Raw genomic sequence first — 107435 nt, 5'->3', positions numbered from 1 at the left:
GTGTCATATGACTACATCACTTAGTGACAGCAATCCCAACACTCCCCTTTTCCATCATTAAATGGGTTCCAGGTGAGTTGCAAGCAGGCCGGCCGGCTGGTAAGTGGCTGTTGCCTGGTAAGTGAGAATGCAAGTGACTTAACAGGAGTGACTTGCAAAACAAGGTTGCAAATGGTGATAACAATAGTCATAGCACTTAGACATATATACTGCTTCACAATGCTTTACAGCACTCTCTAAGCAGTTTAGAGTCAGCATATTGCCCCCAACAGTGACTGTGGGATGCTGTAAGTGCAAGCCCATTGCCAAGCACCCAGATCAATGATGGTGAACCTTTTAGACACCGAGTGCCCAAACTGCGTGTGTGTGTATGCCCAAACTAAAAAGTTTGGTCCAACTGAGTTGGATTGATTTATAAATCTTACAACTGAATATGTAAGTGCATTTTAAATGTCTTTTTTTAAAAAATCTGCTTTACTCCAGTAAACTTTTTGTTCTTTCAACAGTATGTTTTATTTTTTTATTGTATGTATTTTAAGTTGTTTTTATTACTATTAAAACAGCTGAGCTGGGCTATTTCAGATTCTTCCGTGTAACACACCTAAAATGCATGGACTGATGATAAGATTGCTCTTTATTTTTGTTCGTGGTGCTTTATTAGAAATATCCTTAGCATATCCTTATTTCTGTATTTGCATGTATATTTATGTCGCAGGTTTGGTTTCCCTGTTTGAAATCTAGAGCATGATAATATTTGCATGCCTTGCAGAATTGTTGTAAGAGTTAAAAGCAATTGAGGATAATATGCTCCATGGTCTTGAAAGCACTGTACCGTTCTTACATGCTGTTACTGCCAGCAGTATTCTGTGCTGTTAACTATGAGGAAAGAGGTTGTGGGATATGGCATGCAAAGACACAGGTTTATGTTTTAATCCAGGACTGTGCAGGTCACCATAAAGAACAAACTGTCTGCTCCACTTGGAATGCAGAAGTGTGATTACCAGCAATTCAGAAGTTGCTCAGCAATGGGAAAACTAGCTGAAGGAACACATTGGCGCATGATGCACCCTGCAGGACAAGAACCGGTTCCATCACCCCAGCAATAGTGCAGTGTAGCAAGGACATCTGCAGGCTTTGATATTTAGTGTTGCGCTCTTAGATAAGCAGAAAGTTGTGAGAAGGAAGTGACAAGAAACAGTTTTCGTGGTCAGATAGAGAGCGTTGCAGGTGTATGAGACAAACAAAACTGAGAAAATATTATTTTAGCTTAAGGAAGTATGGGGGTTATTACTATGTGTAAAAAGCAGTTTGGAAAAAAAAAATACTGTCCACCTTTTTGTCTCCCCAGAGGACCTCAGATGCAAAAAGCAGAGAAGAAAAAAAAATTAAGAAGACCAAAAACACACTCGCGCACAACCCCATAACATATAATAGTACTAGGCTGTACATGCCAGAGGAGAAAGAATCTAAGCCACAAAGGACTCAGCCAAAATGCTTGCTTTGGTTCTTACAAAAGCAAAGGGATTTTATTAGGTTGAACAGTACAATCTTATGCTCAGCTTACCAATAAATTGTGCCTCCCCCCCATGTGCTCATTGGGGCTTGCTTCTAAGTAACAGTGAAAAAGCCGTAGCTTTTGGCTGCAAACAATATTCTTATCTTTTGTAAAGAAGAGAATAATATTTTGCTTCTTTCCAGCATTGCATCACCAAGGCAGTTGGTTTAAGTAGCATTGAAACTCTTTGTTTGATGAAATCGTGGCCCAGGTTCAGATTTTGGCATGTCTTTTATAGGAAATTGGCAACTAGAGAACTAGTTTTGGCTGGTGGTTAAGGCATCAGGATAGAAACTGAGTGATTGTGAGTTCTAGTCCAGAAAGACAGCTAAGTGACCTTGGTCCAGTCACTTTCTCTCAGCCCTAGGAAAGAGGTAATGGCAAACCACTTCTGAAAAATCTTGCCAGGAAAACTGCAGAGATTTTATTATCTGTTTGTCTGTCTCTTTTTCTGTATATCTATATGTCTGTCTGACTCACTCTCTGTCTCTCTATCTATCTAAAAACTTTATGTAGTCGCCAGTGGTGGGTTTCAATTTTTTTTACTACTGTTTCTGTGGGTGTGGCTTGGTGGGCGTGGCATGGCTTGGTCGGCGTGGCAGGGGAAGGATACTATAACATCTCCATTCCCATCGCACTCCAGGTAAAGGATACTGCAAAATCCCTATTCCCTCCCCACTCCTGGGGGAAGGATATTGCAAAATCTCCATTCCCACCCCAATCCAGGGGAAGGTTACTGCAAAATCCCCATTTCCTCCCAATCAACTGGGACTTGGGAGGCAGAGAATAGATGGGGGCGGGGCCAGTCAGAGGTGGTATTTACCGGTTCTCCGAACTACTCAAAATTTCTGCTACCAGTTCTCCAGAACTGGTCAGAACCTGCTGAAACCCACCTCTGGTAGTCGCCCAATTTCCAACCAGACTGGGAGGCTGTCAGTCACAAGTTAAAATAATATATAAAATCATGTTAAAACTGTAAAACTAAACAAATTAAAACATTAAAGACAACAAAGATCTGGTATCAAGTCAAACTTCTAATGTTTGAGGGAAAAGCCAGGTCTTCAAAGCCTTAAGGATGGCTAAAAGGATGAAGGCCTGCTGGACATCAGGGGCAGAGTGTTTCATAGAGCAGGGGCTGCCACAGAAAAAGCACATGTTTCGTGGCTCTTCCCATTAGATGACAATATTTAGGGGAAGGGATTAGGAGCATAGTCACTCTGTTTGACCTGTGGGATGGGTAAATACTGTATCCTTAGGGAAAGGTGGTTGTGCAGAGAGCCTGGCCCTGTGCCATGTGGTCACACTTAACCACAAGGATTGTTTTAAACAACCTCAACCAGAATTACTGTCATAAATTGGGTGTGGTTATATGACATTTCACTTTACAATTGCATCATTTAGTCATGGAGTTGCCAGTCCTAATTGTGGTCAGTAAGTGAGGATGACCTGTATTGTGTAATAACTTACAGCATTGGTCCTGAAATCCTCTTTGTGCAGCTCTTGGTTCCATTTTGATCAATAATCCAGTTAGTGATCAAACTGGTGGTGCAGTTTTTGAAGTGGGAACTATCTAAATCTACTGTGGCGTAAACCAGCAATTTAAGTTGGAATGGCGGTTTTTGAATAAACAGAAATACAAACAAAGATCAGAAATGATTTCTTCCATTGCAAAATGATGCTGTAAAGACTTCTGTGTGTTGACAGATTGATAAGAACAATTGCTGCACACCAAATAAATGTTGATGTTGCAATAATCCAAAAAAATGAATTATATCATTCTTGCCTTTCCCTCATCTTAACCTTCAGTGGATTCATTTGTGGTTTGAAGCTGATCTAATTGAGGAATCTATCCTCTTTATTAAGGTTAAAGGCTGGAGTTAGCTAAGGGTGTGTTGTGATTGCAGATCTAGGCAGGCCTTGCTGAAAGTGGCTCAGACTTGCGATATTGTTGAAGTCACATTTGCTAGTTTTGGAAAGATAATCCCCGTTCTCTTCCCTTGAGGCCTCTGTCCTCTACTTCACTTTCTTTGGTTTTCCAAAATACACAAGGAAGAAAAAGGTTAGTCACATAAAGCAAAAGAAGATATTTATCTAAATTATGCAGCTTGGTAAAATCAATGTGCATTATGGAGCATAAGCAAAACATTAGATTTTTGTATTCAGACAACAGTGGATGGGTGTGTGTCCCCGTGGGTCTATGTCTCTCTGTATGTGGCTGTATTATGTATCCGAGACGAATGACATTTTGATCCTGAAAAAAAATCAAGGTGAAAAGTGAATGCCTGTGGCAATGTGGGAAACCCACATTGTAACCAAACATGGAAAGTATTGGATCTCACATTCCCAGCAGGGTCTGTGACCATGTGAACATCATTATTCTCACACAAACACTTAGGAACCCTTGGCTGTCCTTAGACCAGATGAGCAAACACTTTTCAAATGTTAAGAAAATGTATACGTAATCGTAACGTCCCACCCTGTCTATGACTTGTGAAATGAACAGCCCTTTGTCTGGCCCCGTTCTTGGGAATGGCTCATGTTCTTTTCTCCATCTCAGCAAGTTTCTCGAGATCCATAGCTTCCTTTTTTGTATTTTAGCTAAGCCAGAGATGCATAATTCAAGGGGATCACCTGCTGCCAGAAGCATTGGATTTAAACCAGGGATGTCAAACTCAAGGCCTATGGGCCTTGATGCGGCCCGCAGGGTGTTTAAATCTGGCCCACTGTTGTGGCCCATCAGTGGCCTATGCAGTTAGTAGCTGATTCCAACAGCGAGGAGGCTAGTGTGGTACTGTGCCAGCAGCCTGTGCAGTTGGCACTCGAGTCAGACAATGAGGAGGCTGGAGAAGATGTGGTGCCAGAGGCGGGGATTCAGCCAGGGCCTTCAGAACCTCCAGAAGCTCCCGTAAGTGAAGAGGAAGAAGAGGAGGAGCCTCTTCTCGATGCACGAGCATGCAGAGCTGCGAAAAGGCAGGAGTGGCTCTTCAGGAGGAGATCTCCTCGAAAGTAAGGCTTGAGGCTAATTGGCCATTCCCCTAGCCTATTTAAGGAAGGATGACGACTGATGCAATTTGCAGGAAACAACAGTTTCTCTCTAATCAGTTTTCCTGCAAATTGCTTCTGGGCATTCTGCCAACCCCTGTAAGATTACAGTTATCTGAAATATTGTGCCTCAGAATTGATTTATTATTCTTTGGAGTCTTGTTGGCTGTTAATGAAGTTAAATTAACAGCCTATGTTCAGAAAAGACTGATTTAAATTAGTAAACTAAGGTTTGTACGGAGTTGTGTGTGCTGTGTTCTTTAGGGTCCATAGCTGGGGCAGAACACCCGCGAGGCCGGCCTGGAAATAGGAAAGGACTGGCCTGCAGTGCCTCTTGCAGCCAAAACAGGGTGCATGCGCCCACGGGCCCCATTTTGGCTGGCAAAATGCTGCAGGAGGCCATCCAGGCTGAAAATAGGCCACAGGGGTGGCCATGTGCACCCCTGTGCCCTATTTTGGCCGGCAAAGTGCTGCAGGAGGCTGTCCTGGTTTAAACTGATACGGAATTGATTTCCTGTACTTTATTCTTGCTTGCTTTTAAACAACATCCATATCAAAGTTTTGAAGAGCACCGTCTTTTTGAAAACATCGCATATGCTCTATGAAGAAACAGTTCATGGACACACCCTGAAAACAAGTTTTATTTATTCTATTTCAAACCTCTTTTTTCTCAGCCGGTACCAACCGCAGGTTTATTGTTTCGAGGGTACCGCTCAAAACTTCAGACTGAAGAATTTCTACTGAAGAGTTGAGAAACCATAACAAGGTTCAATGGGCTTTGCGAAGGTAGCCCCACTGGATTCCTTATCCGACATTGATGTGCCGACTTTTACAATGTGATTGAGCTACACCAAAGCTGGAGCGTTGTTCTGCCCTGTGCTACTCCTCTTTTGCAGCCAAATTCAACAGGAACGTTCAGGTTTCAACGCTATAGTTAAACAACAATTTGGTGCTTGGCTGCTATGAATCACAATCAAGGTTCCAGGAGAAACAGGAGACATGCAGCTGGACATAAATCACCATTTTTCTTAACATAGCGAGAGAGGTGTTATTCTATCTACGAGAATGAATTTAATTCCTTTAAAGCAGTGCGGCTTGGGGAATTCTGGGAATTGAAGACCACACATCTTAAAGTTGCCAGATTAACGAAACACTGTTTTAAAGCATGTCTCGGCAAATAGCCTTCACCTCTTCTTGGTATAGCAAACGTAGGTACTACGACAGTTCGATTATGGAGAGTATGCAGAAGCACTTCCTTGGTCAGTTGTAAATTTTTCCATCATTCAGCTGATTCCTTGGAAGAGTCTTGCTTCTAATACAAGTAATCCTTGACTTACAACAGTTCATTTAGTGATCATTCAAAGTTACGACAACACTGAAAAAAGTGACTTACGATTGTTTTTCATACTTATGACCGTTGCAGCATCTCCCTGGTCATTCAGATGCTTGGGAACTGACTCACATTTATGACTGGTGTCCCAGGGTCATGTGACCTTTCGCGACCTTTTGACAAGCAAAGTCAATGGGAAAACTAGATTCACTTAACAACCGTGTTACTCATTTAACGACTACAGTGATTAACAACTGTGGCGAGAAAGGTCGTAAAATGGAGCAAAAATCATTGAACAAATGTCTTACACTTAGCGACAAAAATTTTGGGCTCAATTGTGGTCATAAGTCGAGGACTACCTGTATTATCAAAAAGACCAATGCACATTTTCCACACCATCTGTAATTTGACAAACATCTACCATGTCTGCCTCTTTTTAAAGAAACTTTTTTAAAAACTTTTTTCTAAAGCTAAGATGTTCCAAGTTTTTCTTGCAGGGCAGTTGTTTCAGCTCTTCCATCATTTTCTTTGCTCTTTTCTAGTTTATAAAGATGCAAAAATTGAAATGGTACCGAGTGTTTCTAGAGAGCCTGCTGGGGATATCTGCAGTTTGTAGGGCCAGTTTGGTATAGTGGTTAAGTCATCAGGCTAGAAACCAGGAGAGTTTTTAGGCATGAGAGTGACTTTGGGCCAATCACTCTCAGCCAACCCACCTCACAGGATTGTTGTTGATGTGGGGAAAATAGGAGAAGGATAGAGTATGTTTGCTCCCTTATTTATAAAAATAAAGGCAGGTTACACATAAAAAATAAAATCGTATCAATTTTTTAAATGGAACTCACCTTTTCACTGTTGCCAGTCTAAGTTGCTTGTTTCAACTGGTACCGCATGGATTTGTGGAGACAGATCCAGGGAAAGACCAAAATTCAGATAGACTCAACATTTGCAATCCAGAAGAATCAAACTTCCCACAATTATCTATGCATCTTTTCTAATCCTCATATACGTTCAGGCTTGTTTTATAGTCAGGGTAGTGCTTCTGTTGTAAAAGGTTAGAAAATACAACCTGAGGGGATTGGAAATGAATGATGCTATGGTTGCTTTCTTAGGCCTTCGTTTAAAGGGCGCCAACTGGGGATACAGCTATTAATTGCTGGATGCAAGGATTGGAGGACACCTCCCAATTCTGTACAGGCAGACAAGTTTCCACCTGAATTGGACGGCAAGTAAAAGGCTGGGAATTCTGATTTGGAGGACAGCTGCTCGGAAAAAGCTAGGCCGCTCCTTTGATACATTGCTTTTCTGCTTGTCGTTCTGCCAAAATACAAAGAAAGGAGGAGGAGGAGGAGGAGGTAAGAAAGGAGGAGTGAAATTATGGCTTCTGGTGGAGATCTTCAGTTGTCCCTTTCCTACAGCTGGTTGAAACAGAGGCTATTCTGTGAAGAATCCCATGGTGAAACTGGTTGACCTGTAGAAACCAATTATGTTGTAAAGCCCGACGATTGGGGTGGATGGAAACTGAGACGACCGGAGGCTAAGGAGGCTCTGCTCCAACCAATAGAATTGTTTTGAACAAAATAACTAACCATTCCACTATCTGACTGAATACAGGTAGTCCTCGACTTATGACCACAATTGGGCCCAAAATTTCTGTTGCTCAGTGAGACATTTGTTAAGTGAGTTTCGTCCCATTTTATGACCTTTCTTGCCCCAGTTGTTAAGTGAATCACTGCCGTTGTTTAGTTCAGTCAAGTGAATCTAGCTTCCCCATTGACTTTGCTTGTCAGTAGGTCGCAAAACGGAATCACATGACTCCAGAACACTGCAACCGTTATAAATATGAGTCACTGGCTGAATTTGGATCGTGTGACCAAAGGGGGATGCTGCAACAGTCATAAGTGTGAAAAACTTAAGTCTTTTAAGTTTTTAAGTGTGAAAAACTTAAATATTTCATCATTTTTTCCAGTGCCGTTGTAACTTTGAACTGTCACTAAATGAACCGTTGTAAATCGAGGACTACCTGTACTGCATTCCTTCATACTTCTTTTTTTTTTTGATCCAGGCCAAAACCATTTCTTTTCTTATCTAGTTGGAAATTCTGGGAAGTGCAATTCCCAGGTTAGGAAAGACTGGCGTAGAGAAACCTAGTAAGTATCTCAATCCCCAATTTTGTACAAGAAAAGCTTGGGGTAAAATTATAACAGGCTCCCTACTTTCCAAGGGCAGCCTCTGGATTCTGCAAGGCTGGTGAACAGAATGCGTTAGTGTCTGAGCGCTACCTTTCCGCAGCTGATGGTAATTGTACCCCACAGAACAGCTTAGCAATTAGTTGCCCTTTTCGAATTAAGTCGTGCTAAAACTTCCAATTAGGCAGATTATCCAAAGAGAAACAAACTGCTGCAGCAGACCTTGGATTTTTTGTCACTCAAATTAAGCATGCTGCAAGATAATTTTTTTTATATATATAAATATATAAATAAATATTGGTTCCTGGCAGGATCTTCCAGAACCACTTAAACTGATTTCATCCCATTTTCATATTAAAATATGATTCTCCAATTGTGTATCTAAGACCTTTTCCTCCTACACTCATTAAAGATTAACAATTTGATCACAGTTCTGAGAAGTCTCTAGAGGACTGCAACTGGCTTTGAGGCCTCAACGCAGATTTTATTCCATAGTTAGGAAAACATCCTTTGGTGAAATGGGCAGAATATAAGACAGTAGATAGATAGGTAGATACGATAGGTAGGTAGGTAGGTAGGTAGGTAGGTAGGTAGGTAGGTAATAAACCCTCTCAGGTGATCCCCATTTGTAAGCTCATTAAACATTAGAATGGAAAAAACAAGGATATCAGCCTGGCAACCAAATGTAAGATTAGTCTGCTCTATCATATTCCCTATAGCTACCTATGGTTGTGAAAGTTGGACCTTAAAAAAACGAGACAGGGTGAAAATCGACTTGTCTGAACTGTGGTGCTGGAAAAGGCTCCTGCATATTCCTTGGACAGCACAAGTGGCCAACTAGCAAATACTAAATCTCCTAAAGCGAGGCTGAAAGCAAATCACAAAACTATGTCTCACTTATTTTGGCCATGTTATGCAGGGGAATTCATTGGAGAAAGCAATTATGTTTGGGTGAGTTAACAGTAAAAGGAAACTAGGCCACCAAAGAATCGGTGGCTGGACGGATCTAGGACAATTCATTTCGCCACGGCCATCTCGCCACAGCCAACTCATCATAGCAGTCTCCCCATGGCCACCTCACCACGGGACAACTCGCTGTAGCCAACTTGCTGTGGGACAACTCGCCACACAAAATTCCACGTGGGATAACTCAATGTAATAAATGTTATCCTCCACCATTTCTTTGACATCATTTCCATTCATAAAAACAGTGACTTGTTCTGTGGCATGTTGGCCACGGCAAGCTGTCCTGTGGTGAGTTGGCTGCATCAAAATGGCCACATTGACTTGACCATGGCGAGATGGCATGGTGAAATGGCCAGGGCAAATTGTCCCATTCTGTGGCTGGACACCATCAAAGCTAACACCAGCCAGAGCATGGAAAAACTCAAAGAAGTAGTGCAAGATCAGAAGATACCTGGCCCATAGAATCACCAAGAGTCAAACACAACTGAGTGCTTCAACAACTCTGTAAAAGGATGCAAATTACAAGCTGTCTGCAAGGAGTATAAACCCTTCCATTCCCCACTATCCTATCAGAGCTGAAGAAGCTTCTTGGATGAGAAGCGAAATGTCTTCAAAGGAAAAAACAGGAAAGTCCAGTTGCCTCCTGAAAAAACACCTTTGGGACAACCATGAGCTTGATGACTGAGAATCTCTACAGACTTTTAGCTATACAATTTGGGATGAACACCCTTTGAATGGTGTGGGAATAGGAATGGATTTCCAGAAGAAAAAATTGCAGACTACAGGAACGAGGAGCACTACTCAGGTGACCCTGAGGACACAGATAAACCTCCAAGTGCTTCAAGGACCCTCTAAAAGGATGCAAATGATCAGCTGTCTGCAAGGAATATAAATCCTGCCATTTCCCCCTATCCTGTCAGAGCTGAAGAAGCTTCTTGGATGAGAAGTGAAACGTCTTCAGAAGAAAAAAAAAAACAAGGAAGTCCAGTTGCCTCTTGAAAAAGCACCTTTGGGAAACAACTGAATGAATAATACCATCATCAACATTATAACAGGGCTAGGTGCTAGCTTTTTCTGTCGATATCCTCTGGAATAATCTGCTTGGCCTGGGCAAGGCCGGGCATCTAAGTGGGATGGGCCTCTTCCTCCTCCCTTTGACTGACCTGCTTTCTCTCCCTCCTCAGCCAGCTGCTAGCTAAGGAGTAAATTGCTTATGATTTTACAAACGGTTTTTGAAATTCAATCCAGGGGCTGCTTGTCACACCTAAGTTTCTAACTCTACATTAGAAGCAGGAAAAATAATATTAATTCTTTCCTATTTGGGAGGGGGAAAAAACATTAGGGCTGGTGGACTATGCATTTAATAATTGGGTTGATTAAATGATAGCTGGATTAGAGCCAGATAATAGCCACGGAAAGGCTTAAGAGGATGGGCTGTAGTTCAGTGTTGGGAGCATATGGTCGGCAAAATGGAAATGCATCCTAGCGCAATCCTTGGCATCAATTCAATTTAAAGGATTAGGTTGCAAGTGATTGCAAACCCTTTCTTTGTCTGAAGCTCTAGAGAATTGCAAGCTTGTCAGAGAAGACAGCGCCGTAATATATGGAGAAATAGTGTGACTCAGCCTGTGTTTAGTTATGCGGCAAAACATTTTGAATCAAACTATATTAAATTCATACCTCTACCCACAACAATAGTGCAGCAGTTCCCCTGCCACAAACTCGTTTATTTATTAAACAGGAGGCAGAACCAGCCAAAGAGAAGGCCTATTAGGCTATTTTATTTCGACATTAAGCCAGCAGAGTTGTGAAGGTTAAAATTCCAGCCTTAAACTTGCTGCAACAAACCCAAAGCTAATTAGATGACTTCAGAAAAAATGAGGCAGAGAAAGCTCTGAGCTCCTTGACAAAAAGTAGGATTCAAATGTGAATCGTGTAACTGTCTCTCATATTACACCAATTAACAGTGGCAAAGTTAGATCAAGTTAGACATGGGTTCATGTCCCACCATAGCCATGAAAGACAAGTGGGTAACTTTGGGCCAGTCATTCTCTCTCAGACCAAAACAGTTCACAAGGTGGTTGTTGTGAGGAAAATAGGAAGAAGGTGTTGGATATTTTCAACATCTTGAGTTATTTGTCAAAATAATAAAGAAGGGATAAATAAAATAAAATGAAATAAATGAAATACAAGCACTGACCTCAAGCATCAGAAGTAGAACATGTGTGATCCTCCATATCCTACTAAACTACCAACATCCCAGCTTTAACTAGCTAGGACTAATGAAAATTTGAAACGAGGGTATTTCATACAGAAGAAGAAAACTAGCTGTAACAATAGCCACACTGCAAAGTATTCTAGCAGCAGCCAGTGCAGGGTTGATAGAAGATTGAATTCAAGTATCCACTGATTGATTTTGGAACGAAGGCTCTCTTCTTTAGCTTATATCACAGGTGGTTCGGTTTGGTTTGGTGCCTTTAAATCAGTATTGATGCCTAGCAAATATGGAGCAGTTCATATGTTTTCTTGACAACATCTTTGGAACGGCTTGCCACTGCATCCTTCCTAAGGCTGAGAGAAAGCAACTGGTTCAAAGTCAGCCATCTGACTTAGTGTCTAAAGCAGGACTAAAATTTACAGTCTCCCAGTTTCTTGCCTTAACCACACCACCAAATTGGCTCTGTATGCCACAATGGCTTGTGTATATCAAATCGAATGGTGGGGAAATTGTAGACAGTCCCTCTTGTTCTTTGGAGGAATAGATACATTAACTAATCATAAAGAGGTTGAGAATGGGAACTCTGTTTTAATTGCCACAGGTATGAGAAATGTTAAGGATTCTTTTTACTACATGTAGGTTTCCTTCTGTTGCCATGTACATTGTTTTGCCTGCTGTAAAGACAGCAGATGTAGAATTTCATATAACGATTTCAAATAATAATTTGGTTAGTTTGCAGCGAGAGTTGTGGGTTTTTTTCCTCTGGAACAAGCAGCAATAAGACAAAGCTCAGGCAAGGAAGCAAACTTAAAAGAGTGAGTGTTCATTGTAAACCTTCTCCTCAAAAATAGGTCATCGTGCAGATATTGGATTTGAAAAAAAAAAAACCTCTCCTTTAGTCTGTAGTCTATTTTTTTTCAGGGAAGCATTTTGAGACCTCAGAATGGGCCAATCAATGTTTAACTGGCAGGTACAGCAAATTGGTGAAGGATTATTGGAGGTCTAAACAGGGGCCTGCTTCTAGATTAGGCTCTGCTCAAATGACATGTATAATTACAGTAAACAGTTTTTAAGCGTTCTGTGGACTTCCAGCTTCATTTCTCTTAAAGGAATGCTGTTCAGTTTTACAGATATTTCTTTAGAAATCCTTTCAAGTAACTGCATACTCTGAGATCATGGAAAAATACTCATGAGGTGCTGGCCATTGTGTGCAAGTCATAGCTGATTGCGCAAAAGACTTTTCACATGTCTTCCAGCACTAACGTCACTTCTTTGTGGATTTTCAATGAGTGCAGTATGAGACCAGAATAACACAGAAAGAGACTCAGAAGCAGCCCTGCCCTAACTTGCTACCCTGCTACACTTTTACAGCTGCTCTCTATTTTCTGGAAGTAAATTTTTATCCAGGGTGTGAATCTGGGATCGATTTATGCAAAATCTGCAGCGTTTTGTGGAAAAGAATGCTTTGGTCATGGCTCCAGCATTTTCATCTGTGAAATGGGGGACTGGATTTTAATTCTATACTGTACATTTTTTCCTCTGGTCCTCTTACTGAAATGTCTCCCACCCCCACCCCCACCCTTCACCGGGAATGACTTTTAGCAAATGGCATGATATTGCCTCTTGCTAGGTCCTTGATTTTAAATAGCAACAGAGCAGCGCAAAGCAAAAGAAACTGGCAGCTGCAAATAATAATTAAAGGGCCACATAAGACTTTTATTTATTTATTTATTTATGGTAACTGACCAGCTTACATAAGATAACAACTAAAGTAGTAAACAACCCAAGCACGGAAGGACCAGTTTGAGCTCTAATGCTGCATTTGGCTGCTGCTGATCAGAGAGCTGCTCTTTAACTGATGTGGCTTCCCCCCTTTTGTGATGGTGGCTGTGGTCCAGATGTGCAAAGGTGTTTCTGAAGGCCACTGAAAATTCAGTGCCCGCGTCCACAACTCTATGCATTGAAATGCAAGCTCATGATCATCAGGCATCCCTTACTTTTATAGCAGGTCTTTTCCCAGATAATTCCTTCTATTCTGATAAAGGGATTTGCTTCCTCAGCTAGACTTGAATTCTCACTTCAGGAAAGTCGGTGTCTTTTGATTCGCTTTCTCCCAAGCATCCTCTCTTCTGGGGATCCAGCTGTCCTTGTTGCCATATTCTAAATGGACAAATCAGCAGTATTTGTACTGCATGTACATTTGTTTTACGGCAGGGGTGTTCAACCTTGGCAACTTTAAGACGGTTGAATTCAACTCCCAAAATTCCCCAGCCAGCCCATGACTTGTTGAACTCTACCGGTCTTAAAGTTGCCAAGTTTGGACACCCCTATTTTAGGGAGTATAATGGAAGATGGACTCATTTAACCAGGAACATCTGTGGTTTCTTTGCCTTTGGTACCTGTGCCAAAGTGGCTTTTATATCTAAAGTACTATGGCAACTGTATTCTGCTGGCTGAAAATGCTTTCTCCATGTGGTTGGGCAGAATGTTGAGTTCATTCATACTGACTTCTACCTGATGTGTTAAAGAGGGAGAAGCTCTTTAGCTACTAATGCACAACTACCTGCTTTGAAGAAATTCCTCGTTGTTTTGCAAAGATACTCGAAGCATGCTTCTTGATGATGTACATTCTGTGTCATCTGGTAAAGCAAAAATTCTTCCACAAGCTGCTAGCACTGCAAAGCATAAATATTATGTGTCACTGGCCTAGTCAGGCCTTACTAGTCTACCTTAACCATTATGCAAATTGCTTCACTGCTTTTTAAAGATTTTCTAGATTTTAAATGTTTTTACAGGTCATTTCTGTTTTCTGATTTAGAACAAAAGCTAAGTGGCAGTTTTAAAAAACTTTTCATGTGTAATGTTATCCATAAAACAAGAAACATCTATTTTAAATAGTCTTAAGAAGCATTTAGCATAGAAAGATTAAGACATTTTAGTATTTTTTCAAAGTGAAGGATGGTATAATAAAAACAATTCTTGAATAAACCTTAAATTTCAAACACAACTAGCAAAGAACACAACTAGAACTTTTGCCCCAAAACCAGCTAAAATTTGTAGTCGAATGCTGTGTGTTTCTATTCAGAAGCCTGCCTGAATTGTATGGGTATTACCCAAGAAAAAAATTTCTTTTATACCTAGACAGGAAAAACCAAAGTACAGATTAGGCAAAACCCAGCCCCAAAAGAGTAACTGTGAAAGGGACCTAGGAGTCCTAGTGGACAATGGCTCAAACATGAGCCAGCAGTGTGCAGCAATAGCCAAAAAAAGCTAATACAATCCTTGGTTGTATAAGCAGAAACACAGAATCAAAATCACATGAAGTATTAATACCATTTATAAATGCTTCGGAAGACTTGGAACATGGAATACCGCATCCAGTTTTGGTCACCACATTACAAAAAGATGTTGAGATTTTGGGAAAAGTGCAAAGAAGAGCAACTAAGATGATTAAAGGCTGGAGACAAAAACATATGAAGAACGGTTGAAGGAATTGGGTATGGCCCGTCTAGAGAAAAGAAGGACTAGGAGTGACATGATAGCAGTATTCCATATTTGAGGGACTGACACAAAAAAGAGGTCAACTTATTTTCCAAAGCACCAGAAGGCAAGACAAGAAACAATGGATGGAAACTAATCAAGGAAAGAAGCAACCTGGAATTAAGGAGAAATTTTCCTAACAGTGAAAACCAGTGGAACTTCTTGCCTTCAGAAGTTGTAGGTGCTTCATCACTGGAGGTTTTTAAGAAAAGACTGGACAACCACCTATCTGAAATAGTATAGGGTCTCCTGCTTGAGTAGGGGGTTGGACTAGAACATTTCCAAAGTCCCTTCCAGATCTATTCTGATTGAAAATGTAAAGAATTTCAACATCTGAATAGCAGCTGATGTTGAGTTTCTCAGCTATACTGCAATTAGGTTTATATGAAAACACATTTCTATTTACATATTGTGGGGCAGATGAAAACTATATTGAATTACCATATTTTTCGGAGTATAAGACGCACCTTTTTACCCCCAAAAAGGGGCTGAAAATTTAGGTGCGTCTTATACACCGAATGTAGCCCTGCCCACCCACTGGCCCCCACCCTTTGGCCTGTGCCTCGCAGCAGTTACCTCCTTGCAAGCAAACAGCAAGAAAAAACAGCTCCTTTCAGCTTCAGCATAGACTAATTAGCACAAGTTGATTAGATCGGCCTCCCGACTCTCAGCTGATTTGCTCTCAGCTGTTTTGCTGTTCTGCTGCTTGCTGCAAAGAGCTAAATTGCTGGAGCAGATTTTTTTTCCTTGTGCTAATCAAGCTACGCTGAAAACGAAACTGAAAATAAAGCAGGCTGTTTGCTGCAGCAAGGCAAAATTAGGCAGAAGCAGAGGGAGATTTCTTTTTCTTCTTTTTCCTCACCAAAAAAGGTAGGTACAAACAATGGGAAATTTAGGGCAAAAGAGGAGAGTTCAAGATTTTAAACACATAAGAAAAAAAGGAGAAAGAAAAAGGCAAAAATAAAAATGGGAAGGGAGAAAAAGAAAAAGAAATGAAAGAGAAAAATGTTATACATATTTAGAATTGAAATATAAATAGTAGTAAGAAATAAATGGGAAATCATGATTGTAAAAATGAAATGAATAATAATTGGAATATTTGTCTTTGTATTTTTGAAATTTAGACAACGATAAGTTTTTCTTTTTTTCTTTTTTTTAGAAATATGAATAAGTATAAACTGTAACAATTGAAATACCTTTAATGGTATATGGTGGTGAAAGTAAAAAAAGATTATATTGTAGCTTGGATAACAGCTAGAACATTTTTAAATTTAATTAGGGAAATTGTAATGATTGAAATATTTTTAATTATATATTGTGATGAAAGTAGAAATGATTAAGTTGTGATTTGAAGGATTATATGGGCAAAACTATGTGGGTTATTGGGAGAGTTTAAGATGTGAAAATGAGTAACATAAGAGGGGAAATTATTTGGTTTATTATTATTGGTAAATATAATTAATTGATTTGTAAGAAATTGGATTGCATGGAAATAATTGAAATATTCATGTTCATATTGATTAATATACAAAAAAGATAGTATATAACTAATTGATTTATATTAATTATATTTATTTATAAATTAAATTATATTTATTTATATAATTATATTATATTATATTTATGTTGAATTTGTATTAAACAACTGTAATATTACATAATTAACCAATGTGAGGATGGATTTAAAAATAGATGACAATGGGAAGGGGTATAATATAGAATAGAAGGGAAAAATTGAATTTGATTAAGATTAGAGATGAGGATGAAGGGTAATATTGGTTTTTTGAAAAAATAGATGAGGAATAAATATGGCAAAAAGGAAATATAGAAATTGTAAATTTAATTGAAATTACTAAACATTGTTTAAATTTGTGAACCAGCCAAATACTCTGTTCAAAGAAAATACATTGTATGTTTGTATGTGTGTTTGTCTAAAAAATAAAAAAAAACTTTAAAAAAAAACCAAAAAAGGTAGGTGCGTCTTATACTCCGGTGCATCTTATACTCCGAAAAATACGGTACTTACTATTGAATTATCTATAGATTTTTCTTGTTGATCAATAACAATAATACTTACTTGAATTATCATTCCAATTTTATAAAGTAAAGAAAACTATGGCCTTTAACACAGCGCTAAATGAACAGAGCCATTTAAAATTATTTATAGTAAGAAAAGGTCACCAATTTAATCATGTACGTTAAGCAGGCAAGCAATTTGTAAACATTCAAAAGCGGCAGCATCCATGTTACAAACATAAGGGAAACAAAAATCAAGATTGTTTTAACGATTCCCCCACCCTTTCTTCTTTGCCCTCCCAAAATTTTGGAACTGATGTTTAAAAATACTACGAACACCAAAGGAGATTCTACCGGGCTTAACAGTCCTTTCTTACAAAAAGAAAAAGTTCCAAATTCTCAACACAACATTTTATTAGTGTGCTCTTTAATATGATCTATATTGATCGCCAAGTTCGAATTCTGTTTAAATCCCATTAGCAAAGGGAATGCTTGTATCTTGATTCAATGCTTCTTTAACTTCTGAGGGCAATGTATCAAAAAGATGATCTTCTACAATTAGTCCACTTTTCCTGAGAAGCCGACACTGACCCAAAGTGGCTGGTAGACGGTCTAAACAGTTCCCCTTCAGCTCTAGGTTAGTTAATTGCAACAGCTGGCCAATTTTTTCTGGAATTGAGGTGATGCAATTTTGTCCCAAACTCAAAGTTCTTAACTTGGAGCACTTAAACAGCTGTTTTGGCAAAACTTCCACTTTATTTCCTGTGATATGTAAGTGCTGGAGATTTTGAAGCAACCCTATTTCCACAGGAATCACCGCAATGGAGTTGTAGCTTACATCCAAGCATCTGAGTTTTTGTAAACTGAATACTGCAACAGGTAAGGATTCGAGTTTATTATTGGAGAGGTAAAGCGACTCCAAGTTTTTAACGTGGGTAATGGAAGAAGGAATGTTAACTATTTTATTGTGCCACAATTTCAGACAAGTTAGTCTTTTTAAATGTTGGAAGCTGATGACTTCTTCAATTGTGCGTATGCTGTTCGACTTTAGGTCTAGTTCCTGCAAGTTAGTGAGACTAAAAATGGCGTGGGGAATACGTTCCAGTTCACAGTTCTGCAGCTCTAATTCTGCTACATTCATCATTTTCTTAAGGCTATTCAGTACAAAAAGCTTGGTACCATCATTGTGAATGACCAGCTTGGTTAGATGTGGTGCTACATCTGTGATGTTAGATGGAATTTTGGTCAAATTGCTTTTCACATAGAGAATCTTAAGGTGCCTTAATTCTCTAAGCGATTCAAGTCCTATCATTTTATTGTTTTCAGAATTCAAGTTGCCTACCAAATACAACTCTCGGAGATTTTTAAGTAAGTACACCCAAGCTGGTATCTCTGCAACATCAGTAAATTTCACATGCAGGCATCTCAGGTGGTCACGAAGAAAACTGAAGGCTGTCTGCTCCACCTTTGCAGGGCAATGATAGAGATGTAACTCTTGAAGGTTAGTCATCTGGGATATTTTAGCAGGGATTTTCGCTTCAGGAATCAGCTCAAGTTTTAACACATCTAAATCTGTCAGGTCAAAAACCGCATCCGGGACTCCCGATAGCATGAAAAGATGTAATTCTTGCTTATCCTGAGCATTGCGAGAAACGTGTTGCCTCAATTTTTCAAAAGTCCATTCGTGGTTCAAACTTATTTCCCTCAGTTTATTTTCACTGACCTCTGACAGAAATACACCAAACCTCTTGGAGTAAAGCTGATCGTACTGGTCAACCATGTGCAAGAGAAAAGCAAAATCATTTTTAACATCTGGAATATCGCTGAAACTGCTCTCCTCTCTAACTTTTTCAAAAGAGTACTCCTTCAGGGGTAACCGAAACAACCAGAAGAGAGTGTACAGACAGACAAAACCATAGACACAGATGAGAGAAATATAACTAATAAGCAACTTTTTTAACATGTAAGCCATATTGTGTGTGCATTCAAATTCTTGGTAGCCAGTTAGATGTTCCACTTTGGGCATGCAAATGTGCTCAAAGCTGATTTCATTGACAAAATTTGCTGTGTAGCAGAGAATAAATATGAATTTTACAGTTTTGATGACAGTCTGAACAACATAGAGCTTATAAATCAAATCACTGTCCTCCACGTGGGCCCGGAATTTCCGTACTTTTTCAAAGAGTGCTTTGGCTTGCTCTCCATCTTTTTTGTCCAAAATGGTCATACCCGGGACTTCAATAACTGGCTTTTCTGCTGAAAACTTGAAACCAGTCTTGTTTATCATGGGAGTACTGGCATTTGGACTTCCTTCATCACTACTAGTTGATACATGCTTTGGCAGGGACTGGGCCCCAGTTAGTCTCTGTTTATTCTCCTCAGAATCTTCACACGCTGTTTCAGACAATGCTTTTGTAGTCCAAGGGGATTCAAAGCATTTTCCTAAAATAGAGACAAAATGCTCAATTTTTGAGCAGGTTTTTGGGTATTTAAACCAAAAATTGCTACTGACCATTAAAATAATTGTGTGTATAAGAGCTAGGTAGGGAAAGTACTTCGAATACCAAGGAAGAGCCACATGATAACACATCTGGTTAATGAAAACATATTGCTGATAATCCAAGTTAGTCTTACGGCCCAGAAAATCTTTCTGCTCCTTCTTTGCTTCCTGATTTGCAGCAGGTGAGTGTAATGGGGGATAGGCAGTTCTACGTACATCAGGCGTAGTGACAGGTGTCGTGTCAAGAGATACAGTCATGGCTGCCTGTTTGTCTTTGTCCTGAATAGCTGGCGTTTCGGATTCTGGCATATTTGTAGCTTTGGCACTTCCCAAGGGGCTGGGTTGCATTTTCGCACTTACAGCAGACTGTAACACAGGCAAACAAACCACCTGATCTTTGGTCAACTGCATGGTTCCAGCAAAAATGGCAACCATTAGCATTACAACTGCCAGATAATCCATAAATACATCCCACCATGGTTTCAGAATTCGGTAAGTTGGCTGTATGTCATTCAGAGATGCAACTTCTGCAAGGGTAAACATTCCTGTAACAAAACAGAAGTTTCTGTTATTCACTGCTGAGAAGCACAACAATAATTTATGCATTTCTTTATTTTTAATTTCTATTTTTTACTACTTGTATTAATTTCAATTTTATCTCTTATAAATGGTGGACAGCAGCCACTTTTAAAATATAAACGGTGGACAATAGCTACTATTAAATATAAAATAAATATATTTTAAGGTCTCTCCAGCTGTATTGACAAAAAATTAAGACTGTGGCACTAAACATGTTCCTTAAATGTATTTTAACATTTTAGTAGATGTTTTAGGGTTACCATCTTGATTTAACATTTTAGGACAGAAATGAAAGAAAATAATACAGAGCAAATGACCATCAATGAGAATCAATCTAATAGTAACAGGTAATAGTAATAATAGTTATATAGTAATAGTCTATCTTGTAAATTATAGCCATTAATAGTATTATTATATCAGAGCAGTAGTCCATATAAAAGCAGTACATATGTGATTTTATTTTTCCAACTTCATATACACTTATCCATTCCAATATGGATATATTGCTATATTCCAGTTTCAGTATGCCAGTAGATACTTTCAAGACTGCAAATGTGGAAAATAGGATTAAAAATGCTTACTAATTTATTCTCAGGAGGTATGTGAAGAATGTTTCAATTTAAAGAGAACAGTAGCCTAGAAGCTACATTTTGATAAACTACATCAGTTCTGAATGGCTCTTTCCTTCACAAGCTTTCCTATACTCAGTGAACTTATTTACCATTGCAAATCATGGTGTAGACATATTAGATGTTCATTTAAAAGAGTTATGGTTATTCCTCAGTTAACAACAAGGTAACTGGGGCCAGAATTTCCATTGCTAAGTGATGTAGTTATAAAGCACAACGTCGCCAGAATGCACTGCTTAACGATGACAATCCTGCATTCCCCATTGCTGTTGTTAAGCGAGGATCCTGGGTTGTTAAGCAACTCCCAGGTGGTTGAAAGCAGGCCTGCAGGCAGGTAAGGCATAGTGGTGCCAGGAGTGGCTGCTGTTGGGTAGGGATAGGTATGTGAGTGGCCTGAGAGGCTTAGCAAGATTATAGACAGGGGTGCCCGGTACAAAGTAGGGGAGGATCCAAGTGCCTTAATAGAAGTATCTTCAACTTTTCCTGCTGGTTTCCCCGTTGGTTTTGCTTGCAGAAAGCCAGCAGGGAACATTACAAATAGCAATACCATTTAGACTTATATAACACTTTACAGCCCTCTCTAAACGGTTTACAGAGTCAGCATATTGCCCCCAACAATTTGGGTCCTCATTTTACCCATCTCGGAAGGATGGAAGGCTGAGTCAATCTTGAGCCTGGTGAGATTCGAACTGCCGAATTGCAGGCAGCCAGCAGTCAGCAGAAGTAGCCTGCAGTACTGCACTCTAACCACTGAGCACCATGGTGATTATGTGGTCGCAGGACTCTGTAACCATAAGTGCAAGTTGATTGCCAAGTGCCTAGATCCCAATTACATGACTGCAGGCATGCTGTCACCACCACAACTTCAAGGGCCAGTCACAACTTGGAATGGCTGCTCGGCAAAGACTACTTGTATTAAGAAATGCTTGCAAAACAAACACACTGCCTCGAGATTGGTATGTACTTAGCAAGCCAGTTTAGTCTGGTATATTAAATTCTGTATATATTGCTAATAACCTGTACAGGCTGGAAAACATTTAATATCTCATGACTTTCTATGATTTTTGGCAGGGATTGTGCATAATCACCTCTCCAATGAAGGAATAATAACATGCATTTTGAGTATAATTAGGTGAAAACCTGAGTTTTTATTATGTTCAGAAAAGTTACCCTTGGAAGCAAAACACACCGGCTTCAAAAAAATCCAGTAAAAGAAAATATCCAGGGAACACTATACTCAGTCAGCTAAAGTAATTATTCCAGTTAAAATAGATTTGTTTCACATAAAGAACCTTCTAGCTGTTCTTGTATTTTCTAGGGCACCTTTTCACCTTCACTTATCCACAGGGCACTTTAAAATAATAGCTATATTCTTTTCCCAGAATCCTAAGAATTGTTGTGCTGTAGGAACAGATGCAACAAAAACCTCATCACCTCACTAAATTACCATTTCCTATTATTATACTGTATCTTCATCATTCTTCCATATAGGATCTTAACCTGGTAAGCAAGTGAGTTTGATGAGGGATTTGAACCCAGGATTGTTCTTAGGTTAAGATGCACTCTGCATTTCTGCTTAAAAACAGCCCAATTCTAAAACAGAACTGCATCCCCATTTTGTATGAGACTAATTAAATACTTAACTGGTACCAACTTTATACAATATAGCTGAAAAAACCCCGAGGAGTTTTTATGTTTAGAAACAAAAGTGCATTGGATAATGGAATCACTATTTATGTTATGTTATGTTAGATATTAGACTATCTGTTTCTAAAATGAAGAAGCTAAATTGCTCTGGGACTTTAGAATTCAAACATGCAAGCATCTGTCACACAACACTCCAGATTTAACTATGGTTTATAAGAAAGATAAAAACATCTGGATAGTGGACGTGGCAATTCCTGGAGACAACCGAAGAGAAGACAAAGAAGGGGAGAAAATCACAAAATACGAAGATCTGCATATAGATGTAGAATGACTGTGACAAAAGAAAGTAAAGGTAGGACCAATAGTAACAGGCACTTTGCACCTTGGGTGCAATCCCAAAACTTCAGGAGTACCACTTGAATACCATTGACAAAATCACCATCGGTCAACTGCAAAAGGCAGTTTTTACTTGAAACAGCTTACATTCTGTTATGATACCTTTTGCTCCATCAAACTATCCCAGGTTCTGGGGAAGGACTCAATAGGTGGATAAAAATGCCAAATACAGTCTAAACATCTGGCTGACTGTGTGACCAACCATAACAGTAGTAATAATAATAATAATAATAATAATAATAATAATAATAATAATAATAATAATAATAATAATAATAATAATAATTTAATGCTCAGAGTGTTACAGAACTGCTGTGACTAAACACAGAAATTAGGAAACTCTGCTTCCTTGGTTCATTTTACTTCCAAACTCTAAAAACATCTTTCAAAAAACTGCTCTTGATCACTTTTCCCTGAAATGTGGAACAAATTCATCAAAGCTGCTTGAAGAATTATCGAAATAAATGTGTTTGAAAGCACTTCAAAGTACTCATTTTATTACTATGTAATTCTTATTTGCTCTGAGAAAAGGAACTGTGCAGAGATTTCTCCTTGAATGGCTGGCCCCTATACAAGGCAAAGACAAGGTTGTTTTTTCATTTTCTTTCAAGAGTAATCTGGTGGGGCCACATAGTGGGCAGAACATAAGCAAACACTGCTTAAGCTCAGAGTAAAAACGAATGCAGAAGCTTATTTTCTAACCTCTTTTTTCTTGGACAATAAACACCTTGCTGTAAAGAAGACACAATGCTTATCAAAGGTCTGAACTGTTTTCCTGCAGTGTTTATAAAATTAGACCAAGGGCTCCAGGATAAATTTATCCCCAACTATTACAAAAACAAGGACAGCTTGCTCTTTCAATCTTTGCTATTTTCAAGAATAAAATAAAGCACCAATTGCTACTAAATACATCTGGCTGTGGCATTATTTGTCTGCAGTTCTAATAATAAAACCAGCCGTATATTACAAGACATAATCAATTTACTTTGTGTATTGATAACAAAGCTTTGTAAATGTATTGGGAAAAATTCCAACATAATTCAGTTATATCAGAACTTGGAATAGGAAACAGGAGAGGATAAATGGAAAGAAAGTATCTTTCTTAATTGAGGTTTTGAAGTTCAAAAGAAATTGTGTGCAGATAAGAGAGTCAGGTCAGAAGAAGTGTCACAACACATCTACTAACGTAATCCTACAAACTCATTTGCAGTCTTGGGTTACACCAGAATGATAAGCATTTATTTATTAAGCCTGAATAGTTAAATTTCTTCTAACTAGATGCTTAGAAAACTCCTCATAATGCTACCTCCAAGAGACTAAACCATTTAATGACCAAGCTGACATTCACAGATTTCACATGACAAGTTATTGAATTACTCAATGAAATGGAGGAGAGTTGACTTTGCATGAAAATAAACCTATGTATATTCAATTAATACGTTACTCTGTGGCTGTGGGCAATAGGTTTTCCACATAAATGCATCTTTTTGAAGGAAAATTTCATTCTCATATTTCTACAATTATTCAATGTTTTTCTCCATCTCTACATACCAAAGTAGAAAATACAATAGCAACTCATGAAGAATAAATATAAATTTAAGCAGTACTCTACAAAGATATTTGGGGGAATACATAGGTCTTATCTACTCTGTATGGCCACAGGAGTCAGATCTCGAGATTACTATCCTTCCTTTTATTTTGAGTCATTCCATATTTCTTGGTCAATGGGTTTTGTACAACATTGTTTTAGTAAGCTGTGCAATCTGAAATTTTATTTCAGTACTAAATTAATTAGACAGCAGCTAAACTGGGCAGAAGGTGATAAAGGAAATATAAAATAATCACATATACTATTGAATAGGTAAGATTGGCTTTGTCTAATTCTACCATCTCACTTCTCCTTTATGCCCAATGACAATCTAAAGAATTATAGTTATAAATGTTCTTAAATTAGCATTTCCCTTTGCACTTTCAAATTTATTCTATTCTGATTAGAATTATAAATGCATATCCAAAATTGGTCCATGGTTCAAAGATGAATATGACAATTAGTCCCACTGCAGAGCATTGTTGTCTCCAAATTATATGAGACAATTTTCCTGTTCTGTTTAATTATGGATAGATCATTTATAGAGGCAAAGCATAAAATGATGTCAATTGGTATCAGAACCCTTCTGTTGGAAGAGAGTCTTCATTGTGGTAAAAACCAGCATGTAGAACATCACCCACACGGCAATATTTATATAGGCCATGAGATCAAACTAATTCAAGAGTTTCTTTCTCCATATAGTTCAGATGGAATCTTGAACCAATCCATCTAAGGAAAACTGTCAAGACCTGGAGCTGTCAATGTAGAGGAGAAAAAGGCATCCAAGAAAACAGAATGTGCAAACAGAGCAAAAAAGTCCAATATATCACTCTTCATCAAATTTGTAAGGAAAAGTAGTTGCAAAACAGGGCTTATGCTCTACTGAAATAGCTTTTAGAAAGAAAGTATGGCACTAAAGCACTTTCTAGTTCTGTATCTCTTGTGTTACAATTTTGAATGTGTTTTCCTTCTTCCTCACAAATAACCATTCCCAAGATTTCAAAAATGAAAAACATACACATACCTAAAATGAAGTATTTTGATTTCTGTGCCTAATAGTGAATTACTTGTAAAAAGATTTCATTTAGGTGTTACATATGTACCATTTTGTCTGAACATCTAAAATAGCTTGTAAATATCATCAGCTTACTACATTCCTTTTCTATGAAAGCCTATCAACTTTTTCCACTCTATACAATTACAAAACAAAGTAAAGATTTTAGATTTTGTTTGAACAGGTGTTAAAATGCAACCAGGGAATCAAAGAAACCCTTTGGGATTGAATTAAATATCTGCTGGAAATATTATAAAAGCTCAAGAATTTCAAAGCAGTGATTCAATTTCCTTACAAGAGCTTATCTACATAAACTCATTTCTAAATTAATCATTCTGAATTTTTAAAAAAGAAAGAAGACATTTTTAATTCTCTGTCATCACAAGTATTTAAAAACATTTTAAGTAGAGCTGGCATTAATCAGCCTATCCCACAATTTGAAGACAACAGTATGATGCAGTGCAATTTCTTCAAATGAAAGCACACCAGGGAAAATTCTCATATGCACACTTTTCCCTTTCCTTTGCCCATGAACTATATAAATCCATGATCGTACATAGTAGATTTTGCCTGCCTTATACTCACAGGACTTTCCTATTTTATACCATAAATGACCAGTTCAGATAAAGTATTTTCATTGCATGTAATTCAAATGTGTTATTTCAAAAGCAATCCTGTTAATCCCTACATTTGTAGGTATTAAAATTGCAATACATATTAGTTCAACCAGTATTCTGAATGATGGAAACATGATGGTATGGAGGCCCAAAAAGGTTGTGGAATCTGTTTAGTTATGCTCAGATCACTATGAATACTTGCTAGACTTTTAGTTACAATTGGAAGAAGGACAACAAAAGATCAATGACAGATTCAAAAAAATACCATCCTCCTCAGCTAATTTGTCACTCATTAATTGCTACATGAACTGCACTTTGGACCAGAGCAGAAAATGGTAACTGGTGGGGCAGCAGTAATCTTATATTGAACAGAGAAACTGGGAGGTATACTGTCACCTACAAAAGCAGCTACTTTTATTTAAACAGCTTCTGCAGAAAGAGTCTTTTAGAAGAACCTAATTTTCTTGTAATACTTTATTATTTCTGATCCCATAAAATATTCACATGTCTCAACATGCTTACCATTCTTACTTATAACTAGCCAGTAACCACAATATAAACCAACAACTCATCAGAAACGACCATTTAAGAACTGTATAACACGTTTAGGCAAAGAAGAGCCATCGTCTATAGTTAAGGAGCTACATGGAGTGAAGACAAAATAGCAGCAATCCAGACTGGGTTAATTATCCAGCTTTTTACAAAACAAAGCTCAGCCAAAGACATAAAAGTACAGCATCCCAATTAGCTGGCTTTTACAAGATACACTGAGCAAAGTAGGCATCTATATTTTAAACTAATTTGTTGTGTGAATTCAACCAATATGCTTAGCTTATGGTAAGATAATGGGTTAGTTGGGCAAACTATGGATTGGTTATCTATGGGTAAGCATGCTGTGAATAAGAATTCATTTATCTTACTTTGCTAGACTTACCCAAAAGGAAATCATTTTAAAACAAGAAATTAGATTACCCAAGGTGAACTTCATGAAAGTTGTACAAACTACTTCAGAGAATAAAAGGAATCTGATCTCTTTTCTTGTCCGTATAGATTTCTATATTCCAATCTATATATCTAAAGGACCATAATAGATTCTGTTTACTAAAGCTCCCCTCCTACCAAATAGTGTGGCAGGAGGGGGCAGTCTCTGTAGCAGCCTCCCTTCTATGAAACATCCAACCTGCCCCCCCTCCCCAAGGAAGGATGGGTTACACTCTCACTTTAAAATGTAAATAAATAAATAAACAACGTATAAATAATGACCTTCCAGACACTGGTTAAAACCTGTTTTTTTCATATGGCCTTTATAGATTGATTGTGGACCCACAGGCATATATTTAAGAAGGAATATGGTGGGCCTCAAGGGAAACAGAGATGTACAGAGTGATAGTTATGAGACCCACACTATTTAATGGTGCTGTTTGAAATGTGTTTAAATGTCTCCTAGTCTCTGTGTACAGTAGCTTTGTTCAAATATTAAGTAAGTTTAATTCAAGTTTCTACTTGATTATAAATTATAGTCTGTAGATGGTCTGGACAAGTCCTTAGGTGTTTTAAAAAAATCTGAGAACTGGTGAAATTACTAGAGAAGGAAGTACAGTTCTACTTAACTGATTATAGATTAATATACAGAGTGTCATTCCCTTGATTATATGTCTTGTTCTAACTATATTTCATTCTGCATAAAATAAAATACCTCAAAGGAAACAGAATTATAATCAAATAGTTAAATAGTCCAACATATCCTGGATTTTAAAACACCTTCTAAAGTACTATTTGATTTTTTTTTACATTAAAAAATCTGCTTACCAATTCTTTGCTAATGCAAAGCATCATTTCTGATTATTTTACCTCATTGTTTTCTCAGATTTTCTTTCTCTAAATACATGGTATTTGTATACAAATACCATGTGTTTGTATACAAGAATAAAAAATGGATTGAAAGAATGCAAGCATTTTTTTTTCATCAGATCTTCGATATGATATGATGCATCTTATAGAAGAGGACAACAAGCCTGAAGATGCTACATGATCAAATATATGGAATGGAATGGAATGGAATGGAATGGAATGGAATGGAATGGAATGGAATGGAATAGAATAGAATAGAATAGAATAGAATAGAATAGAATAGAATAGAATAGAATAGAATAGAATAGAATAGAATAGCAGAGTTGGAAGGGGCCTTGGAGGTCTTCTAGTCCAACCCCCTGCTTAGGCAGGAAACCCTACACCACTTCAGACAAATGGTTATCCAACATCTTCTTAAAAACTTCCAGTGCTGGAGCATTCACAACTTCTGGAGGCAAGTTGTTCCACTGATTAATTGTCCTAACTGTTAGGAAATTTCTCCTTAGTTCTAGGTTGCTTCTCTCCTTGATTAGTTTGCATCCTCTGCTTCTTGTCCTGCCCAGAGGTGTTTTAGAGAATAGCTTGACTCCCTGCCAATATGGAAATGTAGAGCCTTGGTGGTGCAGCGGACTAAAGTGCTGTTAAATAGCACTTAGCTGCCAGCTGCCTGCAATTACTGCGAGTTCAAATCTCACCAGGCTCAAGGTTGACTCAGCCATCCTTCCGAGTTAGGTAAAATGAGGACCTGGATTGTGGGGGCAATAAGCTGACTTTGTATAAAAAAGAAAAAAAAGAACACCGCTCAGGTGGGGCCGAAAGCCCTACTAAGCAGGTATATACAAAAGTATGAAGGCTATTGTTTAACGCATTGTAAGCCGCCCTGAGTCTCCGGAGAAGGGCGGCATATAAATCGAACCAATAAATAAATTAAATAAATAAATAAATCTTCTGGCTAACCTGCAGCTCAGGCATATAATCAAGCAGAGAATGAGTCCACAGTGTGTTTTCTTCTCCTGGCAACAGTTTTTCTAAGCACATGTTACTCACTAAAACATGTTCCTGCAAGCAAGGCTTTCTTTAACACTCCATATAAGCTAACAGAACAACAGTTGTCACAGAATGAGTTCTCTAAGTTTTTGAGAGTTGTTTAAAGGGTATTTTGTCCTTTTCTATGAAACAGATGAAAACATGTAGTCCTCAACTTACAACAGTTCGTTTGGTGACCGTTTGAAGTTACAATGGCACTGTAAAAATTGGCATGATCATGCTTCACACGTATGACCGTTGCTGCACTTAACAACTGTGTTACTAATTTAATAACTGCAGCGATTCACTTAAAAAAAGGGGCAAGAAAAATTATAAAATGGGACAAAACTCACTTAGCTAATTTCTCACTTAGCAATGTAAATTTTGGGTTCAATTGTGGTCGTAAATTGGGGATTACCGGTACCTGTATTCAGTCAGATTCAATTGTTAATTGAATCTGGCTTCCCATTGACTTTGCTCGTCAGAAGTTCGCAAAAGGGGATCATGTGACCTTGGGACACAGCAATGGTTATAAATATGAACCAGTTGCCAAGCATCTGAATTTTGATCACATGATCGTAGGGATGCTACTAAGGTTGTATCTCTGAAAAATGGTTATGTCACATTTTTCAGTTCTGTTGTAACTTTGAAGGGTCACTAAATGAACTGTTGTGAATCGAGAACTACCTGTATTAACTATTGTTTAACATACAGATGAAACCAAGGAATTTTTCTGTATAAAATATTTCTAAATATTGTGAGTAATTAATTCATTTTCTGTACAAGATCACAGCAAATTAAATTGTAGGATGACTGATATATGTTCCTGGTGATTTTTTTGCACTTTCCTTAGTTTCTTCTTTTACGAAAACAATGCAGATGTTTAAGAGTCCTTAAATTTTACTTGGTTAAGGTTTGAGGAAGGAACTAAATATATACCAAGGAGTTTGATAAAACTGATTAGAGCTGATGCTTTTCCTGCTGTCCCTCACATCTGTTATAGTACTAGTTTTGGACTCTAGTAGTAGCACAGCTGCAATGCATTTCAATCCCGTTCACACAATGCGTTTTGATCCCATTCACACAATCTTACTTGGTAAAGGGTTGGAAGCTAAACAGTTGTGTTATTCAATGTGATTAGAGGCGAACAATTTTTATCTACCATAACATTCTTGAGCTTAAAAAAAGGGGGACCTGCACCAATCATATGTGAAAAAGTATGTATAGACCTGCATCCAAGCTTTATTGCTAGATTGCTCAACGGATAACTGGAAAATTGGTAACTGAAGCAATGCTGCTGGGGAACACACATACCAGATACTTTGGGAAAAGGTATATCAAGGGCCATTTGCCAAGGATCCTCAAAGGACTAGGCCTTCAAAAATTAGAACCATAAATTGAAAATGAACTTGACTGACTTTGACTGCAAGTTTTATACATTCTGTAGGCTACGTGACTTATGTTGCAAACCAACTACACATTGCAACTGCTTTTTTTAAAAAAAACCAACATATTTCATCATCACCCTTCTGATGAAAAAGGCTGAATGTTTACATAAGTAATTGTACATTAAAGTATAGCATGCATTTGATTTTTTGCCATCAGAAAAACATTGCAGAACAGCACAGATTTATATATATGTTCGAGTTCTCAGGATTCAAGGGCAAAAACTAGAGGTTGAAGAACGTATCTACTATGAAGCAAAGCAGACCACAGTGGGACTCCAATGACTCCATGAAAGACGTAGAGATATATTGCCATGATGATAAATACAGCTAATTAATTCAAAATCAGCTTTAATTTCTAATGCTTCAAGAAAAACAGACAATGGGCACTGAAAACCTGGAGGCATTTTCCTCCAATCTGAAGGTACTGGACTGCAGTTCCCTTCATCCCCCATCAGCAAATATATTTCAAGGATGCTAGCTCACAAAGGGATTCTCTTCTACCTTGTATAGCTTCAAAACATTCCATATTATATATAGTTTATCTACTGCTACAAATATATATATTTTTAAAAAGCCTAATAAATGCCAAGGAATTTATTACTCAACTTACTCAAATCCTTAATTACTTAACAAGAATGAGTTGGTTGTGTAAATGTTCCAAGATTTAAAGGTGGATATACTTGAAGACTATTAGCATCATTTCCACTGTCCTTTAGCTTTGTAGTTTATAAGCATTACAATACTAAAAAGTGTACATGTAATATTTATCATATTTATCACAGCTGTCTCCATAAAAGGAAAAAAAATATCCTATTCAAACTCATTTTTTGTTTAGCTAATTGCATTACAGAGAACAAGTATGTCAGTGCCTATTGAAGTTGCACCACACCTTTAAGTATAATGATTATTTTCAATATTTTTTATTGAAACTAATAATTAACAATTACAACAAAATTAATAAATCTCCATAACTCATTTGTTCTCAGAATACTATGATTTTTAGAGGTTTTGGTAAATAATAATGTTAAAGGTAAATGAAAGCATTATGAAAACTTCTTCAGCAACTTGATATCAACAAAAGAGAGGAAAATATAACCTTAAAATTAAAATTAGTGTTCCAACATCTGTGAGCCAAAACCTTAAAATTAAAATTAGTGTTCCAACATCTGTGAGCCAAAACCTTAAAATTAAAATTAGTGTTCCAACATCTGTGAGCCAAAACTGGCCATGCCATATACTTTTAAGATAACTGGAAGAAAATGCTAATTAGCCATGATAAAAATCATGATGATCGATTTATTTATTACTAAAAGGAACAGAAAAGACAAAAGTTAAAAAAAAATCTAAACAAAGCCGCAATTGGGACCAACAATTCAGTCATTAAGTGAAGTGGATGCTAAAAACTGCAACTGTGCTTATGATCTTCTTTCCTTTGCTTTGCAAACTTAGCAAAGGTCATAAATGTGAGGACTGGTCACAAATCTACCTTGTCGTCACATATCTGTGAACAGTTGGTAAAATTCACACCCACATTCCCAAGTGCATGCATACACACGCTAATGAGAGAAAGAGGCTTTGTATTCTTATATTCTACCACTACCCTAGTGGTAGAAAATATTGCCATTTTTTTAACTGCTGAGATCCTGGAGAACCAACAACTAATCAAGATATAGGTGAGGTGAGCTTGTCATTGTAGTTTCTTATGACTAAGGATTATGTGGTTAGAGATAAGATTGCCCTCGGCGGCCATTGTGCCACTATAGTGTGGCTGTTGTTTTGTGATCATTTCTTCTTCTGCTGCTGGTTTCTTGATCTTGTGTTCACAATAACGAGAAGCAAGGCTACGTAAATCAATATAGATCAATCAATAAATGATAACCCCAGCTTATCCTCTCACTCTTACCCTCCTTCATCATTGTTCCTCAGCAAGAAAACACAGTTGCTGACAAAATTAGTTAGGCCCAACGGAGTAACCACTCTGGCCAACGTTCTGCAAACTCTATGGTTGACAACAGATTCTGCGACCTGGTCAGAATTTTGCAAAGCTGAATCCCAGCATCTTCTGATGCTCTCAGAATGCTTAATTATGGCTGCAGCAGGGAAGGTGTGTGGGGGGGGGAATGGGGTGCAAAACAGGATATTGAGAATTGTGTGAAATCTAGTGGGTTGCTTCCCTAGATGTGTGGTACAAGGACACCAATCTTCTCCAGCCAGCATAATCATTTCAGGTTGAAATAGCAGAAATGTTGTGGGACAATGTTTGGGAAAGATTACATATTCAGTAGTTGCTGAGCTATCTCTCCACCTCCCTTTCCCTTTGATCTCACAGAGCTATGGTTAAAGAAGGCTAGACACAAAGCAAAAATCTATTGGATTCCAGATGCATTTATTATTTTATTTACTTGATGTACACCCAGTCTTTATTTTGCATCTTTCAAGGCAATTAATGTTCCCTCTTCCTATTTTATCCATAAGAATCCTGTGAGGTGGGTTGAGCTGAGCAAAAGTGAGTAGCCTAAAGTCACCCAGCTGGCTTTCATGCCTAAGGGAGGACCAAAACTTACAGAAACTCCACGTAATACTGTTTATTCTGAGCTAAAGAACTGAAATCTCTTCATGTAAACAAGTCTAGAGGTTAATTGGACGCTGCTGGAGTCGTGACTCAACTGTTTCATCTCCAGATATCTCATTCTGTCAATGGAATTGAGGTCACCATCTTGGATACAGAATTCCCTGCAAAAAAAATTGTCATGAAAAAAGGAAGGGCTAATAATATGCAGTACACGGTTCCACAACAAGTAAAAGGTAGCTATAGATGCAGAAACACCATTTCTATCAACACTAGATCTCATGTTTTCTTTGCTCTTGCTACATTTTCTGAAAGTTAACTGTTGGCTCCTATTATTGTCTTTCTTAGTGAGAGATTACACAACCTATTTTTTTAAGGAATAGAAATAACATTAAAGATTTATCAAGGACATTTTATTCAAGGGGAGAAAACACTACACACACATCAATTATTATTATTTTGGCCATAAGTCAAAGAAAATTCTTTAAAATTTCATTTGTTTTAATGGAATATACACTAGTAGGGTTACTCCCACTGCAGTTAATACAAAGTGCTTCAAAACAGACAAAGCAATGCATAGGTTTCTACACTTTTAGGAACCTTAAGTAAGATCTTCAAAGATTTTTATCTAAACTGCACAAAGAACAGACCTGTTTGTTCCCCAGTGAATTCTGGGGGCAGGAGTTACAAAACACTGTGATCTTATCTATTTGGAACAACAGCAATATTACTAGCTTGCTCACTAATTTATCTGTCTACTGAATAAGTCTGTCCCCATAAAGAGTTCCTGTTTCCAATATTTATTTTAAAAGATGAGCCATTCCGATTCACTTTTTGAACTACACTAATAAGTGTTTGTCCTATATCTCAGTTTTCAGTTTCTTGTCCTTTTAATCTATTTCTAAATTAAATTCATGCATTATTTATTGAAAGCTTATCAAACGTATCAAGGAGAGAAGCTGACTGATATTTCATTGATTTATCCGAAAGAACAGTTATTTGAGATTCCACAGCTATAATTGTAAGGTTGGAAACTTTTCGGAGTTCAGATGTGGGACCACTGACCCCATTGTGTAAAGAGGCACATTCAAAAAGAAAGTGAGCCCATGATATAAAAGCGGGCCAGGACAAAAACTGAATTTAATTTAATGTAAATTTATTTGACATTAAGTTCCATTAAATAAAGTTAATATGATTTTTCCCCAGAGACATGTTTTATTCATCCTGCCATATTAAAAATTACAGCTTGGTAAACAATTTTTGGAGCATTTTTGGAGGCTGCATGTGACTGTGATCTCAGTTAATATAACCTTTAATTTAAAAATAATCATATTTATGTTTTACATAATATGAAAGAAAGTTGCAAAATCAAAAAGAAATCTTTTAAAGCTTTCAGGGTAGGGGGATATCATAGATCAACACTTTTCATCTGGGTTGGCCAGGATTATATGTGCTGTAATTCAATATATTTGGGAAATGCATGCTTGAGGAATTATGCCAGATTTATAATCCTTTTACTTCTTACATATTTTCCTTTAATCAGGAGGTTGCCTTGGGTCTGAATTCTCTAAGATGGAGTATCTGTCAAAGGTTTGTTTTTGTGGCCTTGAGAAAAGCAGATTTACAAATTATTTTTTAAAAAAATCCCTCAACAAAATCCAGCTCTTGCTTCTTTAACCCTTAAACATTTTAAATCTCTGCTGCAAATATTTCTATAGCTCATCCCTAACATAATGCAGATCCAGAAATTTCACTGCTGTTATTGACAGTGATAAATAATTCACTATTATATAATTTTATATTAAAAGCAATTAGATTTTCCACTGCTTTTGTACTTCAGAAAGAGAGTAAACTGAAGCTACTATTCATCATGAAATGCACATTTTTTTCAGTTCTGAGAATTATACACATCCATTTATTAACATTACTGTTTTATATTTAACGTATCGCTAAATAATTAAGATTGTACAGAAGACCTAACTTGATGGATTAGACACAGGACCTATGTACTCTGGAAGAGAAGTAGAGTAGAGTGGAAGAAAAGTGGTTAGCTGGAACAAATTTGTAAAGCAAGAAAAATTCCAGGTCCTGAGTCTGCCTTTGAAAACAGATCCATCAGCAGAAATATCCGATAGGACTTTGTCCTTAGATTTTCCTGCGATAACATTTTCAACTGTATTGGTTGCCTATAAGTTTTAACAAGATCAGTGGACAGATAAACAAAAACCCTATTGATAAAAATAGTTTAGATTTAAACGTACTATGAAATAAAGGTGGTTCTCTTTAATGACCACTCATTCAGCAGCCATGTGAATAGCTTGGTGATGGCTGAGAAATTCTAAAAGTTCGAGTCTACTGTACATCTTTTAAAGTTCCTGAGATTGAGAAGCACTGCCTTAGATGCTGGAAACTGCAGACTTCTGATTTAATCGTTTTTAAGTTATATCAGTCCAATGGGTAATCTATACTCTTTTGCTCTGCATTTAGAGCGAAGAGTGCTAAAGAGCTGAACCCAAAGGTACTTTTTGAAAAGGTAACTGGACTTTCTGATTTTTCTTTGAAGACAGTTCACTTCTCATCCAAGAAGCTTCTTCAGCTCTGGAAAAGCACCTTTGGGACAACCATGACTTGGGTGACTGAGAATCTCCATAGACATTAAGAGCTGAACATTTCATGTTTATGACGCTACCAGCTCTTAATCTTAAAAAAAAAAAAATTAAAACCACTAAACTACTATTCTAGTTTTTCTTCCTTAATTTGTGTTTTTTGGTAGCAATAAAAATAATAGAAGCAGTGGGTAATTGTAAAGCATATAAGCAGCAACAACAGGACTCTTGCAAAATGCTGCTTATGTGACCAGATAATCCCAGCTTCTGCCAACCTAGCAGTTTGAAAGCACGTAAAAAATGCAAATAGAAAAATAGGGACCACCTTTGGTGGGAAGGTAACAGTGTTCTGTGCGCCTTTGGTGTTTAGTCATGCCGGCCACATGACCACGGAGATGTCTTCGGAAAGCGCTGGCTCTTTGGCTTTGAAACAGAGATGAGCATTGCCCTCTAGAGTCAGGAATGACTAGCACATATGTGCAAGGGGAACCTTTACCTTTACTTTAATCATACAATAAAGAAATCCCTTGTGTGACCTGGCATGGCAACATTTATTAATAAGGATATGACCAAATTCAAAAAAGAAACAGATAAGCGAGTCACCATCCCTGTCACTTGAAAGCTTAATTTCTATACAGAATAGAGATAAAATAGATTTTTCTTAATGATATGGAAGGTTTTCGGAAGACTTATCTCAATAGTGCACAATTTAAGAGGTCTTGGGGAAGTGCAACCACCCAAAACTTCAAAAAGAGTTGCCAAAACCTTTCCGTTGTGATTTTAAATGTCAGAAAATCATTCACTACCTTTAGTGTACATATAATTCAGTTATTTCCACAAACTCCTTTTAGATTTTTTTTTAGACTCAATGTTTTAGCTTTTGTTAATTATGGAGAGGTATTTCAAAAGTGAGAGCCAGTTAGGGGTAGTGGTTAAGGTACCAGACCAAAAATTAGGAATCTGTGAAATCTAGTCTCATTTTAGCCAAAATACCATCTGGTTGACTTTGATCCAGTTTCTCTCACCCTAGGAAGGAGGCAATGACAATCAGCTTCTGAAATCTTGCCAAGAAAAATGCAGGGGTATGTTCAGGCAGTTGCCAAAGTTCAATAATGATTCAAAGGTCCACGCACGCGCACACAGACACAATCAATAGTGCAAGGTTAACAACAAAAACAATAGAACGCAAAAATCATCAAAGTCTGCAAAAAGCTTCTAATTCTATCTTAGTTTGAGTAATGATTTTTCATGCAAGCAATAGCTTTGTCTTCCACAGGAATGCTTCCTGTGACAAATAGTTTATTATGATATATGACACAAAATGAAAAAAACAGACTTCATGTCCTGCAGCACCCAGCTGTCCTCCCATAAAACAACACCCTTCAAACCAAATCAGAAGTCCAAAGATGCTTTCATTTCTCCTTGGTTTTAGTATATTGTTAACATACAAATACACCTGCCATGCACTCAAGAATCATTTATTCAAAACCAAAGAAATACAAATAAAAATTACTTTGTGAGAGAATTTTATAAAAGAATGTGGTGCTTCAGGAAGGAAGGTTTTTTTAAGCATGATACAGAAAATAATATTTTCTCCAACCGTCACAAACAAAACAAATTCAATATTGAAACTTACACATACTGAGAGGGCTCTCAGGTTGGAATAATTTATTCAGACTAAAATTAAATTTTTATCTTTGATCTATAACAAAAGAGTTTCATTCTAATAGAACCCAACATATCTATTATATCCAATTGCTTTTGTTTGACAGTAACCACCAAGGCATTAAATGATTAGTTATGTAACACATTATTGATCCCGAATTTGCTGTTGGTAGGAATTCTGGTTCCTTGTTTTCAAATTGTGCTTCAATTTCATCCACTACATTTTCCATGCATTTCTATCACAAAGTCCTGCAGTCTTAAGGCTGCAGCCAGTCTTGAGAGCTCATGTTACTCATCCTTGGCTGGAATGAAAGCCTAAGCTTCCATCAAGCCAATAGTATTACTTTACTCAGCTATATTGTTGTCAATTTCAGATAAATTAACATCATGCTGACTTGTTAATATGATATTTCTGCAAAGTAAAGAAGCATTTTTTTTTTACAGTTAAGTTTATCTATTCATTGCAAACAGTTCCTCTTCTAAGTTATAGTCACTCAGGCAGATATTTCTCTTTCCACCAAGTGCCTGGTTTGCACTTTCAGCAGCTCTTAGGACTCTCAGAGATTGAACAGCACCTTTTTAAAAAAGGGACCTAAGGAAGCAAAATGAAGGATATTTGAGGGGGGTTTAAATCAGGGGTGAAATCCAGCAGGTTCTGGAGAGCCAGTAGTGGAAATTTTGAGTAGTTCGGAGAACTGGCAAATACCACCTCTGACTGTCCCCAGAGTGGGGTGGGAATGGAGATTTTGCAATACCCTTCCCCCAGGAGTAGGGTGGGAATGGGGATTTTGCAGTATCCTTCCCCTGGAGTGGGATGGGAATGGAGATTTTGCAGTATCCTTCCTCTGCCATGCCCACCAAGCCACGCCCACCAAGCCATACCATGCCTACCAAGCCATGCCCCCGGTAGTAAAAAAAAATTGGATTTCACCACTGGTTTAAATCTCTGGCAAGTGATGTATGGAAATAATCTTAGTATAAAGGAAATCCTTGATACTACATAGCAAGAATATTTTTTTGCTGTGGCTGTACTAACCACAAGCTTAGGGTTGGTTATGTTGAAAGGTGTCATTCATGCTGAAATATAAAGGTAGTTCTTGAGTTACGACCACAACTGGACCAAAATTTCCATCCCTGAGCCAGGCAGTTGTTAAGTGAGTTTTGCCTCATTTAAGAGCCTTGGTGGCGCAGCAGACTAAAGTGCTGTTAACTAGTACCAGCTACCTGCAATTACTGCAAGTTTGAATCTCAGCAGGCTCAAGATTGACTCAGCCTTCCATCCTTTCAAGGTAGGTAAAATGAGGACCTGGATTGTGGGGGCAAAAAACTGACTTTGAATAAAAAAAGAACACCGCTTTGGGGGGGGGGGCGAAAGCCCTACTAAGCAGGTATATACAAAAGTATGAAGGCTATTGCTTAATGCATTGTAAACCGCCCTGATTCTCCGGAGAAGGGCGGCATATAAATTGAACTAATAAATAAATAAATAATAATGACCTGTTTGCACAGTTGTTAAGCGAATCATTTCAGTTATTAAGTGAATTGTGCGGTCATTAAGCTTTCCCCATTGACTTTCCTTTTTGGAAGCCAGCTGGGAAGGTTGCAATGCTAATCTCCTGATCCCAGGACAGTACAACTATCATAAATAAAGGCCAGTTGCCAAGCACCCAAATTTTAATCATGTGACCATGGGGAAGCTACAACAATTAAGTGTGAAAAGTGGTTGTAAGTCGCTTTTTCAGTGCTGCTGTTACTTTGAACAGTCACTAAACGAATGGCTATAAGCTAGGGACCACCTGTAATCATTCAGCCTAGCAGCAATAGGAAAGACCAGGACAAAGCTTTTTCCTGAGAAGGTGTTGTTCCTGAGAATTGCAGTTCACATGAATTCATGAATGTCATTGTGTCTCTGCCAAGAGACTTTTTCTGCCTAGTGAGTCTGGGACACTGCATTCCACTGTTGTCTGTTGCAGATGTTCCATGTGCACAACTCAAGTGGTGCCATGAATTAAATACAGAAGGGAATTAAAATATCAGAATAATCAAAAAATGATTGATTGTCTTGGATAGGAACAAACAAAGGGAATTTCAAATGCATGGAATACATTCTACAGAATTTATAAGCTTAGTAGAATTAAAATTGATTGTTACAGGGTGCCAAGTTTTATTTTCCAGCTACAAAACGTGGGCAACTTTATACATTGGTGGGCTTTGGCAGCTAAGCAGAATTAGAATTGATTGTTACATATGCAAAGTTTTATTTTCTTCTAGTTACAAAACTTAGGTGGGCTTTGTCACAAGAAAATGATCTGAAATGCATATTAATCATACAAGTCCATGCATTCCACATTCAAACAGTTTCTCTAATTTGTCCACGAACTGCATTAAAATTAAATTAAAAGTCATTTTTGCACCATAACATTTGAGTTCCTTTTACATATGTGTGTTGTGTATTCCATACTCATATTCCATAAAAAAAAACTCATTAAAAAACTTGTGTGTTTTTTTTAACCAATTGTAAGGCAGGTATATCGAAGTGTCCAACTGGGAAAGGAATTCCACAGAAACATTGGGTTAGAAAGGACCTGGAAGGATTTTTAATCCAAACTGCTGTTCTAAAGACATTTGCTATTTTCTACAGAAGGACGTTACAAATTATGTTCACAACTCAAGAGAAGAATTAATATGAGCAGTTTTACATACTAGCATTACTGTCTTTTGATTCTGCCAAAGGCATGGAAATCAAAGAAAGATTATATGGAGGAAAAACAAAGGTGGACTATACAAGTTTACAGAATGCTTTCAAGATGTCAAGTATGATAACAGCCTGCTGAATTTATATCAAACACTGCCGTATTGTCATAAAGTTATTTGGTTAAGCAAGCTGTGGTTTTCAAGCCGTAATTTATGGCTTACCATGTCTTGTGTATCCAACGATTGTGGTTCAGTTAATAAATCACAGTAAAGCAAACTATGGCATAACTTGATTCAGAACTTGCCATTAGCTTTTATTCCTAGAAATAATCAGTCCCTTGATTTCTTGTTAGAGTTTTATCCCACCTTCAGTTAGACGCTCATTCTGTAAGGTTTTTTCCTCCCAGTTTCACAACAACCATCCCTATAGAATTGGCTGAGCTCAGAGAGAATAACTGGCTGAAGTTTACCCGCTGAATTCAGAGGATGGATTTGGGTCTCCCCAGTAAGGTCACTACCTTCATTATCACATCACACTGTGGTGAGTTTTTTCCCCAGAAATTTTCAGGGAGGGTGGAGCATATTGTTCAATACACCAAGACTAGAATCTGCAAAAATATTCATATGTCTATTTTAAAGATCTACTGATGTCTTTTATAACACTAGAAATAGGCTAATGACTCAACCCAGTATCTTATATCTGCAATCTTTTATAGCCAAATTTAGAAGCATTCCATCTCCATACCAAAAATATATCCCTACAGTTTTTATTTTAACACCCGAAAAAACATGTCAGCATTTTAGCAGAAAAAGGTTAGCGTAGTAGATCCTGCTTATGTCTTGGAATTGGAAAACTGTAAAATATACACTAGAAAACTCAGTGTGAATTTCATTCAAGCGACAGGCTGGGAGTAGCTGTTGATTAGCTTACTTTCACTAGATGAAATGGTTAAATAATTACATAAAGCCTCTTCAGCAAAGTCAATACAGAGGGCAAAGTTAGTCTTCAAATGTCAAATGCTTGTTCTTTCACCATCATCCTGTAGTCTTGTAACAGTTTGGAAATAAACTGTTTGGACAGGCAAAAATTGTTGCGATACCATAAGAAAAAAAACAAAACAAAATTTCTCCCAAAAGAAGAAGGAGGCTTTTAAGATATCTTTTTTTTCCAAAAGTTTTTTTTCCCCTGTTATGTGAAGAGAAAGCAACATGAAGCATCTAGAACAAATCCGGTTTTTCCGGTTTTTGTCAGGCACACAAGTTAAAGAGAAGCCTTACTTTAATTATTTCAGTATTTTCTGCTGTGGATGGAGTTACAGTGGCTGTCCCTTGAACAGAGCAAATTCTTCATTTCATTGATTTACAAGCTGAAAACCATTTTTTCATAACTACATAGGACTGTGCAATCCTTTCAACTTCAATCAAAGACAATATTCATAGAAGTGCTTGACCTTTCCAGCAAACAGAACACATTGCTACTGATTATAGAATGAAGCTAAGAAAGATCAAGCCAGACACCTCTGAAACATCATTTTAAAGCTTTGCTGAATATTTGAAGCTCTGATTAGATCTCAGATTTAAACAATTATACATTAGGAGAGGGGGAGAAAATTGCTGGACTTGAGAAATGTTGCAACAGTGATTAATTTTTGAAACAATTACTTTTTTAAAAAAGGAAAAAGCTTGAAAAGGTTCAAGGATTCACATTTGAAATGAATTTTTGAACCCCCCTTACTGCTTATCCGATTACAACAGAGAGAGTGGTCATAAAAGGGCTTTTGATCTTGCTGGAATCTGTTCCTCAAAGCCTGTCTGACAGTATGAGTTAATATTCAAAAAGCAGGCTCACTGGGCTGAATTAATTCTCCCCAAATCTCTATCAAATAATACTGGCAAATTAAAGACTGTTTTTCAGAATACCAGTGAGATTATTTTTCATGTGGGGAGAAAAAAAACCATTTCTCAAAATAATATCTACATCTTGACCAAAAGAAAACAGCAAAGGTCAGCAAGTTCCATGAAGACATGGACAATGATATGAACAGTCCAGAGGTGGTATTCAGCAGGTTCTGACCAGTTCTGGAGAACCATTAGCGGAAATTATGAGTAGTTCAGGGAACTGGTAAATACCACCTCTGACTGGCCCCGCCCCCATCTATTCTCTGCCTCCCGAGTCCCAGCTGATCGGGAGGAAATGGGGATTTTGCAGTAACTTTCTCCTGGAGTGGGGAGGGAATGGAGATTTTACAGTATCCTTCCCCTGCCATGCCCAGTATCCTTCCCCTGCCACCAAGCCATGCCATGCCTACTAAGCCACGCCCACAGAACCGGTAGTAAAAAAAATTTGAATCCCACCACTGCAACAAGCATCCTTGCCATTTCTATTTACTGTGTTTCCCTCTGACTCAGACTACAGGGCCTACCTAATGGAGGATCTTCTTTACTGGAGTCCGTATCACCCTTAACGCTTTACCTGGAGCAATGAGTAGGAAGAAGCCGGCAGATTCAAAAAGGCCTCACAAAGCTAAAGCATATCCGCTGAGACCAGCAATAGTTTTGCTACCGTTTCCCTGAAAATAAGACATCCCCTGATAATAAGCCCAATCAGGCTTTTGAATGCATGCGCTAAACTAAGCCTCCCCCAAAAATAAGCCCTCCCCGAAAATATTTAAATGCAGAGCTGGAAATCAGGTAAGATGGCAAGAGGAGCCCCATTTTGATCCCTGCACCCCAAAATAATAAGATCTCACAGAAAATAAGGCCAAGCACTTATTTTAGGGTTCAAAAAAATATAAGACAGGGTCTTATTTTCGGGGGTCCGAAAGTAATTATATTAATCTAATTTGAATCATTGTTAGTCACTATTCAATTGTTACTAACATTATGATCCTTGCATTGTTTTTCCTTTTCTTTTCCCTTCCCGTATCATTTTCCTTTTGTGCTGTACCTTTCGGTAAAACTCCTGAAACTCAACCACAGTGAGGTTAGAAGGGACTGAGGGTCTATTGGCTTGTTCATACTGCAAATAAAAAGTAAACAATATGGTAGGATTAAGCTCTCGCTGCAGTGGAAGGGTAAGGCACAAACAAACTGGATGACTGGCTGAATAAAATAGTGACTTAATAGAGACTACATCTCTTCTCAAATGCCAAGAAGATTCCTAAAGCATGAATGGCCCCGATGTTTACATGAAAGCTCTGTTTATGTGTTTGATCTGTGGCGAATGAAAGGTCTAGCTGTATGTTTTATCTAACTGTATAAGCATCATTTGGTATTATCAGTCGTCAACAGCTACATCCTGAGATTGAAACAGACAAAAACTTTGCACTTCAGGTAAAGGGGAGGAAAGAAACAGAAATTATTCAAAAGAACAGACAATTCAGAGAAGAGACTTACAACTTTATCTGCCTATTTCTATTTGTATTCTTGTTCTTTTATTTCTTTTAAACTGAAAGATGGTTAAACATTATCAGAGAACCACATGCAATTCAAGGGGTAAAAGGTCTCTAAATAGTAATAAAACCATCATAGCCATTGATTTAAAAAATCCAGTTTGGTAGGCACCACAGTCCTACCTTAAGCATGAAGTCCTTCAGCCAGTTGTCGTATTTCAGCCCAACCCACTTTACAGGGTTGTTGTTATAGGGAAAATAGGAGGAGGAACGTGTGAGTTATTTGTAAAAAAAATAATAAAGGCGGGATACCAATAACTATATAAATACATACATAAATACATAAGTAAATAAATATTTAGGATTAAATTTAGCATGAAACACCGAACATGAGAGAAAGAAGTCTACCTTGTACTATGTATAGGACCAGGATTTTTACTCGACCAACACTTTTCAAGGTGTCAACTTTGCTTTTTGAATGAACAAGATAAATGGGTCATTTTGCTCATGAGACAACACAATAATTTAGAAAAAGAAAATGGGTAAATTGATCCTGGGAAAAGCATCAAAGTACACTACAGGAAATGAAAGATAGGGAAGTAATAGTTGAATGTCATTCAGTCTCGCCAGCCAAAATTATTGCTGAACACACTTCCTGGAAACACTGGGAGGGTGTATATCTGGTAGCTCCTAAACTGCTAGCTGCTGTCCTGGAAGAAATATCTAAGAGCATTTTAATAAAGCTAAGATTGAGCCCAGTAAGGGCTGATCTGTAATCTCTGTAATTTGCAGGATGGAATTTGCATCTCCCACTTGGTGTATTTGAATCTTCAGATACACAAACTCGTTACCTGCCTAGTTGCTTGTCTTTGAGGGGTGTTGGAGACAAACTCATATTAGTAACAATAGCAATAGCACTTAGACTTATACACCGCTTCTTAGTTCTTTACAGCCTTCTCTAAGTGGTTTACAGAGTCGGCATATTGCCCCCAACAATCTGGATCCTCATTTTATTTACCTCAGAAGGATGGAAGGCTAAGTCAACCTTGAGCAGGTCAGGATCGAACTCCTGGCAGCGAGCAGAGTCAGCCTGCAATACTGCATTTTAACCACCGAGTCACCATGGCTCATAGTATTGCTTTTCATTCTTCTGTATCAGCGCAAAGACATCAAATCAATTAATGGGGCAGCTGTCTCATGCACTGTGGTTAAGGTTTGCATACAATTCTCCAACTTTTTCAATACATCTTCCTGTTCAGTGCTTGGCAAGGCTCCAAAGGCGTCAATTAATTCTGCCTCCAGTGGTTCAGCTGCAATCTCTCCTCCTCTCTCTGCCTGAAAATATTTATCTGAAAAAGCTTCTTCCAGGTACAGGACCGGTGGATTCTCATTTAAAATACTGGCAACATCTTGAGGTACTGACTCAAAAAAAGTGGTGAGATTTGACTCTCACAAAACACAGGCCTTGGGAATATTAGGAAAGTAGTCAGCATAAGCTTCATTTTGAAAAGCGTACTTGGAAATATGGACTGATTGAATGTCAGTAGGATTTGCTTACAGCCCACCTTACTAGAAAGCCACTCTGCCAAATGTAAGTTAGTTGCATAATTCAGGTAATCTTCGACTTACAATCATTTGTTTACGTGCAAAATTACAATGACACTGGAAAGAATTATTTATGACCCTCCTCGCACCTCCAACCCTGGCAGCATCCCCACGGTCATGTGACCAACATTTAGGCACTTGGCAACCAGCATGTATGTATTTATGCCTGTTGTAATGTCCTGAGGTCATGTGATCATCATCTGTGACTTTCCTAGATGGTTTTCAACCCAGCAAAATCAATGGGGAAGCCAGATTCTCTGAACTGTTGTGTGATTGACTTAACAACTGCAATGATTTTCTTAACAACCATAGTAAAAAAAAAAAAAAAAAGATAATAAAATCAGGGGTGACTGCTTTAACCAATGCCTAGCTTAGCAACAGAAATGTTGGTCCCAGTTGTGGCTGAATTGACGTTCAATTGACACTGAAGGAACTGACTTTGGGAATAACGCATCACTTTCTTTGAATCCCACCATCCGCTGTTTATTCTGTTACGGATGCTTTGCAGGTCAATCTAATTAGTTTGCAACATATGGTTGCTTTGATTTTTTTTTTTTAATTTGATTTATATGCCGCCCTTCTCCGGAGACTCAGGGCGGCTTACAATGTGCTAAGCAATATTTTGATTTTCAACCCTTCCATGTCTCAAAAAATGGAGGGCAGGGTTTTGGGGGTGTCGGTTCCTTTACTCAGTAGATTCAAATATAGAGTTCACAACAGCTTGACCATTTTTGGGACTCGGAGTTTTCTTCTTCAGCAATCTAAGTTAACTTATTGTAAATGGACCAAGTAAGTAAGAGACTCTTTCAATTAATCCACTTTCTTTTTATTTGTATTAAATAATAAAATAAAGATAGAAAGGTCTGCACCGTCAGTAAGCTTTGCCTAGACACAAAATCTGTAGTCTCATTTTTAAAAATCTCTTTTTTTTTTTTTTGGTCCACAATAGCAAAGTTGGTTGTAACAGGAAAACAAAGATAATATAAATATTAGAATTTTATTTGTTTTCTCTTTATCAAAATGAATTGAAATCAAATATGTATCTCCTGACTCAAAAGGTGCCATGAAAATCATCCTCTTAAGGGACTGGAATGCCACTTTTAAAGAACTACCATCTGCCATGGAAGTTCACTGGGCAATTTTGAATGAGGCCAAACTGTCACACAAGATTGCTGTTAAGGAGACAACACTGAGGGCAAGAGGAGACTATGTAGGCCACCCCTATCTCCTATCTAACAAATCTAACAAATAAATCTAACAAATAAATGGATGAAGATTCCATCATTTAGGTGGTGCCACAGGATCTGGTGGGTGCCAGTATATTTTATATATCTCCTAGTTAGTGGGATTTGATTCACAGTATAGTGATTTTTAAAGTAATAGCAAAAAGCCACCAAGAATCTTGTAGAGTCCAATTGATTGATACTTGCAGTGAAGTAGAATTGTAAATTTAGGTTTGATTTTGAATGGAAGGGCTAAAAGAAAGTCAGAAAAAAAGAACTGGTGTCACTTAGGTTGTGGTGGATGTACAAGAAAGTAGGAATAAATTGGGGATAGTTGCATAGCATGCTCCAGAAAATGGTCATATAGATCAATGGGAAATCAGTCTGAGGGTCAGCTGTGCAACTTTCTAATTATTCTCATGAGACAAGGGTCAATACAAATATATCAACTGGGCTACTCAGAGACCAAAGAATGAAAGAGAACTGTGACTATATAGTGAATCTCTTCTTATCAGAATATCTGTTTCAAATTAAACTGTATATGTGAATGTCTATTCATGTATGTATATAGATCTAAATGAAGGGAAAAGCATGATTAATTTAGTTGTTTACAATGGAAGATTCAGAGGAATTGTAAAGGATAGAAAATGAACCAAACCATTATTTACATTATCAAGAATGTATCAGAGATGGCTGAAACACGGGTGGCTATATAAATGTTTAAATAAATAAAATCATAGAAGGAAAGAAGTTAAAGTGAAAGCAGAACAACTGCAGGAAGAAAACGTATGGGTTCTGCATGAAAGAGTATCAAAAGGATGGATTAATCTCCCAACAGGCTGAATGGAAAGCAGACGTAAGAAAGAAAAGGATGTGGCAGCTGCTTGGAACAGAGTGAAAAGAGTTGTGTTACAAACTGCTATAGAAGTGTATGGAGTTACATTAGTGGGAACTTTGAAAAAGAATGCTGGGACTGGGTGGAATAATGAAAACAAGAGGCTATGGAGGAGAAAAAAGTGTGTTTAACAGAATGACTGCTACCAAAACTCAGAATATTTTTTTAAAAAAAAGATTCTCAAAGAGACTCAAAGGGGGGGGGGGAGATAGCGGCAAAGGATATAATCAAAGAGAGCAAAAATGCAGAAAGGTGTAAATATGTATAAATATGGCTGTGGACCTATATATATGCACACACTTTTATAATGCAGATTAAGTTAGGATGCTGACTGAAAGCCAAAAAGTTAGTTTATGTGATATACACTGAGGATGATCTGAAATTCATTTGTCAAAGACCAAGGCAAATCTGTTTGACAAGAAAAACTGTAATAAAATAGCTATACCTAAATGACAAAAATAAGTGCAAATACAGGCCATCCTTATTTGCCGACTAGCCTGTTTAGTGATCATTCACAGTTGCAATGGTAATGAAAACTTAACTTTGCAGCCAATCCTCACGTTATGATGTCCACGGGTCTATAAAGCAAAGGAAAGCTGAAATAACATACATGCAGTCATGTATGCAGTCATGGTTTCACTTAGCAACCTCTTTGCTTAACAACCGAGTTGCTTGTCACTGCGTTATTTTATTTACCAGCTGAGCTCATCATTTCTGGACTATCAGACTCTCCGTAGCTTGCAAACTTCTTATCAGTAAGCTACGTGTTTCCGTATCCACCCACATTCCTTCACACCCTTTCCTTTGTTCTCTTGCCAGGAGTGCCGGTTGCTGGAAAGCAACTGGCCCGAATTACTTTCAAAATGTAACAATTAACTTTTCTTAGTTAGTGAGGTGTTTTATTTTCTTTATAACAAATAAATGAGTTTTATTAGAAACCTTTTCCTCGCGTTTCTTTTCAGATTATTGCAAACAAGGATAAGCCTCGATTCATCTCCTCTAAACCAGGGTAATTAGTCCCAGAGCCAAACATGGGATTAATAGATGCCCTGACATTGCTGGTCCCAACTATGGTTGCTAAATGAAGACTACCTGTAGCTGAAGTTGTGTAGCCAGGCAGAATATTTATTAAAGATAGGAAACGGATGGGAAAATGTAGATGTCCAAATACTGATAAAGAAGTAATGGATAAAATTGGTGCTTTCTGAGTGCTCTGCTCCTGCCTATCTAGCAGTTCAAAAGCATGCAAATGCGAGATTAATAGGTACCACTTTGGTGGGAAGGTAACAGTGCTCCGTGCACCTTTGGTATATAGCCATGCTGGCCACATGACCACAGAAATTGTCTTTGGACCACGCTGGCTCCCTCAGCCAAGAAATGGAGATAAGCACCGTGCCCTAAAATCAAACACAGCTGTCAAGGAAACCTTTGCCTTTAATTAGTGTTCTATTGCCAGGGATGAGTGATCGTTCAAAAAATAAAATGACAATGGTTGTGTATTACCAAGGTCATCCACACATTCCCCAGTACAGTAACACATTTCTGCTACAAGTTAGTTTACAGATAGTCCTTGACTTACAACAGTTCATTTAGTGACCGTTCAAAGTTACAACGGAACTGAAAAAAGTGATCTATGACCGTTTTTCAGTTATAACCTTTCCAGCATCCCCATGATCATGTGATCAGAATTCAGATGCTTGAAAGCTGGTTCTTATTTATGACCGTTGTGTCGCAGAGTCACATAATCCCCTTTTGCGACCTTCTGACAAGCGAAGTGGGGAAGCCAGATTCACTTAACAACTGGGTTACTAACTTATCAACCGCAGTGATTCACTCACCAACTGAGGCAGGAAAGGTCATGTAATGAGACAAAATTCACTTAACCAAGACATTTCTCACTTGACAACAGAAATTTGGGGCTCAATTGTGGTTGTTAAGTCAAGGACTACCTGTATTTTTATCCTTCTGTATACCAGTCCCATTCTGCCCATTTTGTTACAGAAAACTGAGGACTGGTATACGGAAGGATAAAAATACACCGACTGTAGCAGAAATGGGTTACTGTAATAGAGTGTGTGAATGACCAAGGGGAAAGATGGGAAGAGGCTACCTAGGAAACAATCAGATAAAAGAGGCAGAGGCCCCCAGTGGCTTCCTGGTCAGACAATGAAATTTAAGAAGAATTCGCCTTAATTGATCAAGCAATTAAAATTGGTGGCAGGAAGTTTGTTCTTTCAGAGTTGCAAGACTCTGTTAATGTAGTCTTACAATAAACTAGAATTACCGTGTTTCCCCAAAAATAAGACCTTGTCTTATATTTTTTGAACCCCGAAATAAGCTCTTGGCCTTATTTTTAGGGAGGTATTATTATTTTGGGGCATGTGGAGCAAGATGGGGCTCCTCTTGCTGTCTTAACTGATTTCCAGCTCTGCGTTTAAATATTTTCAGGGAGGGCTTATTTTCGGGGGGGAGGCTTATTTTAGCGCATGTGCTCAAAAGCTCGATTGGGCTTATTATCAGGGGATGTCTTATTTTCAGGGAAATAGAGTAGTTCTTCTAGTCATGTTTTGGGTCTGGTTTACCTAGAAGGACCTAGAAGTTTTGAGTCTGGTTTACCTAGAAGGACTTAGATGTTTTGGGTCTGGTTTACCTAGAAGTTACTTAAAGGTTTATCATAAAACATGAAGAGATAGAGTCAAAAAAAGAATATATGTCGAAAGAAGGTTGATTGAGCGCAAACCTGAATTAACAGAGAAAAGAAATATCTCTCTAAGATGAACTCACCTCCCAGAGTTGTTGTTGTAGGAAAATAGGAGGGGGCAGCATTAGGTATGTTCATTGCCTTGAATTATTTATAAAAATAATAAAGGTAGGGGAGGTTCATTTAAGGACCGTTCAAAGTTACAACGGTGCTGAAAAAAAGTGACTTATGACCAGTTCTCAAACTTATGACCACATTGCCGTAGTCATGTGATCAAACTTCAGCTGCTTGGCAACCATCATGTATTTACGATGGTTGCAGTGTCCTGGGGTTGTCATTTGCAAACTTCCTAGGAAGCTTCTGACCAGTAAAGTCAATGGGAGAATCCAGATTTTGATAACGACTGCATGATTCACTTCATAATTATAGTAATTCACTTAATAATCATGGCAAAAAAAAAAGTTTATAATATGAGATATGATTCATTTAACAATTGCCTTATTTAGTAAGGGAAATTGTGGGCTCAATTGTGGTTGTAAGTCAAAGACTACCCGTGTGCGTGTGTCTGTATGTGTGCATCTGAGTGTATTCCATTTTTATTATTATTTTTGTAATTAAACAATTTTATAAATATGTCAAGGCCGTAGTATACCTAATACTCCTTCCTCTTCCTATTTTCCCCTATGACCGTGATGGCGAACCTATGGCACACATGCCACCTGTGGCATGTGGAACCATATCTGTGGGCACGCGAGCATTGCCCTAGCTCAGCTCCAGCACGTGTGCACTCACCGGCCAGCTGATTTTTGGGCCTTCCCAAGGAAGGCCCAAAAATCCCCTGTACTTCCCCTGGAAGTTGGGAAATGGGCCATTTCCGGCCTCCAGAGGGCTTCCGAGGGGGGATGGGGGAGGCCATTTTTGCCCTCCCCAGGCTCCAAGAAAGCCCCTGGAGTCTGGGGAGGGCAAAAAAACGGGCCTACTAGGCCCACCGGTAATCTTTTTGCCATCACGTGCCAAAAAGGGGGGGAGCACTGAATTATGGGTGTGGACATGCTCGCGACCCCCCCCACTGCCCCCGCTTTTGGCACGTGATGGCAAAAAGGTTAGCCATCACTGCCCTGTGAGGTTAGATGGTCTGATTGACCCAAAGTCACACAGCCTGCTTTCATGGCCAGGTGACAACAGAACTCATAATCTCCTGGTTTCTAGCCTAATTCCTTAACCACGAGACCAAACTGACACTCTCTCTAAAAATATAAGGTTAATTCTATAGAAGGAATGAGTAACAACTGAATCCACAAACTAAATATGTGAAAGACGCGTCAATGGCTTCAGAGGAAACTAAGTAGACAGAACAGATGAAATCTTCAAAAAAAAAAAAGAATGAGAAAGTTAAAGAGCAAAAAGCAAAGTATGAACAGCATATACATGTGGTAGAAGTAAGGATGATTTGCATGAATAGAAAGGTACAGACTGTCTCAGGGCATGTTGGTGTATTTAATAATTTACATTTCTTTTGCTTTTGCTTACTTCATTCTCAAAGTAGGTACACTATGTTCTGATTCTCTCCCTCGTTAAGCCTACTATCTTGTATTTATATACCTAATTTTGGATAGATAATTTTTTGAGGAAAGAACTTATCCTTCTGTATCATCTCCAATCTCGCCATTGTCCGTAACATTACATCAATAATACTAAACAGCTTCACTGTGGCAACTCACAATTGGTGCTAACTTCTGTCTCCTCATATTGGGACCTGGCATGATTATGGGAAAACTGATGGCTTTGGGAAATCATATATGGATGTTTAACAAAGCCCACACTGCCAGTTTGGCTCTCCTGATCATGGCTTCTTCTCATACATGCCATAATGAAAGTTGAAAGTCAGGATTTAGAACAGATCTCCAGATACAAGCAGGCTTCCTTGAAACTTCAGAAAAATATTCTTCTCCTTTTATAAGGGGAAAAAAGTGATTGCATATTTATAATTGGGAATTTAAATATATTATAAACATGATGATCTTTTGTTTCCTCAGTCCCAATTTATATTCAAATCACAGTCTCATCACAATTGAGCAAGTAAGAAGAATAGAGTTACATTAATCTTTTCATTCTCCTGTTCCAAACATTTCTGCATAAATGCTCAAAACAAATAAGATGATTTAATCAATTATTAATATAGGAAGGGTGCATTTTATTTAACTGCTATAAGTAACTGAGCCTCATAGATTCCTATCCCAAACAAAATATATTTAAATAGCAAAAGAGGATTCCAATGTACAAAACATTGTTTTAGACAGTTTTTATAATTTAATAGAATACATTTATACCAATAAAGGTAGTCCTTGACTTACAACATTTCATTTAGTGACTGTTCCAAGTTACAATGGCACTGGAAAAAGTGATTTATGGCCATTTATCACCCTTATGACCATTGAAATATCCCCATGGTCACATGATGAAAATTCGGACACTTGGCAACTAGCTCATATTTATGACAGTTCCAGTGTCCTGGGGTGATGTGATCACCTCTTGCAACCTTCTGGCAAGCAAAGTCATTGGGGAAGCCAGATTCGCTTAACAACCATGTTACTAACTTAACAACTACAATGATTCACTTAACAACTGTTGTAAGAAAGGTCATAAAATGGGGCAAAATCACTTAACAAATGTCTTGCTTAGCATGAAAATTTTGGGCTCAATTGTGGTCGTATTAATACTTCCTGTATTAGCACTTTTTTTTTTTTTTTTTTAATTTGATTTATATGCCGCCCTTCTCCGAAGACTCAGGGCGGCTTACAATGTGCTCAGCAACTTTGATGATACTGGCGGTTTTCACACAATGACATTAGTCAGTAATGTAAGCAAACTGTTCCTCAACATAAAACTATAAACCAATGTTTGAAAACCACACTGCTTGGATTCATATCATACCAGGTCCAAACCAAACAAGCCACATTAAGATTAATCATAAGATCCAATAGGATCTTATGATTGGAGGATCCAATCATAATAGGATCCAAGAATAGGCAGAATGATCCAAGCAGATTATTTCATTATAATTAATGAAATTAATATATGTCTGTTCTATTCAAGATAAGGGATATTGTTGCCAAGGTTGCTTCTAGAAATAGGGTTAAAAATATAACATATGAACAAGGCCTCTTAAGATTTACTATTCGACTCAAAAAGACCTTGCTGTTGGACTCATTTTTACCTCTATTCCTCTTTTTGGTTATTAAGTCTATGGCAGGGTATATTTATATATTTACAAATATACAGCAGCTATATCTTCTGTTACCTCCTTTGAGTTTTTTGAATGAATGGCAGATAGTAAAACAAGCAATCAATATATATATATAAAAATAGAACATATATAAATTATAGCTAGCATAGGACAGACAAAAGGCAGTAAAAATGCCCCTGTTCTATGGGTTAAAACTTGCAAAACTAACTCTGCCCTTTTCTTCGTCTTGCGTCATATATTATGAAACTTCTTGTCATGTAACTCAGGATGAAAACAATAGAGGGAAAGACAAGAAAGAAAAAAAATGAGCAATGAATGGGAGGGAACTTTCTACTTTTCACTAGTTTCAATTGTTATTTTTTTGAGGGTTCACACCCCCACCCCTTTTTACAAGAAGACCTGGACAAAGAAAAAAGAAAATACATTGCATAAACTGTAGAGCTGTGTTTCAAATTACAGTTTTCACAAGCCATTGAGCAAAACTCAACATTATACAAACTGAAGTCTTTTAAGGCTAAGAAATTTAATCATCCCTTCCTTTCTTCTGCATGTTCCCTAATCAGGGGTGTTCCCCAAATCTTCATAGTTAGTTTTGAAGTCATGAAGATATTGGAAAACTCCCCTGCTAATGGGAGCAATTGTTTCCATAGAAGGCTTCGGATGGCTTCTTAAGTCTTCTTCTCATGACAATACCTCTAAACATTTATTCTAGAATGTACAGATAATCCTCCATTTATGACCACAATTAGAATCAGAACCTATCAATAAGCAATGCAGAGAGTCAGCGCGTCACCACACTCAACTTTAAGACCTTTTTTTGCCATGGTCTTTAAATGAATCCAATTTCCCCTATTGAGCCCAGCTGGGCAGGTTGCAAATGGCCATCACGTAACCCCTGGGATGCTGCAACCATCATAAATACATGCCTGTTGCCACAGTCATGTGAACACAGAAACACTGCAACAGTGTTAAGTGCGAGGGCCAGTTGTAGGTCATTTTTTTCAATGCCATCATAACTTCGCAAGGTTGGTAAATGAATGGTCATAACTTGAAGACTACCTATAATCTACGTTCATGTAGACGAAACTGAAATTATTAATGGCCTGTGTTTATAATGACACAGGTTTCAGTAGAAGCATTCAGAAAAGCACTGAGTAATTAGCTTTTAAAACAATGCATTAATTAGCATTCCAAATCCCAAAGATTCCACGCAGCGGATATATTTCTTTCTGAACTACTAGAATTACAACCTTTAATAATAGGGCAACTGAGATACATATCAATGCTTTTGAAATAGTAAACAATTTCTGCTTTGTCTGAAACTCTTCTATGAGCCCACTCTTTAAAAAATCTTCAATAGGCTTTGTATGCTTGGGTATAAGACTATTACAGCTTTCTGAATGAATCACAGTTATTCATATATATGCATCCCTTATATTTACATGCATATATACAAACACATACACAATGCACATAAAGTTGCCTAGGTTAAACATTCTGCTAATACTCCTTCCCTTTAATTTTCATGATCCTTATCGTAAACTACAAGGTGCCTCAGAAAAGATACTAAAACTCATAGCTCATCGGTCACAAAATTCTTATCTTTATAATACACGTTATCATCTCTTTCACTCATAATTAAAAAGTATCTGAAGACAAAAATGTGATAAAAATGTGCCACAATCTGACCACATCATCAAGATCAGTTTTAACCTTCTCCTAACCTCCTTTAATGTAAGTCTTTAGTCTTCATTCTGCAATTCAGAAGCATCAGAAGTCACATCAGTGGTGGCATTCTTTGGGTTTACACCTAACAGCATCTGTGCTACCTGCACAACACAACCATTTTAATTTAACCCAAGCTGAACTTAATCAGAATTAAGAATTTCCAAACAAAAACAGCTCAATGGGTTTACAATCAGTTCTCTTTTTATTCCTATAACTTGGTAGCAGTTTCTGTTCAATAGGAGACTTGCCTACAATATACAATGGCTGCTTCGGCAACTTGAGCTGGTTGCTTCACCTTACCTTCAGGGGTGATATCAGCTAAAGGCCGAAATTCTCAGCAGTTTTTGAAACCACTGCATTTCTTCAGTAACACTGAAAACTAACAGAAACAGTTTAATAAGAGATGAATGTTACTAAAGTGGTTTGCCTTGTGTCAGGCAAATATTTAATGAATAAAAATGCAATGAAAGGACAAATTAAGAATTCCTTTCCTGAAGAAATGTATTCTTCTGCTATCAAGTGCACCATGAGCTGATCAGAGAAGTTTCTTGTTTGCTACTTGCATATTTGCAAGAATCTCACCAGATCCCTGAAGGGGAGGAAGTGATGGAGACCTGACTTTCCCTAAATCCCTGAAGGGTTTATCTGGTTGTTCTCTAGAGCAGGGGTATCAAACTTGATTTCACTGAGGGCCACATCAGGATTGTGTTTGACCTCAGGGGGGGGAGGGCGGGGTGAGCATGGCCAGGGTGGGTGTAGCCAGCTTGACATCACTCGTGTCGGGGGCACCTGTGGTGACCTGAGCGCTCTGCCAGAGAAAATGGGCTCCCGAGCTCCGTTTTCGGCTGCAACTGCTTCCTGCAACTCTCTGCCAGCAAAAATGAAGCTTGGGAGTCCATTTTCGCATGCGGCCCTCCCGAGCTCCGTTGTCACTGGCAGAGGGAGTACAGGCCAGTCCTTCACTGTTTCAAGGGCGGCCCTGCGGCCCAGATCTAAGCACCCCTCAGGCCGGATCCAGCCCCCAGGCCTTGAATTTGACACCCCTGCTCTAGAGAACAACTAGATAAACCCTTCAGGGATTTAGGGAAAGTCAGGTCTCCCTCCCCTTCAGGGTTTTCATGCTAGTCAATCTCTTAACTCCACCCACCACTTCAGAAGACTCCATCACATCTACCATCTATTAACTCAAATAAAAAAGACTTTTAAAAACCACAATTTTTAAAAAGGCAAAAAAACAATAATAGCGCATTCCCTGTGCCAACAATCCTGCTGAAGGGCTAGATATAATTTTGTGGAATGGTTGCCATATGGCAACAATGCATGTTGATGTAAATAAAATTATAGACTGTTGATTCCATTCAAGAAAAGGAAAAAAAATGTTCAAGGCTGAAAATTGAAAGCATAAAAGTCAAAAAACCTGAAGGGAACCCTCCCCGCCAGAAGGCGCCTTTTTGAAATCCCTAAAAAAATCAGATGATGAACTGAACCATAGGGGGCGCCAGAATATGTTTTTGCCAAAATGTCTGGAGATTGCTCTGCTTAAAGACAAATTGCATCATGCAAAATACACAGTAACTATAAATATGAATAAATGCTGCCTTATATCCCTGGTTTCAATGAAAATATACTTCTATGAACAAAATAGAAACAACACTTTTCAAAACCTGGAAAGCTGAAGAAAGCAAAACCAAACCAAATCAAAATAAGATGTTGGAAGCATTCACCTCTTTTGCTTTTGACAGTAATCTCCCCCCCCACGACACACAAAAGTTAAATGTATGTATGCAGCTGTCTTTTTAAATGTAAACTTTTATATTGTAAAATGCTTTAAAAGTTAAGATTGTATGCATGTGTATAATGCTTTAAATGTAAAATTATCCACCTGTCTGTCCGTCCATCGGCCTAACTATCCCCAATATCTGAAATTCTGGCAATTTACATGGGCTTTATTCAGGATTATCCTAGTTCTTCTAACCCAAAATCTCATTAAAAAGCTACATCAAGACATAAACACAGGTAGTCCTCAATTTACAACAGTTCATTTAGCAACCATTCTGTCAAGTGCAGGGGAAATCAGGAGATTCGAAGAAGTTCAAATATATAAAGATTTATTGCAAGCTTAAGCTCCCTATGAGAATCTGAACTACTAACAGTCAAGAGAAATTCGGGAAAAACAGGAGTTAAGAAAGGAATTCACGGTGGGCTGGACTTAGATCTCTTATGGGTGCGCAGGAACTCATGATTGATGACGCGTTTGACCCCTCCCTTGGCGTCGGTCTGGTCATCTCCTACACATTCAAAATTACAATGGCACTGAAAAAAGTGACTTATAATCATTTTTCACACTTACAACCATTGACTTTGCTTGTCAGAATGTCACAAAAGGGGGATAACATGATGCCAAGACACTGCAACTGTCATAAATAGGAAACAGTTGCCAAGCATCCAAATTTTGATCATGGGGATGCTGCAATGGTTATGAGTGTGAAAAATAGTCATAGTTCAATTTTTTAGGTGCCGCTGTAACTTTAAACGGTCACTAAATGAACTGTTGTAAGTCAAGAACTACCTGTATAGACTTTCCCTAAAAATTAAGTCATATCCAGATCATCATGCCAACAGTTTGATATCGCCAATAACTTAACCAGATAGGATGTTAACTTAGAATTCTTCTCAAGTCATTAAGAATGTTTATGTGGAGAACACCCAAGTTTGCCAAACCATTTGCTATTGACTTGGTATACACATGACATATCTATTTCAGCTCCAACAAGTTGATAAATACTTCAGTTGATAAATCTGCTTTACCTCTTCTCTTCCTGGCAAACTGCATAAGCAGTATCCTGATAAAATCCAAAAATAAATGGCATAAAGTTTTATCTAAGATCTATCATCAGAAACAATATAGATTCATGCATTACGTTATGCCATGCTTTCTTTCAGGCATCACTTGTAGAATTAGTTATAATGGCTTAATTCGCATGTGCATTATAGTTAATGTACTACAGGAGTTGGCTTCACATCTGAAACAAGCCACATATAAGCTCAGGATGGTCCAGGAAAATAATTACTGTCCAATCTTTGTTGGAGACCAGAGAGTGGAAGAATCATCCCTAAGGGTTCAAGAGGTAAGTTCAAAGAACTACGCATACGCATAATATAACATTCTGTAACTGAGACTGAACATGAAGGGGGTAATTATATTTTTTAGAACTTTCTGGTAACATGCAAGTTATTTTGATAGTCTGATAAGCCTTGAAAAGACCAGGAAGAATGTACAGAGTCCTTCTGCTAAACAAGAATATTTTGCCAGGCAGGTTGGATAACTATACCCTACTCTACTGTCTACAACAAGGTTGTCAAACTCAAGGCCCAGGGGCTGGATCCGGCCTGCAAGATGCTTAGATCTGGCCTGCGGGGGCCTCCGTAGAAACAACGAAGGACAGGCCTGCGGTGCCTCTGCCAGCCAAAATGGAGCTCAGAAGGGCTGTGTGCAGCCCTCTCAAGCTACATTTTCAGCTGCAATGGCCTCCTGCAACTCTCTGCCAGCGAAAACAGAGCTCAGTTTTCGCTGGCAGAGCGCTCAGGCCACAACAGGTGCCTCCAAGATGAGTGATGTTGAGCTAGCCACGCCCACACCCACCCCTGGCCATGCCCACCTCCCTCCCCCAAGGTCAAACACAACCGTGATGCGGCCCTCAATGAAACTGAGTTTGCCACCCCTGATTTACTATGATGGTACTACCAAGATAAGCCTGAGGAATCACTGAGAGCTAGATTTAGCTCTGCAGAACTTTCCAAGGATATTCTAATCAACATCTTGAGAGCAATGGGGATTCAAAATGTCTTCATTGCCCTATATTTTTTACCACCAAATTCTCCAGGAATTTTCCTCACTCCAAGAATTTTCCAACCTCAGTACCACTAATGGCATTAAAAATTTTCCTGAGAGTAAATATGAAGGAAAAAGGAATGCACTACCTTCTTCTAGACTTCCCTGCCAGAAATGAATAACAGAACTGGATAAAACCAAATATGGTCAGACAAGAAAAATTAAGAATGAAGTCAAAAAGTTCAAAGGACATAGATATAAAATGTCTGAAAAAATGAAATTACTACAGAGGCCAAAGTAAAACAATTTTTTTAAAAAAATATTGGGTTCTATCAAACTGAAATAGAAAATATATTTTTTCCAGGCAAGAGAAAATGACTTATTTTGGCTATTCCTTCTGACAGATATGGTCTCCTATCCCTTGAGCAAGATGCATGCTTTCAGGAAACAGATCTGCCATCAAAGTATCTAGCTTGGTCTTTGGAGAAAGAATTGGTAGTCTAGTTTCTACAATATAGACCTCAGATATCTAAGGAATGGATAACTATTCTTAAATACTATATTCAACTCATTCTTACTGCTAAGAGTAGAAAGCCTTGGGGTATCCTTTTCATTTAACCTGTGACAAATCTAACCAACAGCTTCCCTTTCAGACACTGCAAACTCAAAACAGTCTTGACCATTTTCGACACTCTGCACTAGTAGTGGAATACACATTCCTGAAGCAGAGAATGTCAAACATCTGCTTTTATCTTCCAGAAGGGATTGGGATAGAGGATAAGCAACTTGAACTCACTTTCAGAAGTACTGAGTATCTCATGGCTGCAGCCTAAACCAGCAAGAATTCTAGCTCAAAGTTAATCTGGAGAGGAGATTATAACATTAGTATTTTATTAACAGAGCAAAAAAGGTGGGGGGGAGCAAAAAGAAAATCAAGAGCACTTAACAGTGAATACAACATATTCACTTGGACCAAGTTTTTGTGCACTTACTATTAGCTTGCTAGGTTGACTTATTTATTAAATAAAACTGACCGGTTGAATTCTGCACAATTATTAAACTCACAGAGTTTTTAAACCCAATCATACAATTACAAATATTTAACCTGTATTATGCCTTCTTATCAATACATCTACAACTCTCAGAACAAAAGCCCTTGTTGCAAAACTATACTGTTACATACATCAGTTAAGAGAGAAGACAGGCAGAAAAGTTGTCACCTTCCTCCATTTATATTTCAGTGGGAAAATCGGACAGCTTTTTTCCCCCACCAAAGGCCTTGATTTTTTATTTTATTTTTTTGTATCAACTATGTACTTCTTGCTCTGGCAGGCTGCGAAAACAGCTTGCAAAAAAGGGGGACATGAGCAGTCCTTGCATCAACCATGGTAGAGGCTTCCCAGCAATCACACACAGAAAAATATTGGTCATTGCATAGGGATCATAACCAGCGGCAAGGGATCCCTATGAAACGAGGCTTTTACACCAGGAAAGGGGGTGTATTTTCTATCCTGCACGTTGCCCCCCCTCCCATTCAATGCCAAAGACAGCGATTGATACATTCCCCATCTTTTGTTTCAAAAGCCCCCAGCGCATCACACATGTCACCAAGAGCTTCCCTTCCCGTTAGGGCAGGATGCACGCTCGACAAACCCAGCTCTCCCAACCCATCAATGGCTGAGCCGAAAAAAAAAACTTTAAACACCGGAAACCTTCCTCCTCCTCCTCCTCTCAATGCTCCCGAAGGCGGCTCAATCCAACACCCTCGCCCGGCCGGATTGTATTTCCTTCCAACATGATCGAAGGCTGAACTTACTGCCAAAAGGGGGGGGGAGAGGAGGAGATGTGACAAAGGCGACCGCAGGCCCTTCCCTCTCTCTTTCTTTCTTTCTTTTTCTTTCTTTTTCTTATTAAAAAAAATAATTAAAAAAAAGGATCTAGGAGAGCAGAGCCAACATCCACCCCTTCAGTTGCGCCTAGCTCTCCTTGAAAACCGCTCTCGCAGTCCGGCGTCAATTCAATTCCCCTCCTCCAGCGCCTCCCGGCTAGAGCCGGTTTGCTCTGATGCTCCTACTTTTCGGTCTGCTTCGTAAGCGGCTCCACCATTGTCTGCCGGGGCTCTCCGGATCGCGATACACAGGAGCTCAGGTGGCCCGGCCGAGCGAACAAAGAGCAACCGGCGCTCGGAAGGCTGGAATAAGCCGGTCCCGGAAAAGCCCACTCTGGGCTGGGAAGCCCCAACCGAGGAAAACAACGTGCCTTTTACCCCCGCCCTTCGCCTCTTCTCCCTCCCTCCCTCCAAACCAGACTTGTCAACTGCGCATTTGCGCCGAGCAGCGCCGAGGCTGCTGTTGAGCAAGCAGGCAAGCGGGGGCCATATATATATATATATATACATTATGCATGTATATAGACTGCTCGCTCTTCAGGCTCCGGGGTCGCGGGGGAAGGCGGGGGGGGGGCTCGTCCGTACCTGAGCGAGCCGCGCTCTTTTCTACACCTTCCTTCCTTCCTTCAAGCTGCGGCTTCCTGGAGGATCGGGAGAAGCCGGAGAAGGCAGCGAGCCCGGGATGATCACTCAGTCATTTTGGTCGGTCCTGCAGAGACGCGGGGGTCTCCTGGAAGAGAAGAAAAGCAAGGGTGGGTTTTCCGGGCTGTCCTCGGCAGCGTGGACGCTTCTACTACGAACGTCCATTTTCTCCCTCTTTTCCCCGTTTAGCCCTCTTCCTAGCAAACCGACCCCCTCCCCTTCCCTTCCCCCAGACGCGGGAACCTTGGCTGATCCTCCCTCTCACCCCGATCCAGCACCTAGTTTGACATCGGCACCCGCGATTCTCTTGCAAAGTCTGCAAAGTTTCCCTCGCCTGGCGCTGCCGCTTCTTAGCTCTCTGGCGCTGGATCTCCAAGCCAGGCTGATTCACTTCGGCACCTTGCTAGCTGGTATGAGGCGGGAACTAGGAACCGTCGACGTATTACAGCGAAGGGCTTTTTTTTTTTCTTCTTTTCGTTCAACCGGCTCACCGTTTTGCATAAAACACGAGAGCCGGACTCTGCGTCCAAGTATCTGCTTGCATCATTTTTTTTTTAAAGGAGAAAAAAAAATATGCGACCGTTCCCCAGTTGGGATCGATCGTCCACCTGCTAGAGCAAAAAGAGGTGAAACTTCACGCCGCGGAAATGATCCGCTCAGTTCCCATCCACGCGCGAGCCACAGCGGACCTTATCCACTCTGGACGCCTGCCCGATATTTCATCCCAGACTCCCAACACTCAAAAACAAGGCTTCCTCTCTGGGTTTATCATCGAGGTGAAGAACTTCATAGATGGTTGTCTATGGAGATTCTCAGTCATCCAGGTCATGGTTGTCCCAAAGGTGCTTTTTCAAAAGACAAGTGGACTTTCTGGTTTTTCTTTGAAGATGTTTCAGCTAGAGCTGAGGAAGCTTCTTGGATGAGAAGAGAAACGTCTTCAGAGAAAAACAAGATTCAGAGCTGAAGAAGTTTCATGGATGAGAAGTGAAATCTTCAAAGACAAACCAGAAAGCCCAGCTGCCTCTTGAAAAAGCACCTACACAGGTGGTTGTTTTTAATGTTTTTAATTAGGTTGCCCTAATAGAAACCTCTCCCGCTATGGCCACAGATCTGAAGGAGGCTTGGCACAGGTTCAAAACGGTTTAACTTAAGCGGCCACATTAATCACAGCAGACTGAGTTAAAATGGAAGAAGCGACCTGAAATAAGTGTTATTATATTATGTATACACTGTGATCATCTCGCTCTCCCTGCCATCTCCAGCTTATCTCAGAAACAGTTGTCTGCTATTCAACAAGGTTATCCTCCATTCCTCCAGTATTGTGGACAAGATAAGGCTATGGGCAGGAAGTTTTGCTGATATACAGGGGAACAGCACAACGTAACTACACTTCCTGTTTGTTGGGCACAACGTGGGAGATCTGGTTTTTACTGGACCCATGAGAGAAAGTCAGTCTACTTGAATACTTTGGAACATAATGTGCTGGTGCCTTGCAAGCAACAAGAGCTGGTTAGCTCTGAGCAGTGGAGGTTAGGAATATCTATTTTATCATCAAGTCCCTTTTTAGCACCTCCTTCCTTCCCAAATATCAGACTCTAAAATTGGGAAAGAGACAATGTGGTTTAGCCCTTCCAATGTTGGGCTAAATCAGGATGACCCAGGTTTTAGTCAGCCCTACAAGCTAGTCTACTCCCTCTACTCTAGAGGGAAGCAGCTCACGCGTGCCTTTGTCTTAAGTTGCTCTCATGTAGCTCAACCTTGTCATGGAGAAGAGTAGAAGAGAACACTCTATATCTTGAACTCCTTTATAAAAGGCATAATATAAATGTGTTTGTTGGAGGGTGCCTTTAGGTCATTGTTGACTCCTAAGGTCACCCAGTTGTGCCTAAGGTGGAACTAGAACTCACCATCTCCCAGTTTCTAGTCTGGTGGACTACTAAAATGATAGGCTAAACATAACAGTCTGCACATAAGTACTTGTGCCATACTATACTGCACTGCCTACATGTAGTCGTCAACTTACAACTGTTATTGAGCCTAGAATTACAGTGATAAGTTGTTCCCGTCCTTAAGCAGGCCACTAGGTAACTGCACCTGACTTGATTCTTTTTTTGCAATTGTTAAGCAAATCCATTGTTGGCAACCAGAAGCATTGGTTTCCGGCAAAAAAGTGTCATAAATTGTGGTCACATGACCACAAACAACTGTAGAAGTGGGCCAGTTGCCAAGCACATCAAATGCAGTCACATGACCTAGGAGGATGTTGGAACTTTGAATTTGGGTCATAAGAAGCCCCGGAGAAGTCTGTCATAACTTTGAATGGTCAATAAGTAACCCATTGTAAATTGGGGACTATCTGTACATCTTTCCTACTCAGATACATCTTCATACAGAAACTGGCTGTGCATACAGGGAAAATGCCTTTACAAGATTTTCCAGAGTTGCCATGTTTTGAAACATCTAAAATGTTCCAGTTTTTACTGTCAGCCCTAAGATGTACATAATGTGCAAATTATTCCTTTAATCCAAGTTGGTGTGCTTCTGAACCAGAAGCCAGACTCTCCTTTTAAAACATGTTTATCACTTTTTAAACATTTCCTTTCTTCTTTACTAATTAAATACAATTTTAAAAGCAGCAGGGTTTTTCACTATAATGGGCGATGCATAATGAGTGGATAGTTCAAGACCAATGAAGTGGTACAAATATTCATAAAGTTAATTTAGTATTGTTTTAAATACCTCTCTATTGCCATGACTGTGAACCAGGTTTTTTTTTATGATTTCTGCATCATAAAAAGATTCTGGATACAATTCTATTCAACCTGCAGGGGAGCAAAGTCCATAAGCAAAGCACTATTAAGTAACACCAGCTACCTGCAATTACTGCAAGTTCAAATCTCACCAGGCTCAAGGTTGACTCAGCCTTCCATCCTTTCGAGGTAGGTAAAATGATTACCAAATTATTATCCCCACAAAATGGTTTGTGGGGGCAATAAGCTGACTTTGTATAAAAAAGAACACCGCTTAGGGCCCCCCCCCCGAAAGCCCTACTAAGAAGGTATGAAGGCTATTGCTTAACGCATTGTAAGCCGCCCTGAGTCTCCGGAAAAGGGTGGCATATAAATTGAATCAATAAATAAATAATAATCAGGCACCTAAACAAACTAGAATATATCAAAAGAGCAAGAAACAGGAAGTTTAACTAATTTAAATCTGCTTTGTTCATTCCAATGAAGCAGGGGAAAAAAGCTCAAACAGCTATTATCTAGGACTAGGAAAAGAAAGTCTGTTCAACTGAAGACTCCTCTAACATCCACTATTCTGCTTGCTAGAGTTTCTGCTCCTCTGCTCCACACTATTCTAACAAGCAAAATCTTACTCTCCTTGAGAGATAAGCAGCTGTTTCTACACAATTATAACTCTCATAGTAGAAGGCCTTGAGGTCTAGACATCAGGGTTGAACCAGTGGTGAAATTTGGCCGGTTCTATCCAGCCCGGGCGAACCGGTAGTGTCAGCAGCGGGAGGCTCCGCCCACCCGCCGGGATGTCATCACGTCCCGTTTTTGTCCCTCTGCACATGCATGGAGGAGGCGCGTGTGAGCGTAGCGAGTACGCTCACATTTGCGAACCAGTAGCAAAGGTAAGTGGATTTCACCCCTGGGTTGAACCCCACTGTCTACTAGCACAATGTTTCCTAGTTTGGTAATGGATACTTGTACTTTTTGTGTGTATGCTACAAAAACTCTCAGAGAACTGTACTTTGTCTCATTCCATGAGAATGAACTGGGGGAGGAAGGGGGAAGATGCAGAACAACAAACTGTTTGCTGTAAATCCTACTCCTTTTGTATGTGCATGAGACATTGCATATATACATTGTGCAAGGCGTCCCAATCCTTTCTGGATCGGGACGCCTTGCGCACAGTCACTCACACCCTCGTCACTTCCCGTCTGGACTATTGTAACGCTCTCTACATGGGGCTCCCCTTGAGGAGCACCCGGAGGCTCCAACTGGTCCAGAATGCGGCTGCGCGACTAATAATGGGGGCGACCCGTCGCTCCCATGTAACACCCCTTTTGTGCGAGCTGCACTGGCTCCCAGTGGTCTGCTGGGTGCGCTTCAAGGTGTTGGTTACCATCTTTAAAGCGCTCCATGGCTTAGGACCTGGCTATCTACAAGACCGCATTCTGCCACCAATTGGCTCCCACCGATCGGTATGCTCACACAGAGAGGGCCTCCTCAGGGTGCCGTCAGCCAAACAATGTAGACTGGCGACCCCCAGGGGGAGAGCCTTCTCTGTGGGGGCCCCTGCCCTCTGGAATGAATTACCCCCGGACATACAAAGGATCCCCGACCTCTGTGCCTTCTGTCGTGAAGTGAAGACCCTGTTATTCCAGCAAGCCGCTCTGATGGGATAAATGATTTTAATTTGGTTTTAATGGGGTTTTAAAATTGGTTTTAAAATGAGAGTTTTAAATTCAGCCCATGATTTAATTATTTTAATCTTCTCTTAAATTCTATTTTTGTACATTGTTTTTATTATGGCTGTTCACCGCCCTGAGTCCTTCGGGAGAAGGGCGGTATAAAAATAAAATAAAATAAAATAAAATAAAATAAAATAAAATAAAATAAAATAAAATAATAAAATAAAATAAAATAAAATAAAATAAAATAAAATAAAATAAAATAAAATAAAATAAAAATCTCCAAAAGACCGACTTACAGAATTCTTTATTGGCCAGGTGTGATTGGACACACAAGGAATTTGTCTCCAGTGCATAAACTCTCAGTATACATGCAAGCAACAAGTGATAAATCGTGATCATAATCATCATAAAAATACATTTATTATGAATAATAAGAGACAACACTTAGTGATAATCATAGGATACTACATAAGCCACCAACATAAATCATACTACAATACTAAATAAAACAATATAAATCGTAAGATACAAGCAACAAGTTATAGTCATAAGAAGATAAGGAGATAAGTAATAGGAAAGATGAGAATAATAGTAACACAGCCCTACAGTTTGACAGTATTGTGGGAATTAGTTGTTTAGCAGAGGGATGGCATGGGGGGGTGTCCTTGTGTCTAGTTGTTCTGGTGTGCAGTGCCCTATAGCGTCTTTTTGAGGAAAGAAGTTGAAACAGTTTATGTCCAGGATGTGAGGGGTCTGTATAGATATTTTCACAGCCCTCTTTCTGGCTCATGCAGTATACAGGTCCTCAATGGAAGGCTTTTTCTGCAGTTCTAACTATCCATTGAAGTCTGTGCCTGTCTTGCTTGGTTGCAGAGCCAAACCAGACAATTATAGAGATGCAGATGACAGACTCAATAATTCCTCTGTAGAACTGAATCAGCAGCTCCTTGGGCAGCCTGAGCTTTCTGAGTTGATGCAGGAAGAACATTCTTTGTTGTGGTTTTTTAATGACGTTTTTGATGTTAGTTGTCCATTTTAAGTCTTGAAATATGATAGAACCCAGAAACTTGAAGGTCTCTACTGTTGATATTGTGTTGTCTAGTATTTTAAGAGGTGGTAGTATATGACGGTTTCTCCTAAAATCTACTATCATTTCTACAGTTTTGAGTGTGTTCAAGATTGTTCCAGCTACACCACAAGGCTAGTTGTTCAAATTCCCGTCTGTATGCAGATTCGTAAGACGGTTGTTAAGTGAATCTGGCTTCCACATTGATTTTGTTTGTCAGAGGGTCGTATAAGGTGATCACATGACTCCAGACACTGCAATTGTCATAAATATGAGTCAGTTGTCAAGCGAGCTGCACTGGCTCCCTATTGGTCTCCGGGTGCAATTCAAGGTGTTGGTCATTACCTTTAAAGCCCTATATGGCTCAGGGCTAGGCTATCTTCAAGATCGCCTTCTGCCACATAGCTCCCAGCGACCGGTAAGATCCCACAGAGTCGGTCTCCTCTGGATCCCGTCAACTAAACAATGTCAGCTGGCGGGCCCGCAGGGGAGGGCCTTCTCTGTGGCTGCCCCGGCTCTCTGGAACCAATTATCTCCTGAGGTCCAGACCATCCCCACCCTATTGGCCTTCTGCAAAGCGGTGAAGACCTGGCTTTTCTGGCAGGCCTGGGGCTGTTGATCTCGTTATAATGATCTTGCGAGACCCGGCCATGAATAGGAGTGCATGTGTTTTAACGTTTTTAAAGTTTTTAATGTTTTAATGTTTTTCTTTTTGACATTTTTTTATGGGATTGTTTGCATTGTTTTATTCTTTGTTGTAAGCCGCTCAGAGTCCCTTAGGAGTTGGGCGGCATAGAAATGTGACTGACTGACTGACTGACTGACTGACTGACTGACTGACTGACTGACTGACTGACTGACTGACTGACTGACTGACTGACTGACTGACTGACTAAATAAATAAATAAATAAATAAATAAATAAATAAATAAATAAATAAATAAATAAATAAATGTCCGAATTTTGATCCCGGCAGATACAGCATGGGGATGCTGTAACGGTTGTGTGTAAAATGGTCATAAGTCACTTTTTTCAGCCACTAAATGAACTGTTGAAAGTTGAGGACTATTTGTATAACACTTCATAATATAATAAATATATTATTTTAAATAAACTTTCATAAAACAGGGACAACCTACCTGAATCCATGGACTCAGGATTGTAAACCTCTAGCCCTGTTTTTGGAGACTCCTAATTTGCATTTTTGAAATTAAATAATAAAATAATTCTTTTTAAAACTAACGGATAAAAATATTTTTCTCCTCAAGACCCCAAAATATCAGGTCCATCTCCTCCAGTAACCTAATTCTTTTTCCCCTGCAGCCATTAGAGGCTATAAAACCATTGTCCCAATCAGATCTGACATATCCAGACTTTACTAGGTCAAATTGCAGGTGAATTTAGTACACCTCCATTTTAAGATACATGCAATATTAGACTCTAGGATGAAGAGAATGCTTGTCTTTTAGGTCAGATTAAGGAATCTGTTATCTTCTCTTTGTTGCCAACCTACACTCTTGATTCTCAGTGATTCTCAACCTGTGATCCACGGACCCCTGAGGTGAACTGCGATGTCATCATAGGGGGGGTCTGCATAGACTTAAAGAAATGTTATGATTTAAATCCTGAGTTAAGTCTTGGGGGTCCATGGCCACAAAAGGTATTTAAAGGGTGAAGAAAAGGTTCTGATTACTGGTATCACTGGCAGTGGTGAAATGTAAAATTTGTTACTACCTGTTCTGTGGGCGTGGCTTGCTGGGATGGGTAATGTGACTGGGTGGGTGTGGCCAACATTTTTTTTTTTTTTACTTTTAAAAGCATTTTTTCTATAACCTTAAGAGGTTGCAGGAAAAAAATGCTTTTAGAAGCATCTGACGATCAGGCAACTCGGCTGGGATCGTCAAGAGGCTTTTTAAAACATTTTTTTCCCTACAACCTCTTCGACTGAAAAGGTTGCAGAAAAAAAATGCTTTTAAAAGCCTCTGACGATCCCAGCTGAGCTGCGCGATCATCAGAGGCTTTTTATTTTTATTAGCAATTTTTGGCCGAAGAGGTTGCAGGAAAAAATACTTTTAAAAGTAAAAAAAAAACAGCCTCTGATAATCACGCGACTCAGCTGGGCATGGGGGGTGGGCAGGGAATTTTGCTACCGGTTCTCCAAACCACCTGCCGCCATCGCTACCAGATCAGGCGATCCAGTCCGAACCGGGAGCATTTCACCCCTGATCACTGGTATATATCACTGGTGTTCTGGTGGAGGTTGCTCTACAACAGTGGTCCCCAACCTTTTTATTGCCGCGGCCCGCTGAGCGCGCGCAGGGGTGGGGACACGGCCCAGGAGCTTTTGTGCACGGCCCATTGCGCACGGCCCAGGAGCTTTTGCGCACGGCCCAGGAGCCTTTGCGCTGCAGCGTTCATGTCCCCCGGCCGCTGCGCGGCCCGGTGCCAGGTACTCCACGGCCCGGCACCGGTCCGCGGACCGGGGGTTGGGGACCACTGCTCTACAACATGTACAGCACCACAATTTCATATACTTCCCTAAGCAGAGAGGGACCTGTAGGAAGACAACCCCATCAAATAAGTCCCATACCCACAACTGGAGATATATGGACTAGATAAAATTTTCAGTAGAACTGGGATTCTACGGGGGAAAAGTTTCCTGATGCTATTTGACAACAGAGGAACCTACAATTGGTCATTGATGCACACACACACGCACACACACCCAAATCCTGGTATTATTTGAAGAGGAATCCTTTGTTCATGTTTTCAGCAAAGAGACTAAGATTTGTGCATTGCTTACCTAGTATTCCCATCCTTCATTCACTGGTTGGTTGGTTTTTTAATGAGATTGAACCTTTCAGATTTATGTAATCATCAAAAAAGTATGTGGTTCCACTCTTATGTAATGGCTTTAAGTCCACATCTGACTTGCTGAGGTTATTAGTGAATCTTCTAATCTTTTGGCTCTTTGCAATATCAGTAATTACATAGCTTTACTCCATAATTAGCAGGACTTCGTGAAACATTATTGCAAATTGCTCAGACTGTAAGGGATTTTTTTTTTTTCAAATCGCTGCATGAGATTCTTACCGAACACTTTTCATTAACTCAGAGTGATGAAAGTTTTAAATAAATCAAAAAAGCTGTAATATAGGTTATTACTCTCGTGAAAAAAGAAAGAAATTAGGCTGACCATTGAAGAGAAAGCACTGTACAGCAAGTAATTTCTTTAGCTGTTTAACTGATTTTCTTTGTTCAAGAAGGATTAGCTACTGAAAACACACAAAAATTAGCCTCATAGAAGTTAGCCTCATAGAAGACTTCTACACTACCTTTTCTAACTAACAAATTTCTGTTGTTAAGCAAGATGTTTTTAAAGTGGTTTTTACCAAAATTTGGTAAAACGTTTACCATTTTTACTCATTTTTCTTGCCACAGTTGTTAAATGAATCACTGCAGTTATTAAGTTAGTAACACGGTTGTTAAATTAATCTGGCTTCCCCCATTGACTTTGCTTGTCAGAAGGTCGCAAAAGGGATCACATGACCCCAGGACACTGCAACTGTCATAAATACATGCCAGTTGATAGGTGTCCAAATTTTGATCACATGACCACAAGGATGCTGCAACGGTCATTAAGTGTGAAAAACAGCCATAAATCACTTTTTTCAGTGCTATTAAAACTTCAAGTAGTCATTAAACAAACTGTTGTAAGTCAAAGGCTACTGTACAAGGTATTAGCTGGAAAAAGTGCTACCTGATTTTTGGCTATTAAATCAGGTATAGAATTGTATAGACTAACAAGGTTTCCTCCTATAACATAAAAATATAACATCTGAATTCCATGTAAGTTTTGATGTATCAAGGGTGAAAGAATTATCTATCCGCTCATTCTTTACCATTACTAGTTTCCAACATCAAGAAAAATAAACATCAGGTATATGCATGGAAGATTTCACTTCTTCAAAAATATTTTTTTCCATTTTTAGAAGATAGAAACTTGTCAAGCATCAATCATAGCTTGGCATGCACCCTTTCTGCAGATGCAGTGATGATGGCTAAGAACAGCTTTGTTTGCTGTCACTGCTGTCACTGAACAGGACATCAGATCCATTATAGAGTCTATGTCTGGTCTAGCTATTGTTCCATTGTCTTTTATCATTTTTACTTTCAACTGTAAACCAGTAGTAAATATACAACAAGGTAAAGGTAAAGGTTCCCCTCAGACATATATGTTACTCATTCTCGACTCTAGGGGGCGGTGCTCATCTCTGTTTCAAAGCCGAAGAACCAGCGCTGTCCAAAGACATCTCCATGGTCATGTGGCCATGGCGCACAGAACGCTGTTACCTTCACACCAAAGGCGGTCCCTATTTTTCTACTTGCATTTTTTACGCGCTTTCGAACTGCTAGGTTGACAGAAGTTGAGACAAATAACGGGAGCTCCTCCCCTTTACGTGGCACTAGGGATTTGAACCGCTGAACTGCCGACCTTTCGATCGACAAGCTCAGCATCTTAGCCACTGAGCCACCACTTCCCTTTTAAACTATACAATAAGATGGCTAAATTGTTACAATCTCTTTCAAGAGCTATATCTGGAAAAGAACAGAATGGTTGTGTATTCATGAAGCTCATATAAATCCTTTGCCTAAGTACCTTCAGTTGCAATCTGAGACACATTCCATGCAAAACACATAAAAGCAGCTTATATAAACAATCCAGGTCCATGTTGTTCAAAAGCTTTTTACTGCAGTTCTTCCCATTAGATAAATAGTCATGGGCCAATATTGAGGGTCAACCAATTTGGGGACAAAAATCTTTGGGTTGTACAGCAGGATGAAGAAAGCCCAGGAGATTCATGTTTAAAAGCTATCTATGAAACAATAGTTCTGTGGAGTGAAATGTTTGTATATTGAGGTTTATACAAATCAGGTGGTTTTAGGAATACCAGCATTTTTTTGTAGTGGGCAGGCAGGAGAAGGTACGGTAATTTCAATGCAATGACATACCGTATTTTTCGGAGTATAAGATGCACCTTCCCCCTCCCCAAAAAAAGAGGGTAAAAATCTGGGTGCGTCTTATACTCTGAATGTAGCCCCGCACGGGTTCTCAAATGGAGGTTTCAGAGGCTGAAAAAAGCATCAGAAAAGAAGCTTCAGAAAAGAAGCCCCCAAACAGAGCTTCAGAAAAGAAGCCCCCAAACAGAGCCTCAGAAAAGAAGCCCCCAAACAGAGCTTCAGAGGCTTTTTTTTCTGAAGCTCTGTTTCGAAGGCTTTCAGAGGCAGGAAAAAAAGTTTTTTCTGAAACAGTGTTTCAGAAGTTTCAGAGGCAGAAAAAAAGGCAAGGCACAGAGCTCACAACCAAGGAACCTGTTGCTAAAATTCACCTCTGGAAACAGCTGATTGGGGGTATTCCGGAGGCCGATCCACCTGCCAATCAGCTTTTTTCTTATTTTCTTCCCCAAAAACTAAGGTGCGTCTTATACTCTGGTGTGTCTTATACTCCGAAAAATACGGTACTTCTTTTTAAAATCAATATATGCAATGAATTGCTGGATTAGGCCGAGGTAATTACCATGGGTAGCAATTAAACCTGTTGACTGCTTTAGGAGACTATCTTTATTTGAAACTGGATAGAAAAGAGTACACCCTTGCCAGTTTGCTAACTGATCTGTGTGTTTTTGTATCATATTACTCTTCCGGGCTGCTTAACTGGTTTGGGAGTTGGAAGCAACTGTTTTATTATTCTATACAGTTCATGTGAGGCTGGAACAGACTCCTATGTGGTCATCGGCCAGTAGAACTTAATATTTCTATTGAACTGCTAAGAGAAATAATGGAGACTTTAACCAAATAAAATACATACCTCTTTCCATATAAATATAAATTCCATATAAATCCATGCCTTTTAGAAGGAAGCTCTTAAATTATGAACTGCTGCCTTTTAATGACAATGGACTGAAATAAAGAGAAGAACCTAACATGGACTCCAGGTAAGTTAGTGATGTTTTTAATCACTCATGGAACAGATTCAGTTTCTCTTGAATGGATTTGCCCTCCTGTGAAGACTTGGTAAGCAGGTAAGTGTATTTCTCACACACACCCCAGATTAGTGTCTGTAGTTATATGAGCCACTGTTTTAAAAGTGTTTACATTATTACAGGAGCTGGTTATAGGTAGGCTGTTAACTCTAGTTAGAAAATTTACCACCGACCAATTCACTTATGAGATCTATGAGTCTATCCTGTAAAACAGAGATTGATAAGGTAGATATCCTATAAATTCAATGAGACTATACTTTAAGATACTCTCATTCTCATAGAAAATTTGATGAGGTGAGTAGCATGAAATGGAAGATTCAGTGAAATTATCTGTGGCCCCAGAGTCTAGTTAATTTATCAAAAAAAAAAAATGTAATCGTTTTCTCTTCAGAGATGTGCTGTAGTTAGTCTTTTTTTTCTTTCAATTTTCATTTCTTTTTCATTTGTTCTCCAGGCACAATATTTTATATATTCCTAATTAACAATGCAAATTTTTGAAATGGCCACTTCATAAATACAAGAACAAAAAAAGCCTACTGCATATGTGTGTTTTACTTGTTTCTATTATTCAAAGGATGTGGAAATATGTATTAATATGGCATGGATTTTGTGATGTCTTATACTGACTGTATTGTATTGCTCATATTATAGAAGTGAACTCATGACTATTGGTAAGTATAAAATGTTTTTGCTCCATAGTTTGTATTTTTAACATAGTTTTAATTTCCCCCCCCCTTAAGATTAAAGATTGTCTTGTTAATCCGTGGATTAATTAATTAATTTTTTTAAAAAAGAATGAAAAAACGTTGAAATCTATTGAAATTTGGTATTCATTCAATATTTTTGGGATACCACTAACGACCTGTTATTAAAATAAGCATTCAAAATTATCCTGGTTAGCTACTTTTTAATCTTCTTTGCTATAATGATTTCAAATCTTCTTACTTTAATAATATTGGGCTCTTTGATTCTGCAGCATTTTACAATTAGTTAATAGGTAATTAGTTCTGAAAAAGATATATAGACCGATATTTTTGGCTAAGTATCTATATCTGATTATGTGTTTTATGAAATAATGTAAAAAAATTGATCTGAGATTTAACATTAACAAACTTTTTAAAATAATTATGTGTTTAACTACTCCTCTGAAATAAATGTGATAGAGAATAGTTCTTAGGATTTCCTGGAAAAATTTGTAGTTGGGGCAGAGAATATTCAGATTACATTATCTTCACAGATTGAATTCCATTATGAAATTAGTAACCTTTAAATAGAACAGGGCTAGATCATTCTTAACATTTTCTGCTGTAGGACATGTGATAATCCCAGGTTTTGACAGCAATGGGTGTTTCCTATTAAGCACTGAAGCTCCTGGGAATGCTTTATAAAGCCAGCTGGAAATGCCTAGAGAAAATGTTCCTAGCCCCATGCTCTATTTTTCTTTATTAATGCACAAATTAGAACGTATCATGTAATTAGAACATTTATTACATGAATTATTTATCGTATCATCAACAAAATGAAAGTTCTTTCCTCGAGGGTAATATTAGAACAAATAACTGAAAATGGATATCTGGCTTTCTCATTAAATGGGAATTATTTACCCTGTATTCCAGCTTTCCCATGACCAAAGGGGGAGATCCAAAACTATTGAGGAGGTGGCTCCTCCTCTATAGAGTTGATCAAGTCCAAAATCTAGATGCACCCATCCAGATCACACTAGAGGGCCAGAAGAATCCTTCAGCCTCTTACAATGCTCAACAGTCAGCTGCCAATGTTTTCAAAACAAAATTAAAAAAAGAAAAATGTAAGCTTCCCTGCCATATCATTGCATACCAACCTTACAGTGTTGCATTAGGAACAGGAGACCAAGATTTTAGGACTGGAAGTTGCCTAAGCTAGAGGTCCCCAACCTTTCAGACCTCAGGGACCACTAAATTCATAATTTTAAATCCCATGGACCACTAATATGATCTGCCTAATGATTGGCTGGGTGGGTGTGGCTAGGTGGTCATGTGACTGGGTGGGCACAGCCAACTCGATGTCACTCACATCGAGGGGCACCTCGCCAGCCTTTACTCACCCCTTTCCTGCCAGCCACTCCTCGCCTCCCAGCCCAGGTTCCTTAGGGCCCCAAGAAGAAGAAGCTGTTGGAGCCATCACGAGAGTTGGCAAAACAGCTGGCTCAGTTCAAATTGGATCTGACCGAGAAGGAGGCTCAGCAGAAGCACCTCACTGAAGACTACAAGCATAGACTTTCCAAGCAGAGGGAAGACCTGCAGGAGTGCAAGGCCAGGTACCGGCGCCTGGAGGCTCAGCGGGTTGAGATGGTCAGCCAGGTTCCAGGCCATGATGCAGTCCCACTGGAACAAGGCCCTCTGGAACCAGCAACAAGGCCTTCTTGCCACCAGCAGCACTTCCCTCCAGCCTTCGCCCAAAGCCCCACACCAGGAGGCTGAAGTAGACCCCAAGTCGGAATTTCTTCCCCCCCTCCAACCCACACAAAAAAACCCCGAAGGGGGAGACTCTCTGCAGCAACACAAATGTTCATTGCACGTGTCTGGCCCAGGGCCATAGTCTAAGGAGCCCTGATTTAGTGCAATATTTAAAAAATGCAAATAATTTTTCTGCAGACCACCAAAATTTTCTCATGAACCACCAGTGGTCCACGGACCACTAGTTGGTGACCGCTGGCCTAAGCCACTCATCCTCTCTAAGCCTAACATGCCTTATAGGATTTTGGTTAGGGAAAAAAAATAAGTCTTGCATTGCATTTGATATAAGGGCATACCAAATAAAAATACCAGGCACTATATATGGAGATAAATGAAGCTACTGGATTTTTTTTATTTTGAATGCACAGATCCCAGAAAGAGGTGTATTAAGTGCCCTTGGTTAGACAAGGAGAACAGGAATACAGCCTACATATCATCTGCAGATAGTCTTTGACTTACGATCATAATTGAGTCCAAAATGTATGTTGCTAAGTGAGACATTCATTAAGTGAGCTTTGCCCCATTTTACGATCTTTCATGCCACAGTTGTTAAGTGAATCACTGCAGTTGTTAAGTTAGTAACATGGCTGTTAAGTGAATCTGGCTTCCCCATTGACTTTGTTTGTCAGAAAGTCGCAAAAGGGGGGTCACATGACCCTGGGACAATGCAACCCTCATAAATATGAACCAGTTGCCAAGCATCTGAATTTTGATCATGTGACCTTGGGGGTGCTGCAACGGTTGTAAGTGTGAAAAATGGCCATGTCCCTTTTTTCAGTGCCGTTATAACTTTTGAACAGTCACTAAATGAATTGTTGTAAATTGAGGACTACCCATATTTCTCTCATCTGCAGGAGCACATTAGAAGCTCTTCAGAAAATCGAAGCGTAGTTTCAATCCAAAAAGGGACCTGAATTTAAAGAAACTGTTCGCCATAAAGTATCATTTGCTAAAGAGACATATCCATTTGTAATGCCTGGAAAACAGTGAGGTAGTCAATTTCTGTAGTCACTGCACAGTTTCAAATATTAGTTGATGGGACTGTTCCTTTCAGCTAATCAGAAATGTGATCTGGGATCCATTTATCTGGAGAATGGCAGGCCAACAAGAAACAATAGCTCAGCCTTTCGAGACACAGATGATTTGGGCACATTCCTTTCTACATGAAACAATTGTTAGGATATGCTCATAGCTCCTACTTGGTAAAATTGTGTGGTCTTGCTAAAGTTAAAATATAGTGCCCTATTATGTTCAACCAGGCTTTTAGTTTTTCTTGATAATGTTTATAGCAGGGGTGTCAAACTCGATTTCATTGAGGGGTGCATCAGAGTTGTGTTTGACCTGGGGGGTGCCGAGGTGGGTGTGGCCAGCTTGACGTCACTTGTGTCGGGGCGCCTCAGGTGACCTGAGGGCTCTGCCAGTGAAAACAGGTTCCCGTTTTCAGCTGCGACGGCCTCCTGCAACACTCTGCCAGCGAAAACGGAACTTGGGAGGGACGCCCTCCCAAGCTCTGTTTTCACTGGCAGAGGCACTGCAGGCCAATTCTTTGCTGCTTCCAGGGCGGCCCCATGGGCCAGATCTAAGCACCCCGTGGGCCGCATCTGGCCCCCGGGCCTTGAGTTTGACACACCTGGTTTATAGGCTGAAGGGAAAACAAAACTGAGGACCTTGGGAGAGTACCATACTATTTCAGCAAATATTGAACTATTAATAGGAAAAATATTTAAAACCTGATTGTTTGAAAAGAAAAAATGCTGATAAATTCAGCATATTGGTCTTGTAGGAGCATAAAACAACATAACTTCAGTTCGTTGCTCTTATTAAATTCAAAACTTGTATTGATAAATGGTAACATTATTAAAGAGTGCAATTATAGTAAGTGGGCTTTATGCAATAAGTACAAAAAGAAATCCAATCTAGATTAATATCTATCAAATATATGCACGTTTGTATGAAATATGATACAGATTATTGGAATCTCTGTAGTTTCCTTGCGGTAATTTAATACAATATTCTATAATAATAAGTGGTACAGATATCTAGCTTTCAGCACCTGGCCAATCTTGTTTGGGCTCAGAATCTAAGCATGATAAAATCTGGGAGGCTGCCAGGGAATATCAGGGCTGTAAAGTAGATTGGGGAACTGAAAAAAAATCTCAGAAGAAAGCGAAGCCAAGCGACTTCCATATTGTTGTCCAAAATTATATGTCAATGTCTATGGAGTCATCATGAATCAAATCTGACTTGAGTTACCTTATTAGCTGCATTAAGATTGTTAATAAAGTTATATATATGGTATAATTTTATTATAATGTCATTATTGTTACATTGTGGATCATCCACAACTGAAATTAGGTTTTCAGCTTTGAGTAAAACGTTCCCTGACACTTGATGTAACACAGATTCCTTTCATCTCCTTGAAAATATATTGTCTGGATCCATGTGGCAAGCCAAGCCACAGTTTGTTAAATAATCCCCAAGAGTTGAGCTTACACGTTGCTCTAAGCCATTAAACATGACTTATTAAAACACAACTGACTGGATTCACGTACCACATTTAACCAAAAACAAACAAAGTGCATTATGGCCACAGACCACAGACTGACTGGGCAAGAAGTAACAACAGAGTAGAAAAATAAAGGAAGTCAATGGCCATACTGACAAATAAAGCCCTTTCTTATACACACACACCCCCAAAACATGAGGGACGAGGAGAGATGTAGCGGGTTGATATAACAGGCAATAATTTTGAACCAATTATTCTATTTCTTAAAATATGACAGTAAAACATTATTAATAGAAGCATTTCAGGAAATGCATAATTCACTTCCTCAAGGAACATTCCAAGCTTTAAAACGTTTTTTTTCCCTCAACAGCCGTAGCCCTTAAATCCTCTCTGGCAGATTTCCATGGTTGTTTATAAGAGGATGGAAAATGCTGTTCTGAAGAACAGTGAAGGCCTATACTTCGAAAACAGTGTTGATTCCTCCACATTAAAATAACTTTTACCACTAGAGACAGAGGGGCTATGTCAGTTAAAATTAGTAATGGGGAAGTGAGCATTACTTACTGTGCTGAACTGCCAGCTTGACTTGGGAGACACATTTTGCCAAAACACAAAAAGATTATTCAAGTTAAATCTGAATAAAGCTGGCTTTGTTCCACTACAGCAGACATACTATTTCAACTAGTCTAATTATTGCATATTCTAAATAGTCAAATTATGCATACAAAAAAGAATAATTATTATTTTTAATTAAATACAGCTTCAGGGAACTGGAATTATTTTTTAAAAAAGTGATTCTGGGAAAAGGGTATGAAAGAATTTCTTGATTAAAACCAGCCCATAAGAGCTTCTATCTGCTCCTTAAGGCAGGAGGTGAATAAGAAAGATGCTCATTGCAATTCAAAGTACGTAGATACAATAGCTGCGTTAGCAGGATGCTAACTTGGTTGGTTTGTTTTACGTATGAACCAGGCCTCTGTGATTTATTACATAACGACTTAATTTGACATGTGAACCCAATCAATGTTTATCAGATGGTCTGATCATATGTGGCCACATTTTTAAATTTACATTACATTATTTTTTTTTTAAAAGGAGGGAGAAACTAATTCCATCTGTATTTACAAAAGCAAAAATGGTTGAAAACTATCTGGCCTGCTCTACAATTCATACCAACTATTTACTAAGTAATTAAAACAAATAGCAGTCTATACAACACAGCCCCAAGATTACAGTACATCAAGTTTGACTCTAAAAAAGAAAAAAATATGCATTATATGATAAAGCTTCAAAGCCTAAATCAACATTAGTAGATAGATTTTTAATAGAAGCAATGGAAGATTCAAAAAGGATCATCTGGCTGACATATTTGCAGTTTCTGGATAATGTAGAAAACAACAAATCTGCTTGTAAAACTTGAGATTTTATATAATACCCATAATGGGGAAGATTATACAGCTCAATCTATCTAGAAATAAGCCGTTCATACAGAGTGTATTAGGATTCTTCCCAATGAAAGAGCCCAGAAGAGTTCCAAGCCACAACTGCCTAGGTCACACTTTAAATGTGTCAATCAAATGCCCAGGTCCTTATCTCAGCACATTCAAGTCAATATAAGAACCAGAACCATGTGTCCTATGCATGTATGACCAAATGCTAGTATTTTTTAAAAAATAATTTTTATTTATACATTTTTCTTTAACATATATAAATATTTAAAAGACAGTGTATTGTCTGGGTCATTTTACATATACATAATAATAGTAATAATGATATTCTTTACTTGTATATAATAATATTCTTCCAACTTCTAATTTCTACCTTTATTATCTAACCATTGATGAAACAAATCCCAAGTTAAAAAATATTGTGTCTTCTTTATCCTTTATCTTTAGCGTTAACCTATCCATTTCAGCATAATCTAATATTTTTTTGATTATATTTTTATCTGAAGGAGTTTCCTCATTTTTCCAGTATTGTGCAAATACAATTCTTGCTGCCATTAAGATGTAGTATTAAATATATATTCCCTTTATTATATTTTTCTGGCAAAATTCCTAACAAAAAATATTTCTGGCTTTAAATCTATATGTTGCTTTATCTGTTTCTCTAACCATGTATGTATTTTTGTCCAATTTTTTTTAGCTTTTGAGCAAGTCCACTACATATGGTCTTGATTATATAAATAGAACTGCTTGCTCACTATTGTGAACAAAATCAGGGTAGACTACAGCCTCCCCCCTCCCCATCAAATTCTCATAAAACAATAAACTTGGACAGCATCAATATCAAAACACCTCTCAAAGTTCAAAAGGTTTGAGTTATACAGTCACAGGGTTAAAAGTTAATTCTAAATGAATTGATTATGAGCAATAATTATTTTTTATTTCCTTGTATAAAAGGAAAGGTACAATTAAATTTCAGTAGAGTATGCTACCTTAGCTGGTAGCTGAAATGAGGACCATATAAACTCAACCAAGTTTTTGAACTTTTTGACATTTCTGCAGTAATAAAAGCAGTTAAAGCGGTATCAAATCACTTACTCTATTCATTCCAATAGCAATATTCTAACCTAAACATTCATAACAATCATTGCAACTTAAATCACCAAGCCAGAGCACCAAAGTCACGCCAAACTAGAAAATGTCTGAAATCAATTATTGTATAAATGTTGTAGTTAAAAAGTAGCTACAAGGAGGCAAGGAAGAATAATAGGTGAGATCCCAGCAAGAGAGAAAAAGTATTAAATCTCTTTCCCAATTATAATTTACACCAACAGGGAAATGTGGCTCAGAGAAGTTGATCAGGAGTCTTGAAAATCCTGCTGTCACTCCAAATGGACACAACATCTTTCTCACACTACCAAAAACTTACTTGAATGGATTACATCAATTCTGGCTAGCAAAGGTGTTTTGAACTTAATTTTTAAGAGATGTTTCTCTTTGCATTGATATTTCAGAAACTATTTTTCAGGCTTTATTTTCTTTTTTTTAAATCACCATGCTGGAAAGATTAATCCTGAAAAAAAAATCACATTAAGATTCAAGAAATATGTCATTGTTTTACTTGATGTCAAAAATATTTACATTTAACAAGAAATAAAGATACTGCAGTATAACAGAAATGACTAGCAACTTACAAATGGTTAAGCCAGGGAAAGAAATCATGTGACTTTCTATATTTGAACAAAACTTCCTCAATACGAAGATAGCATTTAAAGGCTTTGATGTACAGGCAATGTGTTATATATATTTAAAGAGAATATGTAGGCAAAGATTGGAAAGGTTCTACTTGTTACGTCAAAAAATAATAATAATTTGTTTGAGAGTGCTACAATTCTGCACACAAAATATTGAGCCTAAAATATTAATTAGCAAAACACTAAAGTACTATATCATTTTCTTTCTTGTTAGCAAGCTATGCTTAAGATCTGAACAAAGCCCACATTTCAAAGTAGATCAAGGTAACTCAGAATGGATGTTGATTACTTGAGAAGGAATAGTTTCAATTCACTATGAGATTCAAAATTCTCTGCAAAGTCCCACTGTCATGAAACTAGTGGTGTTGAAGCTCTATCCTCAAAGAAAAAAAGGAAAGGGAAGGGAAGGGAAGGGAAGGGAAGGGAAGCACTTATTTAAAAGTTCATGATGCGGATAGAAGGGAGAAGGAGAACTGGACTAATTAACCAACCCATCTGTCCTCTCCAGGAGTGATGCCTTTAATAGATAGTCTGTCATCAATGAGCAATGTCAATTATTCAGCTGCAAGCACAAAGAATTTATTAGGAGTTTGGAAGACACTGCAAAAGAAGCCAGAACATGTAGCTGGTGAGGTCTGAAGGCAACTTTGTTCCCCAAAACAGTGAAGGATGTCTCTACAGAATCACATCTGCTCCAAAGGATGGCTATTTGGGCTGGGGTCAAGTTGGGTCACTGTAGTCATTACACTTTGGGAAAACAGTATCAATTTTTCCTTTCCTCCTACTCTCTAGCAAGTTTGGTAGCAAGACTTGTATGGTCATCTGAGGAGTGGCAGCTTATCATGCAGCCCTTTGTTTAATGTTTCTTGCGAGACTGTATGGTATTGGTTGCCCAACAGGGAAGGGTTGTAACTGGGGATGGCTACCTCATAATTCTTTAAGTAAGCATCTTTGGGAAAAGGCAGACACAGCAGCTGGTCTCAGAGTCATTTCTCAATTAGACTCAACAGAGAAGAAGAATCAAAATCACCTGAGAGAGATGTTTTGTTTCTCTAGTCTACACCATAGGGAGAACCCTACACCCCAGAGAGAACACTATTCTGTTTTCCAAATCATGCTTAGTATCGGTGTTTGATCATACCAAGTCCCATTTTAGGGAGCATCTTCATTTTAGTCCTAATGAAATTGTTTTCTGCACATACATAATAATATACAATTTCTTTGACCATATCTTCCTTGAGTCATCTTTTTTTTTTCTAAAAAAATCAGATGTTGCAGTCTTTTCCTGTAAGAAAGATTCTCAAGTCTTCTGATATTCTCAAGATACCTTTATGATATCTTTTTTCAGATCTAGCAATCAAAATTGTATACATGCATATACTGTATTTTAAAAATTGGTATAGCATATTAGAATGTTGGCAATTTTATTTTCAGTTTCTTTGCTTCTGATTCCTAGTATGAAATCCCAGGTTTGATTGAACAGGCTGTTTCTGTAGCCACAGACTTTTCAAGGATTTTTGCCTATTCTCAGTATTTCCCCAGCCTGGGCAAGTTGCAGGTGTATAGATTTCAAAGCTTGATTTTTTTTTATCCAATATAGCCCTTGCTGAGAATTCTGGGAGTTGTAGATCACATACCGGAGATTTACCAAGGTTGGAAAATTTTGGAAAGGTCGGTCCCAGGCACAAAATCAGGCAGATGATCATGGCAGTAGCCAGGGACTGACTTTTGAACGCCAAGATTATGTTTTACCAAGCAAAGGTTCTTCCTGTTCCCTATACACAGAAATAACTATTGTACCTTCTTGCTTCTGACATTTACACTAGAAAGGGATCGTAGTTTTCTCTTTGTGCAATCTTGCTAAGGTAATACTTACCCTCTCTTAAAACAATGTTCTTTTGAACTTTGTATAGTGAACTATAAAGCCAAATGTAAACTCATATCCTAAACAGGCTGAGTTTCATAACATACAGTATAAGAGTTTTTTTTCCCCCTTGACTGCCTCTATTTCCAACTATTTTTTAAACTATTTTATACTTTTAGATTATCTACAGGTAAAAGGCAACCATATTTTTTTCAGACAACTCTGACTAAAGCTTGGTGGCACACTAATGCCAGCTGGGTGTTATTTGCCATCCCCCTTGGGGCTGAACAGAGTGTAATGGCCTTTTTTAGCCAGAACAAACAAGAGGAGAAACCTATGGCTTATTTTAACGTTAACAAGTTTCCCCTCTGGCCTAAAAGGGTATCATGATGTAGAGAGAGGCTAAAGTATAATTGTACTTATAAATGCTGTGAAGAATATCAGAAACCACTTCTTTGTGTCTTCCTTTTCCTTAACTTGTTTCCTTTCTTGCCCTTTTCACTTTCTCTGAGTTTTTCTTTTTTCTTGCTGACTTTATGTCAAGTTCTTTATTTTAGTCCAGATTGCAGCATTCATTGGCATCCTTCAGTCTCAAGAGTCTATGGTATTGTGCTCTGGAAAGAGGTCCTAAAACAGTATCTAGTGTGACTAAGAAGGCCAATTCGAGAGTAGCAATCCCTTCCACACTGAGGGCAGATACATTCTGTCCCTTGTCCAGACCCCCGATTTTGCTGGTTCCGGGACTGCCTCTTTGCCTTAGCCTGCCGAACAAGTGTCTCTTCGAATTGGAGAAGGCCATGCCGCGTCTTTAGCCTCCAAGATGAACAATCGGAGGTCAAGATTTCCCAGTTGTTAATGTCCATTCCCAGGGCCTTTAGGTCCCTCTTGCAGATATCCTTATATCGCAGCTGTGGTCTCCCTCTGAGGTGCTTTCCCTGCACTAATTCTCCATTCAGGAGATCTTTCGGAATCCGACCATCAGCCATTCTCACGACATGCCCCAGCCAGCGTAGACGTCGCTGTTTCAATAGTGTATACATACTAGAAATTCCAGCACATTCCAAGACTGCACTATTTGGAACTTTGTCCTGCTAGGTGATGCCAAGAATTCGTCGGAGATAGCGCATATGAAAGGTGTTCAACTTTCTCTCCTGCCATGTGTAGAGGGTCCAAGACTCACTGCAGTACAAGAGTGTGCTCAGGACAGGCTCTATAGACCTGGATCATTGTATGTTCCGTCAGCTTCTTCTTCTTATTATTATTATTATTATTTATTGAATTTCTATACCGCCCTACTCCCGAAGGACTCAGGGCAGTGTACAGCCATGAAATAAAACACATAGATATACAAAATTTAAATCAAATAAAATGAATTAAATAAATTTGGCTGAATTAATACCCATAATTTAAAATACCCATAATTTTAAAATACATTAAAATTTTAAAATTTACACTTAAAAGGGAGAAGATTTAGGCGAGGCCCGCTTGATGAAATAAAAGCGTCTTCAACTCGCGGCGGAAGGTGCGCAGATCCGGGATCCTCCGTATCTCTGGGGGGAGCTCATTCCAGATCGTCGGTGCCCCCACAGAGAAGGCTCTCCCCCTACGGGCCGACAGCCGACATTGTTTGGCCGACGGCACCTGGAGGAGCCCTTCTCTGTGGGAGCGTACTGGTCGGTGGGAGGCTGTTGGTGGTAGTAGGCGGTCCCGTAGATAACCAGGTCCTAAGCCATACTCTCTTTGTAAGTGTGGAAAATGTGGTCGCTGCTTTACCAATATGTTTATTCAGCTCAGTATCTAAAGAGAGAGTGTCAGAGATAGTTGAGCCGAGGTACACAAAGTCATGGACGACCTCCAGTTCTTGTGCATTCTGTATTACAAGATTGCAGCAGTGTGGCTAGTTATGGACCCAATGCACTCGGGACACTGCTATGCCTGAAGTTGCCCTGGCTCCCAACAAGCATCCATATGTAATTCAAGGTGATAATGCTGGTTATCACCTTGAAAGTCCTCCATTGCATAGGACCGAACTACTTGCAGGACCGCCTGCTTTCAACAACATTTGTCTGACTCACATATAGCAATAGCACTTCAATTTGTATATGGCTCCACAGTGTTCTATAGTACTCTCTGGGTGGTTTGCAATGTCAGCCTATTGCCCCCAACAATCTTACTCCTCGTTTTACCAACCTCAGGAGAATGGAAGGTCAACCTCGAGACCTGTCAAGATTGAACTCCTGGCAGTGGAATGCAGACTCAGCCTGCAATACTGCATTGTAACCACTATGCCACCAGAGCTCCGTTTCCCCCTAAGGTGGACACACTCCAGGTTCCCTCATTTAAGGATTTAAGGATTAATCATTCCCTCACATCCTGGACATAAACGGTTTCAACTCCTACCCTCAAAACGACGCTATAGAGCACTGCACCCCAGAACAATTAGACACAAAAACAGTTTTTTCCTGAACGCCATCACTCTGCTAAACAAATAATTCCCTCAAAACTGTCAAACTAGTTACTAAGTCTGCACTACTATTAATCTTCTCATCATTCCTATCACCCATCTCCTCCCACTTATGACTGTATGACTGGAACCTTGTTGCTGGTATCCTTATGATTTATATTGACTGTTTCCTAATATGATTTGATTGCTTATTTGTTCCCTGTGACTATCATTAAGTGTTGTACCTTATGATTCTTGACGAATGTATCTTTTCTTTTATGTACACTGAGAGCATATGCACCAAGACAAATTCCTTGTGTGTCCAATCACACTTGGCCAATAACCTGTTCTGTTCTGTTCTGTTCTATTCTAATCGATTCGAGTCTATTCTGTTCTGTTCTGCCATCTCATGGGACCTAGCAAGTGGGCCTTTTCAGTGTCCGTGCTGTCTACAAACATCTCCCACATACAACAAGCCCAACCCTGCTGGCCTTTGGAAAAGCAGTCAAGACTTGACTTTTTCCCCAGTCAATAACTGTTGGTTGTTTTCATCTATTCCATTCAGTTTACCATTTTGCACATCCAAGTTATCTTTTAATAATATAAGTTTTCCTCTTATTGTTCATGTTTGGTGAGAATGATGTTGGTTGCGTTACATAAAGATGGCCATATAAAGGCTTAAATCAATAAAGATCAGGACAGTCCAAATTCTGCCAACATACTTTAGTGCTACTTCACTGATTGAAAGAAAGCACATTAAAGCAGCTGTTTGGATGACTCCTTAGTCTCTTTACTTCTGGTAGAAGGAAGAAAAACATTTTTCTAATGCCAAAAAGAACAGATGCAATTTGTTATTAGTTACATCTTCAGCAAAAGCTATGATTGTAAAATAATGACTAGATAGTCCTTGAGAACCAACTGTGGCATATTTAACCACATCTTAGAGTGGGCTGGTGCACAGCTGATAAACAAAAAAATCTGCAAATGATAGAAAAGTGGTAACTAAAGTTAATGAACAACAACTTTCAAGGGCTCAAAAATGAAGGTGTACACAATATTTATCATGCACTAATATTAAAAAAATTAAAATCATGATTATACCACATTAGGTAGAAGATTTATCAAGCTTTCATGTCTTGTAGCGTCGGTAATAATGCAAAAACATGAAAGGTCAGATTAATCCTTTCAATAAAGTTTAGAAGAGAAGCAGAAAATAGTTTTCTTTCTTTAAGGCCCCTTAAAAAGGCCTTGGAAAAAGTAGGTTAAAGACTTATGCACAGAGAAGTAGTGTGAATCATAAATCAAGGAAGAGATCTAGCTCTGATTTGCTATAATGAGAGAAAAGAGTTTCTGAAAAAAGCAGATTGATTCTCCTTCCTAGGTGAAACAGCACTGGTGAGAAAAAGTGAAAAGGCCCTAGAGCAGTGATGGCGAACCTTTTCAACCCAAACCAGGACGTGTGAATGTGTGCGCAGCACAGCTGGTCTTCGGGTTTCCGGTGCATACGAAGACCAGCATGTGCGCTGGAAATCAAAAGAGCAGCTGGCGACAGCGTGCGTGCCCACAGATGGCTCTGTGTGCCATCTCTGGCACAGGTGCCATAGGTTTGCCCTAGAGTGACCATTCCTGTATTGCCAAAAAAATATTGACCCATTTCCATTTGCAAATCTAAGACGTACAGATGCGAATTCAGAATTAGCTGCTGTAAATTCAATAGAAACACAAATAACATTTTTCAGCACAGTTGAGCCGGGGAGCGGGGAATGTCAAGATGGCAACCGCAACCACAGCTAAAGCCCTCCCCCTGTTAAAAGGGGCAGGACTTTGATCACCGTAGCTCAGTGGTGGGCTTCAAATTTTTTAACAACCGGTTCTTTGCCCTAATGACTGGCTGGGGGGAAGGGCATGGCTGGAGGTCATGTGACTGAGTGGGCGTGGCCAACTCTACGTCACTTGTGTGGGTGGTACCTGTATGGGACAGGCAGGGTTGGGGAGGGAATCCAGGGATCTCTGGGGGAGGGGGGAGGAAAGAAAGATACAACCTGTTTTTGTGTGTGTGTGTGTGTGTGTGTGTGTGTGTGTGTGTGTGTGTGTGTGTATGTGTGTGTGTGTGTGTGTGTGTGTGTGAGAGAGAGAGAGAGAGAGAGAGAGAGAGAGAGAGAGACTGCATCAAGATACACTGGGAAAGCTGGCTGCGAGAGGAAGAGAAGCTGGGTAAGCTGGACTCAGACACTTCCTGGGTCCCGTCATCCCAGAAGCAGCAACCTCATACTCTCCCCTCTCTGCTAGCCCCCTTCTTCGCACAGGATTACCCAGCAGCAGAGACAGAGAGGGAGAAGAGGGCAGCAGCAGCAGCTAACATTGAGAGGAGAGTGCCACACAGAAATGGGAGCACACAGAAAAGCCACCCCCTTCTCCGTCTCCATCGCTGGGCGATCCCATGAGAAGAAGGGGGCTAGCAGAGAAGGGAAGAGTGTGAGGTTGCTGCTTCTGGGACGAGGGGACCTGGGACACGTATGACTCCTGCTCACCCGGCTTCTCTTCCTCTTGCAGCCAGCTTTTTGGGGCCATTTTCAGGTCTTTTTTTTGTCTGATCTTGGCTGGAAAAACGGCCTGAAAACAGCCTGAAAAACTATCTCTTTTGGGTGTTTTTCAGGCTGTTTTTCAGGCTGATTTTGGTCGGAAAAATGATCAGTCAATGGTCCGTGTTAAGTCCTCATAGTTACGACCTAAGCAGCCTCCGGTCTCTTACCAGGCTTTGTTGATTGGTTCTAATGCAAGCAGCTGAAATGGAGGGAAATCGCTTCCTCCTGATTGGCTTGAGGGTTTGACAGCCGAGTATTTAAGCGGCTGTCAGAACCAGGCTTGTGTCTGTGTGTGTTCCTTGCTGTTGTTACTGTTAAATAAATAAAGTTAAGTTCGAGCAATCAAGCCTCTGTCAGTGTTTGCCCACCTATTCTACACTGGCGATGAAGGTGGGATTATCGTGAGGCGACGGTTGCCGAATACCGGGGAGCCGCTCATAGCAGATTCGCCACAATGACAACGGGTCTCCCAGCGTTCACGCCATTCGACAGCGCCTCTGAAACTTGGGAAGATTACCTCGAGAGGTTCGAGTGCTTCCTGCAGGCCAATGACCTCTCCGAGGTATCCAGCGCTAGGAAGAGGGGCTACTTCCTTAGCTCTTGTGGCCGTGAAATTTTCGGGACGGCCAGGGCTTTGGCCGCACCTCAGCCAGTTTACACGGTGCCTTGGGAGACGCTTGTGGAGAAACTCAAGCATCATTACTCTCCTGCCCCATCGAAGATCGCGCGGCGACACGCATTCCATCAGAGGGCACAAAGAGAGGGAAAGTCTATAAACAAATACATGTCGGCCTTGAGAACTGCAGCTCGGCATTGTGAGTTTTGGGAGCTGGATAATATGCTCCTCGATCAGTTAGTGTGCGGTGTGAGGAACCTGAAGCTGCAGGAGAGGTTGCTGGCCCGTTCCGATTTGACTCTCCCCATTGCGCTGGACGAATCGCGGGCCACCGAGATGTCTGCCAAGTCTGCGGCCGAAATTCAGCGCTACCAGTTGGGGTCCGCAGGCCAGTCCATCGGCCATTCCTCCGTTAATTTTGGGACGGTGGATTTTGACAACACTGGTGATCGAGGCGATGACGTCAGCCGCCTCAAGTCTACCCAGTGCAAGATGTGGTCTCCTGCACCCAAGAATCTTCAAGGCTGTTGCCTGGGCTGTGGAGGTTCGCACAACCGCTCTGAGTGCAAGTTTAAAGCTGCCGTCTTCTGGTGTTGCCAGAAGCGTGGGCACCTGTCCAGGGTCTGCCGTGCAGTGTTTCCTGCCCCGACTGATGCAGGGGAGCCGAGTTCCAAGCGCCAGAAGATCGGGCATTCGGGTCGCCGTGAGAGGGAGAGAGGAAGAGAGGGCGGATCTTTCGCCATTTCTCAAGATGCTGAGGTGGCTGCGGTTGCTATAAGCCATGCATCCTCCCCGTTCTTTGATAGTAAGATCCACTTGACTGTCCAGCTGGAGGGTGTCCCCTGTAAGATGGAAGTGGACACGGGCTCCTCCAGGTCCTTGCTCACATGGCCCACACTCAAGGCTCTGCTGCCCACTATTAACAAACGGCATCTACAGCCTTGTCACATTGTGTTGAGGGACTATCAGGGGAATTCCATTCCAACCTTGGGTTGTGGGTCCTTTCATGTATCCTATGGCTCGTTTTCTGGCCATCTGCCCCTTGTCATTGTTCGGAATAGCCTCCCCTCATTGTTGGGTCTTGATTGGTTTGCTGCCCTCCGCTTGGGTCTCTCTGGGGTCCACTCTATGAGGTCTGGCATATCAGATAAAATTCTACAGGAATTTTCCGATGTATTTGACGGCTGCCTGGGTAAATACAATGGCCTCCCAATTTCTTTTAATTTAGACCCCCAGGTGGCGCCCATTAGACTCAAGCTGCAGAGGGTGCCCCTGGCGCTGCGGCCCAGGGTTGACAGGGAGTTGGATAAGCTCATCACTCAGGGGGTCCTACAACCTGTCGAGCATTCTAAATGGGAGACCCCAATAGTAATTCCCCTCAAACAGGACGGCTCAATCAGGATATGTGCTGATTACAAGGTGACCTTAAATAGGGCCCTGCAAAGTAACCACTACCCAGTGCCGGTGGTCCAACATTTGCTACACTCCTTGGGCCGGGGAAAGGTTTTCGCCAAGTTGGACCTAGCCCAGGCCTATCAGCAACTCCCTGTTGATAGTTCCACTGCCCTGGCCCAGACGATCATTACACACCGGGGCGCTTTTAAGTGCACCCGGTTGCAATTTGGTGTTAGCGTGGCCCCGGGAATCTTCCAGAGCCTCATGGAGCAGCTGTTCCATGGGCTGGGGGGGGGGGTAGTTCCCTACTTTGATGACGTCCTGATCGCGGCTGCTGATCAGGATGACCTCATCAATAAACTCAGGGCTGTCCTTACCAGGTTCAGGAAGCCGGGGCTTAAATTAAAGAAAGAGAAGTGTCGCCTGGGGGTTTCCCAAACTGAGTTCTTAGGGTTCCTCATTGATGCTTCTGACATTAGGCCCGCCCCTGCCAAGGTGGAGGCTATTAAGCACGCTCCTGCCCCCACATCCAGGGCCCAACTTCAAGCGTTCCTTGGCCTCCTCAATTTTTACGCCATTTTTCTACCCCACAAGGCCTCCGTTGCGGAGCCCCTCCATCGGCTCCTGGATGCCAAATCCCCTTGGTGCTGGGACAGGCACACTGCCACCTCGTTCCAGGCTGTCAAGGAACTCCTCTCCTCCGACGCTGTCCTGGTGCAGTATGACGACTCGATGCCTCTGTCTTTGACATACAACGCCTCCCCCTACGGGGTGGGGGCTGTCCTTAGCCATATTTTACCATCCAGAGTGGAGGCTCCTGTCGCTTACTATTCCAGGACCTTGTCGGCTGCTGAGAGAAACTACGCTCCTGCTGATATAGGCTCTCACCGATAAGGAAAAAAACTACACAAAAATAAATAAAAGCCTAACGTCAAAAACCTAATTTAGACAAAGTTAAACACGAAGAGAGAAAAACACACCAGCCTTTAGTGACTGAGTGAAAAGACTGGTGCATTATGGGAGGAAGGGGCGTGGCCACAGGACGAAGAGAGATATAATTGAAATTTCACTCAGTCAAAAGGAACTAATAATGAAGAAACCCAGCTATGGACTGCAGGAGCAGTACTCTGGAAAATCAAGCGAGCCCATGATTATCTCTATGGTAGGTTCTTCTACCTGGTCACTGACCATAAGCGTCTCCTGGGGTTGTTAGCTGGAGACAGACAGACTCCCCAAATACTGTCCCCGCGCATGTCGTGTTGGGTGGAATTCCTCTCCGCATACTCCTACCAATTGCTATACAAACGGGGTAAAGCTATTGCCCACGCTGATGCGCTCAGCCGCTGTCCGCTTCCTTTGCCTGTCCACGACCCTGTCCCTACAGCGCCCGTCCTTCTCGTGGACAACCTGCCTTCCCTAATCACCGTGGATGATGTTCGGGCCCGCTCCTCAGTAGACCCGGTTCTTTCTCAGGTTCTGGACTGGGTGCGCAGGGGCTGGCCTGATTCTCCTGGGACTGCGGAATTCCTTCCATTCTTCCGCAGATGCCATGAGCTGTCAGTTTCTCCAGGGCTGCCTGTTGTGGGGTAATAGAGTTGTAGTGCCCACTGTCCTCAGAGATCAGGTCATGGCCGGCCTTCACGCAACCCACCCAGGGGTGGTGCGTATGAAGGTCCTTGGCAGAAGCTACGTATGGTGGCCTAACTTTGACCAGCAGGTCGAAGACTGGGTAGCTCGCTGCCGCATTTGCCAAGCTACTCGCCCAGCTCCCCCAGCCGCCCCCGTGCAGGAATGGGAGCCTCCACGGGCTCCTTGGGCTAGGGTACACTTGGACCTTGCAGGTCCCTTCCAGGGCCAGACCTTTCTGATAGCGGTGGATGCCCATTCCAAATGGGTTGAGTTGTCCTTAATGCACTCCACTACATCTTCGGCCGTCATTAGGGTAGTGGAAGGTTGGTTTGCCACCCATGGGCTACCTGATACTATTGTCACCAATAATGGGCCACAGTTTACTTTGGCACCTTTCCAGCTGTTCCTAGCCCGTTTGGGGATCCGCCATGCCCAAACAGCCCCGCAACATCCGGCGGCTAATGGTCAAGCTGGACGGGCCATTCGTTCGGCCAAAGAGGCATTGCGTAGGTTAGGATCCACTGATTGGCACCGCAAGATTCACCAATACCTGTTGGCTCAGCACATGACCCCTGGCGCCACCATCAAACAAAGCCCCGCAGAGTTGCTCATGGGTAGGCAGCTGAGAACAACCTTGGATCGATTACACCCTAGTTACGCCCACGGTCCGCCTGCCGGAACACGGTTTCCCCCTAGGGTTTTTGGGTTAGGGAAAATTTGCTTGTTCTCCGAACTGCGCAGAATCAGAACAACCGGTTCAGGCGAACCAGTCCAAACCACCAGCAGCCTAACGCTGCTGTAGCTGCCATTTTGACTTTTTTTTACTCCAGCCAAGATATCCTTAGCATAATGGGAATACTGTAAACAAGGGATATATGGGCTGGCTTAAAGGGGTAACACAAGTTCCTGCTTTTCTTCCCTTCTGATGGTTTTTGTTTTAAAAATGATTGCTGTTCAGGAAATACTCTTGAGGAAGAAAACTGTTCCCTGCAAAGTACTTATTTGTTTTATTAGGCTTACCTACCACTTCAATTGTTGGTTGATTTTGAATGGTTTACAACCCTTCTGTGCATAAGAAAGATTAAAACAACTAAGAAATAAACCAGATAAACAACAATATACAGTTGAATACTATGTTGAGGAATCATTAATTAATTAATGTATGTATGTACATTTGTACGCAGGAAGTATCTCCCTCAAATCATCTCCCTCTCAAAGACCTGCTAAAATAAACAGACTTTCTTAAATCCCTCTAATGTTGAGGGCAATTTCACAGGAATGCTAGAGAGACAGCTCATAATTTGGGCCAAACTCCCATAAGATAGCTGCAGAGTCTCAAGAGATAACTAGGGTTGATCTTAGGAGCCTCTTTCTGTCTTCAGCTTCAGCCTGCTCATTCCTTGACTAAGCTTGGTCTCCCTCCTTTTTTTTTTTTTTTTTTTTGTGCTGTTCAAACCCTGTTGGCAGCTGTCTCGGCTTCCTTAATATACTTCTTCAACCATCTTTTTTATTGGATGTTTTTATTTGAGATGTAACAGCTTAATTCTAAATGCTGTTATTTTATCCACATGTTACTGTTAACTGCCTTGACAGTATATTTTTACTGGAAATGAGGGATATAAATATTCTATTTAATAGTTATCAACCTACTGAATATAATGGACTTCATGGTACTATTAAAGTATCATAAGTCATACCTTCCTAAATCAGGACAAGGCCAACGGACTGTTTATCTGTACAGTGATGTTAATGGTTAAACAATCCACATGCATAATTCCTCATCTTCAAGAGCCTTTGCTTATTTATCAAGAAAAATGGACGTGTTATTGCCAAGGTAGCTGCAGCTCGGCCTACACTATGCCGGTTGAAACACTTTTTTCCTCCTCAGTTGTTTCCTAAACAGATTTGATTGTGTCACAATCCTAAACCATAACGTAGCTCAAGCAACTTCTGTTCCTTGAATTCTCAGCAGTTTTAGTCCTCATGATGTTGCTGAGTAAGGTTCCCCATCTCCAATGAATAAAGATGCTTAAGATTACAGAGAAAAACTTGCTGTAGGCCCTATATGGCAGGGGTTCCCAACCAACCATGCCATGGACCACTATCCTGGTCTGTTAGGAACCGAGCTGCACAGCCGGAGGTGAGCGGCAGGCGAGCAAGCGAAATTTCATCTGTATTTGCAGCCGCTCCCCAGCTCCCTAGCATCAAGGCTCAGCTCTGCCTCAGATCATCAGACATTAGATTCTCAAACCCTTCTAAGGGGTCTAAGTTGTGAGGCCCTCCCTCCCCTCCCCCCTGATTTGTGGAAAAATTGTCTTCCACAAAACTGGTCCCTGGTGTCAAAAAGGTTGGGGACCTCTGCTATATGGTATATTAGGCTTACCTACCACTTCAATTGTTAGTTGATTTTGAGCGGTTTACAACCCTTCCGTGCGTAAGAAAGATTAAAACAACTAAGAAATAAACCAGATAAACAACAATATACAGTTGAATACTATGTTGAGGAATCATTAATGTATGTATGTACATAAATTTGTACGCAGGAAGTATGATTTATTTCCAAGGTGCACGCTTGTTTGGTATTAGGTTTGTCACAAAATGTGAGAGATACCCAACTGGGTAAGTAACAAAAGAATATTGGGGGTTACAGTTCAATATAGTTCATATTATAATTGAAGTTGGCTTCTGCAAAAAAAAAACCCTATAGCCTAGTGAATTTTATTCCATTAGTTTGCTACATATGAAAGGGCACAAGTTGTCCACCCCTGATTTAATATTAAAGGGAGTCCTCAATTTACAACAGTCCATTTAGTCACTGTTCAAAGTTACGATACTGAAAAAAGAGACTTATGACCATTTTTCACAATTACAACCTTTGCAGGACTCCCATGATCATGTGATTACAACCTTCTGACAAGCAAAGTTAATAGGGAAGCCAGATTCACTTAACAACCTGGTAACTAAACAACAGTTAGGGTGGCAAAGCAAGGGAACTCTCAAAGAGCATTTCACAATATTTTGAAATGTTATTTTGAATTTGGTAGTCCTTACCTTACAAAAGTTCATTTAGTGACCGTTTGAAGTTACAATGGCACTGGAAAAAGTGACTTATGACCACTTTTCACACTTATGACCATTGTTGCATCCAACAATGGTCACATGATTTATATAAGGATGCTTGACAATTGACTCGCATCCCGGAGTCATGTGATCCCCTTTTGTGAACTTCTGACAAAGAAAGTCAATGGGGAAACTGGATTCACTTAATAACCATGTTACTAATTTAAGAACTGCTGTGATTCACTTAACAAATGTGGGTAGAAAAGTCATAAAATGGGGCAAGCTCAGTTAACAAACTTCTCACGTATCAATGTAAATTTTGGGCTCAACTATGGTCCTAAGTTGTGGACTACCTGTATAGAAATATTATGGAGCTGCCATTTAAAAGCAATCCAAAGAATCTTTAATCCAGTGGAAAACTGTTAAATCTGCCATAAGCAAGATTATACTACCTGAAGACATAGTACTGAACTATAAAAAGTCTTTATGATGCTTTTCCCAGCACAAAAAGGACATGAATGCATTTGCTGCCACCCGAGGCGTCACAAATTAAAAGAGCGATACCTGGAGGGCATGGCAAATAACATTTCATTTTATAGCCTTTCATTTCTACCACACCTACACTGCAACACACTTCCTCCTTTTTCCTGGCACATACAGTATTCAACTATGGAGAGATTCATCTCCCTCCAATTACTTTCCTTCCCATATCAGCAGTACAATTAGTTACTTTCTGTTCTCAGCAGCAGCTGCTATCCTCAACATTTAAGACAAGTCTCTGTTGGCAGCCAAAGGAGGGGGGAGAGAGAGAAAGTGGGGGGGAGAGAACAAACAAAAGACTTTTGCAATGGAATTTAATCTGAGGATATTAGCCTTCCCAATTTCAGTGGTCTTGCTACAATTCTGGATGCATTCCAGTTTCCATTTTCATAACTGTCTTTCTTATGAATGGGAAGCATCAGATCTTGGTAACAGGATATTTCACTGTATTGTCTATTGGTATGGCAAAAGCCCTAAGCATTTCTCATACATTGGTGTCATGTGTTTTAGAATGCTTGGGCTTTGCAGTTGATGTCTTTTTAAGTCATACTAGCACCTTTGTTTATTTTTACACCTTTAGATAGTGCTTATATCAATTTTGGGTTTGTTCTCCAGGCAAAAAACCCCACTTCTCTTACATCTGCCCAAAGAAACCGGGGAAGGGAGTGTGACCTGAGGATTCCCTCAGAAGATGAAGTCACACAACTGTGTCATCCAATACATCTTTCTGAATAAGATTTAATTTAATCCAGCATTGCAAGGCTCATCTTTAAAACACAATATCTTCTTCAAAGGAAAACCCCCAGTATTTTATTTTCTCATATTATAAATGAAGTTGGTTTCTGCAAAAACAAACAAACAAACTATAGACTGGATTTTATTTCATTAGTTTACAAGGAGATAAAGTTTCCTCTTTATCCTGAAAATCCATTCTCATTCAGATAGTTAATACCATATAGTTTATACAGCAGCACAGAAGATAGTTTACAGACCTAGTTCACAAGCCTTCTACTCTGTTAATATTTCAGATATTTCTTAACTTTTACCAAAGAGAGGCATGTTGCCCAAGAAACTAGCAGTCTAAGCATCCTTTCCAAGCAGTCAGAAATGTGAGGAAAAGAGCTATATATCTCTTTCTAGAGAGCTAGTACAGCACAGTCCAAAATAAAAACCCAGAGAATCCAAAGTTCAAATCCAAATTTATTTGCAGTGCAAGAATAAACACGTCTATTAATACCAGCAAAAGTTGTGTTCAGTATATCACACGCTGCCATATTACGGCTTTGTCAATATTGCAACCGTTTGCAAGCAGTCAATCCTGACTCATTAAACAAACCACGAAATAAGCTTCGCGGGGCTTACTACTTGCACTGACTTCCAGATAAACAGGTGCAAGTTTAAAGTCTTAAGGCTATATAATCTTTACCTTCACTTACCTGAGCACAAGGCTCACTGAATGCAAAGTCTGACTTTCCAACACCCCCCCCCCCACCAAGATCTGAGCTTTGTGCTTCAAGAGACCGAAGGCGAATCGCTTTCTCGCGAACTCAGAGCCTCTCCCCTACCACCCCAAGGGACGCCAATACCGGCCCACCGACCAAGATTGTTGTAAAAAAGGATGCCCGACATCAGCGTGACGGCTTTTGCCAACCGTCCCTTCGTCATGGATGAGACAGCACAAAAATCTCTGATGCGCAACGCAACCGGGCGAGGACCGCAGACCCTCCGGTTAGCAATATTATTAAATCACCCGGCAAACCGGATATATTTTTACGCACCTCACCTAGCAGCAGCAGCAGCAGCCTCGGCGAAACGACTCACTCTAGCAGGCGAGCCCATGCAGGCGGGGCCAAAAACGCCGGGTGAGAGAGCGCGGTCCAAACCCGGGCGAGGCAAGCTTTAGACGAAGCCCCCGAGCTTACCTCTTCGGCTTTGGCTGGAAGAAGGAAAAAGCAAACCTCCACCATTTTTTATTTTTATTATTAATCACGCCCGGTCTGGCTACCCTCGTTTCCCTCAACGCAGAGCGAAGCTAATGGCTAGGCCCTATCCAATGGCACCAGAAGCAGAGCCCATGTGATTGCTGGCGACGCCTTTTCCTCCCCGCCTCGCCGTTCAGGTGCGGTTGCAGCCAAACCGAGCTCGGGCCCCCGAAGGGGAAGTCCGGCGCGTGCCCGGGTGCTTTTTTGGGGGGGCAGGGGGGGGGGGTTGCCCGTTTTTTTACAGATTGCCTCCAATGGAGGGAATGTCCCTCTGCACCGTCCCGGAGGACAGGTGGAGATGCGCCCAGGAGGAGGGGGAACTGCTGGCTAACACTGCAGCCTGAGATATCTCTGAGGGCGACCCCATTGGATTCTTTTTGAGGCCTGGCCTTGCTGTGAGGCAGAGGAGGGCAGCGGCATTTGGCTGTCGTAACCCAACTTTGATTTCCTTTGTATTTCTTCCCCACCCACCCCCCAGTCGAGGGGAGGAAGCGGTCCTTCCTTTCATGTTTCCACCCCCCCCAATTTTTTTAATTTATTTTTTAATTTATTTGTCATGTATAAGATAACAGATATAAGTATAAACATGATTATGAATACAGGAAATGGATACGAATAAATGGGGACAATAGGACAGGGACCGTAGGCATGTTGGTGCGCTTATGCACACCCCTTACACACCTCTTACAGGTGAGGTTCACAGTAAACAGTCCTAAGGTTAAAGTTATGGGGGTTTGGGGATGTAACCAGTCAGGTAGTGCATTCCAGGCATTGACCACTCTGTTGCTGAAGTGGTATTTTCTTGCAATGGAGTTTGGAGCAATTTACCTTAAGTTTGTATCTATTGTGCGCTCTTGTATTGTGGTTGAAGCTGAAGTAGTCATTGACAGGTAGGTAATAATTGACAGACAGGTAATAATCGTCCTATGAGCCAAATAAACTGGAAACGAGGGTCCTGGGATCACCCAATGCATTAGAAGCATTAAGAGAAAATTTGAGTCTAGGCCTGCCTTTAATGGGTTGATTTACATTAGTAGAAGAACTTGGTTCCTGTAGTGACATGATTGTTGGTTTTTTTTTTTTAATTGCCTTGGATGCCAAAATAACTGGATTATTCTTGGATTGTATGGAACTTGGTTTGAGAAAAGGAACAGAGTGGCATTTGATGTTTCCTCTTGAGGCTTGGGCTGGCTTGGTGCCCTTAATGGCCCATCTTCCTTTGAGAAAGCTATGGTTTTTAAATCATGGTTTGTTTCACCATGGTTTATAGAAAAGCTACGACTTGAAGGATTCTCACAATATATTAAACCATGGTTTAGAATCACCGTGTCAAAATCAAATAATTTCTTCAGAGCTGAGAAAGCTGCTTGGATGAGAAGCGAAACATCTTCAAAGAAAAAACCAGAAAGTCCAGTTGTTTCTTGAAAAAGCGCCTTTGGGACAATCATGACCTGGATGACTGAGAATCTCCATAGACAAAAATCAAAATAATCTTCATTAGGCCTGAGCATGCTGAAACAAACATGCCTACATTTTGTGATGTGTTAAAGTTTTAACAAATACAATGTAGCTGGGTTGTTGTTTTTTTTCTGTTCACTGTAAAGTAGAAACAATTCTGAGGGAATTTGGCCCTATTATTTGTAGGCTGAGTTCACCCAAGATATCCAGCTAAAATGCACTTTGCTTGCTTGCAGAATAGAATGCAATTTCACAATAACTGTTTTTTAAAACAATATTTAACTGAACCTGTTAAGCTGCAACCCATATATATTCAACCGGCAAGCACCGTTCATGTGAGTGTGTTTGTAATGATTAGTTTAAATGTCAGTTTCCTTCCATCCAGAAGAACTAAGTCTGAAAGATATCTGTTTGCCAGATCCACGGAACCACAAAGGAATCCAGTATGTTGTGTCAACCTAGCCTGTGTTGAAGGCTTGGTGGGTTGTATGAATACAGAAAACAAGACTGAATAAATGTTAAATATAAATAAGCATAGCATGCATATATAGCAATGTAATAAAGATTATGGTATAGGCAGTCCTCAACTGAGCCCAACATTTATGTTGCTAAGCAAGACATTTGTTAAGTGAGTTTTGCCCAGGGGTGAAATGTAAAATTTGTTACTACCGGTTCTGTGGGCGTGGCTTGGTGGGGGAGGGGTAATGTGACTGGGTGGGCATGGCCAACTTTTTTTTCTTTTTAACTTTTCAAAACATTTTTTCTAATGCTTTGAAAAACCTCTGCTGATCAGGCAACTCAGCTGGGATCGTCAGGCTTTTTAAAAAATGCCTCTCTGCTGATCAGGCAAGTCAGCTGGGATCGTCAGAGACTTTTCAAAGCATTTTTTTTACCACGTCTTCCCCAAGAGGTTGCAGAAAAAAATGCTTTGAAAAGCCTCCGACAATCATCAGAGGCTTTTTTTTTACTTTTAAAAGCATTTTTTCGTCGGAAGAGGTTATAGAAAAAATGCTTTTAAAAGTAAAAAGAAAAAGCCTCTGATGATTGTGCGGCTCAGCTGGGCATGGTGTGGGGGGGAGGGCGCAGGGATTTTTCCTACCAGTTCTCCGAACCACCTGCCACCATTGCTACCGGATCGGGCAATCCTATCCAAACCGGGAGCATTTCACCCCTGGTTTTGCCCCATTTTGCAATCTTTCTTGTCACATTTGTTAAGTGAATCATTGCAGTTGTTAAGTTAGTAAGTTAAGTGAGTTTGACTTCCCCATTAAGTTTGCTTGTCAGAAGGTTGCAAAAGGTAACAGGTAACGTTATCCTGGGACACTGCAACCGTCATAAATATGAATCAGTTGCTAAGTGTCTGAATTTTGGTCACGTGAACCGTGGGGAATCTGCAATAGTCATAAGTGTGAAAAATGAGGGTTTCAGGTTCTAGTCTACTGTCAGCTGTGGAAACTCACTGGTGATTTTTGATCAATCATTTTTCCTCTTTCCAACCTACCTTGCAAGATTATTGTGGGAATCCAATGAAGGGAGGTCTCCTACATAAACTGCCTTGAACTTCTGGAGGAAAGTGAGGACAAACACCTTATAAAATAATGGATAAGCAAGTGCCATTAAAAGTACTAAATGTATTTTAAATTCCAATAATAAATATTAACTAATAGCCAGGGTATGAGATAGAAAAGGTTCAAAGTTCCAAATTAACTCAGCACAAAGCATTAATAGGTAAACAAATTTAAATTACAAAAGCTCAAAGATTAATTGGCAGCTCAAGCATCAAGAATGCCTTTAATTTTATTAACTCTAGCAAAACTGAATATACAGTACACATTAAAACATTGAACTATGATGTATCATTTCGTCCAAATAAAGGTTATGACAATGAGAATTTTAGTAGCATAGACATAAACGCTGAAAGATAAACTTTATTAACCCTGCATTAATTCTTTACAGAACAGTTTAAGAACCCAGGAGGATTCTGAGCTATCTTGAAAACTACCGTAGTGTACTGAGCCATTAAGAGTTTTCCCCTATCACTGCCTTGGGGAAAAAAATGAAACTAAAAGGGAAGTGGGAGATGTTTATGTCATGGGAAAAACTTGACAGACTTATTTTCCAAGCTGTACATGACTTGGGAAATACCTAAGATATTTCTGCACTATTGAAGGGGGTGCAACAAAAAATCTTAACTATTATATGTCCGGTTGATACATTTTGTGGGCTGTTCCTCTTTCAGGGAGGCCCAGCATACAGATCTACCAGATCTGGGCTGCAAAATCCAGAATAGATAGCAGCAGAGAGTTGGGGTTTTCTCTATCACCATGTTGTCATCTAATGTTCATTCCAAATATGGTTGCCTTACCAATGCAGTAAACTTTTCAATAATTCAATTTGAATGTAACTACAATGTGTAGAATGTTAAGTGCAGGGACCACGCAATATCTGATTTTCCTTTGACTTGCTTCTGCCTTTATTCTTGCATCCCCAAACTCTTCATGTTGAATATTTTTAAAAAGTCACTATTCGATCAATTAGGATTAAAAATAATATTTTAAAAATAACATTTTTAATATTTTTAAATTATTTTATTTACATTAAACATCAAATTGCTGTTTAATGACTTTAGCAGACTTGACTTCTCTTCTTCTCAAAGAGCTCCCTCTGCTGACCAGTGTCCATGTATAAAGACCACAGCCACAAGAATTGCAGCACGAAGTTCAATTGAAACAAATGAAGAAAACAATTACTCCAGGGGACCTGCTTAATAAAATCGCGCTCGCTGATCTGATTTAAAACTTTTAAGTGACATTAAACATTATGGTTATATGGCATATGCCACATAAAGGGGAAACCTACCTTTTTAATGTAATAAGCTAAACTGAAGATTTGTGAAAACCTTCATGCATTTACTGAGGCCTTGTTTCTGTTTATCAATTACAAATGCATAAAACTATGCATAAAAGTTACTTTGTTAGGAGATGTTTGTGTATTGAATGTTGCTATCAAACGTTATCTGAGCTTGGTGTGGATGTCTATATCTGTCTGAACAAATAAAGCTACAATTTATGGATAACCAAACCAGCTCATACATAAAGTAGGAGCTGAATGAACCAATCATTACAAATTTTAGATGCAGCTATGGTTTAATTTAGCTATGCCATTAATATTATAAACCTAACCTTTACACTAAAAATTAGAAAAACATAAATATGATATAGAGAAAAGTCATATTCTATTGCATTTCCTTCTGATGGAAAGCAGAAACCTACAAGGAAATCGGATTGTTCTTAGAATTCTTTGCTATTTCCACACACATGATCAGTAAATTACCAAATAGATTAATGGTGACTCTGCCCTGTTTTCTATTAACTTTTATGAGTAAAGGATGATATGGAAAATAAATTCTCAAAGGAACAGGACATCATATGCTAAAATAGTATCAGCTGAAGCAAGAATAGAAACATGGATTTTACAAAGACAGTCAAGGAATGAGAAATGACATCTGAGCTAATGTATATTCTTATTCCAAAATAATATTCTTATCATGCCTTATTAATAAATCTGAAATAAATACATTTTCTAGTTGACAAATAATACTTTTATTCTTTTATTACTCTTATTTTTATGAACTTATTTCTATCTCATCTCCAAAACACAAGTCACTTTTCCAGTGTAAGAACAAGTAGAAAATAGCATATGGATAGGCATTTCAAACAAAATGGAATTTGGTTGATGACTGATACCCGGAATTGGGTCATAAAACAGCTGAAGTGAACCTGGAACTAGGTGACAAGCCAGTAATAATGAAAGTTGGTGCTGCAAAGTAGAATGGCAAATTGCAACTACCAGGCTCTAAAAATAACAGTGGGTGCAAGATTGGCTGATAACCTCAATGGGAAGTAAAATCAGATTTAAATTAGAACATCTCAGCAGCTTTAAAAGAAGGACAGTACTAAGTAAGCTAGGTCAGATGAGATCCCTGGCCAAATTAAAATCGGGAAGCCCAAAGAGTGTGATATCTGGTTTATGGGTCTTCAACCTTTATGGTCTACTGGGCACATTGTCCTGAGAGGTTTTACAAAATGATGGTCATGGGTGGAACAGCAAATCATGAAGAACCAACGTAACAGAAGGCAAACAGAAGCTATTTCTCCTTAGCCACCCCACAGATGTTTTCTATCTAGTTGGTACCTTCCAAACAACACACTGAGATCCATCATTTTTAGTTTCAAAGAATGTGATTGTGGTTCATGTAGGATGCAGAAAAGGTCTGACAATAAAATTCAGTCTATAACAGTGGTGAAATCCTACTGGTTCGCACCGGTTTGGGCGAATCGGTAGTGATAAAAACTACTGGTTGGTCCGAACTGGTATTTCTGACGATCGGTTGTACCGTGTGATTTAAAATCACTAGAAAGCAGGAAATCCTGCTTTCTAGTGAATCTAAATCACGCGGCACAGCTGTTCCCCCCCCCGTTCTACTTACCTTCCCAAGCCTCCTTTTTCCGTGAGCAGCGTGCATTTGGTGGATACTGTGCATGTGTGCATGCGCAGTGTGCATTTGGCACGCAGTGTGCATGTGCGTGCTTAGCATGCACTTGGCACACATCACGCATGTGCGGGCTGCGAACCAGTGGCAAACCAGGGAGGATTTCACCATTGGTCTATAAGCTTCCTTTTTATTTATTTTTAACAAAATCTAATATCAAATCAAATAAAACGGGGGGCAAAAAGATGTGTTGTCAAGTATAATTGATACATGCCTACACCACAATGGATTCACAGGATTGAATTAAAGCTATCCCAGATGACATAGATCCAGACAGCAAGCATAATTATTTCAAGTTGTTTTGTTTGATAGCATCATTTGACTCATCTACTTTCAGGCTCAAATGCTGCAAGTCCATAAAATGTCTGAAGAATAATAAAAATGCAACACAGCTTCCTACAGTCATTAAAATGCCCATTATTTCATGCTCCACAATTATTCATTTTTAAAATGTCCTAATATACCAGGTTTCAGAAAGTCCTCAATGCTGCAGTTGGTGGAACAGAACATACTGCTGTTCATAGACTTGAACAGCATATTAAACTATGAACAAAGCCAGAACCAAATAAATCATATTATATAAACTAGATCATCTACCCTGGAACTCAGGCTAATGGGTCTTGGAATTCTAGTGAAAATATCAGCAACAAAAATAGACATACACATCTCAGTGTATCACCTATTTTATCCTTATTGTATCAATAACACTGACTGTATCTTCCATGTAACATTAAATTGTTAAGTTGTTTAGCCAATTCCAATTGTCTTAATTCCCTCCCCCCCTACCCCGCCCAATCAGTAGCCATTGGGAGGCTTTCAATTCCGGGCCAAAAAGGGGGGGGGATCAGTGGAAGACGCTTTCCCCCTTACAACCAGTCATTTAACTATTTTGGCTGACTAGAATAAACAGCTTATGCTTGAGCTATTGTCAAATTAGAGAAGGCTTTGCTACCAGGTCACTATTCCCTCCTCACCAATTAAATATTTTGCTAGCTAGTTAGAATGGCCAATCAAGGATATTTCCTTCTGGAGCTGAACCTTTCAATAATTACTGCTGTTTCTTAGCAACGTCATCTGTATATTCCGCACATCCCTTTAGATTTGATTTCGTAGTCCTTTGGGAAACCATTACCGCCTGTTTGTTTTACTTCATCTCACGTTGATGCAGAATTATGCTTCATTAGCATCGTGATAACGTTTGTTACATCTGTGTCCAATTCAGTATTCACCAGGCGTTGGGGGGGGGATAAATAATTCTTATAAACATCTGATGTTTATATCCCTGATGTTTTTGATGTAGATCTTGCAGGGCTGATAACAGATGCTTTTTCAGGAGGAATCTATTGTATTTGATCGGTGTGTTTAATGGTATTTCCTAGATTAGATCGTACAGGGTTTTTTTAAATGTTCTTTTTCTCATTATAGTTGAAATTGAGAGATAATCTCAAAAAGCAAAACAAAACAAAAAAAACCCCTATACCTGTGTACCCCACATTAGAGAAATATTTTCATCCTTTTCAGGTGCCTGCTGTTTCAAAATGGCATAAGAGGCTGGCTTCCATAGAAAATATTGGGCTTTTTTATTTTTTACAGAATTACAGTTTATACAAGGAGTCCTCGACTTACAACAGTACATTTAGTGACTGTTTGAAGTTACAACGGCATTGAAAAAAGTGACGTATGACCATTTTTCACACTTATGACCATTGCAGCATCCCGATGGTCATGTGATTTCAGATGCCTGACAACTGACTCACATTTATGACAGCTTTTTTTTTTATTTAGACTTATATACCGCTTCATAGTGCTTTACAGCCCTCTCTGAGCAGTTTACAAAGTTAGCATATAGCATATTGCATATTAGCATACTGCATTAGCATTAGCATATTGCCCCCAACAATCTGGGTCCTCATTTTACTCACCTCGGAAGGATGGAAGGCTGAGTCAACCTTGAGCCGGTGAGATTTGATCCGCTGATCTGCTGAACTAGCAGTCAGCTGAAGTAGCTGCAGTACTGCACTCTAACCACTGTGCCACCTCGGCTCTGCAGTTGCAGTTTCCCGGGGTCATATGATCACCATTTGCGACCTTCTGGCAAGCAAAGCCAATGGAGAAGCCAGATTCACTTAACAACCAGATTACTAATTGAACAACTGCAGTGATTTACTTAACACTTAAATGTGGCAAGAAAAATTCTAAAATGGGGAAAAGCTCACTTAACAAATTTCTCACTTAGCAACGTAAATGTTGGGATCAATTGTGGTCATAGGTTGAGGACTACTTGAAATAGGGTAGTTAGATCAGAAATGAATTAAAAGAGGGAAAGTCTGACCTTAGTAATATTCTGGGATCCTCCATACCTCTTGTTCATGAACTGTGCTCTTTCCTGAGCCAAGATTCACTCAAAAAGCAGATACGGTAGTTCAGACTGCCTTGCACAGTATTTCCCTTGGAAATTTCGCAGTACTATAAAGAACATTCTGTACCTCTAATAGTCCTGGACATTTAATAGTCTATTGTTTCTCCATGTGAGGATATGACCTCTAGTGATAGAATTCTTAGCATCTCACAAAAAACAAAAAAAACAAAATGAGGGCCCACGATGATAACAGCATTTTATGTGTGGCTCGGTTTATTAAGTTCAAGTAATCCTCGACTTACAACAGTTTAGTGGCCATTCAAGGTTACAACGTCACTGGAAAAAAAAGGCTTATAACCATTTCTCACACTTACGATTATTGCAGCATCCCCATAGTCACGTGATTTAAACTTGGAGGCTTGACAAACTGGTTCATATTTATGACGGTTGCAGTGTCCTGGGGTCATGTGATCCCGTTTGGTTGCCCTCTGACCAGCAATGTCAATGGGGAACCCAGATTCAGTTAACAACCATGTTACTAATTTAACAATCGCAGGGAGTCACTTAACAATAGTAGCAAGAAAAGGTGTAAAATGGGTCGAAACCAGGGGTGGGTTTGCTGGGGGTTTGCAGGGGTTCGGGAGAACCTCTAGCTAAGATTCTGTGCAGTTCAGACAACTCCCAAATCCAACTCCTGGCTGGTCCTGCCCACCCCACCCCTTCCCTCCTAGGAGTCCCCATGTGGCCCATTTTGGATGCAGGTAAGTGCAGGGTGCATGCTGTTTCCGGACTCTGGAGGGTCTCTGGAGCCTAGGAAGGCCATTTTTGCCCTCCCAGAGGCTCAAGAAAAGCCTCCAGAGCCCAAGGAGGGCAAAAACTCCCCCCCCCGTGGTGCAGGAGGCCAACTAAGCCACACCCACCATGGCCACGGCCCCCCAGCAACCAGGCAGAGAACCCCTTGCTAAAATTTTTGAAGCCCACCCCTGGTTGAAACTTCTCTTAACAAATTTCTCACTTAGCAATATAAATTATGGGTTCAATTGTGCTTATAGGTCGAGGACAACCTGTATACCCAAACCAGTAGAAATACATTCCCTAAATCAGGGATCAGCAACCTGTGGCTCCGGAGCCGCATCCGGCTCTTTGGGCCCTCTGCTATGGCTCCCTGTCAGGTGATCCCACCACTGGCTGGCCCTGCCCCTCGCCCTCCCCTCCCAATCACTCCTCGCCTGGCTTGAGAAGATGGAGAAGCGGCCAGGGCAGAGACAGAGAGATACAGAGAGAGGGGGAGAGAGAGAGACATAGAGAGATACAGAGAAAGGGGGAGAGAGAGAGACATAGAGAGATACAGAGAGAGGGGGAGAGAGACAGACATAGATACAGAGAGAGGGGGAGAGAGAGAGACATAGAGAGATGAGAGAGAGAGGGAGGGAGGGAGGGGAGAGATATGTCAAAAGGATTTTGTGGTTCCCAGTCTTTTTTTAACAACTGGTTCTCTGCCCTAATGACCGGCTGGGTAGGCGTGGCTAGGGGGTCATGTGACTGCTAGCAATGAGCAACGAGTTGGCCACGCCCACCCAGGTTTTGTGGGTTTTGTGGCTCCCGGTGTTTTCTTTCCTGTGGGAAACGTGTCCAAATGGCTCTTTGAGTATTTAAGGTTGCAGACCCCTGCCCTAAATCATGGTTAGAACCATGGCTTGGTATGGTAGGGGAATACATTTCTGTTGACATTCTTATGTTTTATAATAAATTGCAAATGGAATGCTAGTGCTTTTAGCATAATGGCTAATGTATCGCTATCTCTGCTTGCTGGAGACTATTAGATGTACTAAAATAAAGGTTTATATCTACAAATAAAAAAAGGAATATGCTTCCCCGGAGTAGAGCAGTCACCTACAATGATCTCCGGCCACATTCACTGAATCCAGAGATACTCATGAGCTGAGGTAATGGAAAAACTGCCTGTTTCCTTGCCTTGCCAATAACTGTAGCAGTCTGCTTGAACCTTGAGTTCCTTTGATGAAGCTGCCTTGCTAATTAATTTCTCATATATTTATTTTTGAACAGGAATGAGAATTATGAAACATATGTAATACAATGTGGAATTTTAGAAACAGACATGAAAACAGACACAGAGCAGATAATTTCCTCCTTGTTATTATTATTATTATTCAAAGAAAAAGGGTGCTTTGAAGATTATATTCTTGGAGAATTTTAGTAGGCAAAGTGAATAGAATAATGGAATCTTGGAAGAAGCCAAAGGATGGCTTAACTATATCTTCCCCCAGCACCACTACTGTGTTTTAAATGAACAATTCAGATCGTTTAAGTAATATTACAA

The 107435-nt window shown here is 39.7% G+C and overlaps 1 protein-coding gene across 8 annotated transcripts; it reads right to left on the bottom strand.

The window, feature by feature from the left end:
* Window positions 1-16997: 16997 nt before the first annotated feature.
* Window positions 16998-96824, bottom strand: LRRC8D (leucine rich repeat containing 8 VRAC subunit D). 8 transcript variants are annotated; one of them, XM_060690029.2, is made up of 3 exons: window positions 96522-96824; window positions 60819-60963; window positions 16998-19898 (listed from the first exon to the last, which is right to left on the bottom strand). In XM_060690029.2, the coding sequence occupies exon 3, from the start codon at window positions 19894-19896 to the stop codon at window positions 17320-17322; it is 2577 nt and encodes an 858-aa protein (XP_060546012.1). In that variant the 5' UTR covers window positions 19897-19898; window positions 60819-60963; window positions 96522-96824; the 3' UTR covers window positions 16998-17319. The 8 variants fall into 8 exon arrangements, with proteins under 8 accessions (XP_060546012.1, XP_087746050.1, XP_034293074.1 ...); XM_087889924.1 differs by having other exon boundaries at window positions 96527-96818; XM_034437183.3 differs by lacking the exon at window positions 96522-96824 and adding an exon at window positions 61154-61292.
* Window positions 96825-107435: the final 10611 nt, after the last annotated feature.

Source organism: Pantherophis guttatus, chromosome 3, assembly GCF_059756535.1.
Source record: "Pantherophis guttatus breed Tessera chromosome 3, ASM5975653v1, whole genome shotgun sequence".
In the NCBI taxonomy this organism is placed as follows: domain Eukaryota; kingdom Metazoa; phylum Chordata; class Lepidosauria; order Squamata; family Colubridae; genus Pantherophis; species Pantherophis guttatus.
The sequence above is the reverse complement of the archived record's forward strand: the minus strand, read 5'-3'. Positions and strand labels throughout refer to the sequence as shown.